The following is a 113,995-nucleotide window of genomic DNA, read 5'->3' on the forward strand; positions in this document are numbered from 1 at the left end:
GTTCTCCATATGGATTCCCTTGAAATTTTTCTCTCTATCTTATTTCCTCTTAAATGATTTTTTCTCTTTTTGTTTTGATCTTTTTCTATGTATAACCCATGCTGATTGCTGAAAGAACACTCATTTTAATATTTTTACTAAACTCAATATCTTATAGAGAATAAATTTGAATCTCTTGAACCTTGTTTGTGTAATATCTTATTAGAGAATTTAGTTGTAGTTGCTTGGTTTTTATTTGTGAAATATTATTTTGTGTAATCTTATTTATGCCATATAAGACGATATTTCCGGAAATGCAACAATATATGCTTCATTTTTTTGTGTGCTGCAAAGTGGGTATAAACAAAGACCTATTCAATTAGAATCTAGCATAAAACACAACAACATTTAAACCTAAAATTAATACATTATTAAATTTTATTTGGGCCAAAATTCCTAGAATTAATTATTCATATGAGAGTAATACATCATAAGTAAATTACATAAAAAACTTTCAATATATTTATACAGATGCACGCTAAGAACTTAACATGTCATTTTAATATATATGAAAATATAGTTTATGGGATTTTTGGGTTTAAGTAGGTAACTGACAACAAAACGATTATCACGATCCAAAATTTAACCATGGCCGTGATGGCGTCTATCGTGTTACAAGGCAAGCCTATTCCCAAAATATTACTACTAATTTGATTATAAGAATTTAATAAAATATTTCCAATAATTTAATTCCTGATAAACTAAACCAACTCTAAATATAAATAATATAAAATACGGAAACGAGTCCCAAACATCAGAGTGTCACTAAGTCATGAGCATCTAAAACTATAAACTAGGATATATAAACTGTCTAATTGTCCAAAAGAAGAAAAGATAAGAGGAGTAACAAGGTCTTGCGGACACTAGCGGCTACCTTGCAATCTCCACAAATAGCCGGCCTGAACACAACGATCGCCGCGCTCTAACTCACCTAGATCTGCACATAAAGTGCAGGGTGTAGTATGAGTACAACCAACTCAGTAGTAACATAAATAACTAAGGAATTGAGCAGTAGTGACGAGCTAAGCAAAACAGTCCAATTATTTATTTTTACAATTACAATAAACATGAAAAAACAAGTAAATTCCATAAAACCAATAAATGCCACAAAGAAGTTAACAGGTAAATGCAGCAACAACTAAAGTAAATGCAACCTCACAGCAATATCACTCCATCACTCAGCACTCGCACTCCACACTCAACACTCAACACTCAATACACTTAACACTCTGCGCTCCCTGGGGGTGTGTACAGACTCCGGAGGGGCTCCCAAAGCCCAAGTGCTAAGTACGGACAAGTCACGTGCTACTATATCAATGCCTGGATCCGCACAGTCAACTCACGTACTACGTGGACAACTCACGCGTTATGGTATTAATATCCTCACAACCAGGCCATCATATCAATACCTGTATCCGCACGGTCAACTCACATGCTACGCGGACAAATCATGCGCTATGGTATAAGTACCTGGACCCGCGCGATCAACTTACATGCTACGCGGACAACTCGCGCGCTATGGTATTAATATCCTCACAACTAGACCCTCGGTCTCACTCAATCATGTACCTTACTAGCCTCACCATCATCAACAAATAAGGGAACACAACCCACATTAAATATCACAACAAATTAGCAAATAATAGAGACTGAGGTAAACATGTACAATAATTTCTATGACTGAGTACAAATAATGTGAACATGAATAAAGCCTAAGCATGATCTCTAACATGAAGGCAAACAAGTTCAACAACAAGCAACTACGTAAACACAGATGATGGCCATGAGGCCTCACGGGACGGACCAAGTCTCAATCCCTCGAGGTATTCACCCACACGCCCGTCACCTAGCATGGGTATCACCTCCAAATAATCACATAATATCAAATTCTCCGAGTTTATACCCTAAAAGCCAGAGTTAAAGCCGTTACTTAACTCAACCGCGTAAAATCCTACTTCGAGATGCCCTCGTCTCTGGACTCGGTATCCAAAATTTCCGAATCTAACCATAATCAGATTAATACCATCAACATGTACTAAAGAATCGAATTCCACAATAAAAACTATAAAATATGCCAAAAATCTGAAATCGGCCAAAACCCGGCCCTTGGGCCCACGCCTCAAATTTAGTCAAAAATGGCAGAATCAAAACCTTCGTCCTCTCCCGAGTCTAACCATATAAAATTTGTCAAAATCGGACTCTGTTTGGTCCCTCAAATCCCTACTTAAAACTCTCCAAAACTCAAGCCCTAACTCCCTCAATTTCACTTTGAAATCATCAATCAAATCCCCAAAACGATGAGGGATTCATGAAATATAACCAAAATGAGTAGAGAACACTTACCCCAATCCATATGTGAAAATTGCCTCCAAAATCGCCCAAATCCGAGCTCCCAAACTCAAAATATGACCGAATGAATAAACCCTAGTTTTATATATTTTTCTACCAGCTATTCTACCTCGTTTCTCATACCAAACGATCCCGAAGCTCGTATTTTATTCCTCTAATGGATTTCTTGTGAAATTCTAGTCATGTTAGGCTTTTGAATCACTCAATTTGACCTTATAATGAATGAGATATGTTGGTTTCAATATTTGCAAATAGTGCAGATTTTTAAATACGCCGTCAGTGGCAATTTCGTAATTACTCTGAAAAATCTAACAACCTAATTCTTAATAAAATGACCATAAAATTCTCATACGATGTCCAAATTCGACGATTCTTTTTGCTACGTATCCATAATTACGATACAGATCTAATGCTTCATTCAAAAAAGAAATCGGATCTCATTTATTCAATATGATATCATTTATGCTTGAAAAAATGGCGTCGAAACATAAGAAAAACGAGCGCAACACAACCCAAACTTATCCAAAACTCACCCAAGGCCCTCGGGACCTTAACCAATAATTCCAACACGTCATATATCACTACCTGAACTTAATCGAACCTCCGGAACACCAAAAATAACACCAAAATTCCAAATTAACCTTGCATTCAAGCCTAAGAACTTCTAAACTTTCAATTTTTGCCAATTCAAGCCTAATTCTACCACAGACCTTCAATTACATTCTGGACACACTCCTAAGTCTAAAATCACCCAACGAATCTAATCGAATAATAAAAATCCAAATCCAAATTCGTTTACTCATAAGTCAACTTCCGATTGACTTTTCTAACTTAGCTTTCTAACTAAGAGACTAAGTGTTCATTTCACTCCAAAACTACTCCGAACCCAAACCTACCAACTCGATACAACTCAACACAGCTGAACAATACATAAAGAAGCATAGATGGGGGAAATGGGGCAATAACTCTCAAAATGACAGGCCGGGTTGTTACAACGATAATTTAAAAGGAGTTTAAGATAAGTTAAATAGCCGTAGTGCTACATAGCATAACACACCTCTAAAAATGCAACAAGAGGTTTTAGAGGGTGTTTGGATTGACTTTTCACTTGGTCAAATCAATTTTTAAGCTCTTTTTAGCTTTTTTGGTATTGGTTAAAGTGAAAAAGTATTTAAAATAAGTTAAAAGCAATAAGGCAGGTAATCACAACTTATTGACTTTTGACTTAAAAGCCATTTCTGCTGAAAATTCACTTTTTTTAAGCCAATCAAAAGGGGCTCTTAATAGTTTACAAGGTTTTAAAGTATTACTATTTTATGAAAACACCTGCATATGGGTTTCCTCAAAATATTCGATCTTTAACGAAATCCATCTGTTTGGAAGGGAGAAAAAAAACAAATCGCTCCCCAATGGTTTCTCCGCCGACCACCAGTCGCCGAAGCAAAAGCAGAACTCATAGCCGCAGATTGAGAGACTATGATTATTTCGATGAAGAGAGTAGTGAGGACGAGCGAACGAAGAGAAAAAAGAGGAAAATTACTGAAGAAGAAATCACATTATATGGCTAATAAAGCACAGAGAAAGGCAATTAAAGTCGCGAAAAAGCTGAAAGTTCAGAAATTTTGCAGTTACTCAAACGATTCAAATCTATTCGGAGATTCAAATCTGAACGGGAAATTCGTGTGGAAGAAGAAAATCGAACGAGACGTGTTAAGAGTATAAGCTGATATGTATTAGTTGGCTAGTTAGTTAGTATAGTGGTTATTTATGTAATCATAGTTAGTTAGTAAAGTTAGTTAGATGGTGTGTATATATAGGGCCAATTACTTAGGGATGGGCATATATCGGGTAAAACAGATGACCCGAACCGTTAATTATTTATTGGGTTATCGGTATTGGGTTATTGGGTTAACGGTTCGGTAACGGGTTAATTTTTTTTTTATTGGGTTATCGGTTCGGGCTTGGTTTGGCAATTCTGTTATTGGGTAAAACCGATAACCTAATAAGGATTAACTAATTTACTAGTTTACTCTTAAGTATATACATACTGGGGTTTCATAATTTATAGTTCACTCTTTGATTTCCCTATTCTTTCTTAGTTTCTCTGCCTCACGCCCTCACCAGTCAGCCCGTCAAAACTCAGGCCGGCGTCAGTCGCATTTCTCAGCTTCTTTCTTTCACTCTTCAGTCGCATCTTCACTTCATTTCTCAGATCCATCATATTCTTCAGTCGCATTTATCAGCCGCATCTTTCAGCTTCATTTTGATTCTTCGTGTAAGTTTTTAGTTGCTTCATCTTCATCTTTTTCTTAGTTTGTTTGAAAACATTCTGGCTCTGGATTTTTCTTAGTTTGTTTGAAAGCTAAAGTGAGATTTATCGTGTGCTTTAATTATTGAGCTGTTACAAAGGTTATCTTGTGTCAGTTGTTATAAAGTTTGTATTTCATAACTAATAAACTTTTTAATCTATATACATAATTCTGTACTAGAGTAAAAAAGGAGATATCAATGTACAAAGAGTTACTGCTAGTCGTTTGAACAAAGAAGATCTTAAGAACACTGATTTTACCGAAACTGTTTTATACATTGCAAATTATAAAACTATTTTAGCAAAATAGTTTTATACCGAAAATGTTTTATACATTGCGAAACTGTTTTAGTTGTTTTATCTTATCGGGTAAACCGGTAACCGATTAACCGATAACTGATAACCAATATCTTATCGGTTTGGTTATCGGGTTATGATATTTGTAAACCGATAACCGATAGGCAAAACTGATAATATTCATAACCAAACCGAATCGACCGATGCCCACCCCTACTATTACTCACTACTGTAGCATGCAGAAGAAATGAGAATCAGTTAATTTCTCTCCAAGTCTTCTTTTGTTCGTTTCCTCTCATCAATCTCTCTATCTCATTGATAAAATGACATGGTATCAGAGCCTACTTGTGACGACCCGACCCGTCGTCTCATGAGTTACTACCCCGTTCTTCCCTTTTTCTGCTTCCTTATGTTTCATTATCGGTATTGGGTGCGTTAGAATTTATTTGGAGTAATTTTGATAAAACACGAGACACTTAGTCTCTTTTAAGAAGGCTTAAGTTGGAAAAGTCAACCGGATGTTGGCTTATGAGTTAGAGGGCTCGAAATTGAATTCCGATGATTCGGTTAGCTCCGGGGTGATGATTTATGGCTTAGGAGCGCAATCGGAAGTAAATTTGGAGTCCGGTGAAGAAGTTAGCCTATTTTGGCGAAGTTAGAATTTCGGCGATTTCCGGTTGATAGGTGAAATTTTGATCAGGGAGTCAGAATGGAGTTCCGAGAATTTCTATAGCTTTGTTATGTCATTTTGGACTTGTGTGCAAAATTTGAAGTCAATCGGACGTGATTTGATAGGTTTCGGCATCAGAAATAGAAGTTGGAAATTCTAAAGTTCATAAAACTTGGATTGGAGGTTGATTCATGATTTTAGCGTTGTTTGATGTGATTTGAGGCCTCGAGCAAGTCCATAATGTATTTTGGGACTAGTTGGTATTATTGGTCGGGGTCCCGGGGGCCTCGGGTGTGTTTCGGATGCCCAATGGGTCATTTTTGGAAGATTTTTGCCGTTTTGAGCATAAATGTAATGATCTAAAGGTTCATTTTTAGTTCTAGAGATCCAAATTTAATTTTGAGACTTCCAGAATTTAAATCATGAATTATAGGACTGACCTGAAAATTTTGGTTTAATTTCATCAAGTCACGATTGGGTTTTTGACGTGAAATGTGAGTTAATCGTTTAACAAGCGAAATGTGTATTGAACTGGGCAAACGAGCTCCGAATTAAGTTTCTATTGAAGGGTTGTGTTTGTATTATTATTTGTAACTCATAGGAACAAGAATCGTCTAATTCCGAGTTCGTATGATGGAGTTAGAGCCATTTTAGTGAAAAATGGTTGTGCTGCAAATTTCTTAAAAGCTGTTGTATTTTCTGCAGCAGTGAACAGTACCCCGCGCGTGAACAGTAACCGCGTGGGTGAATACTGACCCGTGAACAGTAACCCGTGAATAGTGTCGTGTACAGTACACGTGAACAGTACCCCGTGAACAGTACCAGACAGAATGTTAAGTTAGGGAGATTTTTCCATTTTTGACGATTTGGAGCTCGGATTTTGGGCAATTTTGAGCGAAAAATCACGGGAAATCTTGAGGTAAGTCACTTGTGATCATTTTTACTCCATAATATTGAATTATCATCTAATAATCCGACTAGATTACATGTTTTTGAGGAGTAAATTGAGGATTTAGGCCTAGAGATTTGAAAATAAGATTTGAAGATTTGAGGGGTCATTTGAACTCCGATTTTGGTAAATTTTATATGTACGGACTCATGGAGAGACGAGGAATCCGGTGATGTGACTTTCGTAATTTTTCGAGAAGTGGGCCCGGGGCTCGGGTTTTGCCAACTTCGTGATTTTTAGTGTTTTTCGAGTATTTTCGATTGGGTATTGTTCCCTTAGTATATTGTGATGTATTCGCTCTGATTTTGGTTAGATTCGACGCACGTGGAGGCCGATTTTAGGGGCAAAGGCGTCGCAAGCTATAGATTTCACCGGTTCGAGGTGAGTAATGATTTTAAATGATGCACTGAGGGTTTGAAACCCCGGATTGCACAACATACTGCTATGTTGAGATGAGACACGCGTTGTATGACGAGTGCGGGGTCATTTACTATTGGGGATTGTGACTTGGTCCATCCTAGTTGATATTTTTACCGCGTAATTGATAAAGATTTATTGTTTTTCACTATGATTGGGGCTTATTGCCATATTTGGGTTTCGTGCCAATTATCTGAAATCTTTTGTGAATTTACATCACTATTTTCCTCACGAATTGAAATATTATTTGAACTCAGTCCAATTGAATTATATTATTTTGTGAACTCAGCTACATTTATACTCAACTCGAGATTTAATGATATTTATAATGTTGTTGAGCTGAGCACTATTGTTTTACTGATGCCCAAGAGGCTTATGATTATTTTCTGGACTGATTGAGGCCGAGGGCCATACGTGAGGATATGTTGAGTGATGTGAGGAGGCTTTCAGGCCTCGAGTGTTATATGAGGAGGCTTTCAGGCCTCGTGTGTGATGTGTGAAGGCTTTCAGGCCTATTGATATTGCGCTTGGGCTGTAGGAGCCCCTCTGGAGTCTGTACACACCCCCAGTGAGCGCAGGGTACCCAGGTGAGTTGGGAGTGGGCCCGAGAGGCTGTTGCTTATGTGTGGTGAGTTGGGAGTGAGCCCGAGGGGCTGATGTTGTGTGCTGGTGAGTTGGGAGTGAGCCCGAGGGGCTGATACTATACTGAGATTTACATATTGAGCCCGAGGGGCAAGCCTTTGATTTATCCTTACTGTGGAAATTAATTGGCTTCACTATTTTAAAAGAAGAATTATCTGATACTCACTGTTTTACTGTATAACTGATTTTACTGCTTGGGATAGCGCTATATTGTGCTGTTATGAGATTTTATATTTTCAGTCGTTATTTATTTTTATTACTCACTGGGTCGGAGTACTCACATTACTCCCTGCACCATATGTGCAGATACAGGCAGAGCTGAGTTCGCTCCTGAGCGCTGATTCTTTCCAGACCAGGCGGTGACTAGGAGTAACGAGGTAGCTGTTGACGTCCGCAACCCCGTTTTCTCCCTTATCTTTGTTATTTATGATAATTCCAGACTTTGTAAAATATTAGTAAACTCTGTAGTAGCTCATGACTTGTGACACCCCAATTTCGGGCTGAGTTGGGATGGTTTTCCTTGTTCTATCACGTTTATTTCGCATTTAAGATTATATTGCCCATGATTTAGACTTATTCCTGCTAAGTAATTATAAAGAGATGTACTGTTTTGTTGATTGGATGGCCTTGTCTTCACGAGAGGTGCCATCACGACCGAGTTGAGATTTTGGGTCGTGACACTACTGCTCGAATCTAGATCGCAAATCTCTATGGTTGTTGAATTCAAGCTCAATTTTGCTCAAGCTCTGTCTCTACAGTTGAAGCTCAACAATGGTGGAAGTTGATAATGAAGCTCCTGAGAAGCTAAGTCACAATCATCCCTTGTTTTTAAACTCAAATGATAATTTCGGAGCAATTTTGATCTCGCTGCAACTTCGAGGTCCAGAAAACTACTCGGTATGGATTCGAGCAATGAGAATTGCTATTTTAGGGCAAAACAAGTTAGGGTTTATAGACGGTACTTGTAGGCGAGGAAATTATGGTCCAAATCTGGTCGATCTATGGGACAGATGCAATGCCATAGTGCTGTCATGGATAATGAACTATGTATCGCCTAAATTGCTTAGTGGAATCGTTTACTCCTCAAATGCAAGTGCTGTATGGAATAGCCTAAAAGAGAGGTTTGATAAGGCTGATCTCTCTAGAATTTTTCAGATTCATAAGAGCATTGTTACAATTAATCAAGGTACTAGCTCAATCTCTTCTTATTTCTCAAAATTGAGACTGTTGTGGGTCGAGTTTTATAGTCTAGCCCCAATTCCTAGATGTGACTGTGAGAAATCAGATGAATCTGTTGTGTTCATGGAAAGGCTGAAACTCATGCCGTTCCTTATGGGGCTAAACGAGTCTTATGAGCAAGCTAGAAACCAATTGCTCATGATGATACCAACTCCCTCTGTTAACAAGGCTTACTCTGTGATGATAGAGAGGGAAAGCCAGAGGGCAATTGCACACACAGGTGCTCGTATAGAGAATCCTGATATCACTGCTTTTGTGTCTACTAGAGGTGGATTTTAGCACAGACCAAAGAAAATTTTAACATAGTCTGTGACTACTGCAACTACAAAGGACATACCAGAGAGAATTATTTTAAATTGAATGGTTATCCTGTTGATTTCAAGCACAAAAAGAAAGGAAACTCATTTCCTACAGCTAACTTGGTAGGAAACAATGGTGGTTCTGGAACTAACACTGGAACACTAATACCTATTAGTAGCAGTCACGACTTGTTTTCAGCAGATAATTTTGCAGGTAATAACAGTGGAGGAAATCATAGGGAAAGGAGCCAACCTCAACCTCATCCAGCAGCACCACTTTCCTCAGTACCATACTTTACTCCCGAACAGTATCAACAAATCTTACATATGCTTGGTAAAGTGAATGAAAAAACAACAAGCTCTACTCAACCAACAACATGTATATTTGCATTCCTATCTAGTATAATCGATGATAGGTGGATAATTGATACTGGAGCTACTAATCATATGGTAAGAAATTCTAAGTTGTTGACCAAATTGGACAAGGAGTCTAGTTTAAAAGGTGAAAATGTGCATATTCCAAATGGTAATGTGGTGTCTGTCGCACCTTCTTTTTCTACCTTCGGAAGGAGTATAAGGGAGTTTTTTTCAATTTAAGTGACAATCGAAATGTGATTATTTATTTATTGAGAGTCGCCACTTGGGATAATTTAGGGTGTCCCAAGTCACCGGTTTAAATCCCGAACCAAGAAAGTTTGACTTTATTTATAGTCTGTGAAACACAGAAATCCGGGTAAGAAATTATGTTAACTCAAGAAAAGGTGTTAGACATTTTTGGGTTCCGTGGTTCTAGCACGGTCGCTCAACTATTAATATTGGCTCAATTATCTGATTTAATTACACATTTTTAACCTACGTGTATTTTTTAACTTTTTAACCGCTTTTAGTATTTGTGGAATTTATTTTCGGAACAAGGCACAATTGTCATACACTTGCCATTTTGGTACACATTGCAAACCATGCTACATGAAATGCACCCGCGATTTACGACATATTTATTTTATTATTATTCGAAGTTACGGTCGGGTCACATGAAATGCACACCCGAATTGAGGATTGGGTATCATGACCATGCCACGGGAACCGTACCCATAATCGTGATGATTTATTTATTAATCGCGCCTAAAGAAAGCTACAATATTTATGAATTATTTTCCTACTTTGAGATTATTGCCAAGCCATCAGTAGAATACTTTTTGCTAAGCACGTATTCATAAAGCCCAAATATAAAAGCTTTTTGCATCAATAATATGCTCCATCCTTAACAGTTATTTCAACACAAAAAGAAAGAGGTTCACAAAGTTGAATCGACACGAGAAAGGTGAGTTGGCCATAAGAATTTCGGACTCGGAAATTAGGCAGAAGAAAATAAATACATGAGGAATGTACTCCACTGTAACAAGAAACATTTCATGAAATTGACAATTAGCGTTTTACAACAGAGAAAGCAAAGATATATATGTCAATTTGGGCACAAAATTTAGAAATGATATCCTACAAATTTTTGTAAGCACGTGATTTTTGCACTATATGAGAATTACTCCCAAAACAATTCAAAATAAAATGATTTTCCTTGGTGTGCAATTTTGTGAGATTTTGTGATATTTTTGGATAATTATTTGTATTTGTCTGTGTTTGTTTATTTGTTAAATTAATAAAAAATACAAAAATATGTCGCATTTGCATGTAGGATTTAATTCTATAATTGTTAACTAATTAAATTTGTTTTACAAAAATTAAAAATTACAAAAATAGGCATCGTTTGCATTTTTAGCATTTAATGTCCAAATATACAATTTTATGCTTAATTATTACTTAATTGTGCGTTAATTATTATTGGGAGTTAATTTGCGCTTTTATAACTTAATTTAGTTCTTAATAATAATTTAAGTATTTTTATAATTTAGTTTTAGAGAAATAAAAGAAGAAAAGAGAGCGAAAATATAAAGAAAAATCGGATTGGGCCATTTCTTCAAATTTCAACCCCAAGCCCAAATAATTGTCCAATCTTCCCCATGACCCGGTCCATTTCAAACCGGGTCGACCCGGTCCATAACCCCATAACCCAACACCCCTATTATCTTACATTTCAAAAAAAAAAAAACAATGAAAAATCCTAAAAACTAACCTAAACTACCCGCACCCCCCCCCTTTTCTCTTTCTCTCTTTATTCTTCTTCCTCAAGCTCCCCTCCCATGGTTTTCCCCCTTCCATGGATGCCCTTTCCCCCTCACCCTCATGCCACACACACACGTCAACACATACACACACATACACAACGGAAAAAGCACACACGCAGCGGCTGCTCTTCTTCGTTCTTCGCTCCAAACGACTATCGTCGTCATGCCACTGCTGCCTACGCCATGGATGCCCGCGTCGCCTCTGCTGCTTCATTTTCTTCCAGCTGCTGCCACTGTCGTTGCTGCGTTCCAGCTTCTTCTGCCCTCTACTACGTCCAGCCATGGACGAGCTTCGACGTCGACCATGTCGTCGTCCATTGCTGTCTGCGCCGTGCTATTGCTCGCTGCTTCGGGCTGCTGCTGCTTCACGTCATCTCCTTCGTCGTGCTGCTGCTTCTTTGTCCTCCATTGTTGTGGCTTCTTCTACAACCAAACGTTGTTGCTCCTTCGTCTTCTTCGTTTCTTCGTCGTTGTTTTGAATCGGTTAGTTGTTCTAAGTTTTATTTTTGTCCATATTTTTGTTTGATATTTTCCGGATCCAAAATCGTTAAATGATTCAATTCTTATTTTGTTTGTTCGTCGTTGAAATAATTTTTTAGTTTGTTCATGTGTTTTGTTGAATTAATTTTCAGATTTTAAATGAAAATTTAATTAGTTTTTTTTTCATGTTTATTTTATGTTTGTTTTATTGTTTAGGTAAATGTTGTTAGTTTAATGTTAGTTAGATACAAATTGAAGTTTAATTAATTGTTTCTTCAATTTGTTTCATGTATTTTATGTATTTTCCAGAAATTGTTAATATTGTTAAGTTCAAGTTTAAATTCATAATTGTTTCTTCTTAGGTTTTGTTTTGTTATTTGCCTAAAAGAATTTAGTTGTAATAGGGAAGTATGTTGGTTTTAATCATTTGAATCCGTCGTTTTTATTTTTAGATTTAATTCATGTTCATATTATGTTTGGTTGATCTTGAATCCGAAATTTGTATAGTTTGAATTCTTGTTTATCATTTATGATTATTTCTTGAATTTGTTTCATAATCTTGTTTAAGTTTAATATAAGAATTGTTTGTTGTAATGTTGTTAGAGTTGATTTTAAGTTCAATATTATTGAATTTAGAAATCTAAATATACTTGTTTGATTGTTGCTGTTGAATCTGAAAATAGATTTGTTTGTTGCTAAAAATATTGTTCAATCAAATTTTAGTTTTTCTTTCTTGTTCAATTTGTGTTCATGTGATTTTTTGTTGAAATGTTGTTGAAACCATGTTCATGTGATTTGTTGTTGAAATATTGAAGAAATCATGTTCATGTGATTTGTTGTTTGAACATTGTTAGAAATTGATCATATTGTCTATATTTTGGTTAAGTTTGATTAATTGATTGTTATAGCTGATGGGGTAGTTTGGTAATTTGTAGTACGTTCAGGGGTAAAATGGTAATTGTAATAAGGTTGGAGGGGTAGTTTGGTAATTGAACATTTTGTAATTCTTTATGTTAAGCATGGGGGACAAAATATAATGGGGTGAGTTGTGATATAATTGTTTAATATAAAGGGGGGACAAGACAAAATTTAGTGGGGAGGAATCTTGTATTTGTTTAGTGAAAGCATGTGAGACAAAATATAATGGGTTGGGGTTGTAATGGGGATGAGTGAGAAGATAATGGGTTTGGTAGGAGAAAATGGGTTAATTTTAATTAATTAAAAAATTTATGGGATGAGATATAAGTAGAAGTCTTGAAATCAGATTTTGGGGAGGACACACAGATAGAGAAAAAAGAGAGGAAAAAATCTGACAGAAAGAGAATAAGAGAGAAAAAAAAGGCTGAACATCTAAGAGAGAGAAAATTCCGAAAAAATATTTAAACTTTCAAATAAAAAAAAACTAAAAAAATATTCTGCTTTCTTTCATTGTTTGAAATTAACATTAATTGTTGTTGTGTCATCAAAGCTTGAAGTTTTTGTTTTGGGATTAATACTCCACCGGTTTGCAAACTCTGTTCCTGGGTTGTTACTGTTGCTGGATTGTTGCTGCTGTGCTGTATTGTTATTACTGCTGCTGATTCTCATCTTTCATTTTCTTTTGCTTCCAAATCAGGTACACAACTGACACGCTGGTTATTGTAATCCGAAATATGAAGTATGAATACGAAAAATGAAGAGTTGAAATTCTGAATTATATTTAATTATATTCTGAATTTTATTTGTATGTATAAATTATTTAGCTTGCAAAAAATCAGAATCATGTAGATATTTAATACATATAGTGAAACATCGGATGATAGCTTAACGGACGAACTACCTATATATTGCCTAAAAATAAATAAATGGTGTAGTAACTTCGTCTAGTTAATTCGCTATTGTTGGATGATTATCATGTCTCAAAAAACACGTTAGTTTATCAAAATAGACCATTTTGAAACTTGGAAGAATGTTGTTTAATTAAATATTATTGGTCAATTTCAGCCTGTAAATAAATTAAGACGTTTTTTTTAATTTTATTTTGTAGAGACAAATTTAATAGAGAATAATGTAGGCATTTTAGGATTGTCTTTTAAAAATAAATGAGACGAGCCTTGCCGAATAAAAAATACAAAATTGTGGGGCCCTCAATAAATATTTAATTGAGTATTTAGAATTCGGGATGGACTGTTTAGTGAATTCCACAGTCTTACCCATAAATAATAATACGCTAATCGCTTTAGGCACGATTTAATAATAATACATTCTTAAACACGGGTGCGCATTTATGCGACCCAAATCCAAATCCTAAAACATTGAATAAAAATACGTTCCGGATCGCGGGTGCATTTTATGTGACGCAATCCAAAGACATATTTTTAAACGATGTTCACATTCTTGTAAAAATAATAATAACAATTATGAAAGCGGTAAAAAGATAAAATTTGCACATAAGTTCATATTTGTATAAAATCAGATAATCAAGCCGAATATAACAGTTGAGCGACCGTGCTAGAACCACGGAACTCGGGAATGCCTAACACCTTCTCCCGGGTTAACAGAATTCCTTATCCGGATTTCTGGTACGCAGACTGTAATATAGAGTCATTCTTTTCCTCGATTCGGGATTAAAATTGGTGACTTGGGACACCCTAAATCTCCCAAGTGGCGACTCTGAAATAAATAAATAAATCCCGTTTGATTGTCCTTTAATTGGAAAAAACTCCCTACGTACCCCCTCGTGTATGTGAAAAGGAGGTGTGACAGCTCTGGCGACTCTGCTGGGGAATTAATGGACCCAGAACCACTGGTTCAGGGTTAGAATTCGAGCTTAGAATAATTGTTATATTTGGCTTTATTATCTGATCTTTATTACATGTTTTTGCATAATGTGCTAAATGCTGTCTTTTACCGCTTTGATATTATCTGAACTGTATATAAACTGTGCCGAAACCCTTCTCTTCTTACCTCCGGGGAGAAGCTCGCTGGTCGAGACTCCCTATTCTGTTAGTGTCAATACCTGAAATAAGAAAGAGGTCGGACAAGTTACAAAGCCGGACGATCTCGCGGGTCCCCGGTACGTAGCCCCCTCCTCGGCTCGAGTTGTCCGCTCGGGTACACAGTCTAGAACGTATACCCAGGTTATAAACCTAGTATAACAAAACCTCTGTTGGGAAATTAAACCCAGAACCACTGGTTCAGGGTTCAAGAATTCGAGCTTAGAATAATTGTTATATTTGGCTTTATTATCTGATATATATTGCATGTTCTGACATAACATACTAAATGTTGTCTTTTACCGCTTTGATATTATCTGAACTGTATATAAACTGTGCCGAAACCCTTCTCTTCTTACCTCCGGGGAGAAGCTCGCTGGTCGAGGCTCCCTATTCTGTTAGTGTCAATACCTGAAATAAGAAAGAGGACGGATAAGTTACGAAGCCGGATGGCCTTTTGGTTCCCGGTAAGTTGCCCCCTCCTCGACTCGAGTTGTCCGCTCGGGTACACAGTCTAGAACATATACCCAGGTTATAAACCTAGTATAACGAAACCTCATGCCGGATCCCTAGTAGGAACGCTTATTTGCATCACGTTGCATTTGACTTAGGGGACTCAACACAGAGGTTGGGTCCGTCTAGGACTAGCAACCTGAAATGAAAAGACCATTCTGATGCATCCTACTTGCTCTGTACATATATTTGTTTCGAACTTGCATGTTGACCGGTTTCTGAATCTCGGGAATGTTGGAAAATTGAAGGAAAAAAAGGAAAAAGAATATATCAGGTAAGGAGTTAATTGATTATTTTAGAAAAAAATCAAGACCAATTACTGGCGAAACTCTACCGAAATTTTGAAAAAAAAGGAAAATATTTTATTTTGTTTTACTAAAAAATATAGAAAAAAAGAGTCTTTTATTTTTGGAAAAATAGATTGTTTTATTGTTTGTTGAAAATGGAAAAAAAAATCGTTATTTTGTCTTTTTCAAAAAAAATAGAAAAGGAAAATAGATTGTCTTGCCAGGAAAAAATAAAAATGGAAAAGAGTCATGTTTTAAAATAGTTCGGTTAATTTGCCCGAACTACGCATGGTTTGATTCTCACCAGATGTGAGATACGTAGGCAACCCTCATCGGGTCCAACCCCCATTTTTTGCTAAAATAGCCAAAAACCAATAAATAAAAAAAAAACCTGTCAAGATTTTTAATTTTGTCATAAATAAGTCGGGTGATGTCCAACTTCCCCTTTTACAAAAAAAAAATAGCAAAAATATATATGTCAAATTTCTAAGAAGTCGGGTGACGTTGTTTTATCAAGACATAGCCGAATGTTCCCGAAGGGGACGCCGGAAGGCTGACTTTGCATAAACAACCACTTTTGGGTCATATTTAAGATTTGGTCCAGTTGACCCACACAGCCTTAAAAATCTTCATCCCCGAGACGTTGAAAGGCCGTGTTTGCAATATTGAGTTTTCCAATTTGAAAAACGATAAAAAGAGTCATAAATAAGTCAGGTGATGTTGTTATGTCATAAATAGCCGAATGTTCCCGAAAGGAACGCCGGAAGGCTGACTTTGCATAAACAGCCACTTTTGGGTCATATTTAAGATTTGGTCCAGTTGACCCACACAGCCTTAAAAATCTTCGTCCCCGAGACGTTGAAAGGTCGTGTTTGCAATATTGAGTTTTCTAATTTGAAAAACGATAAAAAGAGTCATAAATAAGTCAGGTGATGTTGTTATGTCATAAATAGCCGAATGTTCCCGAAAGGAACGCCGGAAGGCTGACTTTGCATAAACAGCCACTTTTGGGTCATGTTTAGGATTTTTGGTCTAGTTGACCCACACAGCCCTATAAATCTTCGTCCCCGAGGCGCTGAAGGGCCGTGTTTGCAACACCAGGTTTTTATTATAATTTTAAAAGAAAAAAAAACAAAGAGTCGGCGGTCAGGTGAATACCGTTTGAATTTTGTCAAAAAAAGCCGAGCCAGTTTCGGCCGCGTCTTAAACCGTTCTTGCCGACATAGCCTTAGAGTATCTTTCAGTTGTCGAAAGGTTATTTTCGTAAAAGAATGGACAAGTTGGTAAAGTGTCATAAAATAATCCTCCCCGGCCTCAAAATTCATGTGAGAATTGGAAGGGGCCACATTTGCAAAAATAGCCGTTTGGTTGCATTTGACAAACAGGGAAAGGAAGTTGGCCGTTTGTTTTTGAGTTTGTAAATCTTTTGATTAGAATATGCGGGTTGTTTGATTTTCAAGTTTGTAGGACATTTTTAAACCTTTGAAACCCAGTTTGTTTTAATATGTAAATTTAAAAAAATGTTGAGTATTGTTTATCTTTATTGGTCACGAACTACGCGAGGTCTGATTCATGCGGGGTCATGATACGTAGGCAATCTCCATAAGATTCGACCACAACAAAAAAATGAAAAAAAGAAAAAAAAAGAAAGAAAAAAGAAATCGAAAAAAAAATCAAGAAAAAAAGAAAAATGAAAAAAGAAAAGAAAAGATGCTGTTAATAATGAGGACCGACTGAGTCCATTTTAACCTGTTTTGTATTGAATCACAAAGAAAGTTAAGGTGGTTGGTTTGTGGTAAGCCGGACAATGACACCCAGAATATCGCGCGGAATCCTTTACCTGCACATCATGATACACACTTTGCGGGGATCAGGCCTGATGACAGAAGCACTCGAATCCTATTGGGGAATTGTTGACTAAGGTTGATGATATCGAAGTTGGCAATGGTCTGGACAATACTGATGCGAAGCTCAGTGGCTAAGAAACCAATTTTGATAAAGTGGGAGGACGCTCCGTTCCTTGGTTAGCAAGAGAGAAGCTTGTGGTGGCTTATTTTGTTGTCATTTCTGTTGTTCGGATTATTAGGGTTGTAATTCGGATATTGTCTCGTGTCAAACTGTCTTATCTTTCCGTTTTGTCATAGCGGTTTGTTTAAGTTTGTCCAGGTTGTTTTAGGATTTTATTCTGGTTTGTTTTTGTTATTCAAACCATTTCACCGGTAGTCTAATGCAAAATCCGGTCTTTTATTATTTCCAGTCATCTTTTGTTTAGTCCTTTTATCATTTTGGTCAGCGCCGATTCTAGTGACATGACATGCGCACACAGTTTGGGCCTAGTCTTTAAAGTTAATCATAAAACCCCGGAAAGGCAATCAGAACATTTAAAGGAAATAAGAACGGTTTGAGATTATTTGAAGTCCGAGTCATGTGGAACTGGGGCAAGTAAAACATAAAGAAAATCGTTAAATGCAAGATTCGCCAAATTGGCATGAGGATCGTTCATAAGAGTGAGAGTGTCGCCCAACGGTGCTTTAGAAATGACAAATGAAAAAGCAAGTGTTTAACATAATTGTCAAGTCCAGCACCATCGGAAGAGACTATAAATCTATGATCAATTGTGTTGTTTGCATTTGGCATGTTTTGAAGACTGGAATGACGAAGGCATTTTGTTCTGCTATCTAAACACTTTATCCTTCGTTACCCCCCTTTGAGCCTTATTTATTTTCTTTCATACCCCTCGTTCGGAATCAATAGCAACGACTAGGAAATACGAGCCTGGAAGGTAAAGAAAAAAAAATCAAAAAAAAAAACGAAAAAAAAGAAGAGAAAAATGATAACAATAAAAAAACAAAAGAAAGTCAAATGAAAACAGAGGAATTGGGAACTACGTTTGACCTGATTCCTCAAAGATGATACGTAGGCGCTTCACGGCTCGGTCATAGGGTGCATAATGGCCACAATGGTCACAGTGTACATGGTGTAATAAAAAAATATAATAATAAATAATCCCCAAGCAAGAAACTGGGGCAAGGGTTGCGCTTGTTGTAAACAAATATAATTTCGAAGGTTGTAATTTTGAACCCCAAATTTGATTTGTTTTTGAGCCTTTAATACCCTTTCTTTCTAGCCTGTCCAAAAACCCACATTACGGTCCAAAGAAAGACCTTCTGACCAGTCTGCAAAAGATGCCAAGTCAGACAAATGAGAGTCTTACCGGCGAACATAACATTCTGTTCCACAGCAGAAAGGACTCTAATCTCCAGCAGAGAGAGTCATACCGGCAACACTCCAAATCCCCAGCTGGAAAGTGATACAAATGAGAGAGTCTTATCGGTGAAAATCTTCACGGACACCATAAGGCGATGAAAGCTGAGAGAAAAACCAAAATGAGAGAGACTTGATAGTGAAAACCCTTCGGGCACTACAAGTCGAATAAGATTGAGAATCAGATGGGGAATTGCCAATTGAAGGTCTTGAAAGACGATTGACGACGGAAGATAGGCCACAAATGCATGCCATGACCATTAGAGTCGGTGTCTGCGTTTGATAGGTTTTTATTTATAGTTTCTTTTGTTACAGAGTCATCTTTTTCATTTGTCTTTTATTCTGTTCCCTTTTTATCTTTTTCCTTTCATAGAAAAACTCCCCAATAGAGTCTGTCTGGTCAGAACAAGTGTGAATTGACTTCAAAATATGCCATCAGCTTTCCAATTATGCAAGATAAGATCTGACTAGTACATCCAAGTGGTATTAGTCAGCGAGGAACAAACGCGAGGCCAGTGTCAAAAAAAGATATCCCCAGCAAAAGGGAATTGACAAAAGGATTGACAAGTGTCAAGAGGGATACCCTTGCCGAAATCAAAGGTTATAAACCTCAAGGCCAAGGCCCGTTGAACAAAGCAAGGAGAGCAGTGAGCATGATTTGGGGAAATTCATACTAGACTAAAAGGTCGGGGAAATGCCAGTTTCCGAGCTATGCCACAAAAGAAGAGGGATATCCCCAGCAGAAAGGGATTATCCCCAGCAAATAATATCATCCCCAACAAGTTGTGGAGCGCAGAGCAAGGAAGGAGAAAAGGAAAAGCCATCCCAGTAGGAGTATCACAACCAACCACCACGTTTTAAACTAACAAATTTTGTTTGATTTGAAACAGGTAAAGGAAATGGCATTGATGACAGAAATGCATGCCATAAGGGAGACTGTCAAACTGGGGCAGAAAATTTTCCTTTCATTTGGAAAATTTTCTGGAAGTCAGGTACCCATTCGAGGAAGAATAAAGATAGCACCAGTCTCAAGGGAAGTGGTGTTTGAACCAGTGTTGCCCCAACATAATAAGTTTAAATGGAGGAAGTATTCCCCAGCAGACAGAATAAAGGGATGACACTTGTGCTCAGAAAAGCAAAAAGCCATTATCATCCCCAGCAGCTTCCAGAAGAATGAAGCATCGACTTGAAGGGATAAAATTCCCCAGCAGCGTTATCCTCAACAACGTTATCCCGAGAAGATAACACTTTTATCCCCACCAGTGTTGAAAAAAAAAACAAAAAAAAAAGAAAAAAATTTTGAATTTGAAGGAGGGGAAGAAAGGAGACTTCCCCAGTAGTATTATCCCCAGCAATCAGGCGTCCACCTGGAGAACAAGGAAGAGCAGTTGGAGTATTAGCAATCAGGCGTCCACCTGGAAAACAAGGAAGAACAGTTGGAGTATCAGCAATCAAGCGTCCACCTGGAGAACAAGGAAGAGCAGTTGAAGTATCAGCAATCAGGAGCCCACCTGGAGAATAAGGGAATACAATGGAAGTATCAACAATCAGGAGCCCACCTTGAGAATAAGGGAATACAATTCAAATCTTAAGTAATCAGGAGCCCCCCTGAAAAACAGAATGGCGTTTTATTTTTGACATTATTGGTTGAAGTCAGGAGCCCCCTGAAGAACAGAATGGTGATTTGTTGGTTGAAGATGGGAGCCCACCCATATAACAGAGGAATACATTCAGTCTTTTCATTTCAAAAAAAAAAAAAGAATAAGAAAGAAAAAAAAACAACCGAAAAAAAAGAAAAAGGGGGAAGTAGTTTGCAGAGGAATGAAACATCTTACTCATAAGGAAGTAATTTTAGAAGGAGTAAGATAACATATTTACTCAGCAGAGTTATCCACAACAGTGTTATCCCCAACAGTCTCGAGGAGTACAACACAAGTTTAGTGAAAATCGGTATCCTCACCGGTTCCTTTCGGGGAAAGGCAAAACGAGTCTTAAGGGAGGTAGTCTTCGAAGGAAGAAGCTATGCAAAAAAAAAAAAAAAAGAATACAAAAGAATTAAAAAAAAAAAGAATAAAAAAAAGGGGAAGTAATTTGCAGAGGAATGAAACATCCTACTCAAAATGAAGTAATTTTGGAAGGAGTAAGATAACATATTTACTCAGCAGAGTTATCCACAGCAGTGTTATTCCCAGTGGATCATCGAGATGTAGAAGCATCCTCGACAGAGTTTCGGGCAACCCAAAGTGGGTAAAGAAGAAAAGGAAAATTCATCCCCAGCAAAATAATCCCCAGCAGTTTCGAGGGAAGACAACACAGGTAAGTAAATAATTCAGGAAGAAGGAAATGGTTCACGCATAGGAGACACACTTCCTAAGTGAAGATTTCATTAATAGGAGACGCACTTCCTAGTTTGAAATCATTAAAGTTTCACCCATAGGAGATGCATTTCCTCCTAAGTTTGTTTAGTTTCACCCATAGGAGAGGCATTTCCTCCTAAGTTTGTTTTAGTTTCACCCATAGGAGATGCATTTCCTCCTAAGTTTGTTTTTACCCATAAGAGAGGCATTTCCTCCTAAGTTTAGTTTCACCCATAGGAGATGCATTTCCTTCTACGTTTACTTTTACCCATAGGAGACGCATTTCCTCCTAAGTTTAGTTTCACCCATAGGAGAGGCATTTCCTCCTAAGTTTAATTTTTACCCATAGGAGATGCATTTGTTTTAGTTTCACCCATAGGAGACACATTTCCTCCTAAGTTTAGTTTCACCCATATGAGAGGCATTTCCTCTTAAGTTTAGTTTCACCCATAGGAGAGGCATTTCCTCCTAAGTTTAGTTTTACCCATATGAGACGCATTTCCTCCTAAGTTTACTTTGACTCATAGGAGATGCATTTCCTCCTAAGTTTAATTTCACCCATAGGAGAGGCATTTCCTCCTAAGTTTAGTTTCACCCATAGGAGAGGCATTTCCTCCTAAGTTTGTTTTTACCCATAGGAGACGCATTTCCTCCTACGTTTAGTTTTACCCATAGGAGATGCATTTCCTCTTAAGTTTGTTTTAGTTTCACCCATAGGAGATGCATTTCCTCCTAAGTTTGTTTTAGTTTCACCCCATAGGAGATGCATTTCCTCCTAAGTTTAGTCTTACCCATAGGAGAGGCATTTCCTCCTAAGTTTATTTTACCCATAGGCGAGACATTTCCTCCTAAGTTGTTGTTGAAATCAGGAGTCCGCCTAGAGAATAGAGAGATTCAATTTTAAATTTAGCAATCAGGAGTCCGCCTGGAGAACAGAGGCATACTTTTCAAGTTTGACAGTAGGAGTCCGCTTGGAGAATAGAAACATTCAATTTCAAATTTAGCAATCAGGAGTCCTCCTGGAGAACAGAGGCATACTTTTCAAGTTTGACGTCAGGAGTCTACCTAAAGAACGGAGACATACAGTTTAAATTTCAAAAGTCAGGAGTCCGCCTGGAGAATAGAGACATTCAATTTTAAATTTAGCAATCAGGAGTCCGCCTAAAGAACGGAGACACACAGTTCAAGTATTGGTTGAAGTCAGGAGCCCCCCTGAATAACAGAATGACGATTTATTGGTTGAAGTCAGGAGCCCGCCTGAAGAGAGGAATGACGTTTATTTTTAAAGTTGTTGTTGGAGTTGGGAGCCCGCCCATAGAACAGAGGCATACATTTCGGTCTTTTTATTCCAAGTGTTGAAGTTGGGAGCCCGCCCATATAACAGAGGCATACATTTCAGTCTTTTTATTCCAAAGTGTTGAAATTGGGAGCCCGCCCATAGAACAGAGGCATACATTTCAGTCTTTTCATTTCAAGTGTTGAAGTTGGAAGCCCGCCCATAGAACAGAGGCATACATTTCGGTCTTTTTATTTCTAGTGTTGAAGTTGGGAGCCCGCCCATAGAACAGAGGCATACATTTCAGTCTTTTTATTCCAAGTGTTGAAGTTGGGAGCCCGCCCATAGAACAGAGGCATACATTTCGGTCTTTTTATTCCAAGTGTTGAAGTTGGGAGCCCGCCCATAGAACAGAGGCATACATTTCAGTCTTTACATTTCAAGCGTTGAAGTTGGGAGCCCGCCCAGATAACAGAGGCATACATTTCAGTTTTTCATTTCAAGTATTGAAGTTGGGAGCCCGCCCATACAACAGAGGCATACATTTCAAGATCAAGTCAGAGGACAATAAAACAGAGGGTTACAACAGGAATCCCCAGCAGGAAACAATAAAAATCCCCAGCACCGGGAAGCAGAAGGTTGCAACAAGAGGTCCCAGCACAAACTCAAGTGCATGTGTCGAAAGGAAGAAAAACATCAGAAGAAAAGCACCGAAAGAAATGCAAGCAAACAAGAAAGCAAGACAACAAGAACAAATTGCAGTCTAGCCTAGCTTCTTGTTTTCTTTTAAGCACGGTGTAACAAGGAGATCGGTAAGCAGTGGTAATATCATGCAACAACAGTAATATTGCAGTTCTATGGTAGTCCCAGCTACCAAAAACTTCTCGAACTACATTGACCTGATTCCTGTTTACCCCAGGATATGTAGGAAATCTTTGAAGCAAAGATTCGGTCAAATATTTTTCAAAAAATGCTTCACACGGAGTACTCGGATAGGCAAAAATCGCTCGCTTTATCTTTGCGCGAAAACCCTTCGTGTCTTCGGGCAAAGAGGGGCAGCTGTAAGCACGTGATTTTTGCCCTATATGAGAATTACTCCCAAAAAAATTCAAAATAAAATGATTTTCCTTGGTGTGCAATTTTGTAAGATTTTGTGATATTTTTGGATAATTATTTGTATTTGTCTGTGTTTGTTTATTTGTTAAATTAATAAAAAATACAAAAATATGTCGCATTTGCATGTAGAATTTAATTATATAATTGTAACCAATTAAATTTGTTTACAAAAAATTAAAAATTACAAAAATAGGCATCATTTGCATTTTTAGCATTTAATGTCCAAATATACAATTTTATGCTTAATTATTACTTAATTGTGCGTTAATTGTTATTGGGAGTTAATTTACGCTTTTATAACTTAATTTAGTTCTTAATAATAATTTAAGTATTTTTATAATTTAGTTTTAGATAAATAAAAGAAGAAAAGAGAGCGAAAATATAAAGAAAAATCGGATTGGGCCATTTCTTCAAATTTCAACCCCAAGCCCAAATAATTGTCCAATCTTCCCCATGACCCGGTCCATTTCAAACCGGGTCGACCCGGTCCATAACCCCATAACCCAACACCCCTATTATCTTACATTTCAAAAAAAAAAAAACAATGAAAAATCCTAAAAACTAACCTAAACTACCCGCACCCCCCCTTTTCTCTTTCTCTCTTTCTTCTTCTTCCTCAAGCTCCCCTCCCATGGTTTTCCCCCTTCCATGGATGCCCTTTCTCCCTCACCCTCATGCCACTCACACACATCAACACATACACACACATACACAACGGAAAAAGCACACACGCAGCGGCTGCTCTTCTTCGTTCTTCGCTCCAAACGACTATCGTCGTCATGCCACTGCTGCCTACGCCATGGATGCCCGCGTCGCCTCTGCTGCTTCATTTTCTTCCAGCTGCTGCCACTGTCGTTGCTGTGTTCCAGCTTCTTCTGCCCTCTACTACGTCCAGCCATGGACGAGCTTCGACGTCGACCATGTCGTCGTCCATTGCTGTCTGCGCCGTGCTGTTGCTCGCTGCTTCGGGCTACTGCTGCTTCACGTCATCTCCTTCGCCGTGCTGCTGCTTCTTTGTCCTCCATTGTTGTGGCTTCTGCTACAACCAAACGTTGTTGCTCCTTCGTCTTCTTCGTTTCTTCGTCGTTGTTTTGAATCGGTTAGTTGTTCTAAGTTTTATTTTTGTCCATATTTTTGTTTGATATTTTCCGGATCCAAAATCGTTAAATGATTCAATTCTTGTTTTGTTTGTTCGTCGTTGAAATAATTTTTTAGTTTGTTCATGTGTTTTGTTGAATTAATTTTCAGATTTTAAATGGAAATTTAATTAGTGTTTTTTTCATGTTTATTTCATGTTTGTTTTATTTTTTAGGTAAATGTTGTTAGTTTAATGTTAGTTAGATACAAATTGAAGTTTAATTAATTGTTTCTTCAATTTGTTTCATGTATTTTATGTATTTTCCAGAAATTGTTAATATTGTTAAGTTCAAGTTTAAATTCATAATTGTTTCTTCTTAGGTTTTGTTTTGTTATTTGCCTAAAAGAATTTAGTTGTAATAGGGAAGTATGTTGGTTTTAATCATTTGAATCCGTCGTTTTTATTTTTAGATTTAATTCATGTTCATATTATGTTTGGTTGATCTTGAATCCGAAATTTGTATAGTTTGATTTCTTGTTTATCATTTATGATTATTTCTTGAATTTGTTTCATAATCTTGTTTAAGTTTAATATAGGAATTGTTTGTTGTAATGTTGTTAGAGTTGATTTTAAGTTCAATATTATTGAATTTAGAAATCTAAATATACTTGTTTGATTGTTGTTGTTGAATCTGAAAATAGATTTGTTTGTTGCTAAAAATATTGTTCAATCAAATTTTAGTTGTTCTTTGTTGTTCAATTTGTGTTCATGTGATTTGTTGTTGAAATGTTGAAGAAATCATGTTCATGTGATTTGTTGTTGAAATATTGAAGAAATCATGTTCATGTGATTTGTTGTTTGAACATTGTTAGAAATTGATCATATTGTCTATATTTTGGTTAAGTTTGATTAATTGATTGTTATAGCTGATGGGGTAGTTTGGTAATTTGTAGTACGTTCAGGGGTAAAATGGTAATTGTAATAAGGTTGGAGGGGTAGTTTGGTAATTGAACATTTTGTAATTCTTTATGTTAAGCATGGGGGACAAAATATAATGGGGTGAGTTGTGATATAATTGTTTAATATAAAGGGGGGACAAGACAAAATTTAGTGGGGAGGAATCTTGTATTTGTTTAGTGAAAGCATGGGGGACAAAATATAATGGGTTGGGATTGTAATGGGGATGAGTGAGAAGATAATGAGTTTGGTAGGAGAAAATGAGTTAATTTTAATTGATTAAAAGATTTATGGGATGAGATATAAGTAGAAGTCTTGAAATCAGATTTTGGGGAGGACACACAGATAGAGAAAAAAGAGAGGAAAAAATCTGACAGAAAGAGAATAAGAGAGAAAAAAAAAGGCTGAACATTTAAGAGAGAGAAAATTCTGAAAAAATATTTAAACTTTCAAATAAAAAAAACTAAAAAAATATTCTGCTTTCTTTCATTGTTTGAAATTAACATTAATTGTTGTTGTGTCATCAAAGCTTGAAGTTTTTGTTTTGGGATTAATACTCCACCGGTTTGCAAACTCTGTTCCTGGGTTGTTACTGTTGCTGGATTGTTGCTGCTGTGCTGTATTGTTATTACTGCTGCTGATTCTCATCTTTCATTTTCTTTTGCTTCCAAATCAGGTACACAACTGACACGCTGGTTATTGTAATCCGAAATATGAAGTATGAATACGAAAAATGAAGAGTTGAAATTCTGAATTATATTTAATTATATTCTGAATTTTATTTGTATGTATAAATTATTTAGCTTGCAAAAAATCAGAATCATGTAGATATTTAATACATATAGTGAAACATCGGATGATAGCTTAACGGACGAACTACCTATATATTGCCTAAAAATAAATAAATGGTGTAGTAACTTCGTCTAGTTAATTCGCTATTGTTGGATGATTATCATGTCTCAAAAAACACGTTAGTTTATCAAAATAGACCATTTTGGAACTTGGAAGAATGTTGTTTAATTAAATATTATTGGTCAATTTCAGCCTGTAAATAAATTAAGACGTTTTTTTTATTTTATTTTGTAGAGACAAATTTAATAGAGAATAATGTAGGCATTTTAGGATTGTCTTTTAAAAATAAATGAGACGAGCCTCGCCGAATAAAAAATACAAAATTGTGGGGCCCTCAATAAATATTTAATTGAGTATTTAGAATTCGGGATGGACTGTTTAGTGAATTCCACAGTCTTACCCATAAATAATAATACGCTAATCGCTTTAGGCACGATTTAATAATAATACATTCTTAAACACGGGTGCGCATTTATGCGACCCAAATCCAAATCCTAAAACATTGAATAAAAATACGTTCCGGATCGCGGGTGCATTTTATGTGACGCAATCCAAAGACATATTTTTAAACGATGTTCACATTCTTGTAAAAATAATAATAACAATTATGAAAGCGGTAAAAAGATAAAATTTGCACATAAGTTCATATTTGTATAAAATCAGATAATCAAGCCGAATATAACAGTTGAGCGACCGTGCTAGAACCACGGAACTCGGGAATGCCTAACACCTTCTCCCGGGTTAACAGAATTCCTTATCCGGATTTCTGGTGCGCAGACTGTTAAACAGAGTCATTCTTTTCCTCGATTCGGGATTAAAATTGGTGACTTGGGACACCCTAAATCTCCCAAGTGGCGACTCTGAAATAAATAAATAAATCCCGTTTCGATTGTCCTTTAATTGGAAAAAACTCCCTACGTACCCCCTCGGGTATGTGAAAAGGAGGTGTGACAATTTTCCAAGCTCTAAATCCACCAGTACTTGTTTTAATACTCAAACCACCAATAAATCTATTAATTTAATTTTCCTATTAACAAAGCTATTAATTTTCCTATCAAACCACCAGTACTTGTTTTAATTTTCCAACAAAGCTGAAATCTCACTTTAGTTATTACATTTACCCAAAAAAAATAGAATCAAACGGCAAGAAAGTGATAATCAAGAGCATAAAAATCATCCAATTTAAAAATTAAAAACAAATGGAAAGGGGGGAGGCAAGAATGGGACCTTTGTGAGCAAAACTTTCGGTTACACAGAGCCAGCCACAGATGAATTGCAAAAGAAAATCGCCGACCAAATTGAACCCAAGAATCTATCCGAGGTGGAGACCGCACCGGCAACCTCGACCAATTCGATGAAAAGTGAGCAAAAATCTGATTCAAGGGTCGCTGGGAATTGTTGCAATGAGTGTCTGGAGTTGGAATGTGAGTGAGATCGGAGGATAAAGAAGTCAGGAGATCACAGTGGCTTAGGGGCTCAACCCAACCAGATTCAAACCCATAGAACATCAGTATCTTATCTTCTGCATCAACGGGAAACGAAGTCGATGAAGAAACTTCATTAGCCATGGATCAAACTAATTTATTCCTCTCGGATCCCACACATTTACGCGGATGAATCAACAGAAGCTTAATCTCAAACTAATTGGGATAAGCTGTATGAATCATTTGTAACAATTCTACACTATTTTTATTTGGGCCTATTCATTCCAATACTGAAAAAAGTTGCCTCAAATTTGGGGATTTTTAAGTTTAATACTAGAAAAAAGTGCATAAATCAATTGAGAAGGGGATTAAGGATTTTGATTCATAAGAGATGGGAAGATGGACAAATTTTTATTTGTGTCTTCTATTGTGAAAAACGGTTGATAGTCCAAGTCTAGAGATCTATTTTTGTATTTTTCACTGATCTCAGGTCTCTAGTGTTAGATTTTTCTGTTTTTCAGGAAGAAGAAGGAGCTGAAGCGTTGGAGATTTGTGTGTTGTAAAGGTGCTGAAGGTTAGGGTGGGGATTTGTGTGTTTTGGTCAGAAATGGCGCTGATGGTTGTGTGTTTTTGCTAGGTTTTTTTGTGTTAACCCCTCATGAAGAAGATGAAGAAAACTTAACTTTTGTCTAGGTTCTCCAAATGAAAAAAACGGCTCCTGTGCTAAAGTCTAGGTCTAGGTTTTTATAGGTTTTTTTAGGTTAGGGGGTGTGGGCTTGGGAATTATGGGCTAGATCCAAAAATTAGGCTTAAAAATGGGTCGTTGGAGCCCAAATTTTATTCTTTCCCCGCGAACGAGACTAAAAATATGATCTCATTTATTAATTAATCCTACTTAAGTAAAATAACTATTAAAATAAGACTGACCGTTAAACAAAATTATTTTTGGTATTTTTCAAGATTAAAAATGACTAGAAAATATTAATGAAAATATTTTTTGTAATTTTTATTTTGTTGTAATAAAATAAAGCAAAAGAGTCAAAATTAGTTGAAATAGCAATATTAGGCCTAAATTAAATATTTACATGCTAAAATATAAAAAATCTTAGGGAGAATAAAAAATCACATGTCTACAGCTGCCCTCTTTGACTAGAAACGCGAAGAGTTTTCAGACAAAGAACGACTAGACATGTTTTTTGAACCGACCTTTATTTAAAGAGACCAAAAGCTAAAAGAAAGGAGAATGTGACCGAGCCCTGGTATATGAGCTACCTACATATCCTTGGCTATAAAGGAATCAGGCCACGTGTAGTTTAGAAGTGAGTGAGATGATGGAGTATACCTAGGTGGAGAGCCGGTCGAGGTGCCGTTCCACCGAGGTTTCGGTCCACGGTCCTGTTATTACATCAAAAATAAAAAAAATGAAAAAGACTAGCTAAGCCTGTCAACTACGAGTTACAAGATTCCTATCTATAAGTCTTCTGAAGCTTGATGTTGAGTCTTGAATGGTTCTTCATGCAGACTTTAGATTTGAACCTTGATGCTTGCTAGTTGCAGGTGCTAGTTCATTCTTCTTCAGCTTTTCGGATCAAAACCTACATACCATGCTTGTGACTTCAGTCATGTCTTGAGCAGCTCACATCTTTCATCAACTTCTGCATTTGGATTCACTTCTTGCCTTTCTCTTTACTTCTTTTTTATATTCTGGATTGTGACTAACTTCCGTTGATCATCTCGGACTGTTGACTCGCATTCTTGTCGTGAGCTTTTTTTGTTGCTGACTTGAATTGCATTCTGAAGTGAATTCCCTTGTTTTTTAGGTGAGTGCCTAATTGCCAAAACTTAAACTGTCTTCCTTCGAAACTTGAATTGCCTTCCCTTGTTCTCCAGGTGGGCGCCTGATTGCTGAAACTCGAACTACTTTCCTTGAAACATAAGCTGCTTTCCTTTGTTCTCCAGGTGGGCGCCTGATTGTTGAACTTGAACTGTCTTCCTTCGAAACTTGATATGCTTTTCCTTGTTCTCCAGGTGGGCGCCTAACTGCTAAAACTCGAACTACTTTTCCTTGAAACTTGAGCTATTTTTCCTTGTTCTCCCAGTGGGTGCCTGATTTTGAACTCGTACTGTCTTCCTTCACGAAACTTGGACTGACTTCCTTGTTCTCCAGGTGGGTGCCAAAACTTGAACTGTATTCCCTTGCTCTCCAGGTGGGCGCATAATTTCCAAAACTTTAACTGTATTCCCTTGCTTTCCAGGTGGGCGCCTGATTGCCAAAACTTTAACTGTATTCCCTTGCTCTCCAGGTGGGCGCCCGATTCCAAAACTTTAACTGCTTTTCCTTGAAACTTGACCTGTTTTCCCTTTGTTCTCTAGGTGGGTGCCTGATTTCCAACACTTGCACTGCTTTTCTTTGAAACTTGACTTGCTTTCCCTTGTTCTCTAGGTGGACGCCTGATTGCTAAACTTGAACTGTTTTTCCCTGAAACTTAAGCTACTTTCCCTTGTTCCCCAGGTGGGCGCCTGATTACTAAAACTTGAACCATCTTCTCTTGTTACTTAAAACTGTTTCCCCCTTGAACTTGAACCATTTTCCCTTTTTCTCCAGGTGGACGCCTGATTGCTGAGCTTGACCCACTTTCCTTTGAACTTGTGCCGTCTTCCCTTGTTCTCCAGGTGGGCGCCTGATTGCAACAAAACAGACAAAAAAAAAGAAATTTTTCTGCCCCAGTTTGATATTGGAAATATCTGTGAGTGTTAACCAATTCTTGTTATCAAAATAAGTTCTAATCTAAATTCCCTTATCCTGAAAAATTTCAAACCAAGTCTCATCTCAAAAGTGAAAAACTTAAATGCTAAATTATACTTCCCAAAAGTAAAACTCTTGTCAGACCTTGTCACTTGAGAGGGTCTCAAAACTTACTAAATCTCGTTATCCAGGAGGGTACTAGAAACTTACTGCCGAGCCTGTCTGGCACCTGGTTTCCTCACGAAGGGTTTCTCTAGAACAAACAAAATTTCTTGCCCTTGTTTCAATCATAGAAAACTTGTGAGTTTAAACATGGTGGTTGGTTTGCGGCCTTGACTTTGAGGGCGATTGCTCCTTCACTTCCCATGATAACTGCGATTTCAACTCGAAAGACCTTGCCTGTTTATTGATTGGCCACTTTCTCTGTCACCCTTATCATGAAAAATACCTCTGATCCGTTCAAACCTAATACCATTCATCTGTTGCATTGTGCTCATGCATTGACATATACTGAACCTTTGTGTTTCACATGAATCCCAAAGCACGTCAATTGCCACCCACTCAGTGTGCATGCTATTCTTTCCTGACTCAAACCACTGGCATTGGCCTTGAGATCTATTGCTCCTTCACTTGCCATGATAACTTTGATTTTCGCTCGGAAGACCTTGTTTGTCATTGGTTAACCACTTTCTCTGTCAACCTTATCACAAAAAATACCTTTGATCCGTTCACCCAACATCCTCGATCTGTTGCATTGTTCATGAATTGAGATATACCAAACCTTTGTATTTCACATGAATCCCGAAGCATGTTGATTGTTACCAACTCAGTGCGCATGCTGTTCTTTCCTGACTTATGCCACTTTGATGTGCTAGCCAGATCCCGTTTTGTGCAATTGGAAAGCTGGTGGCAAATTTTAAAGTCATTTCTCACTTGTTCTAACCAAACAGACTCAGGAAGAGGAAGTAAACAAGATAAAAGAAACAGACTAAAGGACAACGGAAAGAGATGATTCCTAACAAGGAAACTACAAAGTAGAAACTTATCAGATGTGGATACCAACTCTAATGACCATGACATGCACCTGTGGCCTAATCTGTCAAGCAAGTCTGATGTTCAACTCGTGTTATACCCCTAAACCGTGAAACTGGGCTTCAATGCTCTGATTATCCACTCTGATTCACGATCCTTATTCGACTTGTAGTGCCCTAAGGGTTTTCACCATCAAGCCTCTCTCATTTTGTTCTTTCTCTCAACTCACCATCGCCTTATGGTGCCTGTGAAGGTTTTCACCAATAAGACTCTCTCATTTTGTTCTTTTCTTCTTATTTCCTCTGATTCTGCAGATGAGAAGCCATTAACCATGGTAAAAACATCATATACTCTTGGCATGTCTAAAGTCAACACTCACAAAGATTATCTGAGAGGTCTTTTTTGGACTGTAATGTGGCTTTTGGACAAGGGTAAAAATAAAGGATATCATAAAGGCCCAAAATAACTAAGACAATGGGGTTAATTTATTTACAACTTTCGAAATCCTTCTAAAAACTTTGCCCCAATTTCTAAAACAAGAGAATTTGATTCTTTTTTTTCTTTTTCTTTTGATGGAGTTACTAAGAAAGACTGCCCCACTCTCGACTTCGTGGGATTATGAAATATTTATTTGGTATGACCAAACCTTAAGGCTACCTACGTATCTTGTGGTGACAAGAATCAGGTCAAACGTAGTTCACAAGACTACTTTTTGTTACTATTTTCCTTTTTTTTTTGTTTTTGTTTTTCATTTTTTCCCTCTATTTTTCTCTTCTTCTTCTTTTTTTGAATTTTCCTTTTGGAATGAACCTTTTGTCACACCTTCTTTTTCGCCCGCGCCGCCCGCAAAGGGGCGCGGAAGGGAGTTTTTTCCAATTAAAGGACAATCGAAACGAGATTTATTTATTTATTTCAGAGTCGCCACTTGGGAGATTTATGGTGTCCCAAGTCACCGGTTGAATCCCGAATCGAGGAAAATATTGACTTTGTTTAACAGTCTGCGCACTAGAAATCCGGATAAGGAATTCTGTTAACCCGAGAGAAGGTGTTAGGCATTCCCAAGTTCCGTGGTTCTAGCACGGTCGCTCAACTGTCATATTCGGCTTGATTATCTGATATAATACATGTTGAACATATGTGCGAATTTTAACTTTTAACCGCTTTTATCATTATTATTATTTTATCGAGAATTGCAACATCGTGAAAATATATCTCGAACCACGTCACATCAATGTAACCGTGGTTATCAACATATTTCGACTCTGTTGAGATTTGGATTTGGGTCACATAAATGTGCACCCGAGTTTAAGAAAATAAATTGTTAAAGGCGCGCCTAAAGCGACTAGCGTATCGTTATTTTGGGTGAGGCCGTGAAATTTGCTAAACGACCGATGCCGAAGTCTATGCAATTATTAACCATTTATTGAGGGCCCCGCAACTTGTGCATTTTATTGGGTGAGGCTCATCTCATTTATTTTAAAAGGATAATCCTAAAATGCCTACATTTTTTCTATTAAATTTATCTCTAAAAAATGAAAGAGAAAAGGTCCTAATTTATTTACATGCTTACGAGTTGTTATAGTCGGGTTCCGAACGCAATTTGTTAAATCAGAATGTAAACACAGTATGGACAACCCGTTGGTCAACGTGGACCCAGGCCCAACGTGTATGGCACAAAACTGGACCTGGGCCATCTCATTCACATGTTACTACCTAGTTACATTATACTAGGCATGCTCACAGTTTGTCAAATTAAAAAAAAAACTTGGCAATCTAATTTTAATCCTAGACCATTTACATGCTAAAATTAACTAATAATATCTAGCTAAACAATATTCCTACAAGTTCCGAAATGGTCTATTCGTTTAATGAGCTAATTGTTGAATGTTTAAGAATAGTCTAAATCAGCCAACATGCTTTTTGAGACATGATAATCATCAAACAATAACGAACTAACTGAACAGAATTACTACACCATTTATTTATTTTTTAGCAATACATAGACAGTTCGTCCACTAAGCTACTGTCAGATGTTCCATTATATATCTTAAACAACTACATGATTTTGATTAGAGGAAGCTAAATAATGTGTATATATACAATTAAAATTCGGAATATAACTAAGGTAAATTCAGAACTTCAACTCTTCATTTCGTATTCATGCTTCATGTTTCAGTTTACAGTAACCAGCGTGTCAGTTGTGTACCTGATATTGGAAGCAAAAGAAAAGGAAGATCAGCAGAAATGCAGTAGCATACGACAACAGCAACACCCAGCAACAGATTTAAAAAAAAACCGAGCAGAAATCCAGCAACACCCAATGAAACAGTGGCAAATAACCAAATAGCAACCCAGGAAAAACCAACTTGAAACCCAACAATACCAAACAATCACAGGCAGAATGCAGATTGAACCAGAAGCAAAAGATGCAATGGAACCGTTCTAATTTTTGTTCTTTTAGCACTCAAAATAGAACACGCTCAAACTACTGACTCTCAAAAAGAAACTGAATTCTTAACGTTAAAATCTAGTTCTTTTCTCTCAAATTCTGACTCTCCAAGATTTAAAAGTCAGTCAATTTTTAACTTGAATTCTGAATCTCTTCTCCTTCTTTTTTTATATTCAGAAAATTCTTTCTTTTAAACTCTCTTCAAATTCGAATCCTCAAAAATCTTTTAATCTTTTCAAATTTTTTCTCCCAATATTCAGCCAATTCCCTCCTAATTATGTCCAAGTCTGCTCTATTTATGCCTCATAACAGACCCCTTAATCAATTAAACAAATAATAAAATAATCCACTTTCTCTTACCAAACCCACTACTACATAAAAAATGCAATTATTATTTTATTTAATCAAGTTTTCTTGAGCCCCGTAATCCTACTATGTCTTGTTCCCCATTATTGATTAAACAAATGCATTATTCCCTACTACCACATGTCTTGTCCCCCACTATATTATTTTAATACCTTATTTTAATATTATTAGCTTAGTGGACAGAGCACTCAAAATAAATAATTGTTCAGATTTTCAATTCCAAAAATACCCCTCTGAAATTACTGAAATTACCATTCTACCCCTGAAAATACTGCAATTTACCATTCTACCCACATCAGCTATAACCAATTCACCTAATCAATTAACCAAAATACAGCAGCTATAACCAATCAAACCTGACAATTGACAACTAATAATCAAACTCTGCATAATAAACTTGCCAAACAAACTCCTAATCGACAACGTTCATGAATTAACAACATAGTTAGATTCATATCCGAACAAACTCAGCAGAACAAACAAGTAAATACAAATCACTAAACTCGATCATCAATCGAACCTCGAATTAAATCCAACAATATTACAACAAATATGAATGATTCAAACTAAATCCAAAATTAAAAACCAAAACATAAACTCACATTAAATCACTGGATGAAAAACGAAATTCAAACAAAAAATGAACACGAATTAAATCTAAATTAAACAACAAAGATGAATGATTCAAGTGATTAAACTAACACACTTCTATATTAAAACTAAACAAAAACAAACCGAAGAAATAATCAAGAAATGATAACAACGAACAAGAAAAGAATCAAACATATACTGATTTTAAATCCGAGAATATCAAACAAAATACGGATAGAAATGAAACTTAAACCAACTAACCGGAAATGACCAACGACGAACTCGAACGGAAATGGCAAACTCGAACCAAGACTTCCAACGACCTAACGTATCTCGACTTCAATGACAACCCACCTTCTCTTTTAACCTTGACGAACTCAGAACGACAAATGACGACCTCGACGGATTGAACCTGAAGAAATGACGAGACAACAAGTTGTTTGAACGTGAGGTATTGAGTATGTGTGTTGAGTAGTAGCAGCCATGGCGGGCTGGCTGGAGCTCGACTGGACGAAGCAAAAGCCGATGGGGTTCGTTTGGACGTGAGGCTATTTAGCAGATGGTCGTTTGGGACCTATGGGGACGAAGAAGAAGAAGCAGCAGCGATGGGGGTTTCGGTGGACGACGCAGGCAGCCATGGGAGGTGCAGCAGCAGCCATGGGCTGACTGGAGCTCGACGCAGCTGAGATGAAGAAGATGAAGAGCAGCAGCCATGGTGGTTTGGGTGGACGATGCAGCAGCGCTGAAGACGAAGCAGATGAAGCAGCGGCCATGGTAGGTCGACGGAGCTCGTCAATGGCGGACGGGGGCGGGGGTCGATTGGTTTTTGGACTGGTTCGTTTGGACGAAGAAGATGAAGAGAGGGGGGTCTGCTGGGTTGGGGTCAGCCATGGGAGCTTGGGACGAGGGGAAGGGGGGGTGGTTTTGGAGAAGAAGAAGAAGAGGGGGGCGACTTTGGTTTTTTTTTTAGGGTTTTTTCAAAACAAATGTCCAAATGGAAGAAAGGGTGGGGGTGTTTGCTTGGGGTTATGGGGTGGACCGGGTCGGGTCGACCCGATAGGAGTTTATTTGGTTTGGGCCTAGTTGATTTAAATTAAAAGGTGGCCCAATCCGATTTTTCTTATATTTTTTGCTCTCTTTTCTTTTACTTTCTAATTAATAAAACTAAAATTATAAATTAAGTTATAAACTAAATTAACTTATAAAAAATACTAATTAATTCTTAGCAACAATTATCATTCATAATTAACCATCAGTTAAAACAAAATTGCACAATTTGACATTGAATGCTAAAAATGCAAACGATGCATATTTTTGTAATTTTCATCCTTGTAAAACAAACTTAATTACTTCTAATTGTAGAATTAAATCCTAAATGCAAATGCAACATATTTTTGTATTTTTTATTAATTTAACAAATAAACATGCATGGACAAAATACAAATAATTATCCAAGATGCCACGAAAATTCTCAAAATTGCACACAAAGGAAAATTGTTTTATTTTGAATTTTTGGGAGTAATTCTCATATAGGGCAAAAATCACGTGCTTACAGCTGCCCCTCTTTGTCCGAAGACACGAAGAGTTTTTGTGCAAAGATAAAGTGAGCGATTTTTGCCCATTCGAGTACTCCGTGTGAAGCATTTTTTGAAAAAGATTTAACCGAACCTTTGCTTCAAAGGTTTCCTACATATCCCTGGTTAGAAGGGAATCAGGTTAATGTAGTTCGGGAAGTTTTGGCAGCTGGGACTACCATGGAACTACAATTTTGCCGTTACTATTGCTGCATGCTGTTGCTACTGCTTTTCGATCTCCTTATTACACCATGGCAAAAGAAAACAAGAAGCTAGACTTAAACTAGGAATTAAAAAATCTTATCTATCTACGACTTGTTCTTGTTGCCTTGCTTTCTTGTCGGGTTGTGTTTCCTCCGGTGCTTTTTCTTCCGAAAACTGCTGGGGATGACACTGGTCTTTTGCCTTTCTGAACACAAGTTTAATTATTCCGCTCTGTCTGCTAGGGACACTACTTCCTACATTAGAGCTTGTTACGTTGGGGATTTTTGTTGTAACCCTCCTCATTATTGACTTCTGATTTAATCTTGAAATGTATTCCTCTGTTCTGCAGGCGGGGACGCTCCTGACTCCAACTTGACTTCTTTAACTTAAAATATAACAACCTCCGTTCTACAGGCGGGCTCCTGACTTCTCCAACCTTAAGAATAATTCAACCTCCGTTCTACAGGCGGGCTCCTCACTTCTCCAACCTTAAAAAATAATTCAGCCTCCATTCTCCAGGCGGGCTCCTGACTTCAACAACTTCTTCAAAATAAATCAGCCTCCATTCTCCAGGCGGGCTCCTGACTTCAACAACTTCTTCACAATAATTCAGCCTCCATTCTCCAGGCGGGCTCCTGACTTCAACAACTTCTTAAAATGTAACACCTCCGTTCTCCAGGCGGGCTCCTGACTTCAACAACTTCTTAAATGTAACACCTCCGTTCTCCAGGCGGGCTCCTGACTTCAATAACTTCTTAAAATGTAACACCTCCCTTCTCCAGGCGGGCTCCTGACTTCAACAACTTCTTAAATGTAACACCTCCGTTCTCTAGGCGGGCTCCTGACTTCAATAACTTCTTAAAATGTAACACCTCCGTTCTCCAGGCGGGCTCCTGGCTTCTCCAACCTTAAAAATAATTCAGCCTCCATTCTCCAGGCGGGCTCCTGACTTCAACAACTTCTTAAAATGTAACACCTCCGTTCTCCAGGCAGGCTCCTGACTTCAACAACTTCTTAAATGTAACACCTCCGTTCTCCAGGTGGGCTCCTGACTTCAATAACTTCTTAAAATGTAACACCTCCGTTCTCCAGGCGGACTCCTGACTTCAACAACTACCTTTAAAACTGGTGTTTTATTCCTCTGAAAACTGCTGGGAATAACACCGATATTTTATTTCACCAGTATGTCATTTTCCTTCTTCAAAGACTATTTCCTTTAAAGCTGGTGCTTTCACTTCCCTGAAACCTGCCGGGAATAACACTACTGGGGAATTATCTTCCTAATTGTGGGGATGATATTGATTCAAAGGTCATTGCTTTTATAACTTTGGGTTATCTTACTTCTTCCAAGATTGCTTTTCTTTTAAAACTTGTATCTCCCTTCTCGTATACTGCTGGCGATTTTACTTCCTTCAAAAACTTGTGTTATCTTCTTTCTTTCCCAAATGGCTATCTGATTTCAAGAAAATTTTCGTAATGAGAGAAAATGTTCTGCCCCAGTTTGATAATCTTCTTTGTGACCCTGTCTTCCTGCTATCAATAATATTTCCTTTCCCTGCTTTAAATCAAAGAAAAATTTGTTAGTTTAAAACGGGGCGAGTGGTCGTGCCACTTCTGCTGGGGATGGTTTTTCCCTTTTCTTTTCCCTGCTTTGCTATAAAACTTGTTGGGGATGATATTATTTGCTGAGGATGATACTCCTGCTGGGGATGGTTTTTCTTTTCTCTTCCTTCCCCGCTCTGTGTTGTCCGACCATTGCGGAACTTGGTCGAGAATCTGTCAGAGTTGTTCCTGTATCTTGCAAATCTACTGGGGATCCTCATAACCTTTTAACTGTTGCTTTTCCATTTTTCTCCAACTTCCCCTGGAAATTTGGCCCTCTTGGGATCTAGACCCATTCATCATTTGGTCTTACGACCAACTTCTTTTTGCTTTGTCGCCTTATCTTTGTCCTGTCCTATTCGTATTTTGCTTTGCACCATTTTGGCAACTGGTAGTAATCTCTAAAGATCCTTTTCAAAAACAAACTGCTGGGGAGGTAAAGTCTTTAAACCAAGAAATGAAAAAGTGATGATTTCAAAAAATAGAAAAAGAAGAAGTCTTTCTGAACAAATGCTGGGGAAAAAGAAAGAAAAGAACTTATCCGAATGATATAACCGATCCCAATGATCATGTCGTGCATTCCGGATTAATCAACCCAGTCTATTCGTATCAATCAATCTTTCAGATAGCTTCATCTTGCTGGGGATAAACAAACACTCAACTTTTGCCAAATGCGGACCATTTCCGCCAATCTTGCCTTGTCGCTTCATAGTACCCTTCGAGAGGTTTTTACTAATAAGACTCTCTTATTTCTCTCAACTCCCGTCGCCTTATGGTGCCTGTGAAGGTTTTCACCGATAAGACTCTCTCATTTTATTTTATCTTTTCAGCTGGGGATTGGAGTGTTGCCGATATGACTCCCTCTGTTGGGGATTCTTTTCGGCTATCAATTCATTTCCAGTTTATGGTCCTCTTCTCTGCTGGGGATCGGGGTGTTATCCCCGACTTCCGTCTGCCTGACTTGGCACTTCTCGAATACTGATCGGGGGTCTTTTTTGGGCATCAATATGGGTTTTCGTGTCTGGCTAAAAGGAAAAGGGGTATCAAAAGGCTCAAAATAATTTTGACGGGTAAAACATTACAACTCTTGGAATCAAACTTTCTTTCCCAAAATTATAAACACAATTTCTGCCCCAGTTTTTCTTGCTTGGGGATTCTTATTTTTCGTTACACTATGACCGAGCCGTGAGGCGCCTACGTATCCTTCTTTGAGGAATCAGGTCAAACGTAGTTCCCAATTCCTTTATTTTCTTATGACTTTCTTTTGCCTTTATTATCATTATTTTTCTCTTCTTTTTTTTCTTTCATTTTAATTACTGATTCCAAAAGAGGGATATGAAAGAATAAATAAGGCTCAAAAGGGGAAGCAAAGGTTAAAGTGTTTGGATAGAAGAAAGAATTGCCTCCGTCATTTCATTCTCCGATAAATGCCAACCACAAACAAACAACAATTACAATCAAAAGAAATCATACATAATATCTCTTAACTGCATCTGAATTGATAGCCATGTCGACGCATTTCCCGTCGATATCTGTTAAACATAAAGCGCCATTAGACAACACTCTGGTTATAATGAATGGCCCTTGCCAATTCGTGGCGAACTTGCCTTTTGCTTCAGCCTAATGTGGCAGAATTCGTTTCAAAACCTGCTGCCCCACCTCAAATTTTCTGGGGCGCACTTTCTTGTTGTAAGCTCTCGCCATTCTCTTTTGATATAACTGGCCATGACACACAACTGCCAATCTCTTTTCATCAATCAAGTTCAGCTGCTCCAAACGGGTTTTGACCCACTCGTCATCATTAATCTCAGCCTCAGCGACAATCCGAAGGGATGGAATTTCAACTTCCGCCGGTATTACTACTTCAGTTCCATATACCAACAAATAAGGGGTTGCACCTACTGAAGTCCGGACAGTGGTGCGATAACCCAACAATGCAAACGGTAATTTTTCATGCCATTGTCTGGATCCTTATATCATCTTCCTCAGTATCTTCTTGATGTTCTTGTTGGCTGCTTCAACTGCTCCATTCGCCTTGGGACGATATGGGGTGGAATTACGGTTTGTAATCTTAAATTGTTGACATACCTCTTTCATCAAATTGCTGTTAAGATTAGCACCATTATCTGTGATGATCACTTTTGGGACCCCAAATCTACAGATGATATGGGAGTGAACAAAATCCACCACCGCCTTCTTGGTTACCGACTTGAAAGTTTTAGCTTCAACCCACTTAGTAAAATAGTCGATGACCACTAGAATGAACCTATGACCGTTGGTAGCTGCCGGCTCAATAGGTCCAATGACATCCATGCCCCAGGCAACAAATGGCCATGGTACTGACATTGTATGCAATTCTATCGGCGGGGAATGAATCAAATCTCCGTGTATCTGACATTGATGGCATTTCCGCACGAAATTGATACAATCACGCTCCATAGTGAGCCAATAATAACCTGCTCGAAGAATATTCTTCGCCAATACATATCCGCTCATATGTGGCCCACAAACTCCAGCATGTACCTCTGTCATAACTGTCGTGGCTTGACTGGCATCTATACATCTCAGCAATCCCAAATCTGGGGTTCTTTTGTACAACACTCCTCCACTGAGGAAGAATCCACTTGACAATCGCCGAACGACTCTTTTTTGATCTCCGGTGGCCTGCTCCGGGTATATCCCCATCCTGAGGTACTCCTTGACGTCATAAAACCATGACTCGCCATCCACTTCTTCCTCTATCATGTTGCAATAAGCATGTTGATCACGAATCTGGATATGTAATGGGTCAACATGAATTTTATCTGGGTGGTGCAACACTGATGCTAAGGTGGCCAAAGCATCAACAACCTCATTATATGAACTCTTGGGATGTGTCTGAACTCCACTGATCGAAATCGCTTGCTCAGATCGTGCAAACATTGTCGATATGGTATGAGCTTCAAATCCCGTGTTTCCCATTCACCCTGAATCTGATGCACCAGGAGGTCCGAGTCTCCCAAGACCAAAACGTCCTGGACATCTATGTCTGCAGCTAGTCGCATGCCCAAAATGCATGCCTCATACTCAGCCATGTTGTTGGTACAATAGAAACGCAGCTGAGCTGTAACAGGATAATGACGTCCTGTTTCTGAAATAAGTACTGCTCATATTCCAACACCCTTCACATTTGCGGCTCCATCAAAGAAAAGCTTCCAACCTGGTTCCTCAGGTAATTCCAACTCATCTATATGCATTACTTCCTCGTCAGGAACATACGTCCTTAACGACTCATATTCTTCATCAACAAGATTCTCAGCCAAGTGATCAGCCAGCGCTTGGGCTTTCATGGCCGTCCTCATCACATAGACGATGTCAAACTCCGTGAGTAATATTTGCCATTTCGCTAACCTCCCTGTGGGCATAGGCTTCTGGAAAATATACTTTAGTGGATCCAAGCGTGAAATGAGGTAAGTAGTATATGATGACAGATAATGCTTCAATTTCTGGGCCACCCAAGTTAGGGCACAACATGTCTTATCGAGTTGAGTGTACTTAAACTCATATATTGTAAACTTCTTGCTGAGATAATAGATGGCTTGCTCCTTCCTTCCTGTAATATCGTGTTGCCCCAACACGCAACCAAACAAATTCTCCAGGACTATTAGATAAAGAATTAATGGTCTCCCCAGCTCAGGTGGAACCAACACAGGTGGATTTGATAAATATCCTTTGATATGGTCAAATGCCTCCTGACATTCTGCCGTCCATTCTATCGCAGCATCTTTCTTCAGTAGCCGAAAAATGGGTTCACAGGTTGCTGTGAGTTGTGCAATAAACCTGCTGATGTAATTCAACCTTCCTAACAAACTCATTACTTCTGTCTTATTCTTCGGCGGTGGAAAATCTTGGATAGATTTCTTTGACGGGTCCAGTTCAATACCTCGCCGACTGACGATGAATCCCAACAGCTTTCCAGATGGAACTTCAAATGCACATTTGGCCGGGTTGAGCTTAATATCATACCTTCGAAGTCTTTGAAAAAACTTCCTTAGGTCTGCTACGTGGTCTTCCTGATGCTTGGATTTTATGATCACATCGTCCACATACACCTCAATTTCTTTGTGGATCATGTCATGAAACACAGTGGTCATCGCTCTCATGTACGTTGCCCCAGCATTTTTCAAACCAAATGGCATTACCCGGTAGCAATAAGTTCCCCATGGTGTAATGAATGCCGTTTTTTCCGCATCTTCTTCATCCATCAGAATCTGATGATACCCATCATAGCAACCTACAAAATATCCGATCTCACGTCCGGCACAATTGTCGATCAAGATATGGATGTTGGGTAAAGGAAAGTTGTCCTTTGGGCTTGCCCTGTTCAGATTGCGGTAATCGACACACACCCTAATCTTCCCATCTTTCTTCGACACTGGAACCACATTAGCCAACCAATCAGGATATCGAGTGACCCGAATAACCTTTGCTTGTAGCTGCTTGGTTACTTCTTCTTTAATCTTCACACTCATGTCTGTTTTGAACTTCCTCAATTTTTGGTTGACGGGAGGGCATGTCGGGTCAGTGGGCAATTTATGAACCACTAAATCTGTGCTTAACCCCGACATGTCATCATACGACCATGCAAAAACATCTTTGAACTCAATAAGTGTTTTGATTAATTCTTCCCTGATATTTGGTGCAATGTGGATGCTTATTTTAGTTTCCCTGATATCGACTGCATCCCCTATATTGACGGCTTATGTGTCATTTAAGTTGGGCCTGGATTTTTCTTCCAACTGGCTTAGCTCTCTGTTTATTTCTTCAAAGGCTTCATCCTCATCGTATTCTGATTCATTATCATAATCGACCTCTTGTATGGTTAGTTCAGAATCAGATTGATCTTTTAGACTATGTTGAAGATCCGTTGTGCATGCCATGTCGTTAAGACCAGTATGAAAAGAACTGTTCAGAAAAAAAAAAGAAGGAAACAAAAATTAAAAATAAAGAAGAAACTTTTCATTTTATTGAATTATGGGATAACAAGGTTTCACACTTTGTTGAGCAATAATAAAAATAAAAAGGGATCTGGATTACAACCCTGGAATAATCCAGAAAACAAGAAGGAAAATCAGAGCCAACTACCAGGACTCCCTCCGAGTAGGAAGAGGAGTAGCTGTCCAATTGTTGACATTGGCCCTAGACCCCACAAATTGTATGTATGCTTTACTGGAACCCTCTCCCGCTTCTATTGTGTTGACATCAACGAACATTCTTTCAAAACCCTCATTCAAATCTCCATCTGGCCTGATCAGGGGTCCGAGAACTTCCGGGACTGGCAACTTTCTGCACCCTGCTTTGACGAATGATCTGGACAGGCGTGAGATTGGCTTAGGAAGGACCCAGACTTTTTTCTTCAACTTGCGGGCCCGCTTTACATCTACTGCGGTAGGCTTGAATCCCAACCCAAAAGTATCCAGGTTCTTGGGCAAAGAAACTGGCTGGACCATTCCCTGCAGATCAATCCCCACACCTTTTCCTGGTACAAACCCGCTGTTCAACATCTCTGAGGCTATCATGAAGGTTGCAACTGTGATTCTGGGAAGTGGAAGGCCCCCACCCTCAGGAATTTTGTCCACTGAGACTGCGTCAAAAACCTGATAAACCCATGGGTCCTTGTCATCGTCGGTTTCTATGAAGGGCACAATGGCATCGCTAACGGCATGTGTACCGTCATCCCCATGTACCACAATCTCTTTTCTATCCCATTCAAATTTGACCATCTGATGCAGTGTAGAAGGCACTGCTTTGGCTGCGTGGATCTAGGGTCGTCTCAACAGAAGATTATATGACACTGCCACATCTATCACTTGAAATTCCATGGTGAACTCGACTGGACCAATGGTTAATTCCAGTACGATATCACCCACTGTGTCAGTACCGCCCCCATCAAAACCTCAGACGCAGACGCTGTTCTTGTGGATCCTATCATCAGCAACCTTTAGTTTGTTCAGAGTGGCCAAAGGACAGATATTGGCACTTGACCCATTATCAATTAGTGCTCGAGTGACCACCGATTCTTCGCATTTCACCGTCATGTAGAGTGCCTTGTTGTGTTCTGTACCCTCTACCGGTAACTCATTGTCAGAGAATGTCACTCGGTTTACTTCGAAGATCTTGTGCACTATTTTCTCCTAATGGTTCACTGAGAGCTTGTCCAGGACATGGGCTTCGTTCAGAATCTTCATCAAGGCCTGACAATAATCGCTTGAATGGATCAACAAGGATAGCAACGAAATCTGGGCTGGGGTCTTCTTCAACTGCTCTATAATTGAGTAGTCCTGTGCCTTCATCTTCTTCAAAAACTCCTCTGCTTCTTCCTCCATCACTAGCTTCTTTATTGTTACAGGATTGGTCCTTCTCAATTCTGCGGGAACAAAACACCTTCCCGAACGAGTTAACCCCTGAGCCTCGTATACCTCTTTCACAACCTCCTTTCCCTTATGCATCACTGTCACTTGACTGTAGCTCCACGACACAGCTTTCTCACTTGTTATCAGCAACTGCATGACTAGCCTGATAACAACTGGTTCTACGTGGACCCCCTTTACCACCAACACTGGTGTGCTTGATATTCCCTGCAGCACTGCCTTGGCTGACTCTGGCTTCTTCGCAGCAACAGACGAACCTTTCCCCACTACCACAAATGTCTTGTCATCTACCTTTCCCAACTATACCACTGCCTTTCCACTGGTCGAATTTTCGTTTGGACTGGCACGAATCATCATTACCGTTTGTGAGGGTGTTTTAAGTTTCCCTCCTTCGTACACTAGTTCGATCATGTGGGCCTCATGGTGCACTGGTAATGGGTTTTCATTGATGTTGGGTGCCTCTAGTGTCTGAACATTGATCCTATTTGTGTCAATAAGATCTTGTATGACAGTCTTCAACTTCCAACACTTCTTAGTATCATGACCGGGAGCCCCCGAACAATATTCACAGCTTACTGAGTGGTCCAGATTTTTGGGAAGGGGATTTGGCATATTTGGGTTCAACAGGACTTAATAGGCCTATCTGCCTTAACTTGTGAAATAGAGTTGTATAGGTTTCTCCCAACAGAGTGAATGTTCTTGGCTTCTACATCTTTTCATTCCTGAAAGCCTGATTTTCGCGGAAGCTTGGCCCTGAAGGATTCCTGTAGACCCTTGGTGGTGGATATGTGTTTTGTGGAGGGGGATATGTGTTTTGTAGGGGTGAATATGTATGTTGGGGAGCCGGTGCACGCCATTGCGTATGAGCCGGAGGCTGGGTGTAAGTTTGGGCATGATGGACGGAGAAATGGGGCTCTTGTGGTGGATAATAGGGTTGTGGAGGGTTGTATGGATTGTGTGGATAATTTGGGTAATGGGGTTTGGTTTGGTAGCGAGGGGCTGGACCTCTTGATCTGGACCAAGTACCTGCTTCGACTATTGCGACCTCCTCTCTCTTCTTTTTCCCGAGCGCACCTCCCGTGCCACTTTGGATAGCTTGAGTTGTGGCCTTGATCGCCGAATAACTCATTATTTTGTTGGATCTGAGTCCCTCTTCAACCATGCCGCCCATTTTTACTACTTCATTGAAATATTTACCAACTGACGTCACCAAGTGACCAAAGTAAGTTGGCTCCAACGTTTGTAAGAAGTAGTCCACCATTTCACCTTCCCTTATTGGAGGATCGACTCTTGCCGGTTGTTCTCTCCAACAGAATCTGAATTCCCTGAAGCTCTCTCCAGGCTTTTTCTCAAGTTTTAACAGTGTAAGACGGTCGGGGACGATCTCAAGGTTATACTGGAAATGACCTGCAAACGCTTGTGCTAGATCGTCCCAGGTATACCACCTGCTAGGATCCTGCCTTGTGTACCATTCTAATGCAGACCCGCTTAAACTTTGACCGAAATAAGCTATCAGCAACTCATCCTTTCCACCTTCCCCTCTCATATTACTGCAGAAACCTCGTAGATGCGCTATGGGATCACCATGTCCCTCATATAGATCAAACTTTGGCATCTTAAAACCTGCCGGCAATTGAACATCGGGGAAGGGACAGAGATCTTTATAAGACACACTGACTTGGCTGCCCAATCCATGCATATTCCTGAAGGATTGCTCCAGGCTTTTTACTTTACGAAGCACTTCGTCCTGCTCCGGATTCTTAGCTGGCCTCTCAATTTCTGTCGGGAGCTGAAGGTGAGGGGTGTAAGTGTATGGCTCGGGTGCTTTGAAGGTGAGTTCAGGAGGATAGTATTGATTGTTGTGAACCTGAAACACTGGTTCATCGGGTGATTTTTGCAATGTGGCGGGTAGAGGTGCCACGAAAATAGGAACAACTGGTGGATGAGGATTTTGTTTGGGTGGTAAAGCTTGGGGATTATAGGAAGTTTCCCCTTGATAGTATTGGGCAATGGGGAAGCTCGTTGATGGACCAGTGGAAGGGTGTTCCGGAGTCCGAGCTGGTGAAAGGGGAGGAGTAGGGGGAAGTATTGGTGGTGTTTGACCCTTAGCCCAGACTAGGTGCATCCCAACTATCTCTTGTCTTAACCTGTCTACTTCCTCCTTCATCATTTGCATCTCTGTCTTTTCCTCTTTAACACTTTTGTCCGAACTAGACATACTTTCCGGAATGGGCCCTTTTGATCTTGTGTGGTAATGGTAATCTGCCAGAACGTTCTAACGAGCTAACTATTTTGAAATCTCTTTCTCTGGTATAAACAACAAACTTGTTAGCGTTAGAGTTTAACACATATTGCAATTTCACATTGGGGAATGCAATGTTCCTAGGCAGTTAACCATTTCTAACATGTTTTTGCTTTGACTGCATGCGTCATTCCGACTTATGTCCTTTCTTTATTCACTTTGACTTTTCTTTTTAGTGGTGGTAGAATCTTATGTGAATTGCCTACGTATCATGTCCCCGCATGAATCAGACAGGGCGTAGTTCTGCCATAAGTAAAATAAAGGCACAATTTTGCATTTTATTACCAAAATATGCTATTACAAGCTATTATTTAAAAAAAAATGAAATACAGACTCCACACTATTAACATTGTTTGATATGAAAAGAGAACAGAAGGGTAGACAACAGACTTTTAAAAACAAACAAGTGCAGACTCGAACTAGGGATACATTAAAGCCTTGAATTTTGGTGTCCGCGAGGCATCGTTCGGCCTTTCCGCGGGCTTTGGTGCCAGGCCTCTTTGCAAGCTTTTTAATTCCTCCATGATCCGGTGGACATAACCCATGACTGAGGCAAAAAGGGTATCACGGGGCATTTCCTCACATGTTAGGCATTTCGTGGTGATATAGCGCCCAATCTTATCGATCCTACCCTTGATTCTTTCCCTTTCCATACACAGCTGTTCTATTCGTTGATTCTTTAATTCCAATACTTGAGTGTTGTCAATGAGCTGATCTTGGAACCTCTTCATTTGTTCTTCCATTCGGGCTATTGAATCATAGCAGCGATCCCTGTCCGTTCTAGCATCCCGGGCTTGTTTAAAGACCCGATCTCTGAGAGTGGAATTTGTTTCTCTTAATATTGTGATGCTCCCTTCATAATCCCTTCTCACTTGCCATAGGTGCTTTTTCCATGTTGTTTTACCTTTTGCCCATCTGGCCCGCATTCTTGTTATGCTTTCCTCGGATAGTTCCAAGTCTTTTCGGCTTTCAATGACCTGATTCCTTAACCCTGCTATCAACCTTTTATCGGACCGGCTTCTCCGTTGGTTGTCGGTATCCATTATGACTCGTCAGTTTTGAGCTCTAAGGGAGTCATTTTCTTGGGCTGATTTCTTTTTGTCCCCTTCATCGGCCGCGGTCTGAATTTCTCTTTCAAATTGAAGATCTATGACCTGCTGCTTCAACTTGCCTATTGTGGCCCTGTATTCTTTTTCCTTTTCCAACCAGTCCCAATGCTCTTGTGAGGACTTGGAAAATTCTTGAAGGTGAGGTCTTTTAGCCGGCCTTCCGGACGACACTTCCCCTTTGTACCAAGCCTGATATCTGGGTGAAACTTTCCCTTTTGCCCGATTAAGTACACAAGTATTTGCCTCCAATTATTGACATTGACTCCAAATCTGGTGGACCCTTGCTTCAGGAAACTGGCCATCGGACCTGATCTCAATCACTTGGGTGCTCAGGTCCTTATCTTTCGGCACTATCTGATACCTCCCAAGCTGCCTCAAAACCCGATACGGCGCATAAGGTTGAATGCTCTTAAGCCCCATCAAAAGAAAATGGGGCCTAGCTGCTGGCATATATATGACTTCGTCGATCGGTAACCATCCCAGTGTCCACTGTATTTGACTGGTGTTGAGGGTCCGGAAGTATGAGGTCCATGCCGAGACTCCTTCAGGTAAGCGGACCTCATTAATTCTGGTGTAGAACTACTCTATGCAGGTTTTCTCAGAAGATCCATGGCTTAGGAACTGGGCTCGGTGACATAGGTGTTCGGTTATCCACATTTGCAATAACAAGTTACACCCTTCGAAAAAGTTCCCTCCAGCTTTGCAGACCGTGAGAGCTCGAAAGATATCAGATACAATTATGGGCGCAAGCGTACTGTCATCTTGAGTGAGCAAAGTACTGATGATCCCAGCTATCTTTATGTCAATATTCCCATCTTTTCTTGGGAACACTAAAATCCCTAAGAATGTTATCATGAAAGCAACCCGTCTATGTTCATCCCACTTTTGACGGTTACTTTTGTTGCACAACTTGTTTTCTGGCTTGTCGAATCCTCCTATGTGACCGTATATGAAGCTCAGAGTGCAAAAACCTTTTTCCAAGTCTGGGTTATGGATCGTTCTGACTATCTTAACGAGTCCAAAAACCGGTGCACCGCTACGGCTCTTGGAATAACTAGGTATTTACACCTCAACGGAACCTCAGCACTGCCGATGTACCCTGCTATTTCCTCTAAAGTCGGGGTGAGTTCAAAGTCTGAGAAGTGGAAGACATTGTGCGCAGGGTCCCAGTAAGGGACCAGTGCCCTTATAATATCCCCTTGAGGCCTGATACCCAACAAACCCGTGAGACCTTTCAGATGTTTCTTGACTTCGTCTCGCCCTTCTTTGCCTAAATCATTCCACCATAGCCGCAACTGGAAGGGGATTTTATTCATGATTGAAAAAGGTTCATTTTGAGTCGTGCTCATTCTGCACATTTATTAATGTGATTAAACAAAAGAAAATTTATTTGACTCAAAACGATTTGATTATTTTTCATAAAAGAAAGACCAAATTTTCGGAACATGACCTTTCAGCACTTCAAGGATGAAGGTTTTAAGGTTGTGCGAGTTGACCGATCAATAATAAAAATGACAGAAAGGGCCGTTTATGCAAAGTCAGCCTTCCGGCGTCCCTTTTGGGAACATTCGGCTATTTTTGATAAAGACGGCATCACCCGACTCTATGACGAAAAATTAAAATTTTTGATTTTTTTTGGCTATTTTGCAAAATGGGAGGTTGGACCCAATGAGGGTTGCCTACGTATCTCACGCCCTGTGAGAATCAAACCGGCGTAGTTCGCCCAACATAAACTAAACTTGTAAACAAGACTCTTTTTTTTCCAATAAATCAAACTAATTTTTTTTCTTTTTTCGGCAGGGTTTTGACACTACTTGGACATTGGTTTTATTTTTCTAAAAAAATAAGTAGTTATCTCCCTACACTGCTATATTTTTCCTCTTTTTTTCAAAATATTTTCAAAAATTCCCGATTTCAGAAGCCGATCAACATGCAGATCTGAAGCAAATAAATGTGCAAAACAAACAGGATGCAGCAGGATGGTCTTTTTTCATTTCAGGTTGCTTGTCCTAGACGGACCCAACCCCTGTGTTGAGTCCCCTAAGTCAAATGCAACATGATGCAAATAAACGTTCCTACTAGGGATCCGGCATGAAGTCAAGTTATTCTAGGTTCAACCTGGGTATATGTTCTAGACAGTGTACCCGAGCGGACAACTCGAGTTGAGGAAGGAGCTCCTTTCCGGGAACCAAAAGGCCAGCCGACTTAGAAACTTTTCGAGCCTCTTTTATTTCAGGGTATGACACTAACAGAATAGGGAGTCTCAACCAGTGAGCACATCCCCGGAGGTGAGAAGAGAAGGTTTCGGCACAGTTTATATACACAGTTCAAATAATATCAAAGCGGTAAAAGAACATCATTTTACACATTTAGGCCAAAACATGTAATAAGATCAAATAATAAATAAAGCCAAATATAACAATTCATCTAAGATCGAATTCTGAACCCTGAACCAGAGATTCTGGGTTCGTTCCCCAGCAGAGTCGCCAGAGCTGCCACACCTCCTTTTTCGCCCGCACAGCCCGCAAAGGGGCGCGAAAGAGAGTTTTTTCCAATTAAAGGACAATCGAAACGGGATTTATTTATTTATTTCAGAGTTGCCACTTGGGAGATTTATGGTGTCCCAAGTCACCGGTTGAATCCCGAATCAAGGAAAATATTGACTCTGTTTAACAGTCTGCGCACCAGAAATCCGGATAAGGAATTCTGTTAACCCGGGAGAAGGTGTTATGCATTCCCGAGTTCCGTGGTTCTAGCACGGTCGCTCAACTATCATATTCGGCTTGATTATCTGATATAATACATGTTGAACATATGTGCGAATTTTAACCGCTTTTATCATTATTATTATTTTATCGAGAATTGCAATATCGTGAAAATATATCTCGAACCACGTCACATCAATGTACCCGTGGTTATCGACATATTTCGACTCTGTTGAGATTTGGATTTGGGTCACATAAATGTGCACCCGAGTTTAAGAAAATAAATTGTTAAAGGCGCGCCTAAAGCGACTAGAGTATCATTATTTTGGGTGAGGCCGTGAAATTTGCTAAACGACAGATCCCGAAGTCTATACAATTATTAACCATTTATTGGGGGCCCCGCAACTTGTGCGTTTTATTGGGTGAGACTCATCTCATTTATTTTAAAAGGATAATCCTAAAATGCCTACATTTTTTCTATTAAATTTGTCTCTAAAAAATGAAAGAGAAAAGGTCCTAGTTTATTTACATGCTTACGAGTTGTTATAGTCGGGTTCCGAACGCAATTTGTTAAATCAGAATGTAAACACAGTATGGACAGCCTGTTGGCCAACGTGGACCCAGGCCCATTGTGTATGGCACATGTTACTACCTAGTTATATTATACTAGGCATGCTCACAGTTTGTCAAATTAAAAAAAAACTTGGCAATCTAATTTTAATCCTAGACCATTTACATGCTGAAATTAACCAATAGTATCTAGCTAAACAATATTCCTACAAGTTCCGAAACGGTCTATTCGTTTAATGAGCTAATTGTTGAATGTTTAAGAATAGTCTAAATCAGCTAACATGCTTTTTGAGACATGATAATCATCAAACAATAACGAACTAACTGAACATAATTACTACACCATTTATTTATTTTTTAGCAATACATAGACAGTTCGTCCACCAAGCTACTGTCAGATGTTCCATTATATATCTTAAACAACTACATGATTTTGATTAGAGGAAGCTAAATAATGTGTATATATACAATTAAAATTCGGAATATAACTAAGGTAAATTCAGAACTTCAACTCTTCATTTCATATTCATGCTTCATGTTTCAGTTTACAGTAACCAGTGTGTCAGTTGTGTACATGATATTGGAAGCAAAAGAAAAGGAAGATCAGCATAAATGCAGTAGCATACGACAACAGCAATACCCAGCAACAGATAAAAAAAAACAAGCAGAAATCCAGCAACACCCAATGAAACAGTGGCAAATAACCAAATAGAAACCCAGGAAAAACCAACTTGAAACCCAGCAATACCAAACAATCACAGGCAAAATGCAGATTGAACCAGAAGCAAAAGATGCAATGGAACCATTCTGATTTTTGTTCTTTTAGCACTCAAAATAGAACACGCTCAAACTACTGACTCTAAAAAAGAAACTGAATTCTTAATGTTAAAATCTAGTTCTTTTCTCTCAAATTCTGACTCTCCAAGATTTAAAAGTCAGTCAATTTTTAACTTGAATTCTGAATCTCTTCTCCTTTTTTATTTTTATATTCAGAAAATTCTTTCTTTTAAACTCTCTTCAAATTCGAATCCTCAAAAATCTTTTAATCTTTTCGAATTTTTTCTCCCAATATTCAGCCAATTCCCCCCTAATTATGTCCAATTCTGCTCTATTTATGCCTCATAACAGACCCCTTAATCAATTAAATAAATAATAAAACAATCCACTTTCTCTTACCAAACCCACTACTACATAAAAAATGCAATTATTAATTTATTTAATCAACTTTTCTTGAGCCCCGTAATTCTACTATGTCTTGTTCCCCATTATTGATTAAACAAATGCATTATTCCCCACTACCACATGTCATGTCCCCCACTATATTATTTTAATACCTTAATTTAATATTATTAGCTTAGTGGACAGAACACTCAAAATAAATAATTGTTCAGATTTCTAATTCCAAAATACCCCTCTGAAATTACTGAAATTACCATTCTACACCTAAAAATACTGCAATTTACCATTCTACCCATATCAGCTATAACCAATTCACCTAATCAATTAACCAAAATACAGCAGTTATTACCAATCAAACCTGACAATTGGCAACTAATAATCAAACTCTGCATAATAAACTTGCCAAACAAACTCCTAATCGACAACGTTCATGAATTAACAACATAGTCAGATTCATATCCGAACAAACTCAGCAGAACAAACAAGTAAATACAAATCACTAAACTCGATCATCAATCGAACCTCGAATTAAATCCAACAACATTACAACAAAGATGAATGATTCAAACTAAATCAAAAATTAAAAACCAAAACATAAACTCACATTAAATCACTGGATGAAAAACAAAATTCAAACAAAAATGAACACGAATTAAATCTAACTTAAACAACAAAGATGAATGATTCAAGTGATTAAACTAACACACTTCTATATTAAAACTAAACAAAAACAAATGAATAAAAACAAACCGAAGAAATAATCAAGAAATGATAACAACGAACAAGAAAAGAATCAAACATATACTGATTTTAAATCCGAGAATATCAAACAAAATACGGATAGAAATGAAACTTAAACCAACTAACCGGAAATGATCAACGACGAACTCGAACGGAAATGGCAAACTCGAACCAAGACTGCCAACGACCTAACGGATCTCGACTTCAACGACAACCCACCTTCTCTTTTAACCTTGACGAACTCAGAACGACAAACGACGACCTCAACGGATTGAACCTGAAGAAACGACGAGGCAGCGGGTTGTTTGAACGTGAGGCAGTGTGTATGTGTGTTGAGCAGCAGCAGCCATGGCAGGTTGGCTGGAGATCGACTGGACGAAGCAGAAGCCGATGGGGTTCATTTGGACGTGAGGCTATTTAGCAGATAGTCATTTGGGACCTATGGGGATAAAGAAGAAGAAGCAGCAGCGATGGGGGTTTAGGTGGACGACGCAAGCAGCCATGGGAGGTGCAGCAGCAGCCATGGGCTGACTGGAGCTCGATGCAGCTGAGATGAAGAAGATGAAGAGCAGCAGCCATGGTGGTTTGGGTGGACGATGCATCAGCACTGAAGACGAAGCAGCGGCCATGGTAGGTCGATGGAGCTCGTCAATGGCGGACGGGGGCGAGGGTCGACTGGTTTTTGGATTGGTTCGTTTGGACGAAGAAGATGAAGAGAGGGGGGGTCTGCTGGGTTGGAGTTAGCCATGGGAGCTTGGGACGAAGGGAAGGGGGGTGGTTTTGGAGAAGAAGAAGAGAGGAGGGGTGACTTTTTTTTAGGGTATTTTCAAAACAAATGTCCAAATGGAAGAAAGGGTGGGGGGTGTTTGCTTGGGGTTATGGGGCGGACCGGGTCGGGTCGACCCGGTAGGAGTTTATTTGGTTTGGGCCTGGTTGATTTAAATTAAAATGTGGCCCAATCCGATTTTCCTTATATTTTTTGCTCTCTTTTCTTTTACTTTCTAATTAATAAAACTAAAATTATAAATTAAGTTATAAACTAAATTAACTTATCAAAAATACTAATTAATTCCTAGCAACAATTATCATACATAATTAATCATCAGTTAAAACAAAAATTGCACAATTTGACATTGAATGCTAAAAATGCAAACGATGCATATTTTTGTAATTTTCATCCTTGTAAAACAAACTTAATTACTTCTAATTGTAGAATTAAATCTTAATGCAAATGTGACATATTTTTGTATTTTTTATTAATTTAACAAATAAACATGCATGGACAAAATACAAATAATTATCCAAGATGCCACGAAAATTCTCAAAATTGCACACAAGGGAAAATTAGTTTATTTTGAATTTTTGGGAGTAATTCTCATATAGGGCAAAAATCACGTACTTACACCTTTTAAAATAAACCTATGGGGACATAATTTGTTTTTCTTTTTTCGTATGACTCTAACTTGATGCCAAAAAAGGGGAGGTCAAAGAAATTAGTACAGGCTCAAAAGGGTATCAGTATTTGGGTAGCTGAAAGATGGTCTCCCAATCCCTGAAAATGCCAAGTACAACACATGCAACTTGAAATGAAAATTGAAGATCATGCACAATATTTCTTTTGCGGCTTCGACATTGATATTACTGATATGCCTTCCACTTTTCTTTAGCACCTTGTCAAGTACAGAACCCTCGTTGGGTGATTCCTTTTTCACAATGGATATCCTCCGTCAATTCGGAGAAAAAATCCTTGACTTTATTTTGTAACTTGATATACATTTGAACTCAAAGTTGCTTGCTTCAAATCGTCCGGGATGCACTCTCCTTTAACGAATTCTTGTCACCCTATTAACTTCCCAAATTATATGCCCCAGTTTTACACAATTTGGGCTTTAAATGACCTTAAGATGTCCAAATCTGTACTTATTTCCCTCAAATGTCCCTATCATCTTCAAACTCGTTTCATTGCCTCATGATTAAACTATCTTTTAAGACAAGGCCTAGAATTATGCGTGCATGTCATGTCACTAGAGCAGCATGAAAAGAACTATAAAAGGAGAAGAGAACTAAACAAAAAATGACCAGAAATAACAGAAAGCAAAAAATTGCATTAGACAGACGGTGAAAGAGTTTGAACAACATAAACTGGGGTTACAATCCCGAAACAAACCTAGATAACACTAAAAGAGTTACTAAGACTAAACAAACTAGGCAAAATAAAAGGATAGAAGGGTTTGAGTCACAAGACGATATCCAGATTACAACCCTGAGATAATCCAGACAACAGAAATGACAACAAAATAAACTACCAAGACTCCTTTCCGGCTAACCACGAAAGGAGAATCTTTCCAATCATCAAGCTCAACATCTTAGCCACTGAGTTCCGCATCAACAATACTAGGACCTTCGCAAGTTTCCATCACATTGACTTTAGCAAATTGCATTTGGGTCCCTTTTGCCGGATCGTTCTTAAGATCAACCTATGATAGCGCTGAAAGCTTTACAACATGTGAACCTCCGAGGATCTCAGAAGAATTCTCATATTCCTTTTCAAAACAAGTCATACCCACCATATGCATCTCATTATGAACAGGCGATGGGCTTTGGCTAGTGTCTACTGCATCTGGATTTTGCACGACAATGTTACCTGTATCAATAAGCTTCTGAATTGCTCTTTTCAGATGCCAACACTTTTCTGTGTTGTGACCCGGGGCATCAGATCAATATGCGCACATTTGAGAATAATCAAAATTCTTTGGAAGAGGGTTCGGTATTTTTATCTGAATCGGCTTCAACATGTCCAATTGCCTCAACCTTTGGAACAGACTGGCATATGATTCTCCAATGGGAGTGAAATTCTTTTCCTTTTGCTTTTGCCTTTTCATCTTGTACTCTAGCCTCGGTTGGAACCTTTTGCAGGTAGGTGGTTGATATGCTCGAGGGGGCAGGTAAGACATTTGTGGAAGTGGTGCAGGCCATCGCAGGTCTCGTGGGTGTGGAGCATATGGTGGTGCATTGTGGACGGAGTACTGGGAAGATGATGTACGACTTTGGGGGTTTTGTGAAGAGAAGTAGCATTGGAGAAGATTATCTGGAGCACAGGGATATCCATGGGGTCGATATCGAGGCTGAAAGTGTTGAGCAGGAATGCCCACTGGACCTCTTGTTGGCGCGACTCAACAACATCTTTTCTATTTCTCTTTCTTCCATCCAAACTTATTGAGATGTTCTGAATGTCTTTTGTAGTGTCTTTCAATGCATAATAACTCATGATTTTGCCTGACTTGATTCCCTCTTCTACCATCTCTCCCATTTTTACCACATCATTGAAAGGTTTACCTAAGGCCGGGATCAAATGACTGAAGTAGGTGGGCCCCTGGGCTTGTAGGAAAAGCTCAACCATTTCTTCTTTACCAATCGGGGGATTGACTCGAGCAGCTTGTTCCCTCCATCTGAGCCCAAACTCCCTAAAACTTTTCTTGGGTTTCTTTTCCATCTGAGATAGGGAGGAGCGATTTGGGACAATGTCTATATTGACTAAAAGTGTCGCACAAAAATCTTGAGCCATGTCATCTCATGTATGCCACTTATCAACATCTTGACGAGTATGCCATTCCAAAGTTGCCCCAGTCAAGCTTTCACTGAAATACGCCATCAACAACTCATCTTTCCCGCAAACACTTCTCATTTCACTGCAATAACCCCTCAGATGGACTACTGGATCTCCACGCCCATTATACAAATTAAACTTTGGCATCCTAAACCCTTTCAACTTTCTGGATATCTCATCTTGCTCCACTATCTTAGCAGGCTTTGCAGTCTCACCGGGAGGCTCAAAATGAGGAACATAAGAGTATGGACCCGAGACCTTGAAAATTGGCTATGGAGCATAGTGTTGGGCATCGAGGATTTTGAACACAGTCTCGCTAGAGGATCGAGGAAAGGTAGCAGGTGGATGAGGTACAAAAACATGAGTGGTCAAAGGAGCGGGATATGAGATGGTTCTGGGGGGTGGAGTGTGAAAAGGCTGTGGGGAGATATTCAGAACTTGTGACAGTGGCGGAACAACGACAAGGCTTTCAGTGTAGTCAGTGGGAACTGATGGTGGAGGACGCCCACTAATCCAGGCTTGGTATATTTCGGCCATCTGTCCTTTCAACCTCAAGACCTCTTCTTTCAACTTAGATTCTGATTCAACAATTCCCTTAGACGGATCAGTAACACACGTGTTCAACTCTTTGCCTGCCATGACTACCTTGCTCTTTGACCTTGTGTTGTATTGATGAGTTACTTAAAAACCACAAACCAACCACCCTTCTTCTCAATTAAGATAACAAAAGGAACAAAATGATAACATCCTGTTAGCATTAGAGCATTTAACAGCTAAAAATATCACATTGTGTGCAATGCACCTAGCAACAATTAATGGTTCTAGAATGACTTCGAGGGTCACAAGGTCACTTGGCATCATCCCAATTTGTTCATTTCAATATTCTCTTTTCTTGGCTTGCTCATTTTTCTTCTTTTTTCTAATTATCACTCTTTTCTTTCCTCTCATTTCTCACATCCCATAATTTCATATCTTTTTTTTTTAGTTTTTTTTCCTTTTTTTTTTCTTTTCTTTCAAATACAAAATGATTCGATCGAACTCTATGTAGGTTGCCTAAGTATCATGACGCCGCATGAATCAGGTCTTTGCGTAGTTCGGGAAGATCGAGAATAAAGTAAACAAATTAACGTTCTCATTTTTTTTACCTTAATGAATACTCTGATGAGAAATTATTAAGGAAAAAACCCTACAAGAGAAAAATATTTTTTGATTCTATTTTTTTAGGAAGGAAATCTAAAGGATGAACCAAAGAAAAATATTTTGAATTTTCGTTTGATATCCTGAAAGAAAGATTTCGAACTAACAAATGAAAAAGATAAAAAATATTTTTGGATTTCAGTTCTGATTACCTAAGGGAGAAACTCTGAAGACAAACCAAAGATAAAATATGTTATTTTTTTCCTTCTATGTACAATGTCCTGAAGTTATAGTAAAAATAAAAAGATTTTTTTTCTATTTAGTTTTTATTAATTTCCCAAAGAAGAACCTCAAAAGAAAATCTTTTTAAATTTTTGGAATTAATATCTTAAAGAAAACTTTTAAAGAGGTACGAAAAGGAAATTCTCTTTTTTTTTGAATTTTTAATCTTAATATACTAAAGGAAATATAAAAGCAATTTTTATTTATTTTAAGTTCTAGATATTAATTTCCTAAAATAAAACCACCTCAAACTTTCTTTTTTCTTCTTAATTTCTAGGAGTAATATTTCTAAAGAAACTTCTAATGGAAATATAAAAATGCAAAATCTCTTTTTTTTTGGATTTTTGATTTATAACACATCTTTTTTCCAATACAAAATAGGAAATACAATAACAAAAGACTCGACATTACTGTACAAAACTAAAAGGTAAAAGACGACATAAAAAGAAAAACAAACTCAAAACATAAAAAATAAAAAAATCTCCTTAAGCAACTCCTGAATGAGCGATCGTGACTGGATGGTCCTGAGGCATCTGTCATGCCCAAACTTCGATAAGTAAATCCACACCTGTATGAGAAAATTAAGACCAAATAAAGTTAAAAACCTAGAATGCTATGTGAGACAATAACCCTTCTTATTGGACACATGCAAGACATGATTATGACTATTTTTCTAAAATTAACCTATGTGGCTAAAATGACTAAAAATACAAGATTTGGCTAAGACCCCGCGAAGCCAAGAACCTAAGACTCACTAGGAAAATCGGACCCTATGTGGGTTGCCTACGTATCACACCCCGAAAGATGAGAATAAGGTATGCGTCGTTCAGGCAAATTGGATACTGTCACGCCTCCTTTTTCACCTACACTCGCAAGGGCACAGAGGGAGTTTTTCCAATTAAGGGACAATCGAAACGAGATTTATTATTTAATTCAGAGTCGCCACTTAGGAGATTTATGGTGTCCCAAGTCACCGGTTGAATCCCGAATCGAGGAAAAGATTGACTCTATATTACAGTCCGCGAACCAGAAATCCAAGTAAGGAATTCTGTTAACCCGGGAGAAGGTGTTAGGCATTCCCGAATTCCGTGGTTCTAGCACGGTCGCTCAACTGTCATATTCGGCTTAATTATCTGATTTTTGTACAATTATGAACCTATGTGCAAATTTTAACTTTTGACCGCTTTTATTATTATCATTATTATTTTAACAGAGAATTGCAACGTTGTGAAAACGTATCTCGAACCACGTCACATCAATGTACCCGTGGTTATCTACACATTTTGACTCCATTGAGATTTGGATTTGGGTCACATAAATGTGCACCCGGGTTTAAGGAGGTAATTTTATTTAAAGTACGTGCCTAAAGAGACTAACGCGGGTTTATTTTGGGAAGTGGCCGTGAAATTCGCTAAAAGGCCCGTCCGAAACCTGAGTATTTTAATATATACAATTATCGAGGGCCCCGCAATCTGTGCGTTTTATTTGGCGAGGCTCATCTCGTTTATTTTAAAAAAGGACAATCCTAAAATGACTACATTTTTCTATTTACCTTTGTCTCTAAAAAAAAGCCTAATTAATTACAAGCGTACAATGTCCCAGCTTTTGTTGTTCGAACCAACAACTTAACGATGACGCACCTCAACGACAATGCATACCTGCCTATTACTAATGACAATCTAGCTCCTCCAAACTGAGTCAACAATCCCATTTCACAAACCTATTGAACTGACTACACTTCATGCCATTCCAAGGATTCAATTTGACAGTTCAATGTTATACAATGCTTAACAGATAACCCACCTTAAGAAACAATTTTGATTATACACATAACTACCATCTATATAACAGGAAAACATCTAAACTAACATCAATTAAAATGCAGGCAGTCCTCAGTTGAACAATAAATGTGTTCGAACATTTCCTTTCAAAATTTCAACGAGCTTACATCAATGTGGTTCAGGGTAGTGTACCTGGTGTTGGAATACAAGAAGAAGAAGATCAACAGAGTAGTATGTAACCCAGCAACAACAACAATAACCAACAACAACCAGTAGAAATAACCCAGTAACGAATTTAAAAGGAACCAGCAGAATTCCAGCAATACCAACAACAACACAAACACCCAGTAACTGACCCCAAAACAGCTTGATAGCAACCAAATACCAATCAAAACACAAGCAGAAACACCCCTAGAATTCAGTAATCAAGAGAAAACTCGAAAATACAACTCCACAGTTAAGCTGAAGCTCTTTTCAGTCTCAATGGAATAGTACTAGTTGAACTAGGCTCGCTCTTAAGACTCTTCTAGTTTTTTAGAATGTCCAATACCCTCAAGATTTTCAGAATGTTCTCCTCTTAAGGTCTGCCCAAAAGAAATGTCAGCCTAGACTCTCCACCAAAAAAGATAAAGAGAACTGATTTTTTAGCTCCCAAAAACCAGCCTAAACTCTGTCAAAAAAAACTCAGAACCCCCTTCTATCTAAAAATGACTCTATATATAACCCCCAAAGCAGGCCTGCCCCCTCAACTCTCAAAATCACTTTAGGCAGAATTTTTAAACTAATTCTGCCCATCATCTCTCAAATCCCACTATATTATGTTTTTCCTCTTTTAGTTCATTTGTTCCACACTACCCTTGTCTTTTCTTTATTTAAATTCAAATAGGTATGTGCACCTATTTCTTAATCCATTTCCTTTAAACCTTCCCCCCACCATTATGTTTTATTCTCCATTAGCACTAAACAATTGCATTAGTTTAATGGTACTTTAGTACCCTACTATCAGCCTACTCATCTTAAGCCATTTTCAGACCTTTTAAACCCCAAAATACCCTCCTAAAGCCCCTGAAATTACTGTCCTACCCAATCCCTTTAACTGGTAATAACCCCAAACAGCTATAACCAATTCAAACTATCAAATTCCTAACAACTGACTCCTAACTCAACTGGACAGATTACAAAACTTCATATTTTGAAAACCCAATAGACTCCCTGATAACCAACTAGACAAGTAATAAAAAGCATGAATTGCAAACAAAGGGAAACACACACTATAGAATAAGTTTTAATTCACTACAATTGGCTAAACCCAACTACTATCAACATGTGACTGCAATTAGAGATGAGGCAAAGCAAGTGACATGAAATGAAACCTGATTAATAACATGAGTCTAGGCTCAGACAATCATGAACCATTTCCTAAGCATTAGGTCTATTGTACAGGTTAACATTACTGATTAAGGGATCACAATGACAACATAATCGGTAGCCTGAACTTGAACAAACTAAACAGACACAAATTAAACTAGTTCTTAACAAATTCAACTCGCAAACTGACCCAAGTTCGGACCTTAGACTACTGACCATGATTTAAACGGGAAATTCATGCCAATTTATAGAAGGGGAAGGGACAAAGTAAACAAACGGAACTGCAAGAGTGAACAATCAAAACTGGGTGTAAAAGACTTACCAGAATCATTATTCGATAAAAAACTCGAGGCTCTTCCCATTTTCAAGCCGAGACGGACTTTAACCATGTGTTTTCGAAGGAAAACTGCATGGCTAAAGTCAGTCACTGGCTCAAAATTCATGGAACCTGGCCTGCCTAACTTCGATCTGGAATCCGAGATATCCCACGATGATTTGAAAAGAGTCGATCAGGGATTCATGGTGAGGGGGTCCAGGAGATCACAGGGTGTGAATTTGGTGGCATTTGAATGGATTAGGGTTTGGGTCGATTCTTTTGATTTAAGATTCGAGGAGCTCGGGGGTGATTCGAAGCAATCTGAGCGTGGGACTGGAACGAGGAAGTCTTGGGGAAGCTGTGGTGTGAAACTGGAGGCTATTGGACGAGATAGGGTTCCGGCCTGATTTTCGATCTAATATTCGAAGGACACGGCTTAGATTCGAGGGCTAAGAGTTAGGGATTCAGAATAGGGAGGTCGAGGGGAATCAGTGGTGAAAAGATGGGGTCGTTTGGACCACGGGAACCGCCGTGAGACGATTTTCGGTGGGCGGTGCACGGTGGCAAAAGGAGTGGGGATCTGTTTGGTCTCTGAAGCTTAGAGACGAAGAGATAGGGGGGTTTGGTTTAGGGGGCGGGGTAGGATTTAAGAATATATACCATGTGGGGAATTTAATCCCGGCCGTTAGATCAATTAAGATCAACGGCCAGGATCAAAGAGATTAACCCATACGACGTCGTTTGGTTTAAGTAGGGGGTCAGTTTGAACCGGGTAACGGGTCGGGCCAGGGAATGGGTAAGGATGGGGTGATCTGGATCGTTCGATCAAGTCGTATCAGCGGCCCAGATTCTTCATGCCCGAACGACGTCGTTCCACCCGTCTTCAAGACTGGTTGAATTGGACCGGGTAAAAGGGTATTTGGACTGGGCTTGAACTTTCTTTTAAAATTGGCCCAGTCCGATTTTCTTCCCTTGTTTTCTTCTTTTTTCTTCTATTTTCTTTTTAATTCCTAAAAACCAAAATTCCTAATTAAATTATAAAAGATAATTAACTAAAACATTAACTCTTAATAATAGCTATCACACGAAATTAAACATCAAATAAAGATAAAATCACACAATTCGGACATTAAATGCAAAAATGCAAAGTACATATATCTTTTCCATTTTGTAAAACAAACTTGATTGTTTAATTAATTCCTAAAGTGTAAAATTAAATCCTAAATGCACATGTAACACATATTTTTGTATTTTTCTTAATTAAAGTAGAAATAAACATGCACAGACAAAATACAAATAAATCAAAAACAACACCAAAACCATTTTATTTTGAATTTTCGGGAGTAGTTTTTATAGGGCAAAAATCACGTGCTCACAGCTGCCCCTCTTTGTCCGAAAACACGAAGAGTTTTCGTGCAAAGATAAAGTGAGCGGATACGAGCGATTTTTGCCTGTTGGAATACTCCGTGTGAAGCATTTTTGAAAAGATTTAACCGAACCTTTGCTTTAAAGGTTTCCTACATATCCCTGGCTAAAAGGGAATCAGGTTAATGTAGTTCGGGAAGTTTTGGTAGCTGGGACTACCATGGGACTGTATTTTTGCTGTTACTGTTGCTGCATGCTGTTGCTACTGCTTTTCGATCTCCTTATTACGCCGTGCTAAAAGAAAAAACAAGAAGCTAGACTAAACTAGGGATTACAACATCCTATCTATCGTCAAACTTGCTCTTGTAGTCTTCTTTCTGATTTCTACGATGGGATTCATGCTGGGGGTATTCTGTTGTAACCCTCCGCATTACTGACCTCTGATTTGATCTTGAAATGTATTCCTCTATTCTACAGGCAGGCTCCTGACTTTAACAACTTAAAAAGTAACGCCTCCATTCTACGGGTGGGCTCCCGAATGCAACAACTTTAAAATTTAACAATCTCCGTTCTACAGGCGGGCTCCTGACCTCAATCTTGAAATTTATTCCTCTGTTCTACAGGCGGGCTCCTGACTCCAACTTGACTTTAAAAAAGATAATATGGCCTCCATTCTCCAGGCGGGTTCCTGACTTCATCAGCTTCTCAACAATGTAACACCTCCATTTTTCAGGTGGGCTCCTGACTTCAATTATGACTTAAAATGTAACACCTCCGTTCTCCAGGCGGGCTCCTGACTCCAACAACTTCTTAAAAATATAATACCTCTATTTTTCAGGCGGGCTCCTGATTTTAACAACTTCTTAAAAATATAATACCTCTGTTCTTCAGGCGGGCTCCTGATTCTACCACTTCTTAAAAAAGCGTTTATTGATGTTGCTCCTTCCTGCCTTCTGAACCATTTTCCTTCTAACTTGAAATTATCTTTTTCAGAACTGCTTCCCTCTAAATTGGTGTTTCATTCTTCTGAAAACTACTGGGGATAACACCGGTGTTTTATTCAAAAATATGTTATTTTCCTTCTTCAAAGACTACTTCCTTTAAAGCTGGCGCTTTCCTTCCACTGGAACTACTTCCCTCAAAATGGTGTTTTCACTTCTCTGAAACCTACCGGGGATGACACTGCTGGGGAATTATCTTCCTTCTTTAAGACTAGTTACTTCTCTCCTTTTAACATGGTGGGGATAACACTGATTCAAAGACCACTACCCTTAAAACTCGGGTTATCTTGCTTCTTCCAAGATTGCTTTCTTTAAAACTTGTATTGCCTTCTCCCGTAAACTGCTGGGGATTCCACCTCCTTCAAAACTTGTGTTATCTTCCATCTTCCCCAAGTGGGTATCTGATTTCAAGAAAATTTTCGCAATGAGAGAAAATTTTCTGCCCTAGTTTGATAATCTTCTTTATGGCCATGTCTTCCCGCTGTCAATAACATTTCCTTTCCCTGCTTCAAATCAAAGAAAAATTTGTTAGTTTAAAACGTGGTGAGTGGTCGTGCCACTCCTGCTGGGGATGGTTTTCCCTTTTTCCCTTTCCCTGCTTTGCGTTTTATTACAAAACTTGCTGGGGATGATATTATTTGCTGGGGATGATATTCCTGCTGGGGATGGTTTTTCTTTTCTTTTCCTTCCCCGCTCTGTGTTGTCCGACCATCGCGAAATTTGGTCGACAATCTGTCGGAGTTCCTGCATCTCGCAAATCTGGTGGGGGTCCTCTTGGAATTTGACCCATAACTTTTAAACTGTTGTTTTTTCTATTTTTCTCCAACTTCCCCTAGAAATTTGGTCCTCTTGGAATCTAGACCAATTCATCATTTGGTCTTACGACAAATTTCTTTTCGCTTTGTCGCCTTATCTTTGGCCCGTCCTATCCACATTGTGTTTTTGCACCATCTTGGCAACTGGTAATAAGCTCTGAAAAATCCTTTTCAAAAACAAACTGCTGGGGAGATAAAGTCTTTAGACCAAGAAATGAAAAAGTGATGATTTCAAAAGATAGAAAAAGAAGAAATCTTTCTGAACAAATGCTGGGGAAAAGGAAAGAAAAGAACTTATCTGAATGATATAACCGATCCCAACGATCATGTCGTGCATTCCGGATTAATCAACCCAGTCTATTTGTATCAATCAATCTTTTGGACGGCCTCATCTTGCTGGGGATAAACAGGCACTCAACCCTTTGCCAAATGCGGATCCTTTCCGCCAATCTTGTCTTGTCGCCTCATAGTGCCCTTCGAGGGGTTTTCACTAATAAGACTCTTTCATTTCTCTCAACTCCTGTCGCCTTATGGTGCCTGTGAAGGTTTTCACCGATAATACTCTCTCGTTTTATTTCTCTCAACTTACGTCGCCTTATGGTGCCTGTGGAGGTTTTCACCGATAAGACTCTCTCATTTTATTTTATTTTTTCCAGCTGGGGATCGGAGTGTTACCGATATGACTCTCTCTGCTGGGGATTCTTTCGGCTACCAATTCATTTCCAGCTTATGATCCTCTTCTCTGCTGAGGATCAGAGTGTTATTCCCGACTTCCGTTTGCATGACTTGACACTTCTCGGATACTGATCGGGAGGTCTTTTTGGACATCAATATGGGTTTTTGTGTATGGCTAAAAGAAAAAGGGTAAAAGGTTCAAAATAATTTTGATGGGTAAAATATTACAACTCTTGGAATCAACTTTCTTTCCCAAAATTATAAACACAACTTCTGCCCCAGTTTTTCTTGCTTGGAGATTTTTTTTTGTTACACTATGACCGAACCGTGAGGCGCCTACGTATCCTTTTTGAGGAATCAGGTCAAACGTAGTTCCCAATTCCTTTGTTTTTCTTGTGACTTTTTTTTTGTCTTTATCATCATTATTTTTCTCTTCTCTTTTTCTTTCATTTTCATTACTGATTCCAAAAGAGGGGTATGAAAGAATAAATAAGGCTCATAGGGGGAAGCAAAAGTTAAAATGTTTGGATAGAAGAAAGAATTGCCTCCGTCATTTCATTCTCCGATAAATGCCAAGTACAAACAGACAAACATTAATTGCAATCAAAGGAATTACACATAATATCTCTTGACTGCGTCAGAATTGATAGCCATGTCGATGCATCTTCCCTCGACATCGGTCAAACATAAGGCGCCGTTGGATAACACTCTGGTCACAATAAACGGCCCTTGCCAATTCGGGGCGAACTTGCCCTTTGTTTCGGCCTGATGTGGCAAGATTCGTTTCAACACCTGCAGTCCCACTTCAAATTTCCTGGGACCCACTTTCTTATTATATGCTCTTGCAATCCTCTTTTGATATAACTGGCCATGACATACTAATGCCAATCTCTTTTCATCAATCAAGCTCAACTGCTCCAATCGGGCTTTGACCCATTCATCATCATCAATCCCAGCCTCAGCGATAATCCGGAGGGACGGAATTTCTACTTTTGCCAGTATCACTGCTTCAGTTCCGTATACCAACAAATAAGGAGTTGCACCTACTGAAGTGCGGACAATAGTGCGGTACTTTTCGTACCATTGCCTGGAACCTTCTACCATCTTCTTTCAATATCTTCTTTATATTCTTGTTGGCGGCCTCAACCGCGCCATTCGCCTTGGAACGATACGGGGTGGAATTACGGTGTGTAATCTTGAACTATTGATATACTTCTTTCATCAAAATGCTGTTAATATTAGCGCCATTGTCCGTGATGATCACTTTGGGGATCCCAAATCTACAGATGATATGGGAATGAACGAAATCCACCACTGCCTTCTTGGTTACCGACTTGAAAGTTTTAGCCTCAACCCACTTGGTGAAATAATCTATGGTGACCAGAATGAACCTATGACCGTTAGAAGCTGCCGGCTCAATCGGTCCAATGACATCTATGCCCCATGCAACAAATGGTCATGGTGCGACATGGTATGTAATTCTGTTGGCGGATAATGAATCAAATCTCCGTGTATCTAACACTGATGGCATTTTCGCACGAAATTGATACAATCATGCTCCACAGTGAGCCAATAATACCCTGCTCGAAGAATCTTCTTCGCCAATACATATCCGCTCATATGTGGCCCACAAACTCCCGCATGTACCTCTGTCATCACTGTCGTGGCTTGACCAGCATCAATAAATCTCAGCAATCCCAAATCTGGTGTTCTTTTGTATAACACTCCTTCACTGAGGAAAAATCCATTTGTCAATCGCCGAATGGCTCTTTTTCATCTCCGGTGGCCTGCTCCGGGTATATCCCCATCCTGAGGTATTCCTTGACATCATAAAACCATGGCTCGCCATCCATTTCTTCCTCTATCATGTTGCAATAAGCATGCTGATCACGAACCTGGATATGCAATGGGTCAACATGAATTTTGTCTGGGTGGTGCAACATCGATGCTAAAGTGGCCAAAGCATCGACAACCTCATTATGAACTCTTGTGATGTGTCTGAACTCCACTGATCGAAATCGTTTACTCAAATCAAGCAAGCATTGTCGATATGGTATGAGCTTCAAATCCCTTGTTTCCCATTCACCCTGAATCTGATGCACCAGGAGGTCCGAGTCTCCCAAGACCAAGACGTCCTGGACATCCATGTCTGCAGCTAACCATAAGCCCAAAATGCATGCCTCATATTCAACCTTGTTATTGGAATAATAGAAACGTAGTTGTGCCGTAACAGGATAATGATGTCCTGTTTTAGAAATAAGTACCGCTCCTACTCCAACTCGTTTTGCATTTGCGGCTTCATCAAAGAAGAGCTTCCAACCTGGTTCCTCAGATAATTCCAACTCATCTACATGCATCACTTCTTCATCCGGAAAATACGTCCTCAAGGGCTCGTATTCTTCATCAACAGGATTCTCGGCCAAGTGATCAGCCAATGCTTGGGCCTTCATGGTCGTCCTCGTCACATAGACGATGTCGAATTCTGTGAGTAATATCTGCCATTTCGCCAATCTCCCTGTGGGCATAGGCTTCTGAAAAATATACTTCAGTGGATCCAAGCGTGAAATGAGATAAGTAGTATATGATAACAGATAATGCTTCAATTTCTGGGCCACCCAAGTTAAGGCGCAACATGTCTTTTCGAGTTGAGTGTACTTAACCTCATAGCATGTAAACTTCTTGCTGAGATAATAGATGGCTTGCTCCTTCCTGTAATGTCGTGTTGCCCCAGTACGCAGCCAAACGAATTCTCCAGGACCGTTAGATAAAGAATTAACGGTCTTCCCGGCTCAGGTGGAACCAACACAAGTGGATTTGATAAGTATCCCTTGATTTGGTCAAATGCTTCCTGACATTCCGCCATCCATTCTACCGCAGCATGTTTCTTCAGTAGCCAAAAAATGGGCTCACAAGTTGCCGTGAGTTGAGCAATAAACCTGCTGATATAATTCAACCTTCCCAATAGACTCATTACTTCTGTCTTGTTCTTTGGCGGTGGAAAATCTTGGATGAATTTGATCTTTGACGGGTCCAACTCAATGCCTCGCCGATTGACGATGAATCCCAACAGCTTTCTAGATGGAACAACAAATGCACATTTGGCCGGGTTGAGCTTAATATTGTACCTTCGAAGTCTTTGGAAAAACTTCGTTAGGTCTGCTACGTGGTCTTCCTGATGCTTGGATTTTATGATCACATCGTCCACGTATACCTCAATCTCTTTGTGTATCGTGTCATGAAACACAGTAGTCATTGCTCTCATGTACATTGCCCTAGCATTCTTCAAACCAAATGGCATTACCCGGTAGCAATAAGTCCCCCACGGCGTAATGAAAGCCGTCTTTTCCGCATATTCTTCATCCATCAGAATCTGATGATACCCAGCATAGCAATCCACAAAAAACCCGATCTCACGTCCGGCACAATTATCGATCAAGATATGGATGTTGGGTAATGGAAAGTTATCCTTTGGGCTTGCCCTGTTCAGATTGCGGTAATCGACACACACCCTGATCTTCCCATCTTTCTTCGGCACTGGCACCACATTAGCCAACCAATCAGGATATCGAGTGACCCGAATAACCTTTGCTTGCAGCTGCTTGGTTACTTCCTCTTTAATCTTCACACTCATGTCTGTTTTGAACTTCCTCAATTTCTGCTTGACGGGAGGGCATACCGGGTTAATGGGCAATTTGTGAACCACTAAATCCGTGCTTAACCCCGGCATGTCATCATAATACCATGCAAAAACGTCTTTGAACTCAATAAGTGCTTTGATTAGTTCTTCCCTGATATTCGATGCAATGTGGATGCTTATTTTAGTTTCCTTGATATCATCTGCATCCCCTAAATTGATGGCTTTTATGCCATTTAAGTTGGGCTTGGATTTCTCTTCAAACTGGCTTAAATCTCTATTTATCTCTTCGAAGGCTTCATCCTCATCGTATTCCGATTCATCATCATAATCGACCTCTTGTACAACTAGTTCGAAATCAGATTGATTTTTTAGATTGGGTTGAAGATCCGTTGTGCATGCCATGTCATTAGAACTAATATAAAGAGAACTGTTCAGAAAGAGAAAAGAAGAAAACAAAATTAGAACAAAATAAGAAGAGAAAAGCTTTTACTTTATTAAAATACGGGATAACAGAGTTTAACACTTTGCCGAATACAAAACAAAACTGGATTACAACCCTGGAATAATCCAAAAAAAAGAAAGAAAAATCAGAACCCACTACCAAGACTCCCTCCGGGTAGGAAGGGGAGTAGCCATCCAATTGTTGATATTTGCCCTAGGCCCCACAAACTGTACATCTAACCTACTGGACCCTTCTCCAGCTTCTATCATGTTGATATCCGCGAACAGCCTTTCAAAGCCCTCATTCAAATCTCCATCTAGCCCAATCAGTGGTCCGAGAACTTTTGGGACCGCCAACTTTCTGATACCTGCTCTGACAAATGATCTGGATAGGCGCGGGATTGGCTTGGGAAGTACCCAGACTCTTTTCCTCAACTTGAGGGCTCGCCTCACATCCCCCGCTGTAGGCTTGAACCCCAACCCAAAAGTATCTAGATTTTTAGGCAAAGAAACCGGCTGAACAATACCCTGGAGATCAGCCTCTAAGCCTTTGCCTGGCACAAACCCGCTCTTCAACATCTCCGAGGCTACCATGATAGTTGTTGCTGCTATTTTGGGAAGTGGGATACTTTCACCTTCGGGAACTTTGTTCACTAAAACCGTATCGAAAACCTGGTAGACCCACGGTCCCTTATAATCATCAGTCTCTATGAAGGGCATGACAACATCATTTATGGCGCTTGCATTGTCTTCCCCATGTACTACAATCTCTTGCCTATCCCACTCGAATTTGACCATCTGATGTAATGTAGAAGGCACTTCTTTGGCGGCGTGGATCCAGGGTCGCCCCAATAGAAGATTATATGATACTGCCATGTCTAACACTTGAAACTCCATGGTAAACTCGACTGGACCAATTGTTAATCCAAGTATGATATCACCCAATGTGTCTGTACCACTACCATCAAACCCTCGAACATAGATGTTGTTTTTGTGAATCCTGTCACCATCGACCTTCAGTTTGTTCAATGTGGTCAAAGGACAAATATTGGCAATGGACCCATTATCAATCAGTACTCGAGTGACTACCGAGTCTTCACACGTCACGGTCAAATAAAGGGCTCTATTATGTTCTGTACCCTCCACGGGCAAATTGTCGTCTGAAAAAGTGACCCTGTTGACCTCGAAAATCTTGTTTGCTATTCTCTCCAGATGATTCACAGAGATCTTATTCGGAACATGGGCTTCGTTCAGAATTTTCATCAATACCTGGCGATGCTCATCTGAATGGATCAACAACGATAACAATGAGATCTGTGCCGGGGTCTTCCTCAACTGCTCCACAATGGAGTAATCTTGCGCCTTCATTTTGTTTAAAAATTCTTCCGCCTCTTCCTCGGTAACTAGATTCTTTGTCGCTACTGGATTGACCCTTCTTAACTCTGCGGGAGCAAAACACCTTCCCGAACGAGTTAACCCCTGTGCCTCACATATTTCTTCCACGACCTCCTTCAACTTATGCATTACCATTACTTGACTGTAGCTCCATAGTACAACTTTCTCGCTGATTATCGGCAACTGCATTACTGGCCTGATAACAACTGGTCCTATGCATGCCCCCTTCACGGCTACTAGCTTGCCCGATATCCCTTGCATTGTTACTTTGACCGGCTCTGGATTCTTGGTAACATCAGACGAACTCTTCCCTATCACTAACACTGGCTTGCCTTCTACCCTTTCCAACTGTACTACCACTTTTCCACTGATCAACTTTTCTTTCGGATTGGCACGGATCATCATTACTATTTGTGAGGGCTTCTTGAGCTTCCCTCCTTCGTGCACTAGTTCGATCATGTGGGCTTCATGGTGTGCCGACAACGGGTTCTGATTGATGTTAGGTGCCTCTGGCTCCTGGACCTCGATCCTATTTGTGTCAATAAGATCTTGTACGACAGTCTTCAACTTCCAACACTTCTCAGTATCATGCCCAGGAGCCCCTGAACAATATTCACAACTTACCGAGTGGTCCAAATTTTTGGAAGGGGATTTGGCAATTTGGGCTCAACAGGCCTAACTGCCTCAATTTGTGGAACATGGTAGTATAGGTTTCTCCCAGCGGAGTGAATGTTCTCTACCTCTGCACCCTTTCATTCCTGAAAGTCTGATTCCCATGGAAACCCGATCCCGAAGGATTCCTGTAGTCCCTTGGTGGTGGATATATGTTTTGTGGAAGTGGATATGTGTTTTGTGGAGTTGTATATGTGTTTTGGGGAGGTGGATATATATTTTGGGGAGCCAGCATGCGTCATTGCGGGCGAGCCGGGGGCTGGGTGTAAGTTTAGGCATGATGGATAGAGAAATGTGGCTCTTGTGGTGGGTAGTAGGGCTGTGGAGGGCCGCATGGAATGTGTGGGTAATTTGAGTGATGGGGTCTAGGTTGGTAGTGATGGGGGGACCTCTGGATCTGGACCAAGTACCTGCCTCGACTGTTGCGACATCTTCCCTTTTCTTCTTTTCGAGCGCACCTCCCGTGCCGCTCTGGATGGCCTGAGTGGTTACTTTAATCGCCGAATAGCTCAGGATTTTGTTGGACTTAAGTCCCTCTTCAAATATACCACCCATTTTTACTACTTCATTGAAATATTTGCCAACTGATGTCACCAGGTGACCGAAGTAAGTTGGCTCCAGAGTCTGCAGAAAGTAGTCCACCATTTCCCCCTCTCTCATCGGAGAATCAACTCTTGCTGCCTGCTCTCTTCAGCAGAACCCAAATTCTCGAAAGCTTTCCCCAGGATTCTTCTCAAGTTTCAGCAATGTGAGACGGTCAGGGACGATCTCAAGGTTGTAGTGAAAGTGACCTGCAAATGCTTGTGCTAGATCGTCCCAGGTGTACCACTTGCTCGGATCCTGTCTTGTGTACCATTCCAGTGCAGAACCGCTCAGACTCTAACTAAAGTAAGCTATCAACAGCTTATCTTTACCACCTGCTCCTCTCATCTTGCTGCAAAAACCTCGCAAATGTGCCATAGGATCGTCGTGCCCCTCGTATAGATCAAACTTTGGCATCTTGAATCCTGCCGGCAATTGAACGTCAGGGAAAAGGCACATATCTTTGTAGGCCACACTAACTTGGTTGCCTAACCCATGGATATTCCTGAAGGACTGCTCCAGGCTTTTAAACTTTCGAAGCACTTCGTCTTGCTTTGGGCTCTTAGCTGGCTTTTCAGTCTCTACCGGGATCTCGAAGTGAGTATTATAAGTATGAGGCTCGGGTGCTTTGAAGGTTGGTTTAGGGGGTAATATTGGTTATCGTGATCCTAAAACAACGGCTCACTGGATGATCTTTGCAGCGTGGCTGGTGGGGGTGCCACGAAAACAGGAACATTTGGTGGAGGAGGGTTCTGATTGGGTTGTGAAGCTTGGGGATCATAGGCATTTCTTCCCTGATAGTATTGGTGACTGGGGAAGCTTGTCGAAGGGCTGGGGGGAGGGTATTCCGACGAGTGTCCTGGTGGGAGAGTGGGAGTAACGGGAGGGTTAGGCACTTTTTGTACCCTAGCTAAGACCAGCTGCATTTCTTTCATCTCCTATCTCATCTTATCCATTTCCTCCTTCAGCATTTGATTCTCCATCCTTTCTTCCTCGACACTTTGGTCTGAACTAGTCATGCTTTTTAGTACGGGCCCTTTGGATCTTGTTTGGTAATGGTAATCTTCCAGAACGTTCTAACAAACTAACTGGTTCGAAATCTCTGGATAAACAACAAACTTGTTAGCGTTAGAGTTTAACACATATTGCAATTTCACGTTGGGGGATGCAATGTTCCTAGGCAGTTTAACCATTTCTAACATGTCTTTGCTTCGATCGCATGTGTCATTCCGGCTTACTTTGTTTGTGCCTCGTTTAAGTGTTTCTAAAACTTTTTTTATCTCTCTTTTTATTTCTTTCTTTTCCTTTCTTTTATTCACTTTGCCTTTCTCTTTTTCTTTTAGTGGTGGTCGAATCTTATGTGGATTGCCTACGTATCATGTCCCCACATGAATCAGTCCGTGCGTAGTTCTACCACAAGTGCGGAAAATAGAGACACCATTTTTGGATTTTTCAACCTTTACTAGAAAAACGTTTTATTACAAGGCAAAACATTTTTAAAAGGAAATTGACAGACTTGATACAGACTACAAACTTTATTCCAAAAAGGGAAATACAAACTCCGACGGACAACAGACTCTGAAGACAAGGAAAATACAGACTCAAACTATGAATGTTTCAGAGTTTTGAATTTTGGCTCCCGCGGAGCGTCATTCGGTCTCGCCACGGGTTTAGGTGTAAGGTTCATTTCCAGCTGTTCCAATTCATACATGATCTGCTTCACAAATATCATTACCGCCGAGAAGAAGGTAGTGTGGGTCATGTTTTCACACTCCCGACATTTCCTAGTAATAGTATGAGCAATAGTCAGGATCTTGTTCCTGGTTCGGTCTTTCTCCAGGAGTAGGCGTTTTGTCTGATCCCCTCTAGCCTTCAAAACCCGAGAATCATGCAGATGTTGTTTCCGTAACTGCTGTATTTCATCTTCCATCGAAGCCATCAGATTATAGTAGTGTTTACTTTTGGTTTCAAAAGCCTTGGCTTGTTTAGCCGCCTTGCTCTCTAGGGTGGTCACCTTCCTTTTTAGACAGACAATGGTCTTTTCATAATCTTTCCTCGCCTGCTGTAAGTACCGTGTATGCTCTTTCGTTCTTTTTGCCCATTGTGCCTGGAGTTGTGCTATGGCATCCTCAGATTTCTTCAAATCATCCCGGTACTCACCGATTTCCCTTTTCAATCCTTTTATTAACCGCTCATCCGATTGACTCCTTTGTTGTTTGTCAGCATCTCTCCTCATTTGTCGGATTTGGGCTTTCAGCGCCTCATTTTCTTGGGCCAATTTGCTCTTTTCTCCCAGATCGGCATCAACATGCAGACTATTTTCAAATTCCAGGCCTCTAATCTGTTGCCTCAGCTTGCATATTTTGGCCCGGTATTCGCGCTCTTTGGCCAACCAGTCCCACGGTTCTTGTGACACCTCAACGAACTCTTGAATGTGAGGTTTTTTGGTTGGCCGTTCTGGCTCATCTCTTATAATGCCCTTCTTTCTGTACAAAGCGAGATAAGCCGGTGAGACTTTGCCTCTGGATAGGTCGTGCACTCGAGTGTTTACCGTCAAATACTGGCATTCATTCCATATATAACAGATAGTTTCTTCATGAAATTGGTCGTCGGTGCTTATCTGGACTGTATAAACACTGAGATCTTCATCTGGGTGTACCACCTGACACCTTCCTAACTGTCTCATCACCCGGTAGGGCGCATAAGGTTGAATACCTCGGAGTCCCATTAAGAGGAATTAAGGCCCTGTGGCGGGCATATACAAAATTTCTTCAACATGAAGCCAACCCAAGGTCCACCCTATTTGTGCTGCAGTGATGGCGCGAAGGAAAGATACCCAGTCTTCAGACCCTTCTGGTAATTTGAGCCCTGAAACCCTCGTGTTATATCCTTCAATGCAGCCTTCATTTGTAGATCTATAGCTCATATACTGAGGATGATGACACAAGTGCTCGATCATCCAGATCTGCAATAACAAATTGCATCCTTCAAAAAAATCTGCCCCGGCTTTACAGGTTGTGAGAGCTCGGTATATCTCGGACACTATCATAGGGGCAAGCGTGCTTTTGTTGTTGGTAATCAGAACCTTGACGACTCCAGCCACCTTCAAATCAATATTTCTGTCTTTCCGAGGAAACACCACAATGCCCAAGAATGCTACCATGAAGGTGAACCGCCTATGTTCATCCCATTTTGTCCGATTCCCTCTACTGCAAACCCCTCTTTCCAGATCGTCGAACCCTCATATGTGCCCATACCTCTGGTATATGAACTGCAGAGTAGAAAAACCCCTATCCAACTCAGAGTACGGGACTCCCTTGCTTATCTTCAGTAGATCCATGAACTTGTGCGAACTGACGGCTCTTGGAGCAATCAGATATTTGTGCCTTAGCCCCTCAGTAAGGTCCATATAACCTGCTACCTCTTCTAAGGTTGGGGTGAGTTTAAAATCTGAGAAGTGGAATACGCTATGGGCCGGGTCTCAAAATGTAACCAAAGCCTTTATGATGTCACATCTGGGTCTGACGTTCAACAAACTAGTGAGACCTCCCAGATGTAGTTTGATCTTATCTCGCTCTGACTTTTCCAAATCCTCCCACCACAAGCGCAACTCCAAAGGGATCTTGCTCCTAACTGTTACTGGCAAACTTGGACCCGTGCACATTCTGCATGTTTGTTTGGGGTGATTAAGACTCATTGGACTCAAAGAAAGAATAAACCAAAATTAACACACATTTAAATAAAACTCCAGTCTTGTCAATACAACCTTTCAACACTTCGAAGAAGATTTAAAGGCTGTGTTTTACCAGCCGGACAAAAACTTTGAAAATGACCAACAGTTGTTGTTCTCGTAAAAACAGCCTTCCGGCGTCTTTTCAAGGACATTCGGCTATTTTTACAAGAATGGAATCACCCGACTTATTTATGACGAAAGATTTGAACTTTTGACATTTTTGGCTATTTTTGCAAAAAGGGAGGTTGGACCCGATGAGGGTTGCCTACGTATCTCACATCCGGTGAGAATCAAACCAGCGCAGTTAGGACAACGAAAATAAACTAATTCTGAAAACAAGACTTGTTTAAATAAATTACACTAAAAACATTTTTTTTATTTTCTCAAAATTTTGGCAGAGTTTGCTATTTGGGCACTATTTTTTTTTAAAATAAAAATAGGTAATTATCTCTCTACAATGCTATTTTCTTTTTCTTTTTTCGATATTCCAGTATTTTCAGAAGCTGGTCAGCATGCAAGTCTGAAGCAAAATAAATGCGTAAAACAAACAGGATGCAGCAGGATGGTCTTTTTCATTTCAGGTCGCTTGTCCTAGACGGACCCAACCCCTGTGTTGAGTCCCCTAAGTCAAGTGCACATGATGCAAATAAGCGTTCCTACTAGGGATCCGACATGAGGTTTTGTTATACTAGGTTTATCCTGGGTGTTTGTTCTAGACGTGGCCTACCCGAGCGGACAACTCGAGCCGAGGATGGGAACTGCGTACCGGTAACCAAAAGATCATCCGATTTTGCAACTCCTCCGAATCCTCGTTCTATTTTGGGATATGACACTAACAAAAAGAAGTCACGACCAGCGTGCACTCCTCAGAGAGAGAAGAGAGGGATTTAGTAGCAATTTATATATACAGTTCAGATAATATCAAAGCGGTAAAAGCAACATTTAGCACATTAGGACAAAACATGTAATAAAATCAGATAATAAATAAAGCCAAATATAACAATTCATCTAAGCTCGAATTTTGAACCCTGAACCAGAGATTCTAGGTTCGGTCCCCAGCAGAGTCGCCAGAGCTGTCATGCCTCCTTTTTCACCTACACCCGCAAGGGCGCAGAGAGAGTTTTTCTAATTAAGGGACAGTCGAAACGGGATTTATTATTTAATTCAAAGTCACCACTTAGGAGATTTATGGTGTCCCAAGTCACCGATTGAATTCCGAATCGAGGAAAAGATTGACTCTGTATTACAGTCCACGAACCAGAAATCCAAGTAAGGAATTTTGTTAACCCGGGAGAAGGTGTTAGGCATTCCCGAATTCCGTGGTTCTAGCACGGTCGCTCAACTGTCATATTCGGCTTAATTATCTGATTTTTGTATAATTATGAACCTATGTGCAAATTTTAACTTTTGACCGCTTTTATTATTATCATTATTATTTTAACAGAGAATTGTAACGTTGTGAAAACGTATCTCGAACCACGTCACATCAATATACCCGTGGTTATCGATACATTTTGACTCCATTGAGATTTGGATTTGGGTCACATAAATGTGCACCCGGGTTTAAGGAGGTAATGTTATTTAAAGTACGTGCCTAAAGAGACTAACGCGAGTATATTTTGGGAAGTGGCCGTGAAATTCGCTAAAAGGCGGGTCCCGAAACCTGAGTATTTTAATATATACAATTATCGAGGGCCCGCAATCTGTGCATTTTATTTGGCGAGGCTCATCTCGTTTATTTTTAAAAAAGACAATCCTAAAATGACTACATTTTTCTATTTACCTTTGTCTCTAAAAAAAGCCTAATTAATTACAAACGTGCAATGTCCCAGCTTTTGTTGTTCGAACCAACAACTTAACGATGACGCACCTCAACAACAATGCATACTTTCATTTTAATTGATAGACATGAACTCCCAATATTGCTAAACCAATTTATCATACCCATTAACTATTACGAACTATGGGCTTTAATGAACCGATTTAGTGTAAATGAACCTTTCTTTTCCTGACTTTTAACTGTTTTCAACACTAATCTACCAACAACATTTCAGGTTTTGCTTACCATCGAATTCAGAGACTGTTATTCAATGAAGACATCCTAATACACTGGCATGATTAATGATAAAATTACTAGCGAGTAGGGTGAATATTACTAGATCAGCTCATGAATTGGAATCCTATTACAAGTTCATTACCCTTTTAACCTGACATTAATCTAGACCCGCCTATTACTGATGACAATCGAGCTCCTCCAAACTGATTCAACAATCCCATTTCACAAACCTATTGAACTGACTACACTTCATGCCATTCCAAGGATTCAATTTAACAGTTCAATGTTATACAATGCTTAACAGATAACCCACCTTAAGAAACAATTTTGATTATACACATAACTACCATCTATATAACAGGAAAACATCTAAACTAACATCAATTAAAATGCAGGCAGTCCTCAATTGAACAATAAATGTGTTCGACATTTCCTTTCAAACTTCAACGAGCTTACATCAATGTGGTTCAGGATAGTGTACCTGGTGTTGGAATACAAGAAGAAGAAGATCAGCAGAATAGTATGTAACCTAGCAACAACAACAATAACCAGCAACAACCAGTAGAAATAACCCAGTAACGGATTTAAAAGGAACCAGCAGAATTCCAGCAATACCAACAACAACACAAACACCCAGTAATTGACCCCAAAATAGCTTGATAGCAACCAAATACCAATCAAAACACAAGCAGAAACACCCCTAGAATTCAGTAATCAAGAGAAAACTCGAAAATACAACTCCACAGTTAAGCTGAAGCTCTTTTCAGTCTCAATGGAATAGTACTAGTTGAACTAGGCTCACTCTTAAGACTCTTCTAGTTTTTCAGAATGTCCAATACCCTCAAGATTTTCAGAATGTTCTCCTCTTAAGGTCTGCCCAAAAGAAATGTCAGCTTAGACTCTCCACCAAAAAAGATAAAGAGAACTGATTTTTAGCTCCCAAAAACCAGCCTAAACTCTGTAAAAAAAAACTCAGAACCCCCTTCTGTCTAAAAATGACTCTATATATAACCCCCAAAACAGGTCTGCCCCCTCAACTCTCAAAAGCACTTTAGGTAGAATTTTTAAACTAATTCTGCCCATCATCTCTAAAACCCCACTATATTATGTTTTCCCTCTTTTTAATTCATTTGTTCCCCACTACCCTTGTCTTTTCTTTATTTAAATTCAAATAGGTATGGGCACCTATTTCTTAATCCATTTCTTTTAAACCTTCCCCCACCATTATGTTTTGTTCCCCATTAGCACTAAACAATTGCATTAGTTTAATGGTACTTTAGTACCCTACTGTCAGCCCACTCATCTTAAGCCATTTTCAGACCTTTTAAACCCCAAAATACCCTCCTAAAGCCCCTGAAATTATTGTCCTACCCAATCCCTTTAACTGGTAACAACCCCAAACAGCTATAACCAATTTAAACTATCAAATTCCTAACAACTGACTCCTAACTCAACTGGACAGATTACAAAACTTCATATTTTGAAAACCAATAGACTCCCTGATAACCAACTAGACAAGTAATCAACAACATGAATTGCAAACAAAGGGAATCACACACTATAGAATAAGTTTTAATTCACTACAATTGGCTAAACCCAACTACTATCAACATGTGACTGCAATTAGAGACGAGGCAAAGCAAGTGTCATGAAATGAAACCTGATTAGTAACACGAGTCTAGGCTCAGACAATCATGAACCATTTCCTAAGAATTAGGTCTATTGTACAGGCTAACATTACTGATTAAGGGATCATAATGACAACATAATCGGTAGCCTGAACTTGAACAAACTAAACAGACACAAATTAAACCAGTTCTTGAGAAATTCAACTCGCAAACTGACCCAAGTTCGGACCTTAGACTACTGACCATGATTTAAACGGGAAATTCATGCCAATTTATAGAAGGGGAAGGGACAAAGTAAAAAACGGAACTGCAAGAGTGAACAATCAAAACTGGGTGTAAAAGACTTACCCGAATCATAATTCGATAAAAAACTCGAGGCTCTTCCCATTTTCAAGCCGAGAGGGACTTTAATCATGTGTTTTCGAAGGAAAACAACATGGCTAAAGTCAGTCTCTGGCTCAAAATTCATGGAACCTGGCCTGCCTAACTTCGATCTGGAATCCGAGCTACCTCACGATGATTTGAAAAGAGTCGATCAGGGATTCATAGTGAGGGGGGTCCAGGAGATCACAGGGTGTGAATTTAGTGGCATTTGAACGGATTAGGGTTTGGGTCGATTCTTTTGATTTAAGATTCGAGGAGCTCGGGGGTGATTCGAAGCAAACTGAGCGTGGGACTGGAACGAGGAAGTCTTGGGAAAGCTGTGGTGTGAAACTGGAGGCTATGGACGAGATAGGGTTCCGGCCTGATTTTCAATCTAATATTCGAAGCACACGGCTGGGATTTGAGGGCTAAGAGTTAGGGATTCGGAATGGGGAGGTCGAGGGGAATCAGTGGTGAAAAGATGGGGTCATTTGGACCACGGGAACCGCCGTGAGGCGATTTTCGGTGGGCGGTGGGCGGTGGCAAAAGGCAGGGGGATCTGTTTGGTATCTGAAGCTCAGAGACGAAGAGGTGAGGGGGGTTTGGTTTAGGGGGCGGTGTAGGATTTAGGAATATATACCATGTGGGGAATTTAATCCCGACCGCTAGATCAATTAAGATCAACGGCCAGGATCAAAGAGATTAACCCAACGACGTCGTTTGGTTTAAGTAGGGGGTCGGTTTGAACCGGGTAACAGGTCGGTCCAGGGAATGGGTAAGGATGGGGTGATCTGGACCGTTGGATCAAGTCGTATCAGCGGCCCAGATTCTTCATGCCCGAACGGCATCGTTCCACCCGCCTTCAAGACTGGTTGAATTGGACCGGGTAAAAGGGTATTTGGACTGGGCCTGAACTTTCTTTTAAAATTGGCCCAGTCCGATTTTCTTCCCTTGTTTTCTTCTTTTTTCTTCTATTTTCTTTTTAATTCCTAAAAACCAAAATTCCTAATTAAATTATAAAATTGACAATTAACTAAAACATTAACTCTTAATAATAGCTATCACACGAAATTAAACATCAAATAAAGATAAAATCACACAATTCGGACATTAAATGCAAAAATGCAAAGTACATATATCTTTTCCATTTTGTAAAACAAACTTGATAGTTTAATTAATTCCTAAAGTGTAAAATTAAATCCTAAATGCACATGCAACACATATTTTTGTATTTTTCTAAATTAAAGTAGAAATAAATATTCACAGATAAAATACAAAAAAATCACAAACAATACCAAAACCATTTTATTTTGAATTTTTGGGAGTAATTCTTATAGGGCAAAAATCACGTGCTCACAGATACGGGCGAAAAATAAAAAAAAAACTAATTTAGAGAAAATATTTTTTGTCTTTTCCTTGAAAATGAAGAAACATGCAAAATCTTTCTGGATTTTCTTTTTCCTCTTTTTTTTTTATTTTGATTTTTTTTTTGCAAACTCTTTTTTTGAATTTTTTTTTCATTTTCAATTTTTGGTCTTTTCTCGAAAAAGCATGAAAGAAAATTATAATTGGGCCCTTCTTGCTTTATTTTCACACGTCACCCTCTTTTCTTTCTCGTTTACCCTCAACCATCATTGGTCCGCCAAATGACCTTTTTATTCTTGAAGAAATGCAACATGTAGCACATAAGATGCATCAGGATGGTCTTTTCTTATTTGGATACACCTGTCCTAGACGGACACAACCCCCATGTTAAGTCCCCAAAGTCAAATGCACGTGATGCAAACAAACGTTGCTACTAGGGATCCGACATGAGGCTATGTTATTCTAGGTTTAAAACCCTGGATTTATTTGTTCTAGACCTGGCTTAGCCGAGAGGACAGCTCGAACCGAGGGGAGCTAGCATACCGAGAATACAGAAGCTTCACCGGCTTTGCAACTTGTCCGAACCTCGTTCTAAAATTAGGATATGATTCTAATAGAAGAGAAGATACACGAAGTGCACCCTTCCCAGATGATTTAGAAGACTCAGAGAGAGAAGGGATTCGTAACAATTTATATACAGTCCAAACAATATCAAAGCGGTAAAAAGCGACAATTAGTACATTAGGCTCAAACATATAAAAATCAAGATAATAAATAAAAGCCAACTAGAACAGTTATTCTAAGCTCGAATTCTGAACCCTGAACCAGAGATTCTAGGTTCTTATCCCCACCAGAGTCGCCAGAGCTATCACACCTCCTTTTTCTACCCCGGAAGGAGGTATAAGAGAGTTTTTTCCAATTTAAGTGACAATCGAAACATGATTATTTAATTATTTTGAGTCGTCACTTGGGATAATTTAGGGTGTCCTAAGTCACTGAGTTAAATCCCGAACCGAGGAAGTTTGACTCTATTTATGGTCCGTGAAACATAGAAATCCGGGTAAGGAATTCTGTTAACCCGAGAGAAGGTGTTAGGCATTTTCGGGTTCTGTGGTTCTAGTACGGTCGCTCAACTATTAATATTGGCTCAATTATCTGATTTAATTACACATTTTTAACCTACGTGCATTTTTTAAATTTTTAACCGCTTTTAGTATTTGTGGAATTTATTTTCGGAACAAGGCACAATTGTCATACACTTGACATTTTGGTACACGTTGCAAACCGCGCTACATGAAATGTATCCGCGATTTACGACATATTTATTTTATTATTATTCGAAGTTACTGTCGGGTCACATGAAATGCACACCCAATTGGGGATTAGGTATCACGACCATGCTACGGAAACCGTACCCATAGTCGTGATGATTTATTTATTAATCGCGCCTAAAGAAAGCTACAATATTTATGAATTATTTTCCTACTTTGAGATTATTTCCAAGCCATAAGTAGAATACTTCTTGTTAAGCACGTATCCATAAATCCCAAATATAATTCAAGCTTTTTGCATCAATAGTATGCTCCATCCTTAACAGTTATTTCAACACAAAAAGAAAGAGGTTCACAAAGTTGAATCGACATGGGAAAGGTGAGTTGGCCCTAAGAATTTCGGACTCGGAAATTAGGCAGAAGAAAATAAATACATGAGGAATCTACTAGACTGTAACAAGGAAAATTTCATGAAATTGACAATTAGTATTTTACAACAGAGAAAGAAAAGATATATACATCAATTTGGGCACAAAATTTAGAAATGATATCCTACAAATTTTTCAAGCTCCAAATCCACCGGTACTTGTTTTAATACTCAAACCACCAATAAATCTATTAATTTAATTTTCCTATTAACAAAGCTATTAATTTTCCTATCAAACCACCAGTACTTGTTTTAATTTTCCAACAAAGCTGAAATCTCACTTTAGCTATTACATTTACCCAACAACATAGAATCAAACGGCAAGAAAGTGATAATCAAGAGAACAAAAATCATCCAATTTAAATATTAAAAACAAATGGAAAGGGAGGAGGCAAGAATGGAACCTTTGTGAGCAAAACTTTCGGTTACACAATGCCAGCCACGGATGAATTGCAAAAGAAAATCGCCGACCAAATTGAACCCAAGAATCTATCCGAGGCGGAGACCGTGTCGACGACCACGACCAATTCGACGAAAAGTGAGCAAAAATCTGATTCAAGGGTCGTTGGCAACTGTTGCAATGAGTGTCTGGAGTTGGAATATGAGAGAGATCGGAGGATAAAGAAGTCAGGTGATCACAGTGGCTTAGGGGCTCAACCCAACCAGATTCAAGCCCATAGAGCATCAGTATCTCATCTTCTGCATCAACGGGAAACGAAGTCGATGAAGAAGCTTCATTAGCCATGGATCAAACTAATTTATTCCTCTCGGATCCCACACATTTACGCGAATGAATTAACAGAAGCTTAATCTCAAACTAATTGGGATAAGCTGTATAAATCATTTATAACAATTCTACACTATTTCTATTTGGGCCTATTCATTCCATTACTGAAAAAAATTTGCCTCAAATTTGGGATTTTTAAGTTTAATACCAGAAAAAGTGCATAAATCAATTGAGAAGGGGATTAAGGATTTTGATTCACAAGAGATGGGAAGATGGACAGATTTTTGTTTGTCTTTTATTGTGAAAAACGGTTGATAGTCCAAGTCTAGGGATCTATTTTTGTATTTTTCGCTGATCTCAGGTCTCTAGCGTTAGGTTTTTTTGTTTTTCAGGAAGAGGAAGAAAAAGCTGAAGCGTTGGAGATTTGTGTGTTGTAAAGGTGCTGAAGGTTAGGGTGGGGATGGGGTTGTTTTGGTCAGAAATGCTGCTAATGGGTGTGTGTTCTTGCTAGGATTTTTTGTGTTAACCCCTCATGAAGAAGATGAAGTAAAGTTAACTTTTATCTAGGTTCTCCAAATGAAAAAGAACAGCTCCTGTGCTAAAGTCTAGGTCTAGGTTTTTATAGGTTTTTTTTAGGTTAAGGGGTATGGGCCTGAGAATTATGGGCTAGATCCAAAAATTAGGCCTAAAAATGGATCATTTGAGCCCAAATTTTATTCTTTCCCCGCGAACAAGACTAAAAATACGATCTCATTTACTAATTAATCCTACTTAAGTAAAATAACTATTAAAATAAGACTGACCGTTAAAACAAAACTATTTTTGGTATTTTTCAAGATTAAAAATGACTAGAAAATATTAATGAAAATATTTTTTGTAATTTTTATTTTGTTGTAATAAAATAAATTAAAAGAGTCAAAATTAGTTGAAATAGCGATATTAGACCTAAATTAAATATTTACATGCTAAAATATAAAAATTCTTGGGGAGGGTCAAAAATCACATGTCTACAGTGTCAATATCAAATACATGGACATCTAGTATATTCAGAAATCAGGATCTACAAAATGTATTGCACATTCCTGACTTCAAGTTTAACCTCTTGTCTGTGTCAAAATTTACAAAGGAACTGAAGTGTTGTGTGGCATTCTTTCCTGATTTTTGCCTCTTCCAAGACCTCTTCAATGGCCAGGTGAGGGGGATTGGTAGAGAAGACTGTGGACTGTACTATCTGAAGCCATTTCCAACTCCTACAACATCACCTACACAACTATAACTACAAGGGTCTGATAGTAAAGAAGTTTGCTATTCTGTCTCTGCTAATGTGCCACTATCTGTATGGCATAATAGAATAAGGCATGCCCCTTTAAACTTGCTCAAAAAAATAGATTGTTTAAAGCAGTGTAAACTAGACAAAAATCATCATTGTATTGTATGTTCACTAGGAAAACAGTCTAGACTTTCATTTCCTATCAACACTACTAGTTCAAATAAACCTTTCAGCTAGTACATGGTGATTTATGGGGTCCTTATAGAGTACCTACACATGATGGTAAGAGATATTTCCTAACATTGGTGGATGACTTCTCTAGGTATACTTGGATATTCCTGTTGAATAATAAAGCTGAATCTTTGGTCATTGTGAAGCAGTTTCTAGTTTTAGTGAAGAATATGTTCAATTCTAATGTTCAAACATTAAGAACATACAATGGCTGTGAATTCTTTAACTCTCAATTTGATGAGTTGATTAAAGAAAATGGTATTATACACCAGAGTTCTTGTGCTTATACACCTCAGCAAAATGGTGTAGTAGAGAGGAAGCACTAATCCATTCTGAATGTAGCCAGATCCTTAAGGTTTCAAGGAGTTGTGCCTCTGAAGTTCTAGGGAGAATGTGTTGCTATTGCTGTTTATCTGCTAAACAGGTTACCTTCTGTCATCTTACGGTATAAATCTTCTTTTGAAATGTCACATTCACATCCTCCTAATCTTGATCATTTAAGAGCCTTTGGTTATCTTACATATGCATCAAACCACAATATCACTGATAAAATGTCACCTAGAGCCATTCCTGTTGCATTAATGGGATATTCCTCTACTCAAAAAGGGTACAAACTCTATGATCTACATGCTAAGTCATTCTTTGTGAGTAGAAATGTGGTATTTAGAGAAGACTTATTCCCTTTTAGACACTTCACTCCTTCTACTCTTCCCTTGTTTCCAGTACTAGAACTTACACCTGACCTACCAAGAAATATTCCAAACACCACTGCTAACAACACATCAACTTCTCAAACCATACAAGAAGACTTAATCATAGAAAACCCTGCTTCTTTAAATCTATACACCAATATAGATCATTCATTACATCCAGTCACACCTAACATCATAGTAACTGATGAATCTAGCATCAGTCCAATACCTATCACTGAACTTCAACAATCTGAAACACTTAGAAAATCCTCTAGAGCTGTCAAACAACCTCTGTGGATGCAATACCTTGTCACTACTAAACAATCCAATTGTGCCTACCCTTTGTCATCCTATATATGTTATGAATATCTGACCTCATCTTATAAAACTGCCTTAAACTCCTACTCATCTATTGTGGAGCCTGATAGTTACAAAGAAGCAGCTACAGATCCAATGTGAATGAAGCCATGAAACTGGAGATTGCAGCACTAAAAGACAACAACACTTGGAGCATTATTGATCTTCTTGAGGGAAAGACTCATATTGGTTGCAAGTGGGTGTTCAAGGTCAAATACAAATCATCAGGAGAAGTGAAGTGGTATAAGGAAAGATTGGTAGCCAAGGTTTATAGTCAACAAGCAGGATTAGACTACAAAGAAACCTTCTCACTAGTAGCCAAAATGGTTACTGTCAAATCAGTGGTAGTTGTGGCAGCTTCAAGACATTGGTTCATCTATCAAATGGATGTTCACAATGCCTTCTTGCAAGGAGATCTTTTGGAGGAAGTCTATATGACTATTCCATATTTGTTTGCTAGACAAGGGGAGACCAAACAATTCTGCAAACTACAAAAATCACCGTATGGTCTGAAACAAGCACCAAGGCAGTGGAATCTCAAGCTGATTGAAGCACTGCATCAACTGAATTTGTTCAAAGCCACTTTGACTACTCACTTTTCACATAACAACTAGGAGGTGACATAGTTATGATTCTTATATATGTGGATGATCTGATCATTAAAGGAAGCAACAATGATCTATTGGTCAAAACTAGGAAGGATCTTCAGAAAAAGTTCAAGATGAAAGACCTAGGGGAACTAAAAAATTTCTTAGGAATTGAATTTGCCAAGTCAAACAAAGGAATACATATGTGTCAAAGGAAGTATTCCTTAGAGTTGATCTGTGAACTTGGCCTGGGAGGAGCAAAAATAGCTGGAACTCCCTTGGAGTGCAATCAGAAACTTACTTCAATTGAATACGATAAAACATTCAACAAATGTGCAGGTCATGAAGATCCTATACTAGATGATGCTGGAGAATACCAAAGGCTTGTAGGGAGACTCTTATAATTGACCATGACCAGACCAGATATCTCATTTGGAGTACAGGCGCTAAGTCAGTATATGCATGCTCCAAAACAATCCCACATGGAGGTTGCCCTAAGGATTGTTAGATATCTGAAAGCATCACCGGGTCTGGAACTCCTAATGCCATCAACAGAAACTAAACAACTACAAGCCTTCTTTGATTCTGATTGGGGCTCCTGTCTGCAGACCAGAAAATCTGTCACAGGATATCTTGTAAAATTTGGAGAGGCTTTGGTGTCTTGAAAATCCAAGAAACAAGAGACTATGGCCAGAAATTCAGCTGAAGCTGAGTTCAGAAGCATGGCATCCTGTGTAGCTAAAGTTACATGGCTAATAGGGTTGTTCAGGGAACTTGGAATTGAAATGCAACAGCCTGTTGATTTGTTCTGTGATAGCAAAGTTGCTATCCAAATAATGGGTAATCCTATATTTCATGAACGAACCAAACAAATAGACATTGACTGTCATTTTGTAAGGAAAAGCTGAGTCAAGGAGTAATCACAACTCATCATATCTCAACAAAGGATCAACTAGCAGATCTACTAACCAAGAGCATTGGAAAAGCACAACATGAAGCCCTGTTGAATCAACTTGGTATTGAGAATATATTCAAAGCATTAGCTTAAGGGGGAGTGTTGAGAGTATAAACTGATATTTATTAGTTGGATAGTTAGTTAATACAATAGTTATTTATGTAATCATAGTTAGTTAGTAAAGTTAGTTAGATGGTGTATATATAGGACCTATTACTCACTACTGTAGCATGCATAAGAAATGAGAATAAGTTAATTTCTCTCCAAGTCTTCTTTTGTTTGTTTCCTCTCATCAATCTCTCTATCTCATTGATAAAATTGACAAGACGTAGTCACACTTGGCGTGCCGCTCGATACCTTCTCGATGAAGGCAGAGAGAACAAATAGCCGAAATCGAAAAGGTTAAAAAAGTAGAGAAGAACAAGCAATGGAAAAAGCTCAACGGGAAGAGACATTACAATTGTTAGCTAGAGAACGGGACCGAGCCGATTTTCAGGACTAGGAGAAGAAAGTAGAAGAATTTCATTTCGATCAGAGTAAAGTTCGAACTGAAATTCGCCTACGTCAAGGTCGTGTTAAGCCCATTGATGTACTTATAAAGTAGTTAGAAGAAATAGATGTGGAAATAGATGAACCTTCTTATGTAGTGTTTAAAGGATTAGGTATAAAAGAAATGGAGGAACTTGAAGAGGATATAAAATTGCATATCGATTTAGATAGGGAAACACCAATGAATATATAGTATTGGGAAGCGCTTTTGGTGGTGTGTAATTGGGAATTAGCTGAAGCTAGGAAAAGTGAAGTAATGGATAAAGCGCGAGTGCGGGGAGAGGAATTACCGCCTGTGTTGCTTGTAGAAGAGAAGGGCTTGCAGATGTTAAGTCTTTGTTACAAGGTAAATGGTATGGTGAGTTAGAGGCAATGTAGTCGCAAATTGAGTCCCAAATGTGATCTGGTGCCGCAAAAGTGGTGGTATATTGGGAAGCTATTCTTAAACAGCTTCACATCTTTAAGGCTAAGTCTTGTTTGAGAGAAATTCATGTGAAATTGTTAGTTTGATAGTTAAAATAGTAGTAAATAACCCTAATCCCATATGTATTAGGAGTAGGACATGTATTATATATATAGGGCTCATTGTATCATTGTTAATATTAATAAATAATACTTTCTCCCATGCATTCTCACATGGTATCAAAGCATTAGTGAGAAAAGATCGATGTGCGTCATTCCAGCGACATCCGAGAAGAAATAATTCAGTTACCGTGCAATTTTCCGGTGACCTAAGTGACTGATTTGCTTCTTCTTATGTTTGGTGAGTGTTGTGCACAAACCATCACCACTATTAGATTCAGAAACCTCCGGCGACCAAACCCCCAAAAGACTCTCCGGCAACAAACGCCCCACACGCCTCCACGCGCTACCCAGATCTGTGATTCCGCCGACCCATCTGTCCCACGCGCCGGTGCGTGTGTGCTTCTATGGCTATTTTTTGGCCAATCTTCTTGAAGACAGCCTAGTCGCACATAAATTCCGAGTTTATTGGTACTATTTCCGACAAATTACGACAACTTTGGAATTTTTCGGCGAGCTACAATGATTTTTCTGGCATGAACAGTAATTCCCAAAAAATTTCTGCTTTTTCCGGCACAATATTATAATGGCATTCGTATCAGAAGCATTTAATTTACAATCCGTTGGATCCAATGCATTAAATCCAATCCACATGGTTTCTTTACCTGATTATATTGAGTTCCTTCAGTCCAAAGCATGTAAACAGACATCTTCAGAGATAACTTTCGTTGCTCAAATAGATAGTATCGTGACTTGTGTCTCCCAATCTTCAACCTCTGAGTCTTGGGTCATTGATTCAGATGCATCTGATCATATTTCTGGTAACAAATCTCTTTTCACTAGTATTTCATATTCTCAATATCTTCCAACAATCACAATGACCAATGGGTCTCAAACCATGGCAATTGCAATAGGTCAAGCAAGTCCACCTCCTTCCTTACCTTTAGACTTAGTTCTTTATGTTCCTGGAAGTCCTTTTAATCTCATAGCCGTTAGTCGCTTAGCCAAATCAGTTAAATATGTTGTTTATTTCTTGATGACCTTGTGTTTATACAGGAATGCAGTACAGGGCGGATTACTGGTATCAGACGTGAATCAGATGGACTTTATTACCTTATCCTTGCAAAATCGCATGGACTCGCATCTTGTCTTCCTCAAATAACTTGTCCTATTACTGATTTACTAGATTTATTACATAAACGATTAGGACATCCTAGTTTGTCAAAGCTTCAAAAAATGGTACCTTGCTTATCTCACTTGTCCACTCTAGAGTGTGAGTCATGTCAGCTCGATAAGCATACCCGGTCCCATTTCCCGCGGCGTATTGATAATCGAGCAGAGTCACCTTTTACTTTAGTCCATTTAGATGTTTGAGGTCCTAGTCGGGTCAGTTCTACCTTGGGATTCCGCTACTTTGTCAGTTTTATTAATGATTATTCCAGGTGCACTTGGATATTTTTGATGAAAAATCGATCTGAGTTGTTTTTATTTTCCAGACCTTCCACGCTGAAATTCAAAATTAATTTGGGATTTCTATCCGCACATTTCGTAGTGATAATGCCCTAGAGTATTTGTCTTCCCCATTTCAGCAGTTTATGAACTCCCATGGGATTATTCATCAAACATCGTGTCCGTACACATCCCAACAAAATGGGGTAGCTGAAAGAAAGAATAGACATCTTATTGAAATTGCTCGTACCCTACTCATACAATCTCATGTTCCGCTGTGTTTTTGGGGGGGATGCAGTTCTTACATCTTGTTATCTTATTAATCATATGCCATCTTTAGCTATCCAAAATCAAGTTCCATTCTCTATCCTGTTTCCCCACTTACCTTTGTTCTCTCTTCCACCCCGTGTCTTTGGGAGTACATCCTTTGTTCATGACCTTACTCCAGGAAAAGATAAGTTAGCTCCTCGTACTCTTAAGTGCATATTTCTGGGTTACTCGAGAACGTAAAAGAGATATCGATGTTATTTTCCTGACCTTCAGCGATTTCTTATGTGTGTTGATGTTACCTTCTTTGAAACCCAATCATACTTCACAGGTCCAGTTAATCACTTAGATATTTCTGAGGTGCTACCAATTCCTTCTTTTGGAGATTCAGTCCCTATCCCCCATTCATCTTTCTCCATAGCTCCACCACCTACAGTTCCAGTTGCAGCTCCACCACCTATAGCTCTAGTGCCACCACCGAGCCCAGTGCCACCACCAAGCCCAGTCCCACTAACTATAGCTCCAGTGCCACCACCTAGTCCAGTTCAAACTTCTACAGCTCCACCACTCCTGAATTATCATCGTCATCCGCGCCCAGCATCAAGCCCAGCTGATTCATATCCTGCACCCGACCTTGCTAATACTGTGAACTTGTCTCTTAATTAACCGATTGCACTACGAAAAGGTATACGGTCCACATTTAATCCTAATCCTCATTATGTCGGTTTAAGTTACCATCGTCTATCATCGTCCCATTGTGCATTTGTGTCATCTTTGTCCTCTATTCCCATCCCTAAGTCTATAGGTGAAGCACTGTCTCATCCCGGATGGCGACAAGCTATGATTGACGAGATGTCTTCTTTACATATGAGTGGTACTTGGGAGCTTGTTCCTCTTCCTTCGGATAAATCGACTGTTTGTTGTCGTTGGGTGTATGCAGTCAAAGTTGGTCCAAATAGCCAGGTTGATCGACTTAAGGCTCGTCTTGTTGCTAAAGGATATACTTAGATATTTGGACTCGATTACAGTGATACTTTCTCTCCCGTGGCTAAAATTGCATCAGTCCGCCTTTTTCTATCTATGACTGTTGTTCGTCATTGGCCTCTCTATCAGTTGGACATTAAGAATGCTTTTCCTTACGGTGACCTTGAGGATGAGATTTATATAACCACCTGGTTTTGTTGCTCAGGGGGAGTCTAGTGGCCTTGTATATCGGTTGTGCCGGTCCCTCTATGGTCTAAAGCAGTCTCCTCGAGCCTGGTTTGGTAAGTTCAACATAGTTATTCATGAGTTTGGCATGACTCGTAGTAAAGCTGATCACTCTGTATTTTATCAAAATTCTGCTTCAAATCCCTGTATTTATTTAGTCGGTTATGTTGACAATATTATTATTACTGGCAATGATCAGGATGGTATTAGTAAGTTGAAGCAACATCTCCTTCAGCACTTTCAGACTAAGGATCTGGGCAGATTAAAGTATTTTCTAGGTATTGAGGTCGCTCAGTCTAGCTCAGGTATTGTGATCTCACAAAGGAAGTATGCCTTAGACATTCTTGAGGAGACAGGAATGACAGGTTGTAGACCTGTTGACACTCCGATGGATGGATCCGAATTCTAAACTTCTGCCAGGACAAGGGGAGCCTCTTAGCAATCCTGCAATATATAGGCGGTTGGTTGGTAAATTAAATTACCTCACAGTGACTAGACCTGACATTTCCTTTCCTGTGAATGTTGTGAGTTAGTTTATAGATTCTCCATGTGATAGTCATTGGGATGCAGTTGTCCGTATTCTTCGGTATATAAAATCAGCTCCAGGAAAAGGCTTATTGTTTGAGGATCGAGGCCATGAGCAGATCGTTGGATACTCAGATGCTGATTGGGCAGGATCACTTTCTGATAGACGTTCTACGTCTGGATATTGTGTCTTAGTAGCAGGAAATTTGGTGTCTTGGAAGAGCAAGAAACCGAATATGGTTGCTCGGTCTAGTACAGAAGCAGAATATCGAGTAATGGCTATGGTAACATGTGAGCTAATTTGGATCAAACAGTTGCTCAAGGAGTTGAAATTTAGTGAGATTAGTCAGATGGGACTTGTGTGTGATAATCAAGCTGCTCTTCATATTGCGTCAAATCTAGTGTTTCATGAGAGAACTAAACACATCGAGATTGACTGTCACTTTGTTAGAGAAAAGATACTCTCGGGAGAATTGCTACAAAATTTGTGAAGTTGAATGATCAGCTTGCTGATATTTTTACCAAGTCCCTCACTGGTCCTCGTATTAGTTATATATGTAACAAGCTCGATACATATGATTTATATGCACCAACTTGAGCAGGAGTGTTAGTTTGATAGTTAAAATAGTAGTAAATAACCCTAATCCCATATGTATTAGGAGTAGACATGTATTATATATATATATATAGGGCTCATTGTATTATCGTCGATATTAATCAATAATATTTTATCACGTGCATTCTCACACAAACATCTTGAGCATCTTGAGAAACCACTGGAGAGTCGCGATGTAGAGGTGGAAGAAGATACATTGAGGACTAATGAGGAGGATATGGAGCACAGTGCTCGAGCTATGTCTCTGGAGCCCTTCTTGACTGAGGAAGCTAAGGAGAAGGAGTTAGAGGAGGAGGAGGAGGAGGAAGAAGAGGATGATGAAGAGACAGGTTCTTATTCGCCTGTTTTAATGCACGAGGATGATAAAGAAGAAGCAGTTGATCCTTAAGAGGACATGGCAATACTTGAGAGGAAACTTATAGCTATTTTGGAAGAGAGGCGTGCCCAAGATAAGGTTTTGACACCAGCTCCCATGGAAGACAACAACTTTGAGAAGAAGGCTTTTAAAGTTATGGGGGCAATGGAGGAAGGGGATGCAATATTTGGTTCAAATGATGAAATTAATCTTGATTCTTCACAGGTGTACTGGTGGCATGACAAGTATAGGCCAAGGAAGCCCAAGTATTTCAACCGTGTTCATACTGGTTATGAATGGAACAAGTATAATCTATTGCGGAAGCCAAATGTATATAGTGTGAATGAGTCACAAATACTATACCAAAAATTATGACAACCACCAAATAATAAATAAGACAATAAAACAAGAATAAAAGGAATACCAGAATTTACGAGGTTCGACCAATTTTGCCTACTTCCTCGGACACAACCAATATTTTATTTCACTCCAAAAATACAAGTGAAATAATACTAAATAGAGAAGATACAAATGTCTTAATAAGATAAGAAGGCAAATGAGAGGTGTGTATAAATCCTAAACATTAGGCCTTGTTTTATAGGGTGAAGTACCAACCAAAATTGGTACTTTACCGATGTGGGACTTTGACACTCAACAAATCTCCACCTTGGCAAAATTTCACATCTTTAATTTTCTCTCAATAACAAATTTTGGTTGTGTCTTCATCTTCAATCTTCAGTATTCAACAATGTTGATCAAATCCAAACAATGTTGAAACTTGACCGCAGTCACCACCTTTGTCAGCATATCAGCAGGATTCTCCGTAGTATGAATTTTCTTCACCGTGACCCCACCTTCTTCAATGTGCTTCGTTTTGCATAATAAACTTGGTTTTTCGCTAATTGAATAGCACTTTGACTATCACAAAAAATTGTGATACTTTTTTGTTCAACACCAAGCTCTTTTAGCAACCATTGAAGCCAAATTGCCTCCTTCACACCCTCTGTAAATAGCCATGTACTCTGCCTCTGTTATAGACAAAGAAACTGTTGACTGCAAAGTAGACTTCCAACTAACTGGTGCCTTTGCAAAAGTAAACACATAACCGGTAGTTGATCTTCGTTTGTTTAGATCACCCGCAAAATCTGAGTCACAATATCCAACTATAGATTGATTGCCTTCCTGCTCAAAAACAAACCCAACATCTACATTATTATGAATATACCGTAGAATCCACTTCACAGCTTGCCAATGCTCCTTTCCTGGATTATGCATATATCTGCTAATAACTCAAACAGCTTGTGAAATGTCAGGTCTCGTACAGACCATTGCATACATCAAGCTACCAACAACATTTGCATATGGTACCCTTGACATATACTCTTGTTCAGCTTCATCTTTTGGCGACATAGTAGTACTTAGCTTAAAATGGGGAGCAAGTGGAGTACTAACTGGCTTAGTTTTTCATCTATGCCAAAACATTGTAGTACTCTTTTCAAATATTCTTTATGAGATAAATAAAGTTTCTTTGAACGTCTATCTCTTATTATCTCCATGCCAAGAATTTTCTTTGCCTCACCCAGATCCTTCATCTCGAAATCCTTCTTCAGTTGAATCTTCAACTTATCAATTTCTTCTGAATTCTTGGAAGCTATCAACATATTATCAACATATAGGAGAAGATATATAAAGGAACCATCTTTAAGCTTGCGCAAATACACACAATGATCGTACTTGTTTCTCTTGTACCCTTGCCGCAACATAAACTTGTCAAATCGTTTGTACCATTGTCTAGAAGATTGTTTCAATCCGTACAATGATTTTTCAAGTTTGCACACCATATTTTCCTTTCTAGCAACTTTGAATCCTTCTGGCTGAGTCATGTAGATTTCCTCCTCCAAGTTTCCATGTAAAAATGCAGTTTTTACATCCATCTGAACTAGTTCCAAATCCAACTCTGCTACCAAAGCCAACATAATTCTAATGGAGGAATATTTTACAACTGGAGAAAACACTTCATTGTAATTAATTCTCTCATTTTTGAGCATATCCTTTGGCCACCAATCTTGCTTTGTAGCGAACATCTTCTTGGTAGGAAATCCTTCTTTCTTTGCAAATACCCATTTGCACCCAATTGCTTTCTTTCCTTTCGGGAGATTGGCCAATCTCCATGTATGATTATGATTAAGGGACTGTATTTCATCATTCATGGCAATCCTCCACTTATCTTCTTCTTAACTTTGGACTGCGTCTTTATAAGTGGTAGGAACATCAATTGAGGCGGCACAAGCAGTCGGTTCTATAAGACGAACAAGTTTTGTTATTGTCCTTTTTGGCCTGCTGGTTGCTATTAATTCAAGTTGTTGTTGAGGTTCTTGAGTTGGAATCTCCCTCTCTACTAGCTCTTCTTCCATTGGATAATCTTCATTTGTTTCCTCCTCTGCTTCTTGTGTAGGAAAAATAAATTTTCCCTCAAACTCCACCTGCTTAGAATCATCCTCATTTTGTTTGGTATCTTCTGTTACCTTATTTACCATAGCAAATTTATCAAAGGTAACATCCCTGCTGAATATTACTTTCTTTGTCATAGGACACCATAAGCGATATCCTTTGACTCCAGAAGTAATCCCCATAAAAATAGTCTTTTTTGCCCTTGGATCCAATTTTGACTCTGTCACATGATAATATGCAGTTGAGCCAAATATGTGCAAAGAGTCATAATCTACAACAGGCTTTTCATACCATTTTTTAAATGGTGTCTTGCCATCAATAGCAGCAGATGGTAAGCGATTAATGAGGTGGCATGCATATGTAATTGCCTCAACCCAAAATTCTTTGCCCAAGCCAGCATTGGACACCATACACCATACCTTCTCCAGCAAGGTCCGGTTCATACGTTCTGCCACTCCATTCTGTTGTGGTGTATGTCTGACAGTGAAGTGTCGGACGATGACATCATTTTTACAGACCTTATTGAAATGATCATTTTTGTATTCACCTCCATTGTCTGTGCGAATACACTTGATCCTCCTGCCTGTTTGATTCTCCACCATCGTCTTCCATTTGAGAAAAATTTCCAACACTTCATCTTTGCTCTTCATTGTATACACCCACACTCTTCGGGAAAAATCATCAACAAAGGTTACAAAATAGTGCTTCCCACCCAATAAAGGTGTTTTAGAAGGACCCCAAACATCAGAGTATACATAATCCAAAATGCCTTTAGTATTATGGATCACTGTACCAAATTTAACCCTTGTTTGTTTCCCTTTGATACAATGCTCGCAAAACTCCAAGTTGCAAGTCTTTACTCCTTGTAACAATCCTTGATCTGATAGAGTTTTCAAGGATTTTCCTCCAGTATGTCCCAAGCGCATGTGCCATAGCTTGGTTGCTTCTGCCTCTTTTTCGTCACTGGATGTTACTGTCGTTGTCCCTATAACTGTACTAGCGCGATAACAGTACATGTTATTGTTTTTCCGATTGGCCTTCATTACCACTAGTGCACCGGGGCATACTCTTCACTCCATTTTCTGCAATGATTTTGAACCCTTTTGATTCTAGGGCTCCCAAAAAGATGAGATTTTTCTTCAAACCCAGTACATATCGAACATCTGTTATTGTTCTGATCATTCCATCATGGTTCCTTAATTGTATTGAACCAATGCCATATTAGGTAAGAGGGTTGTTATCCGCTATGTGGACGACTCCGCTGTGTTATCCCTATTGGGACACATATGATAGCTACAAGCCGAGTCCATCAACCATAAGTCTAATGATGTTGATGGCTTTGTTGTAACTAATGAGAAGTCTGAATCATCACCACAGCTACATTTGAATCCATAATGGCCTTTCCATTGTTATGTTTGGCCTTATTCTTCAACTTCGGACAGTCTTTCTTCCAGTGCCCCTTTTCTCGACAAAAGGCACATTCATCTTTGCTGGGTCTAGATCTTGACTTGGATCTTCCTTTCTTTGTCCTCGTTTGATTTTGAGGATGATCCCTCACAACCAGTGCTTCTCCTTCTCTGCCCTTCTATTTTTTTTCCTTTCTTTGTTCATAGTTGTACAAAGCCGAACAAACTTCTCTGAGAGAAATTTCGTCATTCCCATGGAGTAAAGTAGTTTCTAGGTGTTCGTACTCATCAGGAAGTGACCCCAACAACATCAAGGCTAAGTCACCATCATCAAAAGTTGCATCCATATTTTGCAAATCTGTGACCAACTTATTGAAACTGGTGATATGTTCATTCATCGTGGTACCAGGAACATAGGTGAAGTGAAACAGTCTCTTCTTCTTGTACAATTTATTTTGACTGTTTTTCTTCAAAAATTTATTCTCCAGTGCTTTCCATAATTTACTTGCAGAAGTTTCCTTTGTGTATGAATATTTCTGCTCTCTAACAAGGTTGGATCGAATGGTACCGCAAGCAACACGGTTGATAATTCTCTAATCTTCTTCTCCAATAACATCTGGTCTTTTTTCTTCAATGGCAAGATCTATCCCTTGTTGAAAAAGGACATCTAGAACCTCGCCTTGCCACATCCCAAAATGTCCTGACCCGTCAAAAATTCTACCGCAAATTTCGCATTTGACACAATTCTTGTCATAAGCGAAGATGCCAATGATGACGTATTGTTGACACTTGATGTAGATTTTTTTTGTTTATTGTCTCTCATCTTTGACACAAATATTATTTAATAGCTAACGACACAAATCAAGATTATTTCCTTTCTGGTGTGGAAGATCAGACTAAGTTGCACCCACAGAGTATACTCAGACAGAACCTTGACTCAGTTACCAAGATAAATCTTTTCTGATGTGAAAGATCAGACTATGCTGCAACCACAGAGCATACTTGGACAGTACCTTGGCTCTGATACCAATTGTTGCGGAAGCCGAATGTATATAGTGTGAATGAGTCACAAATACTATACCAAAAATTATGACAGCCACCAAATAATAAATAAGACAATAAAACAACAATAAAAGGAACACCAGAATTTACGAGGTTCGGCCAATTTTGCCTATTTCCTCAGACACAACCAATATTTTATTTCACTCCAAAAATACAAGTGAAATAATACTAAAGAGAGAAGGTACAAATGTCTTAAGAAGATAAGAAGGCAAATGAGAGGTGTGTATAAATCTTAAACATTAGGCCTTCTTTTATAGGATGAAGTACCAACTAAAATTGGTGCTTCACCGGTGTTGGACTTTGGCACTCAACATAATCAAACTCATTATGATCACGACAACCCGCCTCCTAAGGTTGTGCAGGGATACAAATTCAATATCTTTTATCCTGATCTTGTTGACAAAGCAAAAGCTCCAGCTTATATATGTCATAGAGAAAGATGGGGACAGTGGTGATACTTGCATCATAAAGTTCCATGCTGGCCCTCCCTATGAGGATATAGCTTTCCGATTTGTTAACAGAGAATGGGAGTACTCTCATAAAAAGGGGTTCAAGTGCATATTCGACCAAGGACTTCTGCATCTCTACTTTAACTTCAAGGGTCATCGGTATCGTCGATGAGCTTCAGGAAGCACACGATTTGTTGCAAAGTTAGTTCAGTGTTTTATTATCCATTTCTTGTTTATGTACTTATTAGGCCAGTTGATATGTGATGTGATTCATGACGAATTTTGTGAAGTGTCCATTATGTGTGTGATCCAAAGCTGAGAATGATATTGTTAACTCACAGTTTCGGTTGATTTCAGTTGACAAGGGAGTCAATTATGTTGAAATCAGTCGGGTTTCTAGTGTTTCATTCTTAGTGTGGTTATGGAATTTGATAAATTTCAATTGATTTTTGGTTTGGGTAGGTTTGGCCAGTAGGGAAAGTAACTTTCGTGAGATCTGTCTTGTGAATTTTTGCTCCATGCAAGCACCGTCTTAGCTTTTTCTCTGACGCACTCAAATGCTCATCATAGTAGAATACTGATGTTGGGAGGGTGACAAGTTTACTAAACACTAAAATGCCAAATTGCAAGTTTTGAAACTCTTAATGCCATTGGCCTAATTATTCATGTTGGTTTGTGCTTCCATTGAAACTTCTGAGAAAAGATATTTTGTTTGTTAACTAACTTTCTGCTATGAAGATGACTATGTACTCATCTTTATTTCATTCTTTGGGTTCTAGGGAAGTTTTGCGCAGGACTTTTCTTAACATATAGCTCCTCTAAATAAATTTATATACACATTCATTGAATACAAGGTTTACTTCTGCTCCTCGTGAACCATTTTAGTGCTCTTTGTATGTATGTTATGTGTTATGTTGCTTGCTTGGTCAAGTTACCTTGTCAAGTTTATTGAAGGAGTTGTATCTGATATTATTAGGCAAATTGCCATGTTTAGCACTTAACATTTCAGTTCTAGATACTTACCCTTTTAGGTGTGTCCTGAAATGGGGTGGGGACGTGTGAAATAGGGGAGGCAGGCTCTTATATTCGGTCAATAGAACCTGCAACATCGAAAGAAGATAACTCGATGTTAAGAATAAAGAGAACAATTAACGAAGAAAGAAGAAGGAGAAGAAAACGAAGGAAGAGAAGGAGGAGGAGAAAGGAGCTGAAATTGTTTAAAAAGTGGGTACAAGTTAAAACTTTTAAAAAAATAGATATAGATTAAATGGGGTCGACCAAATAGGGCGCCCCGTGCAATTTTTACCGTGGACCCCCACCCCAAAAACCCCGCTTCAACTTATGTGTCAGCATTTAGCTAGGCACATAATTTAAGAGCTATGAGATTTTTTGGATATAAAAGCATATTATTGAAGGTAAAATGAAATTTGTAAATATAAACAGTTTTCCCATAAAACGAGCAGAAGGGGTAGTAGTTTCCGGAAATGGCCGTACCACCATAGATAGGATAGGCATCAAGCACATGGGGTGCCAAAATCCAAAGTAGACCTGCAGCTCAAAGCACAAGCAATTTACGTATAAGGTTGCTCTTCTCTGCATTACTGTAGTCAATTACTTATAGTGCAATTATACAAAGGATAGAATGAGTTTGGGATAAGATGGTGTTTGCAGGAAAACGGAGAAGACAAACAGAATATAGAAGCTAATCAAATGGTTCTATACATGCTGCAATTACTTCAACTAAGATGGACAGAGTAATTACCTTCTTGCTAGTGCCGAGCAACAAATTATACGAGTAAAGATAACCATGAGGAAAAAAATGCTCAACTTTTCTACTTTCTTAATCATTAAAAAGAGGCAGCCCGATGCATTAAGCTCCCGCTATGTGCGGGGTCTGGGAAAGGCTGGACCAAAAGGATCTATTGTACACAACCTTCCCCTGCATTTCTACAAGAGGCTGTTTCCACGAATCGAACATGTGACCTCCTTGTCACATGGTAGCAGTTTGCTCATCAGTATTTTGCTAATTTGTGTAGGAAGAATTAAACTTCAAGCTTTCAAATAACAACCATATAACGGAAGATACTAAAACATTTCATGACAAAGAATGCCAATACCAATCCGCAGAAGAGATCCAATTGTTCCTGGAATCCAAAATGGTAGCCAGAGGCTAATTCTAGCATCAGAATGTCAGAAACATAGATTTATCACCAACAGGATCAAACCATATATATTTTGTTCATTAGACACAAATGAAGAGTGACAAGTTGTTATTGTAGAAGGCAACTTGCTGAAAAGCAGAACACCCCTTATAACAAGTCACAATTACTGGCACTGTCAATATCTGCCAGGAATAAATGGTTAAAGCTGACTATACGTTTTACATGACCAGATCCTCACAGTACAGGACACTATTATGAACAAACAAACTTAATGCATGCAGGATCAGGAAGTACGACTCAAAATCATCATTCTGCAGTATTGTTTGGGTTGTTTTGCTCTGTCTGCCGCAGAAAATATCCTCGATACAGTTGCCACTGTTCTGCTATCCTCCTGTTTAACTGCGACTATGCCATCCTGACACAAATGGATGGTTTAGCCATTTGACTTCAGCAAAATAACAGAAAATGAAGAACTCCTTGATCGTTGCATGCAATTTGCCACATAGCTTTTAGGTCTACAACCCATGTACTCTTTTGAGGTCAACCTCATTCCTTCTAAACTTCAACTCCCTACTCATATAAGGCACTCCTATGACTTTCTGAATGTACACATGCACGATACACAAAAGGAAGATTACTGAAACTAGAAATATGTGTGTTCCTCACAATCAACTGTATGATGCAGAGAGGTAGTAGACCAGCTTCAACTAGCTAGGATCACTTGACTTGGAAGCAGAAAAATCAGTCTTCTCTTACAATTTGCTCAAGAGGTTCATACATGATGGTTCAAGTATTGCCTACCTGAATTTAAAAATTACAGTCCATTTCCCTGCAAAAGTAACAGTTGATCCACAATGTTAATTATCAGTTCTATAACTTGAATAAAAGAAGATAGAAGCGCCATTTGACATATATACTCGATCATTTCGTACTCAATAGCATCAAACATGCATAAGTAATTTTCATCCATCCATAACTATTTTAATATTTCCTCCAAATTGGCATCTCTTTCTTTTGGAATCTTTTGAGGATCCGAAAGCCACAGAAAAGATCCAATACTATATTGCTAACCTTAACTGTCACTTGAACGTCAAAGTTCCAAGAAGCCTATCCCTCAGGGAATCACATAATCAACTTCCCTTTCCTTCTTTTACTTCTTCTGATGTGTCTTTGTATTTGGGATTCAGAAAAACCTCGCACTGTTGCCAGGTAAGCAGGTTAACAAGAAAAAAATTCCATGTTACTCCTCCCATCTCAATTTTTTTAAGCATCTTTGATCAGACACAATTTTAAAATGGAAGATTTCTGACACGTAAGGTAGATATACATAAAATATGAAAAGTACTCTTATAGCAAACAATTTGTTTTTCTATCCCGTGGGACCTTCAATAAGTCACATCAATGCAGAATGGAAAAGTTAAATTGTCAGCTTCTAAATGTAGAAAGGTGTCAATTAAGAGTGCCAAGCAAATTGGAACCAGGGGAATAGACAGAGCCAAAAGAGGCACAAATATAAGTAAAATTTGAAGTAATATTAGAGCATATGAGGAATAAACAGTGACGATACATAGCTATTTACATGATATAGCCTCTGCAATCATTTAAGGATTGGTATATTCTATCCACCATGACTACAAACTTTTGCAGAGAATAATGGACTTGAATAAATGTAACTCGACTTAAGTTTTTGCACCGTCTATTTCCAGAATATTACTATAGGCCAATGGCTTTCTACAGTTTCTGAAAGCAGCAAATGAAGAGCTCCTTTTTAGTGCTTTAACCCAAATATGTAGAGACTTGAATCTAGTATTATACATGAGCTGGACTTTAATCATCTTTGATCTTGTTGGGTTACTCCTTTTACTTTTACCTATTACAAAGTAAAAGTATGGAAAACAAATCCTGCAAACTCCTGTTTGTTCCATGGTTGACTAAACAGCCTATTACTAAAGGACCAATAAGTTTGATATCTTTTAAGCATTAGTTCCATCTAGCATAATATATTTGCCTATTTAGTAGCAAGCTGTAGAGAGACAGCCTCAAGGAACTGCAGTACTGCAACTGAGTGCATAGCAAAAAGCAATTCGAAATTCCACATCTAAAGCTATAAGATGATGGCAGGTAACTTTTGATGTCCTATGATAGCGGAAACTACTATAATATTAGTAATACAACCATAAGGACAACTATAGGAGTCAGACAATATATGTGATGTCAGTTATTCTTCTAGAGGAGCCCAAGTGTAACTTGGTTGTAGTTGCTTTTAGATCAATTATATCCTCTAAGAGAAATTGTATGCTTAATTTCTATACGATACTTACAGTTTAGTCTCCGAGAGCATCTTCTATATTTCAAGCAATTGCCATAAGAGACTAGAACCATGGTCTATGAGCAATCTCATGCCACGAATAAAAGATCGTGAATGGCCTTATTGTGATCAGGTAATTCTAAAAAAAAAGTACCTGATAAGAAAAAAGTTTCTAAAGGTCACGCCATGGTTAGAAGTTGGTCCTACTTGTAAAAGAAAATGGATAATAGTTGGTCCCAAAGTTTTCAAGGTACTCAAAGCATTATGCGAAAATTTGGTTCTTCCAAATTCTAGGTCACTGGGTCTTATATTTTATATTTGTAATATTTCTCCCCTACCAGGGATAACAAATGTGGATTATCCATTTCTACATGTTTGGTACATACAAGTTGTATGTACCAAGTTTGTTACAAATACTATGTACCAAGCTTGCTACAAATACTCCCTCCATTTCAATTTATGTGAACCTATTTGACTGGGCACGGAATTTAAGAAAAAAGAGAATTTTTGAACTTGTGGTGTAAAATAAGACACATATTTTGTGGCTATAGATCATTGGATAAAGGTAAATTGCTTCCAAATATAGAAAGGGGTCATTCTTTTTGGCATGGACTAAAAAGAAAATAGGTACAGATAAATTGAAACGGAGGAAGTATAATTAATCGAGGACCGGTGAGAGACTAGGTGAATATATTTTCAACCTGATCATTTGACTTCAGGAATTCCATAACAATTTCTCGTAAGTGTATCATTGCTCTAACAAAGTGATGTTGATCTCCATGTGTTTAGTTACCTTATGAAACACGGGTTACAATACATTATGAAGAACTAGTTGATCCAAATAAATTCGGCTTTCTGATTGCAGTACCTAGTGTATTTAGTTTTGTATTTTTGCTTTGGTTTTCTAATTGGTATACTTGTTGTTGCCCTTCCTTTTACCTATCCTAGCCGAGGGTCTTCTGGAAACAGCGCTCTGTCTTCTTAAAGGTAGGGGTAAGGTCTGTGGTACCCTCCCTAGACCCTACTTGTGGGATTACACTGGGTTTGTTGTTGTTGTTGTTGTTGAGTTCGCAAGTTGCAACAACCGTTGTGTGATACTCTGCTTCTGTCCTAGAGCTAGTAACCACGTTTTGTTTTTTGATCTTACCAACACAAAATTACCTACAATTTTTTTTTTTTTTTTTTGACAAAGTAAATGATATTGGGGGAAAACTCCCAAGAGATATACTAAAAGTAGAGAATCTACAACAAAACCTGATTCTCTACGAAAGATACCCTCATCTGTACAAGAAGGAATCTCAAGGGTGCACCAAAAAGCCATCAAAGCAAAAGAGGCTATTCCTCAATTGTACAAAATCATTTTCAATCCTCTTAAAAGCTCTCCTATTTGTCTCTCCATACGACCCACATAAGAGCCAACAAAGCTACCTCCCATGCCTTTGGTCTTCTTCTCCTACGCCTATAATTAAACCATCCAAAGGTAGAACGTATATTAGAAGGCGATCTTGCTCAATCTACACCTCTGTATCCAATATCTACTCATTTCCTTGATCCTAGACATTAATTCTCTCTTTGGATTTGATTTTATACAAAGGATATATACACTTGCATCCCAATGAGTCACATGGAGAGCACATAAACTAACCTGCGACAGTGACTAGAATGGCAATATCAAGCCAAGTTACAATAAAAACACTTCAATGTACCATACAACTGCCTATATGTGGTGTTGCTTGATTATCACAACATTTCATTTAATGTCTAGTATACAAACGCCAATTCTCCGATTACTCGTTTAACCCATATGGGGTTACAAAAGTTGTTGCCATGGCTTGATATTAAGCTTCCCCCTTGTTGCCATGGCTCAATATAAGCTTCTATACTAGATTGGGCAAAACATTATTTTTCTTACTTTTCCATACTACAAGATTACCACCAACAAAAACACAACATTTTATTGGTGAACCAGCCTAGTCTGCATCAATATATCCAGTATTTCCCATTGTCTTCTGTTAAAATGTGCGATCATCTCATCTAAAAGCTTAAACTGCTAGAGAAAACACTTTTATTTACTTAATTATGTCTTCAACACGCCTCCTAATATGCGGGCTTGGTTCTTTTTAATGAGCCAAGAACGTGAAAATTCTTTTTGATATTGGGTGGCTGTGCGACTTGAATCCAGGACCTCAGCCTGCTCTGATACCATGTTGAAATGTGTGACCATCTTATCTAAAAGCTTAAGATGTTAGAAAGAACACACTTTTATTTATTTAATTATGTCTTCAACATCTTCATACAACCATCCTTAACCTAGTGTATTTTGAGATTCACAAAACATCCTAATGACTAGTACATAGAAACAACCTGAACTGACTCACTGCACCCACAGCAAAAGAAATGTTTATTCAGATAATAGTGACACCGTTTAATTTCCTGACTAGCCTTCGGTGCCTTTCAGGATTTGGACATGGCTTCGCCTGATCTGCTAACAGTTCATTGTCCGGATCAACGGGACTCAATAGGTTGCACTGCATCATATTCCTTAAAAATATCTAATAAATGCCTCCTTTCTCAGTATCATCTCTCCATTAGGTGTTACCAGGAAAGTATTTAGATTTCCTAAATCCTTGGTTTGGAAATGACTGGTTTGATATCCTTTTTAACTGGATTTTCTCATAGTCACCGCCTAAAATGGTTAAGTCATCTACATATAACACCAAATAAACACATTGACCAGGTATGACAATAGTACACTGACTGATCTGCTTCTCTTCATGCTGGATTTATGAAAAAAAGTTTCACTTTAACCATCACAAAAATTTTAAACTTATTAAAAGTTTAAGTCAATACAAGTTAATACCTACTTCCATCAAGTTAAATTAAATTTTCAACTCTTGTCTAATTTTTTTCATGTCAATCTACTTGTGACACCTAATTTTATATGGAGAGAGTAATACTAGTTAGAAAACTAAAACAAATATCAATTACCAACAAATTAATTTAAGGGAGGTGTGGTCATAAGATGATGAAAAAATTGCAGAATTATACTATTATGTCACGCTGCGTTTGTGTGCTAGAGAATGGACTAGAGTAGACTTCAACTCTAAAGCATAAGAAATGAACTTGACTGCTGAAATTTATGTGTCTTATATAAGTAAATTAGGAGGCTCTCAGTATAATGTGCTGATACCAAAAGTACTTAAGCACAAAGATTCACAAGAAACTAGGAATAGGATAAGTCGCTGATGAAAACAAGATTATGATAGATAAGATACAAATTGCTTGTTCGAATGTACCTTTTTTTTAAAGCATCTTTCTTTCTTCTTCCAATGAAATTTGGTCAAGGCTGCTGCTCTAGTAAGTTTAGAAGGATCTATCGTACTTCCACAACCACTGCCACTGGCATCACCACTTCCATTTTTGCCAGCTAACCCATTATCACTTTCTGCATTTGTGCCTCCAGCATTTATAGCCGTGTAGCTTCCATCCTGCGCATTGCTTCCACGGTTACTTCCAGAAGCACTTCTGTTCAAACTCTGATATTCAGGGTTCCCTTCATAAGGCCTAGTTAGAATATTGGACGAAGCACAACTTCGTCCACCCACAGCCAGTTTTTTCAATGAGCAATCAACATGATTGGAAGTGCAACGCTGATCCAGGTCGTTGACATGATGATCTCGGTGGTGCTGATGAGGCTGCTGAATTAGGATGTCAGTGTGAGAGCCTTGCGGAGCAAGACTGGTTGTGGCTTGCATGTTACAAGGCTTAACTTGTTGCCCTTGCTGAGGAGAGATTCTGAAGTCAATTTTTACAGGCTTGAAAGCTGACGATGGTTGCAAATCGTTAATTGTCGATGTTGCTTCTGACTTATCTATAGAAAGTAATAGCTCCTTAGGAAGTTTATTAGTGGTGGACCCCATATCTATATTATTGCCCGTTCCATTTGAGGTTGGATGTTGTAATTTCTCATTTGTCTGAGTTGGAATATCACATACAGGCTCTTTCTTGGCAACTTCTTGGCTATTATCAATTAAAGAACTACTTAGGGTGATCCCATGAGGAGTCGTCATAGGGTTTGAGGACAAATTATACCTGCAAAATAGTCCACCCACAGAGCAAAAGGTAAATTGCTGAAAGTTCCCATCCAACAAAGGAAATCAGCAGTAGCTCTGATAAAATAGTTTAGAAAGCATAAACTAGTAAATATTGTCTCCAAACCTTGAGAAAGCTGAAAGATCTGATCTTCTCAAAACATTACGATCATCTTGAGCAGTTTTCCCTGGTTCTTTTGGTCCTCTTAGCCTTTTCAAACTTAGCTCAAGAAGTGGCTGTTTAGATTCATTAATGGATGCATTATTGCTTTCTAATACAGCTTTGTTCAACTCTCTGCTGTCACTCCGATGATGAGACGTCTCAGCAGTCACATCATGATATTCAGTGGATGGACAATTACGATCTAGATTTGCCTGGTATTTATCCATCTTAAAACTGCTTGAATTGGAATCTATTTCCAGCAGACTGTTCTGTTTCGCCCCAACAAGTTTGGATGGAATCTGGATTGCATTTTCAGATTGTGACTTCTGATTTCTAGGTATGCCTATGAGGGAGGGTTTTCCCTTTGCAATGTAATCTTCAATGAAACACATGATTGATACATTTTCAGTCAACTATGAAAAGCTAGAACCAAAGAGGAGAAAAAGATGAGTAATACTCATTACCAGGTTTTTCTTCTCCTACTTGCCATTTTCTTTTGGTGGTTATGTGTGCACTCCTGTTAGCAGCGGTTTCTGCATTTGAATGAAGAACCTGTGCACAAGTGCTGTCTGAACACTCAGGTAACAGATTCCGTGGAGGTACTGCCTGAGAGCTATCAACTTCAACAGCTTGCTTTGTCCAGGAACTCTGCAAAATAAAAATTTCAGACTCAAAGAAATATTATTTAAATGATTCTGTACTTCTATTAGCCATTAAGCATGGGAATTTTAATGCTTAACTGGGACATCATAATAGAACTATTATGTTGAATTGTAATGATAATGTGACTAAAGAAAAACACATTAAATTTTGGAGTTTTTACTTCTTTCCTTTCTGTAAGAAACTTATATAACCATTGCTTTCAATTGCTAGGACATCTAAAATTATCTAAGTCACAATGGACTAACCAATGCACTCTAACTCAAATGAAGTCTTACATTTCTACCTCGTTTATTTGCTGCAGAATTTAGTGTTCTTAATGTGTGAATATACTGCCTCAGACTCTCGTCTACATATACTAATCAGTAGAACATTTCGAAGAAAAAAAAAAGAGGAAATCACCTCAATTATCTAATGCTTCAAATAACTATGAAAGAGGAGTCCTAGCCCATTTTCGAGGCTGTTGCTATCATTTGTTATTTTCTGCATATGAATAAATGAAAAATAAGCTAAAAGGCAGATTTTGCACAATGTCCTTTATTTTTTAGTGAAGGCAACCAAATGTCAGTACCTGTGTGCCACTTCCATCATCACTGCCGTTTCCAACATTTAGGTCATCGCTCCCATTATCTTCCCCATCATTGCTACCACTGTTGTTTTCAGACTTCTTGCTTTTTGATTTTATAGATTTTTGGGTTTGAGTACCACTTTCGCTCCCACTTCCACTAGACTGAGAAAATGAAAATGAATTAATCACAGCAGTACAGAAAACACTGGGAAGGCTAGCTTTAAAAGGTGAGTACAGAAATGGCATATTACACACAACTAAGAAACAGCCTATAACTAGAAAAACAGCCCATTGAACAAATTAGCAGACACTAATCTCCATAACTAACAATAACTGATAATTCAGGTATGTGGATGGACATCAGTGCATCAGCCATTCATTTTACACCAAGAAGCTTAGAAGAAAAAGAATCTTGAGAGTAATGGTGCCTCACACTGTGGCATCTTCTCCACACATGCTGCCACAGGTTCTTAAGCTCATTCTTCCGTATAGGTTTTACCAGGAAGTCAACTGCACCTTTTGACAAACACTTGAAGACTAAACCCATTGAATCGTGAGATGACATCACTGCACACAGCCCTCATCAGGTGTTAATAGTATCAAATCAAAATTAAACATAGTGTAGTAAGACTTTTACAATAGGCGCATTGGCCAACATAGCAAGGGTTACTTACTGATCACAGGAATAGTCTTGTGTGCGTAGTGGCTCATGATTTTGCATAGAAGGCCTAAGCCTGACAAACAAGGCATTACAACCTCTGTTAACACTAGATCAATATGATAGGTCAGGTTTTCCAGTATCTTCCAAGCTTGCAATCCATTGGCTGCTTCTATAACTGCAAATAACAAGGTTTATGAGATGATAATAAAGAATACAAAAGTGATAAGAGAGCAACCACACAAAAGATATTTACAACAAATACAGCAGATACTACTCATGAGTTTAGAGTGTAAATAAAAGGGAAAAGCGTAGAGAAGCACTTAGGTTCCTATTACCAAATATCACACAAAATGAAACTTGAAACTTCATATTAAGTTGAAGTGAAATATTTATCAGTATGAACACCATGAAAGATTTCTGCTGCCAGTATACAGTTTCATAAACAAGATTCACAAATTTAGATACAAATTAGATGAACATATTTATGTTTTAGTTTAAACTGCCAGATTAACCTAAGGAATGGAACTAAGTTGCTAGATATGGAAAACTTTGTCCTCCCTTTTCAAGAGCCTTGTATAAGGGCCGCTCTCCCTTCCTTTCTATCTTCACGTGTCAAGTTCCGATTGGATCATGTCTTCTCTTAAAAGTTTTACAGAAAACAAGTGTTGAACACTTGAGCCAGCATTAATGATTAACTGAACCACATCAAACTTGATCTAAATATTTATCATGCTCGAACTTGGGCTCAATCAAGTTGTTGGCGAGACTCCAACTTAAATTATTTAAGCATATTTATTGTTGATATCTGATTATTATAAGATGCACATAAATGAAATATTAAGTGTAAAACAGAAATCTTACTGCTGATAGGATTAATATATTTATGTCACTGGCCCTTGTGGATTTCTCAATTATAAAAAGATGGATTAATACATTTTAATAAAATAACTTTAATAAAAGGTGGTCCACTCGCTTTTCAGGAATCGGATAATACCCTCCATAAATCATTGTTTAAGAAGACAAATATGTCATGTCTTACTCAGTATGTGAAACCCTCAGCTCAACCAACAACTGAATCCAACAAGAAGTCCAGCTAGCTCATCTATTAGGCATCTCCATCGTTGTTGTTAGAGACTCATTTAAGGCACACTTAACCCTTGAAACTTAGTTTAAGCTAGGTTGTGTGTTTTCCCTCGCTTAGTGTAGGGGCTAAGGTGTTAAAGCGAGCGCCTCATAACCCTCAGCGCTGTCTTTAAGAGGTCATTACTACAACAACCATTGTTACTACTATTATGCCTCAGTCCCAAACAAGTTAAGATCGCGTATATGAATCTTCAAGACCGTGTTACTCCATTTGAACTCATCTCTGGCCAATATTATACAAAACAAAAAATAAAAAATAAAAAATAAATAAAAAGTACTAAAAGTTCTTTATATTTCCTACTGATTAAATCTCTGAAAGGCTAAACAACTCATAGAAAAGCATAAGACGTAAAGTAAAAGTGCTAACATGACTAAAACATATTTCAACTAATAGGTATAGCCTATATAGATTTTTGTTCTTCCATCATGCCTTATCTTTCGCTAAGTTTGCATGGATCCCAAGAGATTATAGGTCTTTCGAGACAACCTCCTTTCAAGTGATTTTAGGTCTAACTCATCTTTTTTAACAAACTTCACTCACCATAGTTTCACATCTATGGAACGCAGCAGTTAGTGGTCGACCCGAGACATGACTAAACCATCTCAAGCGACCTTTTATCATTTTATCTTCAATTTGTACTACTTGAACCTTCTCGTGAATGTGGTCATTTCTAATCTCGTCTAATCTTATATGATTGCACATCCATCTTAGCATCCACATCTCTATGACTGATGTATCGGATTTTAGCGGCTCAACATTCACCTCATATAACATTGCTTGACTTATAGCTGTTCTATAGAACTTACCCTTCATTTTGGTAGACATCCTTCCATCACATACACCTCAGTAGCAGTTCTCCATTCAACCATCCAATTTTGATTATATGTGTAACATCTTGATCTATCATTCCGTTATCTTGGAACAACGAGCCTAAATATCTTAGTTGTTCGCATTGGACATCGCAATCCCATCAAATACATTAATTGTTAAAAAATGTTACGAATGAAATTTTAGTCGTTAACAATAAGAAATAAAATTTTAGAATAAGAAAACTAGCTCCCAAAAACATGAACCCGCATCTTTTCATCTAAATCAGAAATTTAAGATGATTTTCCAACTTGATTGATATGATTTTTACTTCATATATTCCACTAAATTATACCCCTACTAGTTATTTCAATTCGCTTGTTAAAATAGTTACACTTTTTGTTGTATTATACATACATCTTTTTATTTTTTCATAAAAGGAAAGCTATGCAGATACAAGAACAACCTAGGGTTTTTTTAAAAAAAAAAAAAACCAATGATAACTATTTGCTAACATTGCATCAAGCTAAAACTCAAACTTGACAATAGTAAATAACACAGAACTAACCTTCATAATTGCAATTTCGAAGTAAAGCAGAGACGACATGTCGTGTAGAATCATCATTCTCCACCAGAAGCACTTTAATGGAGGTGACATGAAGAAATTGTTCCCAACAGACTACCGACCCTTGACTCTGTTGCTGTTGTTGCAATTTCAAACCACCTTGAGCTTGCAATGTGTTCCCTCTCACATCTATTCTATCACTATTGGTTGTATTAGTGTTAATCTTATTATCCTGAACCACATTTAGCCTCTCATGCGAAATCCCATCTCCAATAACCTTGTCCTCATCTGGCATTTCTCTTTCTTCATCACCAACTATAGTCATTGAAACACTCCCTGCGAACCAGATCCAAAAATACTAATGCGAAGGAAGATGTGGTACCGGCATAATCTCTCATAAATCCTTGTCAGCTAAACCAAACTGCGCATTGCTTCTTCATCAAGAACCCAAATTCTTCATAACAAACCCTCTCAAACCTATTCCACATTAGAAATGTTAGACGATTAATCGAATAATCGAGGTAAAACACAAGGTAAATTTCTTCTCATCAGCCTAAGCCATAGTAGGCAGAGTTACCCAGTACCTCTACTGATGGAAGGTAGCAGGCACCTGATGGAATAGACGAGGTGGCACAAACTGACCCAAACACTACCGTCATAAAAATACGATCAATTGAATAACAAAATCAATAGTATTGAAATACTACTTAATAATTACACACTAAACCGTAGTACTAACCAGCACAGAGAATGATACTAAGCATATGATACAATTGCATAGCAGAAAGACACATACCTAAAACAAAAATAGACATATAGCTACAATATATACTTGAATTTGATGATAATTAATAGAGACGCACCTTCTGAGGTCATCGAGAAAGCAGTTAAAGGGATTGCTTTTTCAATCGAAATTCCGTTAAACCCAGCAAAAAATAGAGCAATTGAGTCATGAAAACTGATTTGGAGAGAAAATTATTAATTATATCATAATGAATTTTACAGAAAATTAAGGAACAGATATAAAAATGAATTGCTTTATCGAGTAAAAACCAAAAGGGGTTTCTAACTGTTTTTCTCACAGGGAGATTTTGGTTGTACGAAGAAACACTTTACTACTATATCCACGGAAAGTTAATTATGAGGTAATAGTAAGAAACCAGGAAGTTGGGACGAATTGAAGCAGATGACGTGGACAAAATGTAGGCCCCATAGTCTCCACGTAGGATGAGATATGCCACATCAGTCAATATCCTGAGGCAGAATCAAAAGAAGGATATCGAGGGCTTGGGCCGAATCAGGACAGATTTAAAGGAGGGACACGTGGCAACTGCTGAGCATTTTAGATATTTTTTCGATTTAAGAGACAACGTCGACGTCAGTGGTTTCACAGTTTCAGTTTGCCTTGTCAGATGCCAACACTGAAATGAAATGACGGTTCTGACGGCGTTAAATTTTCGTCAGGAAGTTATATAAATACCCTTTGATAAACATGTGGTTAGGCAGAAATATCTAAAAGTGAATATCTGCACGGGCAACTTTTGGTTTGTACATGTGCACACACACATTTTTGGTATACTCCATTCTTTCAATTAATCTCAGCCGTTGAATCATTAATCATGTCACCATCAAGTTTTCACAATAACGTCAAATTCTGCCAAATTGACAAACAATAACTAATCCCTCCTTTTCATATTATATACGAGGTAATTTGACTCGGTA

The 113,995-nt window shown here is 38.8% G+C and overlaps 1 protein-coding gene and 1 pseudogene across 3 annotated transcripts; one reads left to right on the forward strand and one right to left on the reverse strand.

Annotated features, from left to right (window-relative positions):
- The first annotated feature begins 3,797 nt into the window (after positions 1 to 3,797).
- LOC104238162 (splicing factor Cactin-like) lies at positions 3,798 to 99,590 on the forward strand (annotated as a pseudogene).
- Positions 99,591 to 101,318: 1,728 nt separating this feature from the next.
- On the reverse strand, positions 101,319 to 113,549 carry LOC104227900 (two-component response regulator-like APRR7). 3 transcript variants are annotated; one of them, XM_009780268.2, is made up of 10 exons: positions 113,137 to 113,549; positions 112,277 to 112,750; positions 109,771 to 109,932; positions 109,530 to 109,663; positions 109,100 to 109,258; positions 108,333 to 108,516; positions 107,833 to 108,244; positions 106,911 to 107,706; positions 102,108 to 102,135; positions 101,319 to 101,721 (listed from the first exon to the last, which is right to left on the reverse strand). In XM_009780268.2, exons 2-9 carry the CDS (start codon positions 112,596 to 112,598, stop codon positions 102,121 to 102,123), a joined length of 2,184 nt encoding a protein of 727 aa, XP_009778570.1. In that variant the 5' UTR covers positions 112,599 to 112,750; positions 113,137 to 113,549; the 3' UTR covers positions 101,319 to 101,721; positions 102,108 to 102,120. The 3 variants fall into 3 exon arrangements, with proteins under 3 accessions (XP_009778570.1, XP_009778569.1, XP_070019274.1); XM_009780267.2 differs by having other exon boundaries at positions 101,319 to 102,135; XM_070163173.1 differs by lacking the exon at positions 113,137 to 113,549 and adding an exon at positions 112,858 to 113,108 and having other exon boundaries at positions 101,319 to 102,135.
- Positions 113,550 to 113,995: the final 446 nt, after the last annotated feature.

Source organism: Nicotiana sylvestris, chromosome 12 (genome assembly GCF_000393655.2).
Source record: "Nicotiana sylvestris chromosome 12, ASM39365v2, whole genome shotgun sequence".
In the NCBI taxonomy this organism is placed as follows: domain Eukaryota; kingdom Viridiplantae; phylum Streptophyta; class Magnoliopsida; order Solanales; family Solanaceae; genus Nicotiana; species Nicotiana sylvestris.

Excerpts from the sequence above, each read along its gene's own strand:
- LOC104227900 (XM_009780268.2), bottom strand. The coding sequence starts at position 112,598 with ATGACTATAGTTGGTGATGAAGAAAGAGAAATGCCAGATGAGGACAAG. Across the intron at positions 109,933-112,276 it reads TCGAAATTGCAATTATGAAG|TTATAGAAGCAGCCAATGGA; the intron begins GTTAGTTCTGTG and ends TGTTATTTGCAG. Across the intron at positions 109,664-109,770 it reads CAAGACTATTCCTGTGATCA|TGATGTCATCTCACGATTCA; the intron begins GTAAGTAACCCT and ends GGCTGTGTGCAG.